At 40.8% G+C, this 144179-nt stretch overlaps 5 protein-coding genes across 19 annotated transcripts in view; 3 read left to right on the top strand and 2 right to left on the bottom strand.

Moving 5' to 3' along the window:
• arhgap39 (Rho GTPase activating protein 39) overlaps positions 1-5534 on the bottom strand; it is a 133102-nt gene extending 127568 nt beyond the window's left edge. For both annotated transcript variants that reach the window (XM_039810431.1, XM_039810430.1), the window contains exon 1: positions 5407-5534. In XM_039810431.1, coding sequence (XP_039666365.1) covers positions 5407-5417 — 11 coding nt within the window. In that variant the 5' untranslated portion in view covers positions 5418-5534. The remainder of the gene's footprint in view (positions 1-5406) is intronic.
• A 15912-nt stretch (positions 5535-21446) lies between these two features.
• Positions 21447-32213, top strand: calr3a (calreticulin 3a). The gene is made up of 9 exons (XM_039811946.1): positions 21447-21667; positions 22623-22724; positions 24865-25068; positions 25270-25364; positions 26544-26753; positions 28644-28757; positions 29423-29566; positions 29735-29827; positions 31209-32213. Exons 1-9 carry the CDS (start codon positions 21574-21576, stop codon positions 31434-31436), a joined length of 1284 nt encoding a protein of 427 aa, XP_039667880.1. The 5' UTR covers positions 21447-21573; the 3' UTR covers positions 31437-32213.
• A 7887-nt stretch (positions 32214-40100) lies between these two features.
• Positions 40101-63649, top strand: rad23ab (RAD23 homolog A, nucleotide excision repair protein b). 3 transcript variants are annotated; one of them, XM_039811942.1, is made up of 10 exons: positions 40101-40602; positions 45079-45160; positions 46611-46690; positions 47217-47695; positions 50564-50610; positions 53634-53761; positions 53851-53968; positions 54348-54559; positions 59785-59937; positions 61172-63649. In XM_039811942.1, exons 1-10 carry the CDS (start codon positions 40534-40536, stop codon positions 61283-61285), a joined length of 1482 nt encoding a protein of 493 aa, XP_039667876.1. In that variant the 5' UTR covers positions 40101-40533; the 3' UTR covers positions 61286-63649. The 3 variants fall into 3 exon arrangements, with proteins under 3 accessions (XP_039667876.1, XP_039667875.1, XP_039667877.1); XM_039811941.1 differs by having other exon boundaries at positions 40103-40602; positions 54345-54559; XM_039811943.1 differs by having other exon boundaries at positions 40105-40602; positions 54345-54529.
• Positions 63650-64107: 458 nt separating this feature from the next.
• eps15l1a (epidermal growth factor receptor pathway substrate 15-like 1a) lies at positions 64108-129853 on the top strand. 11 transcript variants are annotated; one of them, XM_039811933.1, is made up of 28 exons: positions 64108-64185; positions 65054-65095; positions 65271-65360; positions 68017-68064; positions 69558-69653; positions 69898-69966; positions 70354-70479; positions 70769-70828; positions 72280-72522; positions 76641-76798; positions 81022-81178; positions 84623-84685; positions 84962-84982; positions 86840-86925; positions 91030-91062; positions 94364-94436; positions 95195-95356; positions 97482-97679; positions 100191-100355; positions 104892-104997; positions 105243-105293; positions 109321-109457; positions 109876-109939; positions 112321-112466; positions 113123-113216; positions 124871-125032; positions 128740-128756; positions 129403-129853. In XM_039811933.1, the coding sequence occupies exons 1-28, from the start codon at positions 64159-64161 to the stop codon at positions 129547-129549; spliced, it is 2841 nt and encodes a 946-aa protein (XP_039667867.1). In that variant the 5' UTR covers positions 64108-64158; the 3' UTR covers positions 129550-129853. The 11 variants fall into 11 exon arrangements, with proteins under 11 accessions (XP_039667867.1, XP_039667865.1, XP_039667872.1 ...); XM_039811931.1 differs by having other exon boundaries at positions 100191-100370; XM_039811932.1 differs by having other exon boundaries at positions 64157-64191.
• LOC120565866 (ribosyldihydronicotinamide dehydrogenase [quinone]-like) lies at positions 77146-79721 on the bottom strand. 2 transcript variants are annotated; one of them, XM_039811944.1, is made up of 6 exons: positions 79606-79721; positions 79353-79520; positions 79123-79253; positions 78251-78364; positions 78069-78170; positions 77146-77496 (listed from the first exon to the last, which is right to left on the bottom strand). In XM_039811944.1, the coding sequence occupies exons 1-6, from the start codon at positions 79607-79609 to the stop codon at positions 77200-77202; spliced, it is 816 nt and encodes a 271-aa protein (XP_039667878.1). In that variant the 5' UTR covers positions 79610-79721; the 3' UTR covers positions 77146-77199. The 2 variants fall into 2 exon arrangements, with proteins under 2 accessions (XP_039667878.1, XP_039667879.1); XM_039811945.1 differs by having other exon boundaries at positions 79353-79517; positions 79606-79719.
• Positions 129854-144179: the final 14326 nt, after the last annotated feature.

The raw sequence follows: 144179 nt of genomic DNA, 5'->3' as shown, positions 1-144179 counted from the left end.
AGACAGGCTTCACCCGGATGATGTCATCCGGCTAACCCTCATGATGTCACCAGGGTTATTTTCTCAGACTTGACAGAGCTCTTTCAGAGCCACAGAAGACACTATGCAACTGACTGTATAATGCATACAGGATACCATGTGTGCCCCTTCAAGACCAGCTTTAAATGCATAGGTCAGCATTTAGAGGTCACTCTCTAGACCAGGGGTCTGAAAATGTTTTTTAAGCCAAGGACCCCTTAACTGAAAAAGACATGTAGCAGGGACCCCCTACTACATATGTTGTATAAAATGAAGTTGCATATTAAACTGGGCCTACAATAATTTGTAGGGCGGCCTAAAGCCTTTATACATACACTTCTTGCATAGAATACTAAGCTATTTAAATAGCCTAATAATTGCTGGTATAATTTTATGTATTTTTATGTTAAAACATACACGTGGCACACATCTGTGAATGTAAGTAACTACCTTGACAATAGGCCAGTAAGCAGTGGGGGATTTATATTTGCTAATAATATGTTGAATTTATGTTAAGACTTTTTACATTTAAAAAAAAAAAAAAAAAAAAAAAAACTTTCAAAACTGTACAATAGTTTGGAGGCTCCTAGGACCCCTTAAGGGGTCCCAGACCCCCCTTTTGAAGATCCCTGCTCTAGATTAATTTTAACTTTTAGTTTTTCTGGGTAAAATCTTTAATTTGAAACCTTTTTTCTTTTTCAATATTTGGTGTTTTTGCAACACTTTTGTCGCTTTTCTCGATGTTTTTGTCGAGTTTTTTCAGCACTTTTTACGGTTTTGTTGTTTTTTGTACATTTGTCACTTTTTTCAATGTTCTTTTATCAATTTTTGTTTTTCAAATGCTATAGAAATTGAATAAAAACACACAAATTCAATGAAAGTAGTAAACTGATCATTTATTTTACTTGTGAAGACTGTTGTATGGAACCATCCATGTTATTTTTTTTTGACAATTTGGTTGAAAGAAACCCAAATTTCTGATATAGAAACTTTTTGAAAATGGGTCAAATTTGACCCAAGGAAAACAGGAGGGCTACAAAAAAAGAAATAATTATAAAATGTGAGGGTCTCGGTCAATTGATTCCCAGAGTCTTAAAATAAAGTTTTGGACTGAAATAAAATATTTGGCCTCTTTACGTCCCAGATGAAGAGATGCTAGGGACAACATGAGTATATGTGACAGATATGGCAGAAGCTAAGTGGCCCGAGCACGGCGATATGAATATTTCAACCACATGCTGCTGCCACAACACATACGCTCAGTGCCCCACCCTGCTGCTGGGATCAAATGTCAAGCTGGCTGCCAGACGCGAAGACATGTGCAGCGTGCAGCCGTCATGTGTGGGTTGATAGACGTCGCTGATGTATGTCAACGACATCTTTCAGGATAGTCTCAAGTTCAGCGCTGGCCATCACAGGAACCAGGAACAAGCAGGACTGTTCACATCGGCTTACTGGTGTACCTGGCATTTTGTACTGGAGTTCTTCGCTGACTTCAGTATTTATGTTATTCTTGTGAATAAATTGGCCAAAATATGTCCACTGCAATCACAAAGAGTTCAAGGAGAATTCATGTTAACAGATTTTTTTTTTTTTTTTTTTTTTGAAAAGCTATTAATTTGTGCCCGGGAGAAAAATCACTAGAAGAATTGCACATAATTTCTCTTTTCAGAGTAGCTCGACAGACTGGAATGCTATGCAACCGCAACACATGGTGAGATCAGAGTTTGGACAGCAGCTGCCGTCAGATGTACAAGTACATCAACCTACACAATCTATTTATATGCTTATATTTCAAACTTGAGTGCAAACAACAAATTCACTCAAGGTTGCTGAAAGGCAATCTGGGAAAATGAAATCAGTGACCGAGGACGGGAAGAAGTAAAAGTGGAGCCACCGAGAGTTATGAAACTTGAAGAAAAAAAAAAAAAAGTATTTTCACACTAAGTTCAAATGTATAGTGTGAGAAATCCGCACAGAACCGAGGAGCGTTTCTGTTGCTTCTGGCAAACCAGAGACGCAAATCGGCCTCATTGCACCGGAAAACAAAATGCTTATGGAGTTGTGCGGTTTCTTGCTAAAACTTGCTTTCAGAAGGAAAAAAATATGTAAGTAGAAAAAAGAAAGTTCTCTTCGCTTCTGCAAACCACAACAATCTGGTGCAACCAGGGCAGGACAGGTCAGTGTAGAGAAAAAAAGATTCACCTTATTAAATAAAAAAAACTAAGAAGACATCTGTGCTGCACAGGCGATCTTTGTTTTTCTCTACATACATACATACATACATACATACATACATACATACATACTAACTACAAAAATACATGCAATGCATATATAAAGGTTTACTCCTTGACGCAGCGGGCCGGGTTCGACTCCGACCCCTTTGCTGCATGTCATTCCCCCCCTCTCTCTCCCCCCTTTCATTTCTTCAGCTGTCCTGTCAATAAAAGGCCTAAAAATGCCCCCAAAAAAACAACAAAACAAAAAAAATATGGTTGCTACTCAAATCACACTGCCAGGGTTGGTGAAACGCTCCTTTGGCTGAAGCCATATCTTTCTGGGTTGTTTTTGTTAAGAGGCACAAAAAGCCCACCATTGCGGACAGAGTTTGAAGACTCCATTGCGGATGAATTGCATGAAAAGAAAAGAAAATACAACCCCAAAAGAGATTCAGTTTACAATAAAAAAAACAGGGGAAAGCAGCACACCCCTTACACTGGTGAAGCTGAAACCAGGGGATGTTTTGACATTGTTGATTGATAAATACTTACAATAATCTATTCATTTCTTAACCTTTAACCCCACCAAGCCACCTAGCCATCACCGGTCAATTTGACAATGTAAATACACACACTGTCACCCAACCTTAACCGAGACAACGGTCTGGCCGTGGTTAGACTGTCTGACCTCAAAGTGCTGCTGTCGTTCCTGTGGATTTCCTTTTCTCTTAAGTCTGAGTGTGGGATAGAAAAATGGAATCAATTGTATCCAGAGCATATAGTTAGAAGCATAACTAAACTTTAGAATAAGTGCATACACACACTCTTTTTTGTTTTCCTGTGTGTTTTTTTTTGCAGTCTTATTTCTGTGTTTTTAATTATTTCTATTTTTTTTCCTCTTCCCTGTTGTGTGATGTGCTCCCCGTTTTCCAAAAAAATATAAATAAAAAAAAAATGTGTATGTAGTACGATCGTATATAGTACAATAATGCTTCTCGCACTTGACACAAATTAAAAAAATGTCTGAGTGTGCAACCAACATATAACCACATGGCAAGAAGCAGGTGGTCAGGTGTGTGGTGTCTGGTGAGATGCTTTCCTTATTGTTTGTGCAAAACGCGGAAATAGTTCCATTTCTGTCATCAAAATCACAAAGTCCAAGTAGGGCTGGGGGGGGATAGAAAAGAAAAGAAAAAAAAAATCAAATGTCACATAAATTTTGACCTAATACATCGATGTCAATATTGCGCCGATATTGTAGGGTTGACTACTGGTGTTTTTCCCACAAATTCACACAATGAGAGTTTTGATCAACAATCACCAATAAATGTGGATACAATGACTAAGTGGGTAAAGGCAAATCATAAAAGAGCTAGTAACGTTAAGTCTGGTAAGTTCAGCAAATGACATCAGTTTACTGTAACGCAGCCTTTGAAACCAGGAAAAGGCAACACTTGTGTCATATCACAATACTATGTACGATATCCAAAAATGTAAGACGATATCTAGCCTCCTAGATCAATGTCGATTATAATATCGATACATTGCCCAAGCAATGTCCTGAAGTGCATTCAGGAGCCATCATCTCCACAATGGACCCTCTCCAGGCTGATAATATCTTGACCCACATCTAGAACATCTGATCACGAGACCAAACGCTATCTAAATCAGTCATCAATGACAATGATGATGGTGCATTTTGACCAGATCAATGGCTTGAGAGGCCTAAGCCTCCGACGTGCGTGATAGGACTCTGACAAAACATGCCTGGATTTGTATAATGCTCCAAAGCCCACAAGGGCAGACCTACAGGAGTGATTTACATGAGGCTGAATGACCCCTGCAACACAAATTTAACAGCCATCAATTATTAACTCGGGCTCATGAGCTTGCTTGCTTGCTGCTGGGGGGGGGGGGGAGAAGACTGCCATTGTCTATATTCAAGATGCGGCCCACACGCTCACTTTAAAAAGGCAATACACGTGATAAAAATGCACATTTGTCCCCCCTCCCCATCTGAAGCTTTGTGCTGCAGAACGCCTTGATGTTGAGGCTTGATTTAGTTTCGTGAGTGACATTCCCCTCCGCTGTCACGCCAAACTCAATTCAAATTCCGGATGTTTTATTTGTTTAGTTGAGCCGTGGCGAGTTTACATTCCGGGTACAACATGGAAACAATTGTTCGGCATCATTGACACATGACCTATAATACGTAGAGGATTAATTAAACCATGCAACTCTATATTCAGCACAAGTTGGACTTTTGTCGTTGCGTTGGTACACCCACCTCCCGCCATCAGTGGGAGATTGTGGCGGACAGCCGTTCTGAAACATGGACATTATAGCTAATTACTAATTTCGTTCACTGATAGATTATAGGCTATAGACGAATTTCCCACAAGGAGCTATAGCTACTGTTTTTATTTTATTTTTATTTTTTTAAATAGCTGTTTAGCTGTTATAATGATATACGTGAATTTACCAGTAAGCAAGTTCTTATATGGAAATGCCACTCATTAGGGCGCAGACTGGGAACCAAGGGTATTTCTGCATCCTGACAACTAGCTTAACATTACAGGGCTAAAAACGACAGGATGGTGCCACACTTCTCCATTCCCAGTGCCTCTTCTCATGGGAGGCGCCTCCATCCACCATGAAGATGAGGGATGCTGCGAGGGAGGATTGGGGGTAACCTGGCTAAGCCAAGCCTCAGCCCACACACTGATACTGGGTGCAATAGGTGGGTGGGTGCTGCTAGCATCCGGCTAAGATGAGCAGGTTAGCTGCATTCCAGCAAAGAGACGGCAATTTAGACCGACAGGTGCAACAGCATCATCACCCAGCCGTGCTCTGCCTCTTCGTACCGCTCCTTCCACCTTGACATATCCAAAGAAACAAGCCCGAGCCAACAACCAACACTCAAGTGAGTGGGACGAAAACACGCCTGAATTCATAGATATGTTTTTCCAATATTTAAAAATGTTTGGTATCGTGTGAGCGAATAAGTGGCGAGCTAGCTAAAAACCCGCCTCGGCACAGCGACCAAACGAACCGCTGTGTTAGCCCTCGTCGCTGGGTCGGCTGCCTCCCTCTGCTCTGAGATAAGGGCATCGAATAAAACAGCTAAGAGGGAGGAAAACACAAGCGTGTATGTTGTTCGACTCACCTCTCTGCCATTTTCCCCGGACGGTTCTTAAAATCCGTTTAGAATAAATCCCACAACGGCTCCCATGTTGCCGAAATTGCGGTCGCCGCAGTCAACGAGTCACTCCTTCCCAGACCAGTGTCAAGATATCAACAATGGCGAACACTACATCCGATCTTTACCTTCACAATAAAAGCTTCTTACCAATTGTGTCAGTGTGGCACCTGTTATATAGAAATAAATGAGATACGGTATTAGACATACAATACAACTATACTGTTTTAAAGTCAAGCACTTCACAAACCTCAATTTACTATTTTATGCAATGGTAAAACACAACCAGTCATTAATTACCTTGCACCACACAGCTCTACAAAAATATTCTTATACATTTAATGGAGAGCATTTTATCCTTAAAAAAAATAATCTAATACACAATGTATTTATACTAACCATCTTACTTTGATGTCATCTGTATTACAAATAATTTCGAACACATTCATGTCAGTCTTGAAAGCTGTTATAACAAGATGACCATACTCAGTGTATTTTATTAAGCCACGCTACATACCTGTTTAGCCTACCTATGTAAATGCTTTCTAGATTGTTTTCTTTTGATTTTCTATCTCAATCTTTTAAATGTGTTTGTTTTAATTTATTTATATTTGCCTTTTTAACTGCATTTTTGCTTGTTTTAACTGTTAGTTGTCTTTGAGTGCTATGAAAGGCACCCGTAAATAAAATGTATTATTATTATTAAATGAAAATGTAAAATAATCCCAACATAAACATGGCAGCATGTGAGCTGCAATGTATTCTTTATCTTGATTTTTTTTCTCATAACAGCACCATGGATGTTAATCTTACACTGTCACATCAGAGGGTAAATGGCCAGTCAGCAATAGTTACTGTATACCACTAAAATGTTCTGCACTTTCATCATAGAGTCCGAGCCGCCAAAGTTAAGATGAAAATGCAATTACCGACAATGTTCGCCTCAATTATTTTATTCTGAAGGTAACATTCAATAGCTTCTGGTAGTTGTTATGCTAATTTCTGCTAACTTGAGCAAAAGGGACCGCGCACCGCCTGTTTAAAGAGGTGATGCATTCATGTTAAATGTAAAGGACTGCATATGAGATTCATGTTAGTAATGTAGCCTATTGCTCACCAGAGAGTTCAGGCGGTACATTTGTATTACTTTGTTAGGGTTTAGGGGACGGCAGTCAGTCCCAGCATGCTCTGGGGCACCATGGACATGTCTTCAATGCATCACAGGGCTACCACAGAAGACACAGACACTCCCATTCATACCCTAGCTAGTTGAGAACTAGTTGGAGACATCCACCCATGTGACTGATGAAACTCATGAGAAAACAGGTAAAGTATGTAAACTCACAATAAACAAGGAATCAAACAAAGTTATGGATAACAGCAGAAAATCTGCTTAGAAATATAGGAAATAGTGGATAGGCTAGAACCACACAATGCAATTCTGCTAAATAAAACATCACATTCATTATTAGTTTCACTTGTTTTCATTTTAAACAAATTGCATATCTGAATTCAATACACATTTTCTATAGGCTCAGTCTGCCACTTTAAAAAAAAAATAAAAATTCCAGTGCTGGTTTCTGTGGTATCAGAATTTTGCATAGTCGTCATGGAAACATTAATTGGTCATGTGACAAGGGCTGGGAAAAATTGTCAGAACAGGCAGCCAGGTGACAGTACTCTGATGATCCGACCTAAATCACAATTGTCAGATTGACAGCACTCGAGCCAATTTGATTTGGGGGGGGGGGATCTTATTTCAGGGGGGAGCGGTACCATCCCGTGTCCCCCTTCTAGCCCCACCCCTGGAACATAGCTCTTAAAGTGCTGGAACATGAGCATTTGACAGGCACGATTCTACTCACCTCTACCTCTCCCTGAATTGTCAGACAAAACACAAGTCCTGTTTAATCCGAATAGCATCACATCGCAGGTACAGCTGAGCCCAGCTTGCTTTCAACTTTTTACCATAACCATGATCCAGGAACTTGTTGCTTTCGATTTTGAACATGGAACATGCAAGTCATTGTCACACTTCTTTTTCCAAAATATCTTTTATCTTCCAAATAAGTTGTGCTTACATGTTGTAAGAACAACTTATTTGGAAGTCACATGTAAGTGCAACATGCACTTACATGTACTTTTTGTAGTTTGTCTTATTTGAAGCGAATGTACTTCTATGTGATTCTTGCTGTTCTGAGTTTGTACCTTCATGGTCGAATGCACTTATAGACCTTTTTCATGGCAGACGTGTTGACATGTCATGGCAGGAAAAGCACAGGTGTATTCAAAACCATTCAGGAAGGCTGCATTCCACTTAGGAGAGGCCCTGGTATCGGGCATGCTGACTCACTGAAACAGCTTACTGGGACACTTGATGGAATTGAGCCATCGTTAAGGTTATCAATTTCAGCTGTGCTTTTCCTACTATGACAAGTCAACGTGTCTGCTGTGAAAAAAAGGTCCATTGGAAGTCGCTTTGGATAAAGCTTCAGCTAAATGAAACATTATTTTTATGTAAGTGCAAAAATAAAAGATATTTTCAAATGATGGTCTGTTGCTTCTCACCATGCCTTAGAATCATTATTCACGGTTTTGTCCAAACCTGCCTTCAAACTCCCAGTTTACAAGTCTTAATGGATTATTGTTACAGTAATGTCTGTCCGCCTGTAAAACTTAAAAACAAGGCCGGGCCTATAGGTGCCACAACAGAAAATATTCTACCTAATGTGGACCGCATCGGAACGTTTTTTCGTTGGTTTTTTGTTGTTGTCTAAAGTGCTATTCACACGGGACATGTATTACCAGGGGACCTCATGTGATTTACAAATTACACCCCACGTCTGTGTTTTGTGTGCCGCATTCACACAGGATAAGCAAAGTCTGTTTTTACTCGAATTTACATTGACATTCTCCACTAGGGATCGACCGATACTGTTTTTTCAAGGCCGATACCGATACCGATTATGAGTAGTTAATAAAACCGATGTGCTGATTTGGAACCGATATGCATGTACAGTGAAAATGAAAATCTTTAAATCAAAATTAAGATTTTGGAATTTTACAAACTCCAACACAAAACTTTGTTTAGATGCTTAAAGCAATTATTTAATAAATTAGAAACTTTCAACATAATACCCAGTAACAGATAGTCAGATAGTGTTGTGGGCGGGACATTAAAGGTGCACTATGAGGTGCAAGGTTTCTGCCTAAAAGGGAGTTTTTCCTCGTCACTGTCGCTAAATGCTTGCTCTTGTGGGAATTACTGGAATTGTTGGGTCTTTGTAAATTATAGAGTGTGGTCTAGAACTACTCTATCTCTAAAGTGTCTCGAGATAATTCTTGTTATGATTTGTTACTATAAATAAAATTGAATCTGTCAAAAATGTAATCTATAATTGCCAACGCAGCCAATACCACCACAGAGATGCTGTTTCATACTGGACTAATATTATCACATGACCTCTGTGTTTGGCGACATATGGTCGGTAATTTGCGGCGGAATTTTTACTTGACAAATTACAGACGTGGCGGAGTCGCACAGGATTTAGATCACAGACAACCTCCGTAATTATTACGAAGTACTAGAGGTGCCCAGGTAATACTAGTTTACTTTTTTATTTATCTATATGAGATGAGAGTGCATACATCAGAAAGCCACCAGTTTAATGTCACTTATCAGTTAGCATCAACTTACTCCTGTTCATACTTAAATATATTATATCAGCAACCAGGGCTTTTAAATGGACACCCGCCAATTGTCTGGTATAACATTGTAAAGTTACGATCCAATTTGGCCGATGATGAATAAAGCAAAGCGTCTGTTTTAATCCGCTGGCTGCAGAAACGATCCGACAAGTCAGTGTTTACAGATTGGTCTGTTTTCCGGCAAGACATTTGGGCGGTTTGGTGTGCGTTTGGCTTTGAAAACGAATGGAACGGCACGAAACAAACCAGAGGAGCTAAGAAATGAAGCTAAGCGTAAATTCTTTCAGGAAGACTTCAGTAACTTCAATCACCGCTCTCTCTTCCTAAAACTTTGCAGCGTTCACTTTTTCAGTAAACCAACCAGAATTGGCCACGAAATTCATGATCCAATCACAGCATTACATCCCTGTTTTAAATCTGTTTCTCTACTGCCCTCTTCCCCCTCCACCTCCAGTCACCATCCACCGCGGCACCCTGTTTTTTTTTTTCGCCGTTGACTCCTTCAGTCTGGTTTTCGGGCTCCTTTGCCGTCACCGTTAGTGTCGAGACTCCATCTGTCTTGTTTCTCTACCCCTCTAGAAAATTATTTTATAACGATGGAGTCTAATCTCCAAAGACTCTTTATATTTCATATGCATAGGTATGGGGGTAAAAATGTAAATGTTTTACATTTTATCTGCCAACCATCATCCCAAACATATTTTTAAAGAAACACGGATGCTTAGATGTATTCAGTGGCACTCATAATGTGTACATTTATTTTCACTGGAAAAGAAATTGGCTAGTGGAAAACCTGATTGGCCGGTAACTTAAAAAATGTACTAGCCGTGTTGGCTGGTGATTAAAAAAGTTAATTTAATGCCCTGTCATCTATATAAATTATATATAAATATTTGCTGTCAAAAACACTCTGCCCTGTGTGTGTGTGTGTGTGTGTGTGTGTGTGTGTGTGTGTGTGTGTGTGTGTGTGTGTGTGTGCGTGAGTGTGCTGATTGCGGCCCCAAGTGGACATTTGCAGAACTTCAGCTGCCTGTCCCAACTAGGCTTTTTTAAATTTTATTTTATATTGTGGAGCGAATTAATCCGGGATTACATTAAAACAGCCTACTTTATAAAAATTTAATATTTAGAAAAGACATGTAAATTTTTTTAAGCCTAGTTTAAAAAAATAAAAAACATGTTTTTCTGCAGTTAGGTTTATCCCATTCTATTTCATCCCAAATGTACCTACCTACATTTGATTATCTGCTCTGATTGGTCAGTTATGGGCCTTCTATGGAATAAATGGTCATATCTATTATCGCTATAAGGTCACTATAATGCAGACTTTTCAAATAAAGAATGGAACACACTTTATTATGACATAAATTCTTATGTCAAACTTTAAATGTTTCTATAGTTAACATGCTTTTGGATAGAGCCATTACAAGATGATTGCTTGGAGCAATGATAGATACCAAGTTGCACTGCAAACCAATTAATATGATTTCATCTAAAGTAGCAACAAATATTGACATTGACAAAACAAGATATAGCTGCTGGGGTCATGAAAGAGATGTATAATAGATACACAGATCGCCTTTTAGCAAGCCATTGCCATTCTCAGTGTTTCCCACTTTTCAGCCAATTTAGCCCCATACACAACTACCAAACCAGAACTTCAAATTAGAGTTCCACATCAGGTCCAATAATCTATAAATGAATTCCCACAAATGTTATCAGATGATTGCATGATTGGTGCCGGGAGTATATATATATATATATATATATATATATATATATATATATATATATATATATTGCCTGCACATCTGTTGTTGCTGTATGATTATTTTCTTCCTTTATTTCCTGTTGGAATAAGCTTATCTCAATCAACGCAGATTTAAATTTTTGATTTTGTAATGTAAATAAAAAGAAATAGCCTAAATATTGCTACAAATACACCAGAAAATGCCAAGGCACTTATTTTGTGCCTGTCTACTTCCTTTATGATTAACAAAGTCTTAATGCTGGACTGTGCAAGACCTCCTAGGGATCGTGATAACAGACATCGTGATCACAGACAGGTTAATCTATATCGACGACGTTCCACTTCCGAGTTTGCTCCGTTGCCGCCAGAAGTTCAGCCGGATGTCCATCACCGTCCTCTTTCTTTGTGTTGGCGTTCTAAACTCCGGTGGATTTCTGAGGACTATGGTTAACTGTCAATCCAGACAGCTAGCTAGACTATCTGTCCAATCTGAGTTTTCTGTTGCGTGACTAAAACTACTTTCGAACGTGCAAATGTTCCACCAAAACAAGTTCCTTCCCGAGGCTATTTTGCAGAGGCACCGTTGCTCCGTCCGGTGCATAGAGCCGCCCAATGACGATTGTGATTGGTTTAAAAGAAATGCCAATAAACCAGAGCACGTTTTTCTCCCATCCCAGAATGCTGTACTCCTCCGCAGCACTGTAGAGGAAGGTCTGGCAATGCTTCAGGCGTCCTGTTCTGCTCTTAAAGAGGCTGTACTGAAAATACTGACAAGAAACAGCCGGCTGAGATTGCCTCCACGTGGTTCTCACAGGTTCCCCAATATCTGAAATAAAAAGTGGCAACTTCTGGGCCTGAGAAATGAAGCCACTGCATTCTATTTAATTTCTCCACTGGCTCCAAAAGAAGTCCGATTACATAGAAGTCTATGGGGACGCAACGCTACTTCTCACTTGATTTATTACCTTAGTAAATATTTTCCAAACAGCTTTCTGGTCTCAATCGCTAGATTCAAGTCTTCTTCAATACAGCATGACATTTATTTTGTAAAATTATGGTCCTATTTATGTTAAAACAGACAATAAAGCAGGGGATGTTTTAGGAGCGGGGCTACACACCGAACTGTCAATCAGGACAGAGGCTTAGCAATGCTAACCATGGCACTGTGGACATTTACATGTGAAGATTTTAACTTGTTTTGGGGAGAAGTCCGTGTTTTTGTCTTAAACTTTGACCCTCTCTGTGTTTTAGTTTTTTACACAATAATATATTTATACAGTGAACATTATAACACTATAAATGCTAGGTGAGTGTGTGTGTGTGTGTGTGTTGTTGTTGCGTTGAACAACCAAAGAACATATATGTCTCTGTGGTAATTACACTGATTGAAATAGATTAGTACAGAAAAATACTTTGCACATGCGTTGGAGGGGGACAAGCAGGTCAAAAGTTGCAAAGAAGACTCCCACACACTGTCTAACTGGCCAAAAAATATAAGTTTAATTTTAATTTTGGGTACTAGACCATCTCCAGGCAAATGGTGTTACATCCTGAGAAGCAGGAGGTTTTTTCTGCACCAATCAACAACTTCCACATGAATACATAACATTCATTCACATATCCATTACTATAGATGTAGCTTAAACTTCAATGCAACCCCTTTATGGTAACCATAATAATATATACACTTACCTTAAAGATTATTAGGAACACCTATAAGATTTCTCGTTAATGCGATTATCTAATCAACCAATCACATTGCAGCTGCTTCAGTCCATTTAGGGGTGTGGTCCAGGTCTAGACAATCTCCTGAAATCCAAATTGAATGTCAGAATGGGAACGAAAGGTGATCTAAGCAACTTTGTATGTATGAGTATTTCCCAATCTGCTCAGTTACTGGGATTTTCACTCACAACCATTTCTAGGGTTTACAAAGAATGGTCTGAAAAAGTAAAAACATCCAGTATGCGGCAGTCCTGGGGGGCGAAAATGCATTGATGATGCTAGAGGTCAGAGGAGAATGAGCCGACTGATTCCAGCTGATAGAAGATCAACTTTGACTCAAATAACCACTCGATACAACCGAGGTATGCATTAAAGCATTTGTGAAGCCACAACACGCACAACTTTGAGGCGGATGGGCTACACCAGCAGAAGACCCCACCGGGTACCACTCATATTCACTAAAAATAGAGAAATGAGGCTACAATTTGCACAAGCTCACCAAAATTGGACAGTTGAAGACTGTAAAAATGTTGTCTGGTCTGATGAGTCTCGATTTCTGTTGAGACATTCCGATGGTAGAGTCAGAATTTGGCGTAAACAGAATGAGAACATGGATCCGTCATGCCTTGTTACCACTGGGCAGGCTGCTGGTGGTGGTGTAATGGTGTGAGGGATGTTTTCTTGGCACACTTTAGGCCCCTTAGTACCAACTGGGCATCGTTTAAATGACACAGCCTACCTGAGCATTGTTTCTGACCATGTCCATCCCTTTATGACCACCATGTACCCATCCTCTGATGGCTACTTCCAGCAGGATAATGCACCATGTCACAAAGCTCGAATCATTTCAAATTGGTTTCTTGAACGTGACAATGAGTTCACTGTACTAAAATGGCCCCCACAGTCACCAGATCTCAACCCAATAGAACATCTTTGGGATGTAGTGGAACGGGAGCTTCGTGCCCTGGATGTGTATCCCACAAATCTCCATCAACTGCAAGATGCTATCCTCTCAATATGGGCCAACAATTCTAAAGAATGCTTCCAGCACCTTGTTGAATCAATGCCACGAAGAATTAAGGCAGTTCTGAAGGTGAAAGGGGCTCAAACACAGCATTAGTAGGGTGTCCCTAATAATGCTTTAGGTGAGTGTATATATATATATATATATATATATATATATATACCAGAACAATCTATAGTACATGGATGTTGATTTCTATATAATGAATCCACACAACAAATTATGTAGAGCATTCATATTCAGGCATATTTCCAAAACCTGCTGGTACCTTATCTGTTAATAGATGAATAGAGGAAAAATATTAAAATAAAAACAAGAGTCCTCAAAATCATCTAAGGGCAATAACTTCATACTTTACATAACTTTTTGTGTTAAAGAAAGACACACAGACTTTTTAGGGGACTTTAGCTTATCGTCGACAAGCAGCAAAGGGCCGCAGGTCGGAGTCGAGCGCGGGGTCGCTGCGTCGAGGAGTAAACCCCTACACGTGGGCGCGCGCTCCACCAGGCGAGCCACACAGGCGCCCATACATAAACTACTTTAAAGTAGATTTTCGTCGGGGCTAAATTACATTGTATCAGATCGGTGCATAAACTCCAGTACTCGCCGATACCAGCTTTATAGGCAGTATCGGAGGCTTTTCCGATACTGGTATCGGTATTTGAACATCTCTAGTATCGATGACGCTGTTTTAGCTGTATTTGCCATCACCAGGCTCCCGAAATGCCTCCTGTAGAGTGTTGGTATTCTGACACCTTGATGTTTGCGTTTACACAGCCTCCTGTATGACTGGAGGATCTCAACGTGCCATCACGTCAGGTTTATTTCACCATCACACATTGTTCTTGTCTGTTCTTGTTTTTCCTCACCTTCCCATTGTGTCACAAAAGTAATATCTAACCAGGATTCCTCTTGCTTTCTGCCCTCAGTCTCCTGAGTCTTAGTTTCACTGCCTGCTTCACTATGAGAGCTGACAGTTGCCCGGTTCTTGTCATGAAAGCCGTGACAGACACATGGGGCCCTCAGAATCCCGCCTGGCGACAGATTTCCTGTCCTTGCTTCTTGCAGTACTATAGCAACACACTGAGATCAACAGTTTTGTAAGCAGCGTCATGTGAAGGACAACATTGTGCTGCTGGAGTAGCTGCAGGGGGGGAGGGGCGGAAAGTGCGTGCCACGTACCTTGCATGTACTGTAGCACCATGCTGCTTGGTATGAGCTTAGTTTAGTTAAGTTTTTTTTTTTATCTCAAACAATCAACATACTTTAAAAAAGAAGAAAAAAATCAATCATACGCAAATCATTCCAATTCTGGGTACATGGGGTAGCTCACCTGGTAGAGCGCGTGCCGTATACAGAGGCTCAGTCCTAGACGCAGCAGCTGCAGGTTTGAATCTGACCTGCAGGCTTTTTCTACATGCCATTCCCCCTCTCTCTCCCCTTAAAGGTGCAATAGGTAGACTTATAAAACTAACTTTCTGTCATATTTGCTGAAACTGACCCTCTGTTCGAGTAGAACTACATTAAGCAGTTCATTTAAAAGAATAATCCGGCTCCTCTGGCACCACCTACAGCCTGTAGTGTGATTTGCAAAAATCCACCGCTCCCTGTTCAGATTCACCAATCAGGGCCAGGAGGGGGAGGAGGGGGGGGGGGTCTAACTGCATGTCAATCACTGCTCATGCACACAAATTAATTCTCCCTTGTGGGGGGAGGGGCTTAGAAGACCGTTTGGGGCTTTAGCGGAAGGAGGGGGGAGGGACTGAGAAGTTGTCGATGTTCTCATTTTTTAGCCAAGTCCTGGATCTTCACAGTCCTACCTACTGCACCTTTAATGTCTAAGCTGTCCTGTCATAATAAATGCCTAAAAATGGCACACAAAAAATCTTTAGAAAAAAAAAAAAAATTCTGTCTGATTCCATCAAACAACAAAAAAAGTATGAGTTTGAGAAAATTGTAAGTCATACAATAACTTACAATAATACAACAACATCCAACTATACACTGTGTGTACATTCCAGGCCTTAAAAAGTACAAAAAGAGTCCCCATTAGTCTTAACCCCCTGTTATCTATCAGACAAGGGATGAGCAATGCTAAGGAGGTTTTTAGTCTGTTTGTTACCAGGATATCTTCAAACTACTGAACAGACTTCAGTAACCACCCCACCCCCCCACCCCTTCCTTCCTTCTCTGCATTTCTTTCCTTCCCTACATACTTCCCTTTCTACTGTCTTCTCTCCTTCCTTCCCTTTTTCCATCCTTCCTTATTTATTCTTCCTTTACTTTCTTTCCATTCTTCCTTCCTCTCTTCTTTACATCCTTGCCTCCTTTCTTTCATCCTTCTTTGCTTCCCTCGTCTTCTTTTTGTTCCCTACTTTATCTCCTACGTACTTCCCTCCTAACATACTTACTTAAAGTGTAGAGCTGCAAAGATGAATCGATTAGTTGTCAACTATTAAATTAATCACCAACTATTTCAGCCTTCCTTCCTTTCTTCTGCCTTCCTTCCTTTTCTTTTCCATCCTTGCCTCTTTTCTGTCATCCTTATTTCCTTCCCTCCGTCTTCTTTCCTTCCCTCCTTAAAAGTTGCTCTGGTTATTCTTTTACCAAAATAATTCAAAATAAAGAATAAAAATAAAAAAGAATAAAAATGAAGAAAGAAAATAAAAATGGCTATCTCAAATTACCTTAAATATCTCAAGTAAAGAAATTCATTTAAGGGCTTTTTTTTGTGTGTCTTTAACCCGTTTCAGTGACTTATACAAGAGATGAAGCTCATTCTTCCAGTGGTTCAGGGAGGGTTTAGTCTTTAAATATCTATGCTTATGTAGGCTATAAAATGTCTTCCTAATAGCACCAAATGGTTGAGAACAAAATCTACCTTCTTATCTTCAACAAAGACACCAAACTCTATAGTCTCCGTTGTCAGAGATGATATCTCAATTTTCGTGGTCTGTAGCCAGCTCTGCAAATCTCTCCAGAAAGAGTAACACAGTTACTTCAGTGACATCTAAATTAGGCATTATCCAGTGAACAAGTGATTCCTTTTCTATGTGGATAGCACCACCATGTGGCCATTTATAAAGGACTTTCTATTTGGGCTGATATAACTCCTGAAACACGAGGTCGAAAATCAAACTGTGTGTTTCCTGCAGTGGTGGAAGAAGTATTTACTTCAGTAAAAGTACTAATACCGAACTGTAAAAATACTCTGTTACAAGTAAAAGTCCTGCATTGAAAATGTTACTTAAGTAAAAGTATGTAAGTATCATAAGGAAAATGGACTTAGAGTATTAAAAGTAAAAGTAAAAGTAATGCAGAAAAATCCTCCCATTTTAGAAAGTGTAAAGGATCCAAACAGTTGTGTGTTTAATGGTCTAATCATTTCAGCTGGACTTTTAGGCCATTATATTGTTGGCTAGTTTCATTTATAATAAAACCGTGCATTTTATAAACTACATGTAGGGCTGGGCGATATGGAGAAAATCAAATATCACAATATTTCTGACCAAATACTTCGATATCAATATTGCGACAATATTGAAAGGTTGACAACTGGTGCTTTCCCAAAATATTTACACAATGAGATTTGTGATAAATAATCATCAGTAATGTGGATATGATGATTAAGTGGGTAAAGGCAAATAATAGAACAGCTAGAACAACATGGCATCATGACTTTGCGTAAACATACACGCCACTTTCCTAAAGCCAAATGGCGTGTTATCTGTACGCATTTTGAGCTTTCCACGTGTATGTCTACGCTGTATACTGCTGGTGTAAACATACACACCACGTGAAAAAAACAAAAAAAAGGTTGGGTTTAGGAAAAGAATATTGGGAAAGGCTTTAGTAACACAAAAAAACGACAAAAACACAAACAAAACGACAAAAACACGACTTTGGAAAACAATAAACGGTTGGGGTTAGGAAAGAAACATTGGGCAAGGCTTAAAAAATTCACACGTAATGATTATGCGTCTTGATAACACGCCAAAACGGCATACGAATTGCCGTGTCATACATACACCACTTTATGAGATCAGTCTGGCTAGAACAGTCCGCTAGGTTCACTGTAGTGTAGCCTGTAAAACCAGGAAAAGACAACAATTATGTCATATTACGATATTACAATATCCAAAATCGAAGACATTATCTAGTCACATATCACGATATCAATATAATATCGATATATTGCCCAGCCCTATAGCTACATGTGTTTTGTGCGCAAAAATGTGTAAAGTACAGCCTGGTCTCACAGAATTCTGTAAAATGATCATGAACTGTTCGTGGTGGTGGCGAGGAATGTGTGAAAATTCCGTGTGGCCACCACGGAAAACAATGCCAATGTAAAGTCAATGAGAAGATGACGTAGCATTAGGAGCGACTACAGTAGCGAGGAGTATGAAAGCCCCAAGATCCGCGTAGGGAGGTTGGTTGGGGTGGGGGATGGGTCAAACACCACAGGACTTTCACCCAGGAGACCGGGGAGCGTGTCCCGCTTGTTACGTTTCCTAAACCCAACCCGTGGCTTTCTTCTTTTCCTAAACCCAACCGTCCCGTTGTTGTCCCGCGTGTCATGGAAACATAAGCCCACCCACGACCTTTTCCTTAACTTAAGGGGCCGTGTTCAGTTCACGGAATTCTTCCGTGGGCCCATCACGGAATTTTCGCCGATTCCGTGAAACTTGCCACCGATTTTGAGTTAAGGGGCCGTGTTCATTTCATGGAATTCTGTGAGATCAGGTTGGTAAAGTAACTAGTAACTAATAGGGGTGAGGGAAAAAATCGATACAGCAGAGTATTGCGATATTTTTCGTGGCAATACTGTATCGATACACAGACGCCAAGTATCGATCTTTTATGATATATGTGTTGGTCAGTCTGTCTGCTTGACAATCCCCATTTTGCAGCAATACAATTGAAGTGAGATGAACAAGCAGAGAAATGTATCTTTTTAGATAAAACAAATGTTGACAAAATTGTCCTTTGGGGACATCATTTGAAACTGGGAAAAATTTGAAGTTGGAAAAAAGGTAATAAATTGCAATATATCGCAGAATATTGCGATATGTTTAAAATCGCAATAATATTGTATCGTGACATAAGTATCGTGATGATATCGTATTGTGAGGCCTCCCACCCCTAGTAACTAAAGCTGTCAGATGAATGTAGTGGAGTAAAAAGTACAGTATTTCTCTTTGAAATGTAGTGGAGTAGAAGTAGAAAGTGGCATGAAAAGAAAAGACTCAAGTAAAGTACAAGTACCTCAACATTTGTGCTTAAGTAACTATCTCACAATGTTACTGTTACATGCAGTGGGAATTTTCAAAGTCGAGAACATATTTTTCTGATTATTCCGACATCACATGAATGCAGCACAAATACCCAATCTCACAATGTTAGATAGCTAGATAGATAGATATACTTTTATTGATCCCAAATTGGGAAATGTCAGTGCTACCGCAGCAAAATATCAGACACACAGCACACATACAGAATATACAATAATAATAAATAGGATAGAATATAAGACCAAATATTCAAGAAATAAAGATAAAAAAAATACAAAAGGAAAGAATGTACAAACTTACAAATTGGGAATAAAAATGTACAACTACTTAAATAGTATTTATAAAGATGGTAGTAAAACCTATGTTTGTGCAAGTTGCACTTAGTGCAGTATTGTGATGTAGTGTATATGAATCTTATCAAACACTCAGTGATGAAGTTTTCAAAAGTTGTATTGCCTAGGGTAGGAACGACTTGTGGCACAGCTTCAAATGTGTCCTGTTTGCGGCCAATAACGAAGCCAGCCTTCCCGATCAGTTTGTTCAGCCTGGTTGTGTCACCGGCTCCGATGCTGCTGCTGCCCCAGCAGACGATAGAGCAGAACAGAGCGCTGGCCACAACAGACTGGTAGAACATCTCCAACATTCTGCTGCACACGTTGAACGATCTCATCTTCCTCAGGAAATAGAGTCTGCTCATCCCCTTCTTGTAAACGGCAGTGCTGTTGATTTTCCAGTTCAGCCTGCTGTTGATGTTGGCACCCAGGTGTCTGTAATCCTCAACCATGTCCACATCTTACGGTGGCCAAGACGGTTCAACACAAACACAAAAGCTATTTGTGTTGTAGCTTTTGTGTTTGTGTTGTAGCTTATGTATTTGTGTTGTAGCTTTTGTGTTTGTTTTGTAGCTTTTGCATTTGTGTTGTAGCTTTTGTATTTGCATTGTAGCTTTTGCGTTTGTGTTGTGGCTTTTGTATTTGTGTTGTAGCTTTTGTGTTTGTGTTGTAGCTTTTGTGTTTGTGTTGTAGCTTTTGTATTTGCGTTGTAGCTTTTGTGTTTGTGTTGTGGCTTTTATATTTGTGTTGAAACCGTCTCGGCCACCGTAACCACTCCACCCAGAATGCAAACGGGCTGCGGAGCTGTTCCCTTCCTCCTGAAGTCAGTCACCATCTCTCTGGTCTTATCCGCGTTCAGCAGCAGGCGATTCTTACCAGCCCACTCCACAAAGTTGTCCACCAGCGCTCTGTACCCTCCCTCCTGTCCATCCCTTATACATCCAACAACTGCAGAGTCATCAGGAAACTTCTGTAGCCTAAAAGTGACATGACCCTGACTTGTACTGGAAGTCTGTGTTGTATAAGCAGTGGAGGATTTGGCACCTTGAGGGGCTCAAGGCGAACACAGGCACGCTACTTCGCTAGTAGGGGGGTTGCTGATGGCATTTGGTCTTAACACATCCATGCATTTTAGCGTATGGACTTTTAGAATGACATGATTATTAGTTGAAGAGTAAGAAACAACCTTAACCATAAGTTTGATAGGTGTTAATGGGGCCCAGGGCAATTGCCGACCTTTGCCTAATGGTAACGTCCGTTTCTGTGTATAAGGTGAACAAAAAAAGGAGACAGTACAGTCCCCTGTGGAGCCCCTACCACATCAGACAGAACACAGTACAGACTGACAAACTGTGGTCTGCCTGTCAGGTAGTCAGTGATCCAGGAGCCTGTGAACGCACCGACAGTACACTAATCAGCTTACTAATGTGTACTAAGTGTACTAAGCAGCTTCTCACCTGGTGTTGAACGCATTGCTGCCATCCAGGTGCAAAAGAGCTCGCTGCAGCAGATAGGCTATATGACAGCATCATCCACTCCCAGACAAAAGCAGAAAACTACTCATTCGGATTCAGATTCAAATTAATAGATGAAATAGGCAATGAGTTTGAAATTATTCAAAAATCGCTGTGTGGTAGATATGGGCACCAGAAACTCCCCTTTTAGGCCTAGGGCCTACGTGAACCACACACCATACAGGGTCAGGGAGACCTTCAAACAAGTGCATTTTAACTCTTATTCTGTTTCATCCTCCAAATCCTTTAACCTACTATTTAATCGTAAATCAAACTAATTATACAGTAGAACCAGCATATTGAATTAACTTGCTTGTCACATTCCCATCATGGCAGTAGCCTAAGGTTAACGCCAAACTCAGGTAGTAGATCTGGGCCTCCACATAAATAGGCTAGCTACCTCATTACCTTGCTACCAGCACACAGTCGAAGCGAAATGCTTTTACCCCTGAAGCCCATTTGGTGAACGTGTGACACGGATGTTCCTATTTTCAGGTAATCACACCCTGGTGTTACTCATTGGTGTTACTGGAATTCAGCGGTAGCGCAGTTGTTTCCTGCCTCCGCCCATCTCCGATCGTCGTCCGACACAAGCCGAACGTTTCCGAAAAGTAACTCGTGGTCTCATTTCATTGGCGAGACGCTCGTCCAATGAGCCGCGGCCATCTGTGCAGGGCTCGTCGCCGTTGAAATTCTCAGGTTACATTTCCTCGAGGCTTTATTAGCTGATTTCACCTCAAATCTCCCGTCTCTAACTCTCTGGCACCGGTGAGAAGAAGCAGCCAACATGAAGCTCCCAGTGGCGATTCTCGCAGTTTTTGCATCGATAACTGTCACCATTGACGCTACCGTCTACTTCAAGGAACAATTTCTGGATGGAGGTAACGTAAACGTTACAGTAACTTAATGCCAATTATGTCTTCTTGTCCTATATGTATAAAAATGTGTTGTGAAAGTGGCTGCTTAACGTTAGCTAACTGCCTTTAACAGTATTAGTTGTCTATAATATTTGTCCCTTTGAAGAAAGTATATCTTTGAAAGTCACCTTACTGTATTAATTTAACCCATTAGGCTAGGCCACGTTATGTCTATTAACGGTTAACGTTACGTGAACGTCATTAGAGCTCATTTTAGCTTAAAAAAAAAAACTAGCTAAAATGGCACAATATAGTATTGTGCCACATTGACTTAACGGTTAAGTCAGTGTCCTAATGTTATTTTAAAAATGGAATGGAGGACATCCTCGTGTAGCTAAGTCCAAATATTCTTTCACTTTTGATATCGCACTGAACCGTATTGAGGGCTTTCATATGAAATCCCCATAGATATATATATGTGAAATAGTGTTCGGCCGCAGTGCCGTTTGTACGTTAGCTAGGCTTTTCTGTTAAAACTATTGACCGTCCTCAATGTGCCGAACCAGTTACAATAAAAGCAGAACTTCGATGGAAAATGTAAAAGAAAAAGGACCCGTAGCCTTGGTGACTATATAGCTTAAGATTTGAGTAATGTAAACGACTAAAATGTACTAAAAACAGTATTACTGGTAAATAATTAGTATTAGCAATTTGTGAGCCACCTCTCACCACCAAACCCCCGTGTCATTGACAGAGGTGCTCATTTATAGTCTCTAAAAAAATATATATATATAAATAAAGTAGGCTTTTATTATGAAGAGGTCTTCGAATTCACTACAGCAAGTTTAAGTAGGCCTATGTGTCTGGAACAAGCATTGCAATAGATGTTTGATGTACTTTGGTAATATTGTATCTACTAACTAACCGGGAAGAAAACCAGTCAGTCAGTAACCAGTTGGGTTGGATTCCTGTGTTTCAGATGGATGGGAGAGCCGGTGGGTCGAGTCCAAACACAAGTCAGACTATGGCCAATGGAAACTGAGTGCTGGGAAGTTTTATGGGGATGCTGAGGCTGATAAAGGTAACCGATAAAAATACTTGCATATGGTGTCTTGTCATGCAAATGTGCTGTATGTAAAAGAGGTTTGTGCATGTGACCTGTTCTCAGTACAGCCGCTACAAAGACAAGGCATTGGCCTGTAAAGTACTGTATATACCGAGCCCCCTGTCAGGTTATTCCTCTCCATTATCAACACCCTAAATCTTAATGCATAGGGTACACTTTTCTGTACTCCCTGGCCCTAGGTTTACTCTGTGGTAATTTGAGCAAACACATATTCATTTGGAATATACTGTATAACATAAAATGGAAAATACATTTTTGACACAAGGCCCCTCTCCAAGACATGATCTCAAGATTACACGTCATGCCAGTTGATTTTTGAAAGAATGCATTACCCTATTTCTAGTAGTAATTATTTAGTAATTTTTCCAGCTTATTTTACTGTTTACACACAAAATACTTTTATCTGCTCACTTTGCTTTACCCTTCCGACAACCGGAAACAAATGTGGTACCGAATGACATCGGCACCAAGCAGGTGCACTTACTTGCTTTTACAAATGAATGGCATAAGTAGGCCCACATTAAACAGGAGAGGTCACACCGCAATCAGTGCATTTACAGGGGGGATATATCACGGCAGAAGTACGTAAACGCCAGAGATCTCTCTGCCGTGATATATAAATATAAATAAATAAATAAAAATATATATATATACACATATATATATATATATATATATATATATATATATATATATATACACATACATACACACACACACACATACATACATACATACATACATACATACATACATACATATACATACACACATACATACACACACACACATCTCCCTGGTACAGCGACCAGCCCACAAAGTGCACATGCAGCCGAAATAATAGAGCGATAAGAGATTGTTTGCTAGTTAATCGATAGTGGATGTCATCGCTCTCTCTGGACGGGTGATAAACAAATAATTAAATGCTGAAAATGGGTTGGCCTCCCCATGTAAAGTCTATGTACGGGAAACACTGCGCAGTAATCCTGGAACTTTTGGACTCATGGGGCATTTGCCCAGTGTGCCCAGCTGATGCAGACTTGATTATATCCATAAGCACTACAGTAAGTCACAGAGTATCTGGCATCCAAAAAATTCATGAAATTAGAATTAAGGGAAACCTGTTCAAGAAGAAACTGCAGCATCGTCACAAACAAAAGCCATGAATAGCCTTTATAATAATAATAACAATAATAACTATAATAAATAATAATAATAACAGCGGAGCACTTTCTCTGAGAGGCTCTGTCAGCGTCGGTGTTGCACGGACTGCTACAAGAAGTCATTCCTACCACAGGCAATGAAACTTTTTAACACTTCATCAAAAAAGTGTTAGAGAAGACTCATATACATCACAATACTGCACTGAATGCAACTTGCACAAACATAGGTTTTCCTTACATCTTTATGAATACTATTTAAAGGTGCTGTAAGCAATGTCACACGTTTTTTAGGCTACAGCATTTTTTGTCACATACAGCAAACATCTCCTCACTATCCGCGAGCTGCCTGTCCCCTGAACACACTGTAAAAAAAGTGGTCTCTGTAGACAGCCCAGGCTCCACAAACGGCGTTCCAGCCAATAACCGACAAGAAGGATTTGGGGGTGGGGTTAGTGCACGGAAGGGAGGTGGATGGGACGGAGGGAGGAGGAGGAGGAGGAGGAGGAGGAGGGAGGAGGAGGGAGAGGAGGAGGAGGAGGAGGGAGGGGAGGGAGGGGAGGGAGCTAGCCTCCGTTTGTTTGATAATACTTTGAACGTCAATAAGAAGTGACGTCACCCAACATCACTTAGAGCACGTTAAATAGTTTTTTAGCAGAATTTTTATTCCCGACTTGTATATACATTTGTACATTATTTCCTTTGTAATTTTTTATCTTTATTTTTTGAATAGTTGTTCTTGTATTCTATCCTATTTATTATGCCTTGTATATTCTGTATGTGTGCTGTGTGTCTGATATTTTGCTGGTGTAGCACTGAAATTTCCCAATTTGGTATCAATAAAGTCTAATTTAATCTTTAGTGCTTGTCAGCTGTTCACTCCTAGTTTTTTTTCTTGTTTTTTTTCCCCACCCCCAACTGTACCTGTACACCAGGTATCCAGACCAGCCAGGACGCCCGCTTTTACGCCCTGTCGGCTCGCTTCGAGCCCTTTAGCAACGAGGGAAAGCCCCTGGTCGTCCAGTTCACCATCAAGCACGAGCAGAAGATTGACTGCGGCGGCGGCTACGTCAAGGTCTTCCCGTCCGACCTCGACCAGAGCAACATGCACGGAGACTCCCAGTATTACATCATGTTTGGTGAGTCGTGCTTGTCTTGTGGAGGCACTGAGGCCTGACCACACAACACTACTGTTGAAGGAGAGAGCACTTGAAAGGATGTTTTAATGCGGCTTCCTGATTTAGTTATTTTAACATTCAGCAGTTTCAAATGTAGTTAGTACTACGTTTCTAATGTACGGTCCATTTAAATCAATCCTGTAACGTGACCTGTGTCTCCAGGGCCTGACATCTGTGGATACAGCACGAAGAAGGTTCATGTGATCTTCAACTACAAGGGCCAGAACCACCTCATCAAGAAAGACATCAAATGCAAAGTAAATACTGCAATGAAGCCCGTCGAACATTTTTGGTTTTTGTGAACATTTTTTTTTTTTTAATGATTAACACTTTTTAAACAACATACAAAACATACACTTTACAACATGAACATATCCCACTCCCCTCACTTAGAAAAAATTAAAAAAGATGACATAATAACCATAGCATTCAAGACAATATAATACAATAACCAAATGGACAATAAGATGTCAACCAAATAAACATGTGTATATGTGAGAACACTATAAGCACACATTATATGCCGCCCCATCACATGGTTTCCTAGAAGCCCTCCAGAAAGTGTAAGTACTTCCCCATTCTTTTAGTGTAGACATCCAATCAGGCGAACCGTTTGTATGACATCTTTTCAAATGCTGCAACTTTAGCCATCTCACACACCCACTCCTGGATTGACGGCACTCCTTCATTCCTCCATCCTCTTAAAAGAATCTGTCAGGCTATCATTAAAATACTCTGGACCCAGATTCTTCTGTTTATCCATCATGCTTGGGATTGACCCATCTCCCAGAACAAATAATCTTGGGCTGAATGGAGCCTGGGTCCCTGCAGTCAGACAAAGGTTATCATGTATCCCGGGTCCAAAATTCCTGGACCTTATCTTAGGACCACAGGACACGAAGTAACTGGCCGTCCTCTGTCTTACATTTCCAACAATGTGCTGTGTTGTTCAATCCAATTCTCAACAATCTGGAGGGCGTCCAATAGAAGCGATGCATAATCTTGAACCGAATGAGGCGCGTCCTCCCATCGCGTGTCATCGTTTTAATATTCCTACAGATTCTGTCCCACTCTTCAGTTCAATTTTATTTATCCTATCAAATCCTAACAAGAGTTATCTCAAGACGCTTTACAGATAGAGTAGGTCTAGACCGCACTCTATAATTTACAAAGAACCAACAATTCCCCCAAGAGCAAGCATTTAGTGCGACAGCGGCGAGGATAAACTTCCTTTTAGGCAGAAACCTCGGACATACCCAGGCTCTTGGTGGGCAGCCATCTGCATCATCATCCAGTGTAATACTTAATGATAAATAAAGTAATAAACATATAGTAATAAATAAGGTCTTCTCGAGGGCTTACCAGGGCTCCTGTGAACAATCATTTTAAAGATTCTTGCTCACTCTGAATTCCCCTTTTAACCCCCTTCTCTCCAGGATGACGAGCTGACCAACCTGTACACGCTGATCCTGAATCCAGACCAGACATACGAGGTGAAGATCAACAACGAGAAGGTGGAGTCCGGCTCTCTGGAGGACGACTGGGACATGCTGCCCCTAAAGAAGATCAAGGACCCAGAGGCCAAGAAGCCCAGCGACTGGGACGACAGGGCCAAGATCGACGACCCCACCGACACCAAGCCCGAGGTAGGAGATGAGGGCCGCCTTCTTTGTACGCGGATAGCCGGAAGCTGGTATTAAACCAGCTTCAAAGAACCAAAAACAATCCAATCGTCAACACTATAATCTGGATAACTCTGTTATCCACGTATGGGGCTCAGTGCTTTACTCGAAGTTCTCCAGATAATTCAGTAAACCGGATTCTTGGAACAGGCCTCTGGGTTTCTTTTCAGACCCAGTTTACATTTTTTTTTTTTTTAGAGGCAGATGGAGAAAGTTCATCGAAATCAAAACCAAATGCTGGACAGAAAATTGCAGCATAGCGCTAACGTCTGCATATTACACATTGCTCACGAGGTGTTAACGTATATTACGATCAATACGAGTTTCTGAGCTGACCGCTCTTTGTTAGACAGCCTGAACGGTGTTGCACCAAAAATGTCACATTATAGATGCTAATAGACTCACATACACATCTTAGGAACAGTTGTTGAACCTAGTTGCTGTCCACGATCTCATATTGCAGAGCTAATCTGACCATAGCGTCTGGATAAATGGTAGTTTATGAGGACAGTGAGTATTCAGTTTCAGTGTGCACAGTGATTTATCTAAAGGGAAATCAGCTTTACATAGTGGTCATAAAAAGTTGCATACATAGCATTGACAGGACAGGAAGTGTCACGTTTCAGCAAAAATGCGTGCTTAAAAAAAATTCCTATTGCACCCACTCCACACACTGTACAGTGCGTTGTAAGCTGTTGTCCCAGATCTGTCAGGTTAGCGAAGGCTTCTTGCTTTTGTGACTTTTTGAACATTGGTTCTTTGAACACCGTTGGAGGTTCAATTTGTTCATCTTGGATGAACTTCTTTTCAATAACAAATTTCAAATTGAGTAGAAAGTCAACACCCTGATAGACTAGCGTGATTGGCCGACGGCTCACAATAGTTCTAAATCATTTTAAAGCCGGCTTTAAAAGGGAACTATGCAGTTTTTAGTTTTTTTTAAGCTTAATGTACCTTAACTGAACAGCTTTCGGAGTCATTAGAATGGTTATATGACTTTTTTCGGGTTGAATGGTGGCCGTCTCGACTTCCCCCTAGCGCCTGTGAGCGGAAAAACCACCCTTGCAACTTTGGGCCGGAAGCCAGTGTCACGTGATATCAGGCCTTGCGATGTAAAGAATTGCTTCACGGCGCTGCACACATACACCGAGCCGGCAATAAAAGAAGCCGAAAGCTAGGAAAGCATTGTCGGAGGAACGGAGAAAGAGGAAACGGCAGACTGACCGAGCGAGGAGTCGGACCCGAGTAAACATCGGACCTGTGTTTTCAGAATGGCGAGAACTGAGACAAACGGAAGCCGATGCTGACCTGGCGTTCTTGCTGTTGCTCTTCTAAGTAAATTATCTTTGAAACTCTATCTGCCACAGAGTTTCTTGTCAGCTTTATGTTGGCAAACGCAAGTTGATTCTGCTCCGACAGCGTTGTAAGGCCATTGTAGGAAAAAAGAATAATGTTACGGACCCGGGAGAGAAGGTTAAAAATGACCAAAGAAAAACCTCAGGGGACATGGCTCCGTGCGTTCGCTGGCTTATTTGAAAACAAATGCACCAGAGGGAGAAGATGGGAGAGTCTGCAACGAGTTTTTACGACAGCGTTGCCAAATATCTATTCCGTAGCTGTAGGGGGAGCTCTATAGAGAAACCTGCGAAGAAAATGCCAAAACTGCATAGCGCCCCTTTTAAATAACTTGAGAAATCCAGGCTTGTGTCAAATAATCAACAATCATATCAAGCTACTTTAGTTATCCGTGCACAGAGCCCAGGTCGCATCCCTTTTGTTTGTGTGATGTGCATTATGTTATACCGGTGTTTTATTTTTACAACTACAGTGGTAACTAATTGTGCTGTCTCCCAGGAATGGGACAAGCCAGAGACCATCCCCGACCCTGATGCCAAGAAGCCTAGTGACTGGGACGAGGACATGGACGGAGAGTGGGAACCTCCCATGATCACCAACCCCGAGTACAAAGTACGACTTTCACAGCCGAAGAGATGGGCTGGAGCTTTTATTGACCAAATGATTGATCACTATTTGAAATTATTTTAACCAGTGTTTGTGAGAAGAAATTAATGTATCTTAAAAGGTGTGTGCGTGTGTATATATGTGTGTGTGTTTTTGTTTAACTATATTTGTGGGGTCCAAAAACCGTGAATACAGTATACTTGTGGGGTCCGGACAGCTTTGTGGGTCAAAATGCTGGACCCCACAACTTTAAAGGGCTGTTTGAGGGTTAAGACTTGGTTTTAGGATTAGTGTAAGGGTTAAGGTTAGGCATTTAGTTGTGTGTGTGTGTGTGTGTGTGTGTGTGTGTGTGTGTGTGTGTGTGTGTGTGTGTGTGTGTGTGTGTGTGTGTGTGTGTGTGTGTGTGTGTGTGTGTGTGTGTGTGTGTGTGTGTGTGTGTGTGTGTGTGTGTGTGTGTGTGTGTGTGTGTGTGTGTGTGTGTGTGTGTGTGTGTGTGTAGCCCTTGGGTTTACTGTAACGTTATGAAATGTGCTACATAGTTAAAGTTGACATTTAAAGGTTAGGGTGGGTGGGGGAGGGGGTCATATTCTGAAGGCATTACTTCTATTATGGAATTGGTCTAATAACCAGTGCCATCACTAGTCCTTACCCCTCTTGCGTTGTCTTTGCAGGGCGAGTGGAGTCCCAAGAAGATTGACAACCCTGACTACAAAGGAGCCTGGGTCCACCCCGAGATCGACAACCCAGAGTACTCTCATGACGTTGCTATGTACAAGTTTGAGAACATTGGAGTACTGGGCCTGGATCTGTGGCAGGTAATGATTACCGCTCACCCATCGAGAGTCGTAATAACTGAAATACCGAGCCTAAGTATACATACAGACTTTTTTTTCGTGCTGCGTGGTAATAAAAAATAAAAAATAAACATTTATCCGGATACCTTGAGTAAACAATGCTAATCTGTGTTGGGTGTCTTTGTTCAGGTGAAATCTGGCACCATCTTTGACAACTTCCTGATCACTGACGATGTCAAAGAAGCAGAGGAGTTTGGGAAGGAAACCTGGGGAGCTACTAAGGTAGGACTGTACTCAAATACTGTATGTCGGGCCTACGCTATTCTGTATATATATATATATATATATATATATACACTAAACAAAACAATATATGTACATTAACAGTACTCATCAGTACCTGGAGTTATGTAGTTGAAAGTGAAGAAAAGCAGCCCAAAGTTCTCGGGCTTATCCTTAGTTATAGAGGTCCCCTGGAACGAGCGCTAACGTTAGCTAACGTCAGGTGTCGGTAGCATTGGGCATCGAGAACCGATTCCAACTTGGAATCGTTTATAAAAAAAAAAAATGATAGGCCCTAGCTATCGTAGCTAGCGTTAGGCTCCATGTGAAAAACGATGGGAGAGACTTGCAGTTTGGGAGTTCCGGGTAAAAGCCAGACGCTTGCTGCGGTCAAGCAGTCGTGCACGGTGAGGAGGCGGCCGCGGGGCTAATCGCAGACGGGTCTGAAATGTGTTTGTGAAAGAGAGAGAGAGAGGCATAAGGAGGGGGCTGAGTGAATCAATGCGCTCTGTGCAGCTATACAGTGAAATAAGATTTTACCCATTTTAAATATAAAAAAAGAAAAGAAAAAGAAACAGAATATGCAGCGGTCGGTGTCACTATTGTGGTGCACTGCCACAAATAAATCAATGTATGGTAAACACTGCTGCAGAGTTGGGAGGTGTGCTGCTAAGGGGAGGGTGTTAAAGTCTCTCAGTATGAACACTGGTTAGTCAGCTGGCCGTGCACGCGCACTGTTAAAACTGTCTGTGTTCTGCTGCCTGTGTGTTATTGGGTCCCGGTACATACACCGATATAACCGTGAGCCGTCCAAATTCCCCAAAGTAAATATAAAGATCTGAACGGCATCCTCGCCTTCTTAGCTGCTTTTTGAGTCCTCTTGAGCGGCAGAGCCACGCCCTTTTGTTTCCTAATGTTGTACACAAGGTTTTTTTTTTGTTTTTTTTTATTGAATCCAGAATGAGTTAGAATTGTACAATGTCATCTGCAATGTGAACATAGTGGAAGCCTAACAGCAGCCTTCTGCAGTGTAATCAAAAGTATCTTGGAATCAAAATACCTGCACTTGTTTTTGAGAATACCCATCGAATTCAGTGAATATAGCTCCTCACGTTCACATAGCTCTCTATTTTCTGTGTGCGCCAAAAAAAAAAAGCTGCAGTTGATGGTAGGGGGAGAGCGGGGGGGGGGGAGGCAGCATGTTAATTTGCCGACCAGCCAGAAGTTATCTGTCTGTGAATCTGGTGGGTGGGGCTTCTGAAGTGGTGGTGGTGGTGGTGGGCGGGGGTTGTATTTGTTTGGCAGTTGAGTTCGAATATCGGCAATCTTTGCTCAGAAATGCTTACTGCACCTTTTCACAACTTGTCTTGTTTGCCCCCAGGGACCAGAGAAGAAGATGAAAGACGAGCAGGAGGACATGGAGAGGAAAGTGAGGGAGGAGGAGGAGAAGAGCAAGAACAAGGACACTGAAGGCGGCGATGAGGAGGCGGAGGAAGAGGAGGAGGAAGACGGCGAGGAGGAGGACGGGGCAGAGGAAGACGGCGAGGAGGTGGAAGAGGACGGCGGGACGGAAGAAGACAGCGACGTCAAAGAGAAGGACGAGTTGTAGAGCGAAAAAAGGGACCCGGTTGGCGGACTGCTGTGTGCTTCTCTCTGCAGGTTCGACAGAAAAATCAGCAAAAAGCCCTATGGACTCTGGCCTTTCATACAGCAGCCTTTTATTCAGGTGTAGGGGCAGGGGGAGGGGTGGAAGGTGGGGTCAGCTCAGATTTAATTTTTTTATTGATTCCCTTGTTGCTTTTTTTTTTTTTTTTTCCTAACCTTCAAATAAGAAAAGGGTTCACATGTTGTTTTCCTCTGTTTGCGTGTCTGCTTTGGGTGAGAATGATCTTATTTAATGTGATTTACCGAAATGGTCCAATGGTGCGTGTATGTGTGTGTGCATTGCAGTTACTCACAGAGCCAATTCATTTTTATTATTGACTTTGTTTGGATGTCCAGTACATCGAGGGTCTGTGATGTCTGGTTCATGCACTTTTATTTCTCCTGTGTGATGTAGGACTGTGCTTTTTTTTTTTTTTTTTTTTTTCTTTCTTTCTTTGTTTTTTAAATTGACCCCCCCCTTCATAATTTATTCAATCATTACATGGATTCCCTAATAACATGTCAGTTCCCAGAGCTCTGTTTTTGGGGCATTCGTCCTTCCTCAACTCTTGTGTGGGCATTCCCAATGCGCGCGTGTGTGTTGTTTGTTTGAGAGTAAGACTGCATTTAGACAAACTGTGATTTTTACAATCGCCATTTTCTCATTGTTCTGAATGAGTGACTGTCCTGTGTGTGCACACTGTTCAGTTTCAGCGAATAAATTGATGCCTCTCTCTACAAACTGACGCCTGTTTTTCTCTTGTAGCGGTTAGTCTTATTTCAGCGTGGCGTGAAGGATAGATTTTATGGGTGATAGAACGGCGGCCAAAACCCTTTAGCCTGGGAAAACCCCAAAAGACGAACTTCCGGCAAATTTGAGATTTCAGTCTGGCCAAGAGCCCGTTTTAAGCCCATTTCCAACAGGCGAGCAGCTTTTTGTTTACATTCAACATGACGGCCACCGAAGCGCAGCAACCCGTTGATGCCGCTGTCGCAGCTACGTCACCCGGATCGTTGGTCTGATTGGTTGAAGGACTATCCAATTGCGCCCGGAGGCATTTGAGCGGCGTCCGTTGGTAACGCCCCCTTTGGAAATGGGACCCACTCTCAGTTACAGCTGAGAGTGGGTCTGGTGACAACCAGGCTACAAAACCCTTGTTTTTACTGGGGTGTTTAAAAAATAAATAAATAAATAAAATAATCTGTATCAATGTGATACTTGAGTTTCGGTACAGATAACTTAAACAATAAATTTTTCAATATCTTTATTGGGGGAATACACTTGAAATGTCTTTTTATACCCTTGAATAAGTTTTTTTACTTGGCCTTGGGGCCTTCAACCACATCCCACGGCCTTCAGCATATTTAGGTTGGCTTAATTGACTTGGTCGAAGTATGAAACGTCAGTCACGTGTCTACATCCATGACCACGACGTTCCACTTCCGGGTTGCTCAGGTGCCGGCGGATGTCACTCTTTTCGCCCGGGTGTCCGTTACCTTCCTCTTTCTTTGTGTTGGCGTTCTAACCTCCGGTGGATTTCTGAGGACTATGGTTAACTGCTCCTCAGATCTCTGCAGGGTAAATCCAGACAGCTAGCTAGACTATCTGTCCAACCTGAGTTTTCTGTTGCACGACTAAAAACAACTTTTGAACATACCATTTCCACTATTTAGTGGAACAAGGTCCTCCTTCCGAGGGCAATTATTACAAAATCTAAACGTAATATCGGTGAGAAACGCTCTCAAATTGAAACAATGGTTTGATTAAAGATAGGCCCAATAAAACCAGAGCCCGTTTTTCTCCCATCCTGGAATGCTATGTGGACTAGCCAGACCTTCATCTGGAAAATGCGAGACTAGTCACATGATAACAGGGTTTTGTATAGGGGAAGATGGTAACCCTATGTCTCTGAACAAAGATGCTCTCTGCCATTGGATGGGAATGTCCTCCTTGATTCTAGCCGTCCACTGACTTAAAAGCCTTGTACAGTACCTGTGTTTAAAAAAAATAAATAAATAAAAACTTTCCCCAGTTAAGTTAGAGAAGTTTCTAAATTGACATCGGAAAATGTCTGAAGAGTCTTGTGTCACGGTTGGGGACAGAACTCAGACGCAGAAACTGAAGCGGTGCAAAAAGAATCTGTTTATTTGATTTTGAGTGAGAGAGAGTTGGCAGTGGGGGAAAACTGGGTCCGTAGCTGGCTGGAGACTAGTAGTAGAGATGGCTGGGTCCGAGGTAAGGTTGAGCTGGCAGGAGTCTCAGAGGGTGAGTATTTTTGGAACACAGAAACAAACCAAATTAGTTCACGGCGAGCAACAGGACTTGAAATAACTAACGGGAGCAGAGGGCTATTTCACAAAAACATAGATAGCGGATTAAGCCGGGATTTCCCAGTTTTCCTGGATGACTTAATATATATATCTGTTTCACGAAAGCAGAGGCACCTAAATTCCCGTGGAGATTTATTCTGTACAGCTAGCCTGGTCCAGACCACCCTAACAGCCAGGATTTATTCATCCTGGAGCCTTTTTCTGTTCACTCAGCAGTGGTTTTACCTTATTGTTATCAGCCTGCATTAAAATACAACGGGTACAAATTGCTGTTCAGTTAAATACTGTTATTATTTTAACATTGTGACAATTTATTTTAAAAATCGTTCATGTGTTGTCGGCATACCTGTCAAGTTTTGGATTTGAAAATAAGGGAAATTTTCTGGTGCCCACCTCGAGCAGTCCCACCACCCCAACAAAGCTCCAGTATCCCTTACATTTTAAGACAGGTGTACAAGAAAGCTAAAATCACCACTTGATGCAGAATGCTGAAAACATTTACAATTTATAACATTGCTTGTCTTTACATTTAGCCTACATTTTATTTTCATTCCACACATTCTTTTCATTTCATATTGCTTTTCTTTTACAGTTTTTCTTTTAATTTCACGTAACTTTTCTTTAGTGAGTTATTGTACAAATTTGCAATGCATAGTAAAGCCTTCATAAGTTTTGGCAGCGCACCGTCTCTGTCGTAGCGTCCATCATCCGTCTCTGTTTTTTTTTCTTTTTTTCCCCCGCGTTGTCACTCATCATCTGACCTCACACACTAACTTCGCGACAACAGCCACCTACAGTACCTGTAGTAGGCTACTGCAGGTGGCAGTTATCGCGAGGCTAGTGACAGAGCTCAGATTGGGAATGTTTTTTTTTTTACTCCGCTCGGGCCCGGGGTATTATTATTTTTTAATAACGCAGGTTAAAATACGGGAGATTTACGGGAAAATACTAATACGGGAGGACGGCGGGAAAGAAGGGTAAAATACGGGACTTTCCCGGCCGAAACGGGATACTTGACAGGTATGGTTGTCGGTGCTGTTCTATTGCTGTTAGAAGTTTGGTGAATATACAGGCTATGGCAGTTGTTGAGATAATCAGAGTCCGTGATGAAAGGGCAGTATATAAAGTGCTATACACATGTGTTTCTACAGTGGTTCTAACAATGGCTGACTGGCCAGAGACCATTACATCTTTTAAGATGATTTATTTCTTTTTTCCAGACTCATCTCCTAAAGTGGCGTATATGTATGCCACGCCAATTGGTATGCGTTTTTTGCGTGTTATCAAGATGCATAATCGCTTTTTAGCGTGTTTATCAATGCCGTTTTGCCACCATTCACCTACATTACGTGTGAATTTTCGCCGTAGCGAGTAGTATGAAAGGAGGTAAGTCCGCGGATGGGTAAAACACCGGACTTTCACCCAGGGGAGCCGGCGTTTGTCAACTGTTTTTTTTTTTTATTTAAAAAAAAAAAAAGCTTCCTGTTGGCCAACATTCTTAGAGGCATATCATCTAGTGTGTTGACAACCCCAAAAAACATATATATATTGATAATAATGTTTTTTATACATTTTTTTTTTGTGACAGAAAGAGTTTTATTAGAAACTAGAAAGTGTAGAAAGCACCTGGACAGATAAGAAGAGCACAGGCAAAGCTGGCTAGGTGCATGCAGGGTGTGTGTGCATCTTGAAGGCGATTGAAACACAGCAACGAGCTGTAGAGTTCATGAAGTCATTAGGCTATTATTGTTTGTGAAGTGTTTCCTACATTACCTTACAAGGATAAGGAAGTACATAAAGTACGCCCCTTGATAACTTTGGAGGAGTAAATGATTTTTGTATAAAATGAGTGTTTTGCCAGTAGCGGCCCTTCCCTTTGGGTCCCTTTGGTTCCTTCGGCTTTTACCAGCGCTTTATGTGGCATCGGGATGCCATGAAGCCTTCTCCATCTACCTTTGCACTTTCTGTTGCATTGGGAAAGATTCATTATGCCTCTCTCAGCTGTAGAGGGGTTCCCTTGCGCTCGCTGAGTGTAAGGGAGAAAAAAAAAAATTAGAAAAAATACTATCTCTGAGAAGCGGCTTCGAATACCTCTGTTAAACAAGGGCCAAAAAGTGCTCTTCTCTCTTAGTTTGCCCAGACGCTCTTTTCGCTGCGTTTTGGGGAAGATTTATTTGCCCTCTTTGACATCGGAGAGGAGATTACCTGCACTCATATGAGTGTGGGGGACACAGAGCCAGGAGGAAAAGAGAAGCAGCTTTAAACACCTCTGTTAGAGCGGAGGCTTTATCTTTATTTTTAGTTTTATTTTGTAAAAGGACCACTTGCTTTTAATTTCTGCTTTTGTCACAAAATAATAAAAACCACCTGAGTCCGACTTTGGATTAGGGGACCCAACCTTTGCCAGCTCTTTATTTTCTCTGGGATCGTCTTGCCCGCTGTCAAGCGGGGAGGGTTTCCCCCCCTACGAGGGTTAGTGACTCCTCTTCAGGGTTCCCTGATCCGGGCGAGGGCTTCTCCTTAGACGGAGGGCGTGTGTGTCTCTATAAACTAATTAATTAGGGAAGCGTCAAAAGCAACTCCTTTTTAGTATAGGTCAAACATCCGCCCCGCTGACGAGCAACTGGCGTTCGTCGGTACGGCAGAAGAGGGCACTAGAAGGGCCGGGGGTTTGCTGAGGGGAAGGCGATAAAAAGGGGTTGGCTCGGCCGCAGCGAGCGAGCGACGCCTCAGCGAACCGCCACACCGGTCGACATTCCTAAACCCAACTGTTTATTATTTTCCTAAGCGTGTGACGTTGGTCACCGTCGTGTTTTTGTCGTTTTTTTTTGTGTTACTAAAGCCTTTCCCAATGTTCTTTTCCTAAACCCAACCTTTTCTTTTTTTACACGTGCGTAACGTTGTTCTCGCGATAGTACGCCAAGTTCTCGCGATAAGACGCCACGTGGTATGTTTACATCTGCTGTATACAGCGTAGACATACACGTGGAAAGCTCAAAATGCGTACAGATAACACGCCATTTGGCTGTAGGAAAGTGGCGTGTATGTTTACCATGTTGCTTTTTTCTATTCTTTAACAATAGAGAATCAGGTAGGCCTATGTAACTCCTCCATGGCCATTTTATTTGCCATTCTTAGCACACAATGTGTGTTCTGTCCAGTGAACTGGGACTAGAATTTGAGAGGATTGTAGAATTATAAAAATCTATAATAATAGTCACCAGTAAAGTGTAGGCTACTGTACATTCATGAAACAACAGGGAGAGGACACCTCAGTGGTGTTGACCTTATATTTTACTGGGGGGGAATAACTGAATACTCTGTGTTACAGACATGTTTACAGTGTGCATTGAGTTTATCACTTAATTATCTTCATAGTTTCTAGATTTTAGAGTCCGATTTCTTCAGCGTCTTTATTTTCTAAGGAGGCAGACAATAGCAAACTGACTAAATGACTGAAACCATTCCGCCCACTTTTAATGCAAAATATACAACTGTTGATGTGTGCAAATGATTAGTAGCCTAACTCCTTGAATGTTATAATTATGACGGTTTCAGTTCAGAGTCGTGGTCACATGTATATTTTTAGGCTAACACATTCAGTCGGTCCGCGATGGTTCGCAATGCTTTCTTTCGCCGTTTTATTACAGCAGCGGTGTTTCTTACAAATAAATAAAATCAAAACTTCCACAAGAAGCTGCTGCTCACTCTGTAATGTACAACGCGTATTCTCCCTTTTAGCATCAGTAAATCTGTTATCGACCGAGGAATTTCTCCCATCTAGCGTTGAGATTGCATATTGCAATCAATTCTCTCGCACCACGCAGTTCTACAGCTACGGTAGCCTTCACGCTTCAAAAAGCCGGTCTTTTGCTTTTTTTTTCCCCAATATCCTTTTTTCTTTTTCTGGGCGAAGATCCTGAAACTTTGATTTTGAATAGGTGCGTGAGGCGGATTGGCAATCGGGAGAGTCGGGAATTTTCCCGTTGGGCCGGTAGTGTTTCGAGGCCGCTCCCTGGCTGGCGAAGCTGCCCGCTCCGGCCGCCGCTGCACGCTGGTCAAAATGACTGTAGCAAAAAAAACTGTAGCAGCCTCTTATTACCCGAGGGCCGGTGGTCTACGGAATTTCCCGGTATGTTTTTTGTCCCACTCCGCCACAGAATGTATTAAAGGTCCCATGGCATAACAATTTCACTTTATGAGGTTTTTTAACATTAATATGCGTTCCCCCAGCCTGCCTATGGTCCCCCAGTAGCTAGAAATGGCGATAGGTGTAAACCGAGCCCTGGGTATCCTGCTCTGCCTTTGAGAAAATGAAAGCTCAGATGGGCCGATCTGGAATCTTCTCCTTATGAGGTCATAAGGAGCAAGGTTACCTCCCCTTTCTCTGCTTTGCCCGCCCAGAGAATTTGGCCCACCCATGAGAAAGCGAGAGACATCATGGCTTTCAAACGAGCAAAGTGGCAGTTGGTCAAGGCCACACCCCCACCCTCCACCTTGCCTCCCCCCTAGTCGCTCCTCCTCAGCCTGGCTTGGCCTTCGTGAAACGCACAAAGCCAGGATGCAAAGATTAGACTTTGTCAAGCCTCGCTTTATCAGTTATCCAGGATTTATAAATTCTGCTTTTGTGAACCACCACCACCGGCGTAGTCTCATACTAGAGGTAAGTAACAATCCAGCAGGGGAGAGGAAGATCACACTGGTTCTTAAAGGCGGATGATGAGCTGATGAGTTGCAGGTGAGTTGATTTGGAATAGGGACCAGGTGCGGGGAGAGAGCAGCAGGAGAGGGCGTGTCCCCACACTGTGAAGAATGAAGGTAAAGAGAAGAAAAAAAAACCACAACAACCACACAGCAAGCATAACAAAAAGAGGAAATAAAATGAAAACACATTCACACACACACACCAGACTGTCACCGGGCGGCGATATTACGAATCCCACTATGGCCACGCCAAGACCCGCCCTTCAATAGCTAATATTGGCCATGAGAACGCAAGGTAACGTAACCCTATTTCCTCAGGTCCTATCCCCTGACCAATCAGCTATCCTAACCTTAACCACTCAAGGTGAAATGCCTAACCCCAACCAATTGAGCTGCTTCTTAGGGCGGGTCTTGGCATGGCCATAGTGGGATGCGTAATTTTGCCACCGGGCGTGACAGCCTGCCCAAGCATTTGATGTCATCTTTCTAATACTTGACACTTTTTGATACCCTACACTGCAGACGCATTTTGGTTCAGTACTCAAAAAGTATTGAGGGTACATTGACACACAAGCATCAGGTGTTTAGAGTGTGACCTAATTCAAATAGTAAGCCCTGTTGGTCACCCTGGTTGTATACCTAGGTGAAAAAATGGTGCCCTTACTATGGATACATTCATTCATGATGCAGAACAGAGAGAAGAAGCCTTTAGGTACCTCACAGACTTGGATGGTATCTTTCCTCCAGTGCCTCTTGAATGCTTGGTCTTTGCCACTTAGCACATGTCTATGATAGTGCCATAATCCAAGGCAGTCATTCAAAGGCCCAAATTATCTACTACAATGTAAACAAAAATGGAAAAATACTTTCAGAGAGAATTTTGGTAATTAGCACCTCTGTTCACTAATATTATGAGTTATGTACAGTTATGAGATGGTATGGTTAGGTAAAATAAGTATGTATGAGTGATTGAACTTATGAATATATTTTACAGATAAAGGTTAGTTTACTCCTCATGGTCGGTACTACTATAAAAATATGGATTTGTTAAAAAAAAAAGATGCTTTTGGTTGCATTATGGGATGTGTAGAATCTTTGTCACGTGATTATTAGATAATATGCATTTTTGTTCACATTGTAAAATCAATACAATTCTGAATGTAAAAAAAAAAAAAGAAGACAATCCTGTGTTTTTGGAACTTAACCCATACAAGGGACTAAAAGTTAGGATATCCCTAGTCCTAGTATATCCTTTGCGTTCCACTTCCGGGATTTCTCTGGTGCTGCAGGAAATTCGGCCGGATTTTGATATTTGCCGTATCCTTCCGCTTTCTTTGTGTTGGAATTTTAAATTCGGTGGATTTATGAGGACTATGTTTAACTCATAGACAGTATATAAGAATAATAATACAATATATAAGTTTAACTGCTAGACTATCTGTCCAATCTGAGTTTTGTCTCGGAGGACTATTTTGTGCAGAGTTTAGCACCGCCCATGACAATTCTGATTGGTTTAAAGAAATGCCATTAAACCAGAGCACGTTTTCCTCCCATCCTCTATGCTATGTGGAGGAGCCAGACCCTCCTTCGTCGCGCTTTGGAGGAGGGTCTGGCAAAGCGAGACTAGGATATCCCTGACTAATGATAGTTTGCAACATAACATAACATTTTTTTTTCAAGACTGACCCTTAACGTTAGGTATTATGAATGCATTGTCAGGGTCGTCACAAGAAAATGGCCAGGGTCAGATAAACCAATGAACCAGTTGAAAAGACACTCTTGCTCCGAGTTGGGATATTTCCGACGGCACTTGAAGGCGGCAGCGTGTTGTGCCTTGCCTCCAGCAGTAGCTAGATGGCGTCCGTGCCCAAAGCCTTCTCCGACACTGAGACAGCTGAGTCACACATACATTCAGCTAGAGACCGAGGTAAATAGATAGCTAGTGTGCGAAAAAGAGTCTACAGTCGAGAAATTGTGGTGAGTACACTGATTTGGACCCGCAACTGCCTCTGACACCACGTCGAAAGATGCTGACGATAACACTGAAGACCCTCCAACAGCAGACGTTCAAAATAGAAATAGACCCAGAATTGACGGTGAGTAACGTTATAAGTTAACGGGACTGAAGTAAACACGGTCAGGCCGGGGAGGGCTGCCATACAGACTGTAGCATACGTGAATGTTAGCTAATGTTAACGCCAGCCGCGGTAAAGGCTGCTCAATTCTTTAAAGGAGATAGGCGAGTTATTTTGCTTATCTGGAAAAAAAAGTAACGTTAGGTCAGTGGGACAAATATGCGTAAGTTAGGATCGAGCTACAGTAACTGAGTTCATGTGAGGTAATGTAGCTTGAGCGTTAGCTCGTGTAAAATCGGAATTGAGCACGTTTCCCTTCAAAGTAAAAGTAAAACTGTAAACAAGCGTTTCAAAGCACACCATAGACTCTCTAAACAACGTCGTAACCAAAGTTACGTTTTCATTTGCTAAACAATACAGTGAAATGTATAGCGAATAATTCAACTGGCTATTTTGACTTTGCGTCTTGGTATTCCTCGGGGGACGTTACAATGCATGAGCGACATGAAGGGTTTATATTGAAAGTATCTACCGGAAATGTTCTTTAAACTTTCTTTGAGCTTGACAGTGTTTGACTTATCTTGTCTCACCATGAATGACGGTGCAATATTGTAAACCTCCTATCTCTAATATAGTGATGGGAAAGATGAAGAGTAAGTCGTTGTAAGAGCTAAGAACAAAGCATTTCGAAATGTTCTTATCATATAGTAAGTAACATGGAGTACTTTATATCAGGTGTGTTGAGCTAATAATGTTTCCTGTGAAGTGTCATCACGTGAATCATAATGACCATAACAGTCATGGCGCTACACAACTAACACTAACATCAACTTTTACCAACACTTTTACACTTACTTCTGGAATTCATGGTCAATAAATCTCATTTATAGGAAATTATACCTAATTTTGAAATTATAAATTATTTTGACTAAAAGCCTATTAGAGGAACCTATGTTGATGGATAATCACAGGCGTGTGTATGTCCAAATTTAGTCAGCAGACTGTTTTGAAACCATTTAAATTTTTTCAAATGCTATAAAATTGAATACCCAAAATTCAATGAAAGTAGTGATCAAGTACTACCAATTGTACTTACTTTTTGGGTAGTTTGGTTAAAAAGAAACCCATATTTCTGATTATAGAGGTTTTGAAAACAGGTAAGTTTTGACTCGAGGACAACATGAGGGTTAAACTGCTATAAATTATTAGGATTACATATTTGGCTTAAAAAAAAACTGAAACCCTTTTTGTTTAAATGAATCTCTTTTATGACCACAAACTGCTGGTCAAACAACATGCATATCACAGTTACATCCCTTTTTTCTATCACTGCTCCTGTATTTAATTTGTACATTAGTTTATCTGGATGCAGCTTAACAATATACCGTGTTGTGAAAAAAGGTTATCATACCGTGTACATTTGCCAGACTGAGCTCCTAAAGTGGCGTATATGTATGCCACGCCAATTCGTATGCCGTTTTTGCGTGTTATCAAGATGCATAATCGCTTTTTAGTGTGTTTATCAACGCCGTTCGGCCGCCATTGACCTACATTACGTGTGAATTTTTGCCGTAGTATGAAAGGACGTAAGTCCGCAGATGGGTAAAACACAGGACTTTAAGCCTTCCCCTATGTTTTTTTCCTAAACCCAACCGTTTATTGTTTTAAAGTGTGTGATGTTGGTCATCGTCGTTTTTTGGGTTACTAAAGCCTTTCCCAATGTTCTTTTTCTAAAACCAACCTTTTTTTTACACGCGTGTGACATTGTTCTCTCGATAGTACGGCACGTTGTTGTAATAAGACGCCGTGTGTATGTTTACATCCGCTGTATACAGCGTAGGAAGTGGAGAGTGGAAAGCTCAAAATGCGTACAGATAACACGCCATTTGGCTTTAGGAAAGTGCCGTGTATGTTTACACAAAGTCATGATGCCATGTTGACATTTGCTTATCTACGTTTATCCAAATGTTAGTTTTCAAAAAAAGACACTTTTTATGAGGTTTGCACGATATTGATAAAATGTGATATTGCCATATCGATTATGAATATTGCGATAGCAATATTAATTTCGATATTTTGTAAACATATGTAAAATTACAAAAGTTAAGGGAAAACGCATCAAACTAGATTCACAACAATATAGTGCACACTGAGACTTATGTACAGCTACGTAGTGCGGCTGGACCACAGGTCGGTCGTGGATGAAAAATATTCAATCTTTCCGACTCCAAACTCTGCCTGCACCGCATTTATAAAGTTGCGGGATAGCTAACTGTGAGAAATAGTTGCGGGATGGGATTACTTTTGGCCACTAAAGTTTCCTCTCCAATCTCTGTTATTTACTTTACTGTTATTACTTACTTTTGTGTTCTTTCTTTTGCTCCACTGACTGCCTTCTAGAGCTGGGCGATATGGAGAAAATCAAATATCATGATATTGTAAAACAAATATCTCGATGTCAACATTGTCATGATATTGTAGGGTTGACAAATGGTGCTTTAACAAAATAGCCTCACAATTAGATTTAAGATAAATATTCATCAATTATGTGGACATAATGAAAAGTGGGTAAGGCAAATAATAGAAAGTCTAGAACAGTCTCGTAAAGTCAGAAAATGACATCACTTTACTGTAATGTAACCTTTAAAAACCAGGAAAAGACAACACTTAAGCCCTATTATGATATTACATTGGGTAAGCAAGGCCCTACTTTTGGATTATCATATTACAATTGTTATTACGATATCCAAAATCTAAGACGATATCTAGTCTCACATCACGATATTGATATAATATTGATATATTGCCCAGCCCTACTCCCTTCGCTCTCTCGCTCTTTAGGTCCTTTCTTTTCTTTACCTTCTCTGATTCATTCTGATTTTTTTTGGTCTCTATCCATTTCTTCACTTACACTGTCACTGTCTCAAAATATGCACACATGTCACATGGTACGCTCCATAGGGTTTGTCATGTAGTGGCCCCCTGCGCTGACATGCACTAACATGTGCAAGAGGCACGGTAACTGGCCAATGAAATGATCATTATAGCGTTTCAAGCGGGCTCTAAATGAAACACAACTAAGCCACACTGCCAACGGATGGGACACAGCACTCCACAAAAAAACAAAATATTGCATACTTATCGCGACACCTTCGATATAATATTGCGCAATGTGATATCGCGATAACTATATTGAGCCGATATATCACGCACCCCTACTTTTTACACATAAAAACAAGTTTTAAGTTTCATTTATAATAAAGCGTTTGTTCAAGCAAAAATAACCTATTTTCATTCGTTTAGGGGCCAATTAATTGTAACTCATAATTATATTATTGTTAAATAATAAAAATAATAGTTGTTATTTTTTTCTAAGACGTTATCATACCGTGAAAGTCTCATACCGTTGAAACCTAGGGCAGTGACAACATAAACTGGCATGATTACTTCACTTGAAAAGTTCTACATTTTCTGCTTGTCACCAAACATGGTAGCTTTTATGTCAATAATTGCAAAAATATGTACTAATCCCAGTGAATTTAATTTTTTTTTTATTTCTTTAGATTTGACTACTTACACAAACCAAAAGTAAATGCAGTGATCCATATTCAAATACAAATAACAAGCAATACAATACAAGCACACTCCAAACAAAAGAAAACAATTCAAACAAAGCAGGTCCTGGTCCTCCGCCAGAAAAATGTTTTTGATTTGAATCCCTTTTCATGCATTTCTACGTACATTTATAGGGACTATGGTGATACAAAATCCAGGGAATACTGAAGTTGCTCCTAATGGTAATTAAACCAGAAAGAATAGTAATAAACTATGTATAAGAAAATATGTCTTACTTACTTTATTGCTTAAAATAGGGGGCAATCACAGAGACTATATAAATAAAATAATATCAAACAAATTTGTGGACGGGACATGTCCCCCCTGTCCCCAGTTGAAGTTACGCCCTAGCCGGCAGCCAGGTCAGTCAGGCCTTACACTGACTCTAATTTTCACTGACAAAGTGTAACATTTGGAGTTGTTTCAGTTTCAATAACTCCAGGGTTTCCCTACCATTATAAAGCTTAGGTGCAACACTTAAGCCGTTTTGGGCACCACCTAAGTCAATTGAATGTAAAATCATTCGGCAGCATCACTACTAACTACATTTCTTTTGTCAGAACTAATGGTTGGTCTCTGGGGGACTTATTTAGCAAGTTTTGTATTTAAGATTTTGGATTGTTTTATTTTTTAAATAATTTATTACCTGCTCTAGCTTTTCCAACGTTTTAGACACAGATGATGTAATAATATTGGCCCAAAATTATGTCAAATAGCATTATTTTTCTCCATTTAAAATTTTTTTTTTTTATACGTAACATTTTCTAGAGGGAGTACCCCTCAACTCCCAGACAAATACGTGCACCTAAGTCTTCCTCAAACCGAGGGAAACCACTGAACTCTCCCACTAATATCAATGCTTCTTCTGTTGATGTTTGTCAGGTCAAAGCCCTGAAGGAGAAAATAGAGAAGGACAGAGGAAAAGATGCATTTCCTGCTGCAGGACAAAAACTCATCTATGCAGGTGAGCCAGACGATGACTTTGACGGAGATGCAGACAAAAAAACACATTGAATTATTGTATTCAGTTATACCATGGCCCCCAACAAAAGCTTGGTTTGTTTAATTGGCAAGTGATAGATTATATATCGGAACAACTCAACTCGCATTGTTTCTTTTTTACTACCCTTTTAAAATCATACCTTACCGCCAGTACTTAAGATTCACGTTGGGTAATTGAGTTGTGAAACTAACCTAACCATTCGTTAAAATGACTGCAAACGCACTTAAAAAAAAGGATGTTGATGGGGCCATGGTGTAGGATCCAAAGTGTGCTCCTAGGTGTCCACATGTAGAAAGTGATGGACTGGAAAACAACACTCCACTCCACTAGAACACCCCATGCTTTATTGCAGCACTAAAGCGATGTTGAGAATACTTACTAAAGCAGTGAGAATACTCATCTTGCAAATGATGAGTATTCTCACTTATTAGGCTGGTTATTATTAGTCCACACTTTGATTTTAGGTGATGAATAAAATGGATAAAAGTCCACATATCAATTTTCAGAGGTCAAACAAAAAAAGTGCGAAGTAAGAATTTTCACATTTGAATCACAATTGTCAAGCCTTGCCTATCGTCGACGGATCGTCGAATCATGTGGGTTTGGGGGGTGGGGGTGACCGTTAATGGGCGGTTGGATTTATTTACCCGCTTTAAAAAAAGCTTCAAAGATTCGCGGCGAGACGAAGCTGTTTGAGCAATGCAGGGAAAAGCTGCAGCGGTAATACGGTCGAGCGACCTAGAGAGTGACTGAAGAGAGCGAGCGTCGTCAAAACAAATGATGAACACTGGCAATAATAGTCACAGTAAAGATAATGGACCTATGACTCAAAATAGTAGTTGTAGTAGTTCATGGCGTAGCAGGGCACTGCAGGGCGTAGCAGGGCACTGCAGGGCGTGGCAGGGCACTGAAGGGCGTAGCAGGATGTAGCAGGGCGTATCCACATTCACATAGACGCAACAAATGATATTTCCACCTTTTAAACAAAAGCCTGAAAGTCGGAAGTTAGGACGGAAGTAAAGAGTTGTTCTGCTATGAAGATGTTACACCATTTTCATCATCGCTTTGGTGTAAACTGGCAGCTTTCAAAACGTTGCAGACCAGCGCGTTGCAAGTAGTTGCAAGTTTACACTTGTCTCGAGTAAAGCAACTTTACGGCGCTACGAAGATTCGACTGTGAGACGAGCAGTCGAATCAGGCTCTTTCCATCGAAGCAACGAATATTCGACTATTCAGGGTCACCCCTACTTAACACGACACAGTACTAGAAATTGCTACATAGGATAATAGCTTAGCCACTGTGTACCTGTTACTGCCTCATTTTATATTCTTCCTATAATTTGGACTATCCTAGCTTCTTATTCCAAAATTGAGTCTTTTCTCATTTGCGATTTCTGCTTGAATGTTGCAGGCAAAATCTTGAACGATGACACCCGGCTGAACGATTACAAAATCGATGAGAAAAACTTTGTGGTGGTCATGGTTACCAAGGTTAGTGTCTCTTTTGGAATCTTTTTTTTTTTTTACACAGTAATGTGTACTGCAAATACTTTACTGCTGCTTTGAGTTTTCTTTTAACAGAAATAATGTTTTTTTATTCACAAATGAATTCCAGTCTCTTACTTTTCTGATTATGGTTGCTATTAAGAGAACGTCCATGTCTTCCTCCGTAGACATTTCACAATAAAAGTCTCCCAGCAGCTCAAAGGGCATCCCATTCCTGGTAGGCATTTCATTTGAAACAGTTACAGGAAGTACAGGAGTTTCTATGACAGGAGCTTGCTTAGCAATGGTTGCAAAAAATGAAAAGTAGAAGGGATTGAAAACAAATCCAGAAACCATTTTTATTTTTTACTTATTTGGTCTACGGTGGGCATCACCAAATGTCCGCGCTTTGGACCCAGACTGAGGGACGGTTTTATCCGGACCTGTGAACTATTTCTGCTAAATTTAATGAGAATAAATAATGATGATCCCTAGCCATACCACTATGATCAATTCTCAAATGTCTTTTTAGCCTAAACCAGCCCCTCCTCCACAAGCAGCACCTCAGCCAACAGCCCAACCAGCTGTGGCTCCAGCACCAGCACCCGCCTCTGCTTCAGGCCCAGCACCCGCCTCTGGCACAACACTAGAGCCCTCCACACCGACGCATACAGCGTCTGCGCCCACACCTACCCCACAGTCGGTGCCTCGCTCTGAATCCCCGCCCCCAGTGCCAGAAAACGCCCCCCTGGCTTCTGTTGAAGCAACAGCAGCTCTGGACTCAAACACAGCCCCGGGCTCAGCTCCAGCCTCGGCTTCAGCTGCTACTCCGGCCTCGGCCCCAGCTCCAGCTCCCAAAGTTGTCCAGACAGCCCCGGCCTCGGCCTCGGCCCCGGCCCCTGCAGACTGCCCCACCGCCACACCAGACCCTCCCCAGCCAGAAGAAAAGCTAAGCCAAGACCCGGAGAATGAGCCAGCTGCCACTGAAGAAGTCCACTCCATTGCTTCCAGGTTGGAGGAAACCTTTGTTTACGTGCATTGAAGGGTTTTATTCATCATCTGGTTGTCCAAGAAACCTGTCAAAAGTATCATAAAAGAGTTAGAAAACCTGGGTTAGCTAGGAAAGCTCGTATTGTAATCATGGGAACCTGGTTTAGGTGGTTAATGTAATTTGAACAAATTGGACATGTTCTAATGGCATAAAAACCCTTAAAGAGTAACTTAAAGGGTTATCAACCTGGACCCTATTTTCCTATGTTTTTGTGTCTTAATGACTGAAGGGAACAACAAGTTTTGGTCCCAATTGGTCCAGTATCAAGACAGCTGCAGTTGTCAGCGGCGAAACAAGCTACACTGTAACGTTAATGGGCAATTGCGCAGCTTTAGTAGTCAAGAAGGATCGTTGTTGTCATTACTCGCTCAACGGAAGAAAATACGATGGCTAGTAATAAGGAGATACTGGCGTTGTCAGCTCTCTGGCTTCTTCTTGTGGAAGAAGCACTGATTCACTAGTCAAGGGCTAGCACTCCACCAATCAGATTGGTCATTGAGTCCGACTGCCCACCGACCGATTCAACTCAAAGTCAAATCGGCCAAAATGGATGCCGGCGGCTCCTCCGACTGACGAAGGCACGTAACACACCGAACAGACTCGAGTTACCGACCTCGCCAGACTGTCCGATAGCCGATAATCGGGTTGGTGTGTCAGAGCCTTAACATGAAACCATCGCCAATCCCACCAGGCTCCCTTTAAATAAACAGTAATTTTACTGTCGTAAAACACACTTCATTTAAAGTCGACTGACAAAATAAAAAATATCTAATAAAAAATAAATAAAAAATAAAACTATCTAAAGCCATCTGGGTTTATCTTTCCACTGTTCCAACAATCACCACTCGGGTTTGGCCATTTCCATGTGAAAATATGCTGGCTGTTGGTGATTTTGAAACAGTTTCACATTAAACAAAAAGGATCTAACTCTTTAACAAAAAGTTCTATCTCTGTAGTGATCATGTCTCTGTTGTCATACACTTAGAATAATACACTTAGAATAATAATCTGAGCCTGTCGGTGGCAAAAACAGCACTTTTAGTGGACGGAAATTCAAGATGCGCATAGGGTTACATTGCAGCCCGGTTCACGGCTGCTGGTTACAGCGTTCTTGCTCAATACTGGATCAATTTCAAAGATTATTAGACACCAGTGCATGGAAAAATTTGCCTCGTGAGACCGTCCTGATCTTGCGAGCTCCAGTTTTCCACTCGCAGATCAGTCTGGCATCTTGAGATAGAGAAAATTTGGAGCCGTTCGCCAAACGACCGACCAATCAGCGTTGGTTTTGAGGCGGGTTTAGGTGTGACTCGACGAGAAGCGACTGTTCAGTCTAAACAACATGGCGGCTTCCACGGATGAGATGAGCGTAGCTATCGCACAAGTTTTATCTGAATTAGAAAGTATTCCTTCATTGAAAGAAGAGCAAAAAACGTCACTGGAGGCTTTTCTCGGAGGAAAAGATTCTTTTCATGTCATACGCTTCGTTGACCTGATTGGTTGATTTTTGCCTGTCTATCACCAACATAGGTGGTGATAGACAGATGGTTTATCCAGTCAGCTAACCAGTATTTTCGCCCCTTGCCAAAAGTTCTCCAGCGGAAAGTTCCCAGATGGATATGCCGAGCAAATGCGAAGCAATCCATCTGGCGGAGTCAGGTTATGGGAAAATAGGTGAATAGGTTGAAAATAATTGTCTGTATTTCTCACCTACAGAGAATCAGGATTTGTGTTTGTCTTTAACAGAAAGAATGTTGCTGAGCAGTACTTCAGTTAAAATATTTCTTGTAGTTTAAGTGTAACCTAGATGAGACCAATAATAAGACTTTTGCCATGTTCCTGTTCACTCATAGCAAGAAATATGTAGTTTTCAGTAGGGCTGGGTCCCGAATTCAATACTATTTTTAGGCATCGACCGAATTGCCTCTAAAGTATTGAGTATCGAAAAATGCCTCCACATTCAATACCCAGTTTCAATACCTGAGGAGTAAATCTCATCAGCGTCAGTAAGCTAATAAGCACGCAGCATGCTTCTACCAAGATCTAACAATGTCTGTGATTGGCTGTGTAACGTTACACTCTGTTACGCACAGAGACGGCTCACATAGTAGGAGCTGAAAAATAAATAAGATTGTGCCGTAATTTATTGTTTTATAAAATTGGCATCGAAAAAAGTATTGTTTGGGAATCGGTATTGAAGTCAGGGAATTGGTATCGGTACCGGTTCCCGGTAAATCAAAATTTTTGTAACGATACCCAGCCCTAGTTTTCAGTGTATACATTTTAGCCATACTTGCGACTAGTGATTAGCGGCACTAGGGATGGCGATGTTGGTCAGATTGGTCCAGACTGAAATGTCTCAACAAGTGATGGAAGAATGGCAACTGCATTTTGTACAAACATTTATGTTCCTCTTCGGATGGATTGCAATAACTTTGCAGATCCCGTAACCTTTGGTCTGCCATCATTAGGTCAACATTGTAATTTCTCCGATCCTTTCTTCTGGTTCACGACCAAATACCTGCACAACTAATTACATTCCCATCAGCTGTAGCTGTATGTTTAATTCTAATTAGCCAGCATGCTCACATGCTCAATGAAGTTGGTGAACATTATACCTGCTGAACATCAGCATGTTAGCATTGCCACTGTGAGCATGTTAGCATTTCGCAGCCTCACAGAGCTAGGTGGACTTCTTCTTGTTTTTTTTTGTCTCTTTCTTGAACCTTGCTTGTCTTGATTCTGTTAAAATGTATGCTTATTGTAATTGTTTCTTTGGAATGTTGATTTTTTAATTTTATTGTTGATTTTTTTTTCTTCTTCCAAAGCCTCGTTGATGAACTGGGTCTCCTTGAAGAAGCAGCGTCAATACTGGGTAATATATATCTATGATTTTTCTTTCCTCTGTCATAAATTCAAAGCATACCACTGTATTGGTTATATTTTGCTTTTGCTTTTTGCTTTAAACCTCAGCACCCGGTTGATGTTTGCATGAGCTAGATAGTATGACATGTCTTTCAACCACATCGAAAGACAAAGTGTTTCTTCCTGTTCTCCTCCCTGCAGCATCCCACTGCCTCCTAGATCTCTCTCCAACAACGCCGTGCCTTTTGTGTGTCTTTGTAGTCTCAACACGATGAATTGTCCAAATAGGTATAATGGAGTACACTTTCAGACAGTCCCTTCTTGTAGACATTGAACTGAATTTCCCCAAGAGGGATTTATAAAGTATACCTTTTCTTTCTTCTTTATTGCACACAGTTGAGGGTCCTAGAGGTCTAAGGTTGCTTTCACACCTACCTCGTTTGGTCCGTTTAAAAACAAACCCTGGAGCGTTTGGTTCGCCTTCTTCTAAAAAATTTGAAACGCTAAAGCAGAATCAGAAAACCCAAGACAAGACGTTTATAAATGTGGCGTTGCTCCATTATTTCTGAGAGCAGAAGTGTCGGCGAGTTTTGGATATTCTGTCCAATAAATGAGCGACCGTCTCGACCGTGTGACGTGTGTTCACACAGTGTTTGGTGCGTCTGATAAAGTGCAGTGTGAAAGCAAACCGAACCAAATAAAAAATGACTTAAAAATATAATAATAATATAAAAAATAATTAAATGCCAAAAAATAATTAAATGCCAAGAAAGGTCCCATGGCATGAAAATGTCACTTTATGAGGTTTTTTAACATTAATATGCATTCCCCCAGCCTGCCTATGGTCCCCCAGTGGCTAGAAATGGTGATAGGTGTAAACTGAGCCCTGTGTATCCTGCTCTGCCTTTGAGAAAATGAAAGCTCAGATGGGTCGATCTGGAATCTTCTCCTTATGAGGTCATAAGGAGCAAGGTTACCTCCCCTGGCCCACCCATGAGAGAGAGACATCATGGCTTTCAATCAAGCAAAGTGGCAGTTGGTCAAGGCCACACCCTCCACCCTCCACCTTGCACCCCCTCTCTCCTCCTCAGACACAGAAATGGCACATCCTAAGGAAAGCTCATTGTGGGACTGGCTCTAGTGGCTGTAATTCTGCACCAAGGCTGAGTTTCGGGAAAGATACTTCAGATACAGTATTAGGGGACCACTAAGGTCTATATAAAAGAACTTAACAGTATTAGGGACACTAAGGTCTATATAAAAGAGACTTCAGATACAGTATTAGGGGACCACTAAAGTCTATATAAAAGAGACTTCAGATACAGTATTAGGGAGACCACTAAGGGCTATATAAAAGAGACTTCAGATACAGTATTAGGGGACCACTAAGGTCTATATAAAAGAGACTTCAGATACAGTATTAGGGGACCACAAGAGCTATATAATAATTTTTAGTACTATGTAAAAGAGACTTCAGATACAGTATTAGGGGACCACTAAGGCCTATGTAAAAGAGACTTCAGATACAGTATTAGGGGACCACTAAGGCCTAAATAAAAGAGACTTCAGATACAGTATTAGGGGACCACTAAGGCCTATGTAAAAGAGACTTCAGATACAGTATTAGGGGACCACTAAGGTCTATATAAAAGAGACTTCAGATACAGTATTAGGGGACCACTAAGGTCTATATAAAAGCATCCAAAGAGCACCATGTCATGGGACCTTTTTAAAATGATTCCATTCAAAATCTGACTAAAATGAACACAAAGTAGCATCCACAGGTCCACTGCTGAATGTTTGACTATATGTGAAGTGACACATTTGCACTGCGAAAAGCTGAGCTCTTTTTTTTACTCTTAAGTCTTTTTTGTCACAGGCATATGTACACACACACAGCAACCTGCTTACTTTAGTGCATGTAAACATCATTCATATTACTTTAGATTCAGACATTTATTTTTGTATCACAATAACCCAGGTGATTATTGCCTGTGCAACCATTGTTAAAACTGCTAGTAGCTCATGTTGCAGGACCTTTAATGCTACAAATACACCAAAATGTAAACTGAAATTAATGGTCAACTATTTTGATAATCGATTCATCGGTTTGAGTCCTTTTCAAGTAAAACAGCTCTGATTCCAGCTTCTTAAATGTGAATGTTTTCTAGTTTCTTCTCTCCTCTGTGACCGTAAACTGGATATCTTTGAGTTGTGGACACAAGACATTTGAGGACGTCATCTTGGGCTGTAGGAAACACTGATCCACATTTTTTTTCCATTTTTCTGACTCTTTGTAGGCCAAACAACTAATCCATTCATCGAGAAAATAATCGACCGATTAATCGACAATGAAAATAATCGTTAGTTGCAGCCCTAACCACTTATATACATATGTATACCAATTGATGACCGTTACATGTTTAAGACATGTAATAACTATTCCATAGGATTGCAAAATCAACTTCCTCATTTCAACCAGGGCCACGTTCAGCCCTGACAAAATGTAGCAACACGCGTTGTTTTTTTTGGGCATTTCTGTCTTTATTGGATAGGAAAGCTGAGATATGAAAGGGGAAAGAGAGGGGGGGGGAGACATGCAGGAAAACCATCGAAGGTCGGACTCAAACCCTGGACCTTCTGCGTCGAGGAATACACCTTTGCATATGTGTGACCGCTCCACCAACTGAGCTAACCGGCCAAGCAACACGTGTTTTTAAACTGAAACGGGGTGCCTTGAACACCCTGTTGTGTGCGCGCAAGCACTCTGCCTTTTTATTACCACGGGTTTACAGACACGTCTCTGCTGATTGGGTATCACCTGCGACACAGCCAATAAACGAGAGACACACCCACCAAACAAGAGAGAACCTACAGTCTCAAAGCCGTTTCACCCCGTTCCACGGAATTCAATCAGGAAACCGTAGCAAAACAGTGCACACTGTTTTTCGAGATTGAACGTGTCCCTGCTTCCATTGACCTCCTTTGTCTCTCTCCTGTGTCTCTCTCCTGCCCCTCCTGTTGTTTCCACAGTGACAGGTCCAGCCTACGAGAACCTGGTGTCAGAGATCATGTGCATGGGTTATGAGCGAGAGCAGGTAGTTGCTGCACTCCGAGCCAGTTACAACAACCCGGACCGAGCAGTGGAGTATCTACTCATGGTGAGGATTTAACCAGCCCGTGTGTTTTTCTTCCCAGCCCCGCCTGCCACTGAATGCTAGAGTGTGAAGTAAATGTTTGTGAACTGCAGGGTATTCCAGCAGAGGCCAGTGATCTGCCGCCTCCGGAGCCAGTTAGACACAGTGCTCCAGCCAACCCCCCCACCCCTGCTACACAAGAACCACTGCAGCCCCCAGCAGCGTTAAACAGTAAGAGCACACCTTTATCACCTCTATTTATGTAGAGTGTGTGTGTGTGTGTGTGTGTGTGTGTGTGTGTGTGTGTGTGTGTGTGTGTGTGTGTGTGTGTTTGTGTGTGTGTGTGTGTGTGTGTGTGTGTGTGTGTGTGTGTGTGTGTGTGTGTGTGTGTGTGTGTGTGTGTGTGTGTGTGTGTGTGTGTGTGTGTGTGTGTGTGTGTGTTTTAAAAAAAAAAAAAAAATAGATAGATAGATAGATAGATAGATAGATAGATAGATAGATAGATAGATAGATAGATAGATAGATATAGAGAGATCCATCTGGTTATTCCCAGACAATGTACACACTAAACACAACAACAGCAGTAACCAGCCCGTTCCCTCCCCAGCAGGGCCGGTGTCTGGCAGCCAGCCTTCCCCTGCTCGGGGAGGCTCCGTCTCCACAGAGAACCCTCTGGAGTTCCTGAGGAACCAGCCTCAGTTCCAGCAGATGAGACAGATCATCCAGCAGAACCCGGCCCTCCTACCAGCCCTTCTGCAGCAGCTAGGCAGAGACAACCCGCAGCTGCTGCAGGTACCACACCAGCACACACACCGCGCTACAGTGGGTTTCTGCCGGAGATAAAAGTGTGTCTGTTTTTTTTTCTGTTATACCCCTTTTACACCACCTATCAGGGTCAGGCTAGGAATGTCTGATCAGGGTTCAACCCTCCTTTTGGAAATTCAAACCAGGCCAGTCTACATGGGTATATCCGTGGTCGTGACAATTGAGATCACCTGGGTCAACCCGGGAGCAATGCATAACAATTAGTTTAATTTCTAGAAATGGGCGAGGCTTTCACGTCATATTCAGTGAACCGCGAACATCACACCAGTCCATCTGTATACCAGCAGAACCAATGTTTTGTAGCTACTTGAGTCATTGTACAGTAGGGAGAGATAAATACAGCTTACTTTATGATTGTTTCGCAGTGATTACGTTCTAAAGCACAATATTCAAATAATTTTGTGCAGACTGATTGCTCTTCCTCTGCATATTTATTGCTTAGCTGGACAAGGAAGTAAGTTACTCTAGTATTGATTTTTGACTATTTTAAGATGAAGGGAGAACATTTCTCTTGGTTTGATTTTATTAAAAGTAAAGTTGGGCTTTGTTGTTGGCTTCACGACAATTTTTTTTTTTAAAAAGACAGAGAGAAAAAAGAGAGAGATTTGCGCTACCGCAGCAGCCGCACTGAACTGCTGCCGGGTGCCAGAGAGAGGGAGTAAGAGCGGCAGTGCAGAGAGAATTAAACAAAACTTATTTTCATATCTTTACAGTTTTTACAGGCAGTTTTGCTTGTAAAACTCTGCTACTGCTTTGCCGGCAGACTAGTGAACATCCGGGTACCCACTGACTGTTCAGAAAGGAATTGAACCGCTCTGCTGCTGTTGAAGCTGCCTGTAATAATCCTAGTTATATACAGTCTATGGTGAAAGCACAGTGAGACAACCTTCATGTTGTTTTTTTCAAAATGTGCAGCGACCTGTGACGACTGCCCCACTGTCATTTCCAACCAATCACATGATTTGTCCCACCCCGGCTGTTAGCGACCCAGGTTGTGCGCAATTCACATTGAAATCGACCCTAGTCTACCCTGATCAAACCCACCTGGTGACCTGGGTCACGAAGCCGAGTAGATGGAGGAGAGTTACCCCATTCACACGCACAGTTGACCTGGGTATAACCCTGGTAGAGCCATCGGTGTGAAAGGGGTATTAGTAAGATATTTCCAAAACCCATTAACCCTTGTAGAAAAAAGGAAAAGCCAAGGGACTCTTCTTCAAGATTATTAAAAAGCCTTTATTTTGGTGGCTATTTCATAATAGAAAATTTAAGAGACATAGGGAGAAGCAACCCACGCATAGCGGCACAGCCTTCTTCTTCTTTTTTTAATATATTTTTTTATTATTGAAGCAATCAGGATATCAACATATCAAATAGAAACAAAACAACTTATAGGATGCCACATGAAACAAAAGAAAAAGCTTTTACAATTTTATCTTCTCAAAATAATCAATGGTTCCCATATTGCCTGGAGTTTGTGTGCAATCCCTCTGAGTGAAAATTGTATCTTTTCCAGCTGTAACAGGCTCATCACTTCTTTCAATAATGCTGGTTGGGCTGGTGGATTTCTCTGCTTGCAATTTAGTAAAATCATCCTTCGTGCCAACAGTATCACATAACGCATCCCATTGTATTGATTCTTTGACAAAACCGTTGTGGTCGCTTTTACTCCAGATACCGCCAACACTGGGTCTGGTTTAAGTCGAATATTAAGAACTTCAGACAGAGTTTTAAAGATGTTGGCCCCGTAATTACAGTCTCGGGCAGTTCCAGAACATATGTGCTATAGAAGCCTGCTCTGCCTTTGAGAAAATGAAAGCTCAGATTGGTCGATCTGGAATCTTCTCCTTATGAGGTCATAAGGAGCAAGGTTACCTCCCCTGGCCCACCCATGAGAGAGAGACATCATGGCTTTCAATCAAGCAAAGTGGCAATTGGTCAAGGCCACACCCCCACCCTCCACCTTGCACCCCCTCTCTCCTCCTCAGACACAGAAATGGCACATCCTAAGGAAAGCTCATTGTGGGACTGGCTCTAGTGGCTGTAATTCTGCACCAAGGCTGGAGCTTGTCCACATCGGTCACATAGGGGGACTGTAGGGAACATCTTGGACAGCCGTAGCTTTGATAAATGTAGTCTGTGTAGAATTTTTAATTGTATCAGTCCATGTCTGGCACACACTGAAGAGGAGTGGACAAATTCTTGTGCCTTTCCCAATTGAGTCTCTGTGATTTCCACTCCCATATCCTCCATCCAGGCCTCTCTTAGGTGGTCCAGTGTTATTGTGCGGTCCAATTGTGTCAAGTCATCGTGGATCTTAGAGATCGCTCTTTTAGTCTGGGGTTCAGGCAATAACAGTGTGTCCATTTGAGAAACCAGAGGTTTGTTTGGGAAGGATGGAAATGTCTTTTTAACGAAATTTCAGATTTGTAAATACCTAAAGAAGTCCGTGCTTGGGATATTGAATTTCTCTTTTATTCGCTGAAATGTGGGAAAAATGTTGTCAATAAATAGATCATTGATTGTCCGACTTACTTGTAAATGCCATTTGTGAAATGACAGATCGGAAAGTGATGGAGGGAAGGAGTGATTATTTATTATTGGCATTAGCGCTGAACAAATCTGCCAGCCAAAGTGCCTCCGAATTTGGGACCAAATTTTAATTGAGTGTGAAATAGTTTTTCATCTTAACCTTTGGCGTTGGTAGAGCAGAAAAAAGTATTGCTTCTAAAGAGGAATCAGAGTTATTTTGATTTTCCATCCTCCCATTCAGCCCCCTGCATCTGGAACCAGAAAGATATAGATCGAATGTTACAAGACCAGTAATGGAGCCGAAAGAAAGGCAACCCCATACCCCCAATTGCTTTAGGTCTCTGCAGAAACGCTTTTTTAATTCTTGGGGGTTTCTTATTCCAGATAAATTGAGATATGGCCGCATCTAATTTGTCAAAAAAGGCTTTGTTAATGAGAATAGGGATGCACTGAAAGAGAAATAAATATCTTGGTAAGATGGTCATTCTCACAATATTAATTTGACCTGCAAGGGAGATTGGAAGATTTGCCCATTTGTCAAAGTTACGTATTGTTTGGTCGTACAGCTTGAGGAAATTGTGATTTAAATAGATCAGAATGGTTTCCAGGAATATTTATCCCCAGATATTTAAATTGGTCTGAGATTGTAAATGGCAGGGAGCTGAAATTGTGTCTGTTCTGTCTGGCTTTTGGATTAATTGGAAACAATGTACTTTTTGAGAGGTTGAGCTTGTATCCAGATACAGGCATTGATTTTGCAGGATTTGAGATAAATAACAGTAAATCGTCTGCGTATAAGGCCACCTTGTGTTCTGACCCTCCCCTTTCAGTACCTTCATATTCTTTTGCCGTACGTAGCGAGATAGCGAGAGGTTCAATGGCAAGCGCAAATAACAGCGGTGACAGGGGGCACCCTTGCCTCGTAGAGCGACCAAGTGGAAAGTAGCTGGAATTAACGTTATTTGTTTTCACGGAGGCCTGAGGGTGAGCGTACAATAATTTAACAAGGGAGATGAATTTTGAACCGATTCTAAACTTAGACAAGGTCGAGAAGAGATAATCCTACTGTACCCTGTCAAAAGCTTTCTCTGCGTCTAAAGAGATAAATATTTCATGGTGTTCATTATTTGCGGGTTGTGTGTAGATAATGTTAAAGATGCAGTAGGTAAGTCTTATAAAACTAACTTTCTGTCATATTTGCTGAAACTGACCCTATGTTCCAGTAGAACTACATGAATTATGGAATATATAAAAAATCCAGCTCCTCTGGCACCACCTACAGCCTGTAGTGCGATTGGCAAAATTCCACCGCTCCGGTTGATTTTCTCCAATCAGGGCCACAGGGGGTGTCTATCTGCCGGTCAATCACTGCTCAGGCACGTACACGCATATATAGCGTTCTCCCCTCCCCCCCTTCCCCGCACACAAGCTGCAGAAAGGTTTCCCTAAACTCGGGTGAATGTTGGGAGTGGCTTTTCAGAGGTGGCGTGAGCTCCGGGATTTTAAAGATCTGAAGAACGATGCAGATGTAGCCACATTTCTTCTCGACAGGTAACATAATTACCATGAATGATTTATCTTTCACTTGGTTATTAGTAGTCAAAAGTCCACAAAGCTACGTTGGTGAGCATGATCGTAACGTTTGCACAGTGGTCAGTCTGGTATGATGCTGAAATGGCTAACGTTAGCTTGCTAGTTAGCATCGTTTTACTGTTGTTGAGTAAAGTTAACGTTGTGTTGGTGTTTAGTTATTGAAAATGTTGTCTGACATGCCGTTAGTTCTGTCACACTCCCTTGTGTGGGAGGGGCTTAGGAGACGGTTTGGGCTGCAGCAGAAAGGGGGGAGGGACTGAGAAGTTGTCGATGTTCAAATTTGTTGGCAAAGTCCTGGCTCTTCACAATCTTACCTACAGCAGCCTTAAGTAGTCTCCGTATGTTAAAGAATAGCTGCCTGCGCTATTGACGTTTTTGTTCTTGTTTTTCCCGACATTTTTGTCCCCTTTTTCAATGTTCTTTTATCAATTCTTTTCTTCAAATGTTATAAAATTGAATAAAACACCCACATTGAATGAAAGTAGTGAAATGATCATTCATTTTACTCGTGAATAGCATTATACGGAACCATCCGCGTTATTATTTTTGACAATTTGGTTGAAAGAAACCCACATTTCTGATATAGAAACTTTTTGGGAAAAAATGGGTCAAATTTGACCTGAGGACAACAGGAGGGTTAACAGAGCAGTAAAAGATGAAGATCTGTGAGATGTATTTCATTACAGCCACCATTTTGTACGGTACAGTAGGCCTATTCTTTACAAGAGGAGTATCTTATTCCTCAAACCCATTTTATTGCTACTTCAAGAGCTTTGGCAGTCACTTGGCCAACATTATGAAAGCATCAACACTTGATAAAAAAAAGTGATATACTACTTGAGAGAGAGAGATATATATAATCTAAATGCATAACAAGTATGTATTTAAATATTTAGCAATTGTGAACAATCTAATTATTTTACACAAGTCAGACCAAATGCAGTACGTCTGATAAAACCATGTGGTCAGTTTCCCATGTCTCCTGTATACTGTATGACTTTTGTAACTAGCTGTTTGCTGTCCTGTTTGTGTGGGGCTGGGGACCTGTATATTTGCTGTATTGTAGTATTTATAGTGTTTATATGTATTACTTGCAGCAAATCACGCAGCACCAGGAGCGTTTTGTGCAGATGCTGAATGAGCCACGAAGCGGAGACACGGAGGGGGACGGGGCCGAGGCCGAGGCTCAGGGGTCACCACAAACCAACTACATCCAGGTCACCCCGCAGGAAAAGGAGGCCATTGAGAGGGTCAGTTACCAGTGTCTGTATTTGTATGGAAGCAAATAAGAGACATACAGTACGTATTCAAATTTGAACAGCCGCTGAATACTTAATATTGAAATATTTTACTTTGAAAACCATGTATCTGAACGCATTTGTTCCGAAGTCAACTCCTTGAAATTACATTATGAAATTTCTTGATTTGCAATTTCAAAAGATGAATTTTTATATATTTTTTCAATGGTCACAAATTCAGATCTAACAATTTCTAGTTTCAGATTAAAATAAAAATAGATTCAGGTTGTTTCAATTCACATGATAAAATTTAGATTTAAAAATTTAAGTTGAAAAAATTCACATAGCAATGATTCACATAGCAACATCAGCAAATACTTATGTTTTTTATTTGCTTCCATATTTTGGTCTCATTGATTTGTCCTGTATTCTGGAAAATTGCACAACTTGCGCTTTGATCAAAATAGGGTTAAATTGACTTATAAATAGTTTCCAAGTACATGAACCTATAGCAGAATATATATACATACATACATACATAACACACACACACACACACACACACACACACACACACACACACACACACACACACACACACACACACACACACACACACACAATAAAATATATATTTTTTTTCAACAAGAAAAGTTTTGTATACTGAAGGTAAGTATTCATGTATCTGTATTTCTCCTATTTTGATTATAGTGTATGGTGGGCAGTCATGGAGCATTGTGTGAATGAGTGAACTGACCCCTGGGTTAATCTATTAAATTTGTAAAATCTGCATCACCCTGTCGGGGTTGTATTGTTATTCTGTACTTAGTATCTGGTATACCTATATACTGTTGTGATTATAGACTGTTCAAAAAGATGGACCACACATCTCCACTTTCTCCCACTGTAAAAAAATTGAAGCCAAAGTACGGATACGGACGCCATCATCCCGTTGTTTTGGAGCCAGTCTGCGCAGTAGAAATTAGGTGTTGGAGTTGCGGTAAAAAGTTGAGACCGACACAACTTTTGAAGAAACGCAACCCCACGTCACGCTGTAAATGTAAATTGGCCGTTTCATTGACACTCCCCCTGCCGCACCACCCTGCGACAAATTGCTGAATCTCTTTTTTTTGCTGTGAATGCCCCGCAAGTGTCCGCCCTCGCAAGTAACTGTCTCAGGCACAGCCGTACTGTTTTGTATGTATGTATGTATGTATGTAACATGAGCATGTGTGTTGTGTTCCAGTTAAAAGCGCTGGGCTTTCCGGAAGGCTTAGTCATCCAGGCTTACTTCGCCTGCGAGAAGAACGAGAATCTAGCTGCCAACTTCCTGCTACAGCAAACGTGGGACGACGAGTAGCCCAAAACCTCACCTGACACATCACCGTTCAACAGAGGGCCGCAGAATAGATGACAGCCCTACACCAGGTTCCACCAGGGAGGAACCAGAACAGGAGAGGGAAGAGGACTGTTCTTTTTCATGCCATGTGACTGTGGTCTAATTATGGGGGTGATGGTGATGGCGAAGACAATGCTGTTGAAAGTTAGCTGTGCTGCCCTACCCTCCATTCAGCCGTGACGATCATCATAGCAGCTCAAAGATGGAGCTGCGCCTCACTGCTGATATCCTAACTGCTGCCGCTTGTGCCAAGTGATCACACTGAGAGAAGTCATGCTAGGAAAACATACCAACGCTCTGCATCACCTTCTTAGGCCAAACAGGCTTTGATTTACAGGGTCTCCTCTGCAGTCAGCTCACAGACTGCCTGCAGAAGATGTGTTAAACTTAGACTACGGTACATATACAGTGTATACTCTACAGCAGGGGTGTCAAACTCATTTTCCCTTGCTTTTTTGGACACTTTTATTGCATTGTCGTCGACAAATGCCCTACAAAAGTCAGAAAAAAGCCATCATAGAGTTTAGCAAATCAAGAAACACAGTTTCCCGTCTTTTTGGTTTGGCGCACAGCTAGGCTCGCCAAAATTTATTGTGAACCTAAACTGATATTCGGGCCGGATAAAAAATGTCCCCCACACCCCAGGCCTTGAGTTTCACACCCCAGCACTACAGAGTGTAGCTGTCGTGAATGTATACATGACTAAAAACAATGTGCGTTTGCAAACCCTCCATGTTGAGTTTACCTGAAAATGTGATGCAAACTGTTGACTTCACTGTTTGAGAGCTAGCATTGCTTTATACTAAAGTTCAGGTCTGATCATTTCATTTATTCTGCCTCTGTATTATCCTCAGTAAAAAAAAAAAATTAAAAAATCTCAAACACTCAAAATATCTTAGCTCCAACCAGCACAAATTTCGGTGGCGTTTTGATCTTGCAATAAGCATGCAGATGTGATTGACATCTGCAAAGTTATTGAAATTGCTGCAGGTGAGTTGAAACTTTTCAGCCCATTCCTACCAGAAAAAAAAGACAAATGAGATGAAATATTAGGAATGGAAATTCAAAATGTTAAGATAATAACTCATCATTTTGACTTACTATCTCAATTTTGTTGGTGTCATTATTTTGACTTAATAAAAAGATAATAAATGTTGACTTGGTATATACAATTTTGATTAAGGTCAATATTTCTTACTTTTGAATTGAGTCAAAATAAAACATTTGACTTTGAAAGTCTTATTTTATTATTTTGACTCACCATGAGTAGATATTTATTTTTATTTATTACTCTTAACTTTTTTCTTGATCTTAAAAAAAACATTTTTTTTTGGCAGAAATGGGCTTCCAACAACTAAGACATTCAAAAATCTGTCCCAACACGTTGCACTCTATTCTGAACATAAAATGAATTAGTTGTGCAGTCACAGTATTTTATGATTACCTCTTGTCGAGATTATGTGTTCTGCGGTATTATATTTTGTGGGAGAAGAGGGGGCCACCCAAATGCAGCACTCCGCTTTAGTCGCCATTGTGGTCTTTCACTGTGGAGGGTTTGTTTGATTTTGCAGATGAGGGAATTTGAAGGTTGATTATGAAGTGCCACATAGCATGCCTTGTGAGCTAAATATTTGACTTTAGAAAAGAAAAGTTGTGTTATAAATACTTAATTAGCTGGAATAATCGAGCATAATTCACTTCCTACTTTCAGACCATCTGTTTCTGTTCCATTTGTCTCATATCACATCTATGCATCTTAAAGCTGCAAGACTTTGAGCCATTGCTCCTTCATGCCTTATGGTCGGTAAAGACTTGAACATGTTTAATTTTACGAATTGGGATATATAGTTTACAATAAAGTGGTTTAATTATTGATAATTATTCGGTTATTGTTTCAAAAGTGGACAAAAGGGAATAAGTGCTAAAGCCAAAACAATATTTTTTTCAGCTTTCAGCATGTAGTTTGCTGTCTCTCCTTTTACTTCTCTATATTGTGTTTTAACTGAAAATGACTGGAAGTGTTGTATTATATTGTATATTGGGTATACAAACTCTAGGGGGGAAAAAGGCACTTTACTGGGACAAATGCTATTCTTTAGTTGTGAAGGGTTGTTGGATGCATGGGATTGTTACAGTTATTTATAGCATGGTAGTGGGTTGGAATGATGTGTGGTGTTGCTCTCACCTCAGTTTATCTGTTTTATCCATTTTGTCTGTTTTTGTTTTGGGGTTTATAGAAAGAACACCGGTAGAGGTTATGCTGAATAGTTGTGAAAAAAACCTTTTGTTAAAGCATTGTGTAAAATAAATGGCTTTTACAAAGTGGGTGAGACAAGGTGATGTTTTCATCATGAATGATCTTAGTGCAAGCATGAGTGCAATCCTTAGGTTACATATTTCCCTGCAGGTACACTTATCAGGTTGATTTTAACGTGTGATGTAGACGAGCATTGAAATAATAGCGTCATATCATATTACATATCACATATCACATTATTCCTTCAAACAAGCTACAACCTACCAGCGCCAAACATCAGATTTGTAATTCTACATACTGACATTTAACCTCAATGTGGTTTGTTTGGTTGTGAAATATTTGTGCCGAATTAAAAAACGTACCCTAACGAGAGATGAAAAGTAAAAAAAAATATTTTAGGATTCATGAATTCATGATTTTGCAAGTAGGGAACATAAAATTAGCAGATTCTTTAATGGAATTCAGCAGCTTTCTGTTACATAGGGTTGTCCCGTAGCCTGTACGTCTATGGTTTGTCCGCCAGGGGAGTGTTGCCTTGGAGAGGGAGGGTGGGTGCGTTCCCGCAGCAACAGGGAAGATGGCAGCTCTCACATCTCTCAGCCAGGTAAAGGTGCAGCAATTTAAGACTCCACACATCCAAAGGCTAAGATAGTTAATAGCGTGAAACATCATGTCTTATTTAATGACATTGTGTTTTAATTTGACTCTGAAAAAAAACACGAGCTCGCTTTGAAATACAGCTAGAAATAAAGCAGTCAGCTGGTCGATGAAGGCCTATTGCATTACCGTTATGTAGCGGGCTGGTTAGCCTCAGCTGATGCTAGCTAGTTATTCACCTACGACATACCTTACAATAAACGTACCAATTATACATTTAAAGATTATAAGCACCGCGTACAAAGTTAGGGGCAGACCGGCATGCGCACGTATATTTAACAAAGCAGCAGAAACTCTGACAACGTTCAGTCCTTTAGCTAGCAAACCTTAGCTAGCCTAGCCCTGATGCCAAGTAGTGTGAGGATGGAGATAAACATGCTCGTGAGGCTAGAAGGCAGGCTGGCTAACCTGGGCTAAGCTCTGGTTAATGATGCTGATGCGAGTTGGCTCTCTGGTCGTCATGTTCACTGGTGACCAAGTAAATGTTAAGGCTGATGGTCTCGCCTGATGTGCTTGCGCAACAGTCATATAATATGGCAATGCAGTTGGTTTGTGATATCTTTGTTATTGATTGGGAGCAGCTTGGGCGCCCCTCTAGCTGAAACGCAATTAGCGTTAAACGAGCACTAGTCTCTAGGCTTAGCTAGCTAGCTAGCTAGCTAGACATTGAGTCACGCACAGGGTCTATTTAGCTAGGTGAATTGGGCAGATCATTTTAAATTTCGACGTAAAATCAGACTACACTGCTAACATGCTCTCAGTACTTACGTATATGGGTTGATTTATAGTGCAATAACATTCTCTCTCGGTCACAGTTGTCAAGTGGGAACCCTGTATATGAGAACTTTTACAGACAGGTAAGATGATGAGCCAAAGTATAATTCTTCTAAACTGCAACACTAATTTATATTTATAAAAAAAAAGATCAATTCACATGTTTGAGTGAGAGTCTATTATGAAGTGCATGAATATAATGGATGCAAATATAATATAATATTACAATACACTCAGACTGTGTGTGTTTGCTCAAAGGTGGACCCTGGGAATACAGGGAAAGTGGGACCAACAGAAGCTGCCTTGTTCTTAAAAAAGTCTGGACTCCCTGACATTACATTGGGAAAGGTAGGTTGTGGCAAAAGTCACGCTGTTTTCTACTGTACTACTACTTGTACTGGCTGATGGTGTCAATGTTACTTCACATAGAGCTGGAGAGGTATGCTAGGTTTGTTTCATACAGCGGTTGGTTGCAGTTTGTGGATCTCAATTGGTCAGTGGACGGAAGGTCAACCTCTGGTCTGCGCAAGGCCAGTTAACCCTTCAATGTGAAAAAAAAAATGATGTCTGTATAGGCATGTTTAATAAATACAGGCCAACTTTTTCCACTAAGGCACAATGGTGTTATGGCTCGATTTTAATTTAGCTGATGGACCTTACATACTGGCCTTCTTTCTTGACTTTAAATATGCAAACTGGTGCACAATATCCTCATAATCAAGACCTCTAACAAGTTCATGTTCGATGGCCAGGATTGAAAGTAAAGAAAGCTATATCTGTGACGTTTTGGTCAGACTGGTTATTAGGGCTGGGACGATATGCTTTTGTCCCAATTTGATTCTTTCACGATACATGGGTGCCAATTTGATTTGTATTACGATTTACATTTATTGCGGTTCTAGAAGTACCGCGATTCGATAGTTCGATAAGTCTGACATTTATTTCATTTGTAAATAAGATTATAACTTGGATTTTCTGCCTTTTCTTCTGTATCTCCTGTATCTCTGTTTTGCTGGAAACAGATATGATGTAGTCGCCATCAACGGTACCGTATAAACAGAAAATATTTAGGTGAATCATTGGTAAAATAATAAATAAATAATGTTGATTCTAGGGAAAAGAATCGATTTTAAAAATCGTCGCCAAAAAAATCACGATGCATACGATTTTTTATCCCCCCCCCCCACACCCCTAGTGGTTATGTCACTCTGTACCTGCTGTCAACATTGTTAAAAACTTTCCAGAAGAGTACATTTTGCAATGCTCATAACAGTAAAAAGTGACAGCACCAAAACACTATGCATAGGACTAATATTTGGGACATTTGCAAATTTGTAATCATAAGCAAGATTTATCAGTGTTTTTATATGAACAACAAAATAGCTGAGTGTTATCTGAAAGGGAGTCGACGACGTTCCAGGTCCAGGATTGTCCGGATGTCTGTCACCTTCCTCTTTCTTTGTGTTGGCGTTCTAAACTCCGGTGGATTTCTGAGGACTATGGTTAACTGCTCCTCAGATCTCTGCAGGGTAAATCCAGACAGCTAGCTAGACTATCTGTCCAATCTGAGTTTTCTCTCGCACGAGTAAAACAACTTTTGAACGTACACATGTTCCACCAAAACAAGTTCCTTCCCGAGGCTATTTAGCAGCAGAACCGGGCTCCGTCCGAAGCTTAGCAACGCCCGAGATGATTGTGATTGTTTTTTAAAATAAAGCCAATAAACCAGAGCACGTTTTTCTCCCATCCCGGAATGCTGTGTGGACTAGCGGAAAGGTGTTGCTTGTAGTGACAAACTCACAGAGCTTTATTACCTACTCTGCAGATCCCCTCAGCTCTACAGTGCGTCTCAGCGTCTTTCAGCTCATTGTTTTAATTTTACGGCCTGCAAAAAAGCTCTAAAAACCCCACTACTGTACACTACCTGCTCAGCACCAAACAGCAGACAGACAGACCCTGCAATGAGCAGCTAAAGAGCCAGATTATTTTTTTGAGTTGGTGGAAACCAAACCAGAGCTAAAAGGACAATAAATATTTGACATTCATTAGGTGGACTCAAACATGACTCCAAGTGAATTATGATTATACAGATTTTAATCGAGTTGGTGTTCAATGGTATCTGTCTGGGTAATCGGGTTACATGCCTGTAAATTTCAGCTATACATCTTCACTGTTGTTTCACTCACTGTGGACAGCCCTACATGGTATCTTTGGACAGATTTCCTAATGTGCCTATCTATCACATGCCTTGGTGTGTTACAGCTGTAAGCACTAGCTGCTGTCATTGTGATTACTCTGGGGAGAAGATGAACAGATTATTGTTAATGCAATTAGTGTGACATTGTTACCAATGGACTGTAGCCACAGCAAGCGTGTCCAGCTTTTGTCAAGACATTAAAGGCACTTTACTCCCATGGTATTTTTCCATTGGCACAGTCAAACCATGCCACACTGATTTGCGCTTCCATTATTTCAATCAGGAGAGACTTCATTGAAAAAAATGTTGAAAGCATCAAATGTGTGATAAATTTCTAAAAAAAACCAAAAAAACGTCAAAAGCATCGTGCACCAACTCCATTCTTGATTGGCCAACGGCACATTCAAATCATTCAACAAGCGTTCTCCGACGGGGGCAAGAGAAAGATAACGTAATTTATGATCCGATGATACCCCAACGGGCAACTGGGTTGTTATATTTACTCGCCCAACTTGCCATTTTACTTGCCCCGGGCCATCGGGCAACCCTTATTGTTGAACCCTGCAGTCCTAATCATACTTGATTGGATACATGTATGAAACCATCCCCGAGTTTGAGATGTAATGTAATAAATATTTTTATGTTTTACAGGAAGAGAAAAAAAGCTATTTTGATATAAAAATACTCAAAAACAAATATTTGACAACAGAATAGTGTGTAAGAGAGATACATGAACAATTAACAAAGGGACATGAGATCCGATCTCACTGTGTCTTTAATGCTGTGTGTTTATATCTTGTGTTTCAGGTCTGGGATTTGGCCGATCCCGATGGCAAAGGCTATCTGGATAAACAGGTAGGGGACGACTTCTCATCCACTGCGCTGTCTTTGATGATGTGCTGAATGTACTTGACAGTGAAAAGTGAAAATCACAGTGAATGCAGTTATGCAAAAATACTTAATGACAGAAAAATCCTCCACAGGTTGATCTAATAAGATGACCCTTAGTGTACTAATGCCCTATAATATGCTAATGCTAGCATGTCCAGTTCAAATAAAAGCGAATGGGGAAACTGTAAACATTATAGACCGAATCACTGTGACGTGTCACTAACGCATAAATCAGCCCGGGTAGACAAATGGCCGGTGATTTGAATTGCGGAGATATGTGAAACCGTGTTGATGTGTTTTATTTCTTTTGTCATTTTCAGCCGTAACTGTAACGTTTAAAGATATACAGTATAGTTAAACACTGAGGGGGGGCCCTGGTAGCTGACCTGGTTGAGCGTGCGCCCCATGTACCAAGGCTCAGTCCTTACCACAGTGGCCCGGTTTCGAGTCCGACCTACGGCCCTTTGCTGCATGTCATTCTCCCTTTCTCTTCCCCCTTTCCTGTCTTCAGCTGTCCTATCAATTAAAATATTATTTTTTGGGCATTTTTAGGCCTTTTTTGACAGGACAGCTGAAGAAATGAAAGGGGAGATAGATGGGGAGTGACATGCAGCAAAAGGCCACGGGCCGGAGTCTAACCTGGGCCTGCTGCGTCGAGGAGTAAACCTCTTTATATGGGCACTCGCTCTACCAACTGAGCTATCCGGGCGCTCTGTCCTATCAATGTAAAGGCCAAAAACCCCCCACTGTTGTTCTGATCTATCTGACCGTTCTGCTGTGTTTATTTTCTGTACTGCGTTGCCTTGCTACCGTCTTGGATAATCCAAGTCTAGCGTTGACTACTGACTGCTAGTTTGGGTGGTGTCATTTTCTTCAATGGGCCCAACAGGTGAATTAGCTCTCCAAGCTAACGTTAGTCACAGTGTTGACATATGAAAGCATCAAACATGTGTTTTATTTAGATGAAGGAGATGAGAGTTTGTCCAGTTGTTCCTCGTCCCTGTTTGCGCAGCACCGTTAAATTGCATGTACGGGACGCAGGAGGTTTCTACTCGGAAGTTATTGTTCACAAACATTATGAAGCGTTCCGGGGCGGCCTCTAGCTCACCCAGTAAGAGCGTTCACCCCATGTTGGCTGAGTCCTGCAGTGGTGCGGGTTCGATTCCGACCTGCTTCTCTTTGCTGCGTGTTGTCCCCCATCTCTCTCCCCCTTTCCAGTCTGTCCACTGTCACTTTTAAAAAGGGAAAAGCCACCACCCCCAAAAAAATAAATAAATAAACATTATGAAGTAGTCTATACACAATATAGTTTTTTCATTTTTTTTCTTCATTATTTTTTATTTACGTTGCTCCGTTCTATGTCTTTGAGTTGCTACATCAATGTTAGTTGTCTCAGCTAGAGAAAGACATGATGACATGAAGATATGATGGGTAATACAGTGTGTTTTCTCTCCCAGGGGTTTTACGTAGCTCTGCGGCTGGTGGCCTGTGCTCAGAGTGGTCAGGAAGTCAGTCTGTCCAGCCTCAACCTCACAGTCCCTCCGCCCAAGTTTGTGAGTGTGACTTCATCATTAAAGCTCAAATCCAGAACATTGACATTTATTTGGAATTAAAATAAAACCTGCAGCCATTTTTACTTCATATTCATTTCTCTTATTATTCATTATCTAAATAAACCCTTTATGTCATTTTCATGTTATGTTATCATGTTATAAAACCTTGTATTGAAAGCTCAATATGAGAGAAGAAGATGTGTCATGCGACAGTTCTTTGAGAGCCGTCTTTGTCTGATTTCAGAAGGACACCAGCAGTCCGTCTCTAAGCAGCACAGTTTCTGCATCCGGCGAATTGCACTGGGCTGTCAGGGTGTGTTGAAACACACACACGCACACGCACACACACACACACACACACACACACACACACACAGAAAGATAAAAGAGAATGAAATTGAATTTCCGCTATTCATTTCCCCTACTCATTTTTTATAGTCCTAAAGACCACTTTAACAATTACTGAGTATTGCCTAGATATTCCCAGAAGACATTAGCCATTAATATCCATTATTGATTAAAATATGAACGTATTTACTCCCCTTTTTTGGAGCTTGATGACAACATATTGGTAAACAGTCATTGCATAGAGCCTTACTAATACATCATTTTAGTTTCTCACAGATATATTGGTATTAGTCCAGCAGAGAGCACTGACAAGTTCATTTTTTAGGTCACTGGTGTGTTTTTTCTTTTGTAGCCCGAGGAGAAGAGTAAATTTGATGGGATCTTTGAGAGTTTGGCTCCAGTCAATGGCCTGCTGTCAGGAGAGAAGGTCAAACCAGTCCTAATCAACTCCAAGCTACCTCTGGATGTCCTTGGGAAGGTATTGACTTAAATTTGGTTTCTTATATTACAGTGGGTCTTAAATTACGCTTGTTGGTCCCATGATTGGAGATTAAACTAATTAAGACAGAACTACTTCATATTTCCCTACAAATATGAAGTAGCATGAATGTCACGGTGGCTGTTAGAAGTGTTATATTTAGCAATGAACTGTCATTGCAATTGTTGTTGTTTTTCCTAAGTGGATTTATAGTAATGAAATAAAATCTGTAATAGTTTAGTCACTCCTAATAATGCTGAATGGCCTCATGTCTATGTCTTGCTGTTAGGTTTGGGACCTGAGTGACATAGATAAAGATGGTCATCTGGACAGAGATGAGTTTGCAGTGGTGAGTGTTATCTTCTTTATTGTTACTGTATGTAATTTTGATTCTCTATAGCCTGACAATTGTGGATAAGTGTACACTCAGTTGCCACTTTATCACAACATTGTAATACTGGGTAGGATGCTCCTTTTCCCCCCAAACAGCCTGAATTGTTCGTGGCATGGATTCAACAAGGTGCTGCCAACATTACTTACTTACTTACTAGCCGACAGCAGTTAAACGTTGTAATTGTTACAAGGATAAGCTAACCTAGGCTCGTACCACAAATACACACAGCTACTAAAGGCTAACTTAGCTCGTAACATTAATCCCTGTGCCCTTTTCCCTGCGTGTTGCATTTAAAGTAAGTGTGAGACCTAAACTGGCCTGGATGAGTGGATGCTTTATACCTAAGAGGGGTTGTGCTGTGTTAAACTGACTCACCCGGCTGCTGTTTCGTTTGCCCTCTGGCATTCATGTTTACATGCGGGCGCCATCTTGGAAAACAGTCATGAGCAGTCGAATTACTAACGCTGTGTTTGAGCTATGTTACTGGTGACTGATTGCACGGCGTATATCGTTTGACTGCTCATGACTGTTTTCCAAGATGGCGCCCTCATGTAAACCTGAACGCTACTGTCTTTATAATCTATCTTTTTAATAAAATGTCTGTACACTTAAAAAGTTCTCAAAGCTTCGGTTTACATGTAGCGACCCTCATTATGCTACTGTTGAAGTGTGGAGCTATTTTGATCCTTGTTAGTTGTATAAAAAAGCGATTTACCATCTGCCCCGAAAGCTAGCGTTAGCAGCTAACCACTGGTTTGCAGTAGCTTGTTTAAAGCTAGAGACACATTCGATTAGCATGAAAACAGATCCCAGAGAACGTTTGACTAAGTACACATTTTATTAACCCCTAGGTTCATTTTGCGCAGGAATTGTCCTTTTAATCTGAATCTTTACACCTGTCGTTTGGCCGAGTTTAAATCAGGATCACACAAACACGCCCCCCTCATGTGACAGTCTAACTCTGTCAATCAGCTGACCACGCCCACTGCTCCAGAGACACCAGACTGATATTAGAACATCATTCAAATATGTTAATTTTTCCGTTATGGTTTTTGCTTTGTTCCCTCTGCCCTAACCTTTCCTAAATACCTATTCTGCACATGCATATATTGTCATAATGATAGAATAACGTTTAGAAAACCAAATAGATTGTAATTGGTTTGAAGAAATGCCAATAAACCAGAGCACGTCAACCCTAACCCTTTCCCACTGCTGCTGAGAAAAATCCTTGAAGAAAGACTGCTCAATATTAGAACTTGTGTCTGAACTAGGAGCTAATAATAATAATAATAATAATAATAATAATAATTATAATAATAATAAAAAATAATAATAATAGTTTTCTAAAAGCCACTGTATATGTGCTTCCAGTAAGTATGCATTAACAGCAGGATGTTCTCCTCTAGGCCATGCACCTGGTGTACCGGGCCCTGGAGAAGGAGCCTGTTCCTGCACTCCTCCCCTCTGCACTCATCCCTCCATCTAAGAGGAAGAAGAGTCTGGGCTCAGTGGCTGGCTCTGTGCCTGGAATACCCGCAAGCCCCCCACCACCAAAAGACTCGCTACGCTCCACACCCTCCCACGGCAGCATGAACTCACTCAACAGCACCGGCAGCCTGTCGCCCAAACACACACTCAAGTCTGGACAGGTAATACACACTATATACACTACATAATATTATACACACCTACAGACTAGAGCTGAAGATCTTTGATAGAAATTAAGACCTTAATTTCTATCATTTGACACGGGCTCGGGTTTGTGTTCCGGGTTGCGCGGTAAATGAGCGGTCAGGTGATGCGTTTCGATTAGCGCGAAAATGGATGCTGAGGAGGTGAAACGGAGGTGAAAAAGAGGCTCTAGCGATTACGTTTTGGTTGCACCGGCAGAAAGGATCCATTAATTTTCCCTAACTTATTCAGTAGTGTAATGCTGGTAGGAATAAATGATTTGCGAGCCCGGTTGGTTTGTAAGGACGGCACCCTATATCTTCTGCCTGATGGCAGCACCTCATACGCCTGTACTAGGGGATGTAGCCCGTCACTATGTGGTTGTTGTTACACGTTCTGTCCACTAGATGGACTTCTAACATCAGCCTGGCCTTGAAGGGGACCTACGTCATGGCGCATTGCATTTCTGGCACGCTGATCTCGGTTTACATTATTTTCCACCACGCACACAGCGACAAACACAAATCAACAGAGAACTATGTAATGAAACATTATCTAACAAGTGTAGTGAAGCGGCTCTGTTGTAAAGGCTAACGTTGCTCGGTTAGCACAATGACCTCATGTTAGAGCCGAAACAATATGTCATAAACTAAGTAACAAAAGTGTTAGCCACGATGCTAACGGCATTAATAACTAAGCCAAACGGTGCTGCCACTACTATTTTAATGATTTATAAGCAACCTGTTTCATGCACATTGTCACGTTACTGAGAATACAGCTGTTAGAAGGTAACCTATGAAGTGGAAGCTAACTGACAGCTGTAGGGCAGCTAACATTAAATTTAGCTGTCTCCATGAAGCTCCTAGCTAAGCTCCTATAACTCGCAACGCAGTTAGGAAACCAGAACGAGCTAACTATTGATAACATAATTAGCATTTTGGCTCGGTGGATGCCGATTTTAAAGTCATGTTAAAACTATTTCCCGTCCTTCTTCCGATTTCCAGTCACAGCCTGTCACTCCCCCCTGTACTAACGTTAGCTTAATAATGCCTTGTGTTTCTCACTTCTGTAACTTATTGTTCATCAGACATGAGAAGAGGGAGATTAGCTGACGTTAACCTAACCTATTTATAAAAACAAATAAAAAAATAACATTTGAATAGTAATTTAAGCATTTGAATAGTATTTCTTTTACTATTTGAATTATATTCAACTTTGGGAATTCGTTCCAACAGCCCTAATCAGGACAACAAAAAATATATTAGGGATGTCATGAGAACTGGTACTTCAGTACCAATTCGGTACCAAAACGGTACTCATTTTTCCAGAGTACCGTAGGTACCGGGGGATGCAATCCTTATGGACCTGACGGGGGCAGTATAGACGCCTAATGTTAAAAACTGTCTAGGCTGCCGCTAAATGCTGAAGAACAACACCGACCAGCACGGAAAAACAGCGAATAGCCCCTCATCTCCCTGTACGGCTTGACCGCATTCAGCTTCTGGCTTTCCCATACATCTACGGCGGCGGCTTTCACGACTTCACCTGGAACTCCCAAACCGCAAGTGAGTTGTCTATCACAACCTAACGTGTGCTCTGATAGCGCTTGTTTTAACGGACCTCTATATAAAATCAGTTAACTTTAACCAGCCCGGTTCTTTCTGAAAAACAAGAACGGCAGAGAGAAACAGACGTAACTAAACATGCTTGCTGTCTGGGAGTCCCGGGTAAACTCACGAAGGACGGTACCGTACTCTGGCTGTGTGGTGATGCCAGGCTTCAAAGCAACGGGCTGTGGGGTCCAGAAGACTGACGTTTTCGGTTTTGTAAATCACGCTCTCCTTGCCCCCTCCACTCCACACCATAACAGAAAGTTGAAACTAAAAGATAACCCTGAAAGAAGAGTGACATGACGCTTTTGTTTTTGTTTTTTACACACACCGTGGTATCGACTTTAGTATAGAGTGGTATCGACTTTAGTATAGAGTATTGTGTACTTTTGTTGGTATCGGTACCGAATACTAGATTTTTGGTATCGTGACATCCCATATATATATATATATATATATCATACATACATACATACATACATACATACATACATACATACATACATACAATACATACATACATATATATATATATACATATACATATACATATACATATATATATATATATATATATATATATATATATATATATATATATATAAAAACTTTCAGGCATGAGGGACACACTGGCCAAAACAGCACATCGTTTACAGGATGCCGATGCTTAACAAGAATAGGAACTTTACCCTCCTAAGTGCCTTAGTGTCCTTAAAGCCTTATATTGACAATAGTGTTGGGCGATGTCCCCTAAATTGGCAGTTGACAACGTTTACAGTAAAACATCGTGATGGACGATGATATCGTCGTCGGGGGAGTGGGGGGGTAGCTCATATCTCTTTACATAAATATTTTTTTCTACTACTATTGGCCAACAGTTAACATAGAAATGATTAGACATACATTTAAATGCCCTCTATAAATGGTGTAGCTGGTGGGTTTTACAACGTGACCTACTTTCACTTAATTACGGTGCATTAAAATCAATCAGATGTCCGTGATCTGCGTAACGACAGTACAGTGGGACGTTTGCCTTCAACATAGCGACAGTAATAACCTAATATACCATCATTACTGAGTTTAAACTACATTCTCGGTTACGTTTGTACTGAATAACGCATTCAATAAACGGAAACATAACTCTTGCAGCGCACATGAACAGATGCGCAATATTAGTTCACACATAAAATAGCACCCTCGTGAATTAGCCTGTTGCTAACGTACATTCATAAATCCCGCATAACATCGTCTCGTACCTACAGGACCTCAGACTTACTTATTGATGCACGCACAGAGTAGTGTCCACAAACTTAGTCCAGTGAGGGGAGAAAGGAAAGTGTGATAGCGTTCCAATTTTAACGCCTTTTTCTCTCTCACTCGAGACCGCTGTGTCCAACGTTACTAGAAGGTAGAGCAAGCTACAACTGACAGGGAGAGTTTAAGACCGACGCACTTGTGAATTTCCTGTCCAGCGCCCGCGACTAGGATTAGTGTGTTTGACAGGGTGGGGGGGCGTGGCATCACGATGGTGGCACTCCATCGTGATGTCGGCACAACCCTAATTGACAAAGTTATTAAAACATTTCTACCCTATTGGACGTTGAAGTGACAGCGGGGGTCACGGTAGCTTTACTGACGTAGTTCTCAGTCACCCTGCTATTACTATCCACCATGCTAACATTAACGTTAGCTGCCTCAGTGAATGCAAAGCCTCATTAGTTGAACCTTGCGAAATCCCCCTCAACGAATTCCACTTTCTCCTCTTTTCTTTTTCCCCTCGAAATAAAAATGACCTATACCTAAACCTTTTTTTCAGTGTTGTTCACCTTCCTCTCAATCTACACTGGCTGCATTATCCTAGTGCAAACAGGAGTCCTTTGCTCTACAGCTTAAGTATGTAAATAATTCTGAATATTTTGCTTCTTCATTTGCTCTTACATTATTGTACATCTTTTTTCATAAAAAGCATTGGTATTATTTGTTAGCATTATTATTGCTACAGTTTTTTTTCAAATTTTTATAAGCCTCCCGTGGACAGGTTTAGAAAATTAGCATGTGTGCTGAAACACTCAAGACATGCATCTGGATCATCTAATGTAATTGTGTCCATGTCAAATAAAAATCTAAATATATAACAAGATTACTGAGATTGGCGCATTGCTGAACTGTGGGGGGGAAATGAAGGATTACAGTAAGTTGTAATCTTTGCTTGGACAATGTAAATTATTTTTATGGTGAAGCAGAGTTAAATACTCACTGTAGAGTCCTGCACTAATGCGCGCACCCACTATTGCTGGAAGGTGTCAAAGGACTTGATAGAACTGGAAATTAATATTGTGGGTAAAATAAAATGGAAAACATTTCATATGGTTCAGTGATTCATTTTGTTAAACTGAACCCATATGAACACTAAAAGTCTACTAATCTGCTTTCTTGTATAACAAATTGTTTTATTGAGACTACATATGCATCTCCATCTGTCTCAGCATTCACTGAACTGGGTGGTCCCAGTGTCAGACCGTGGTCGCTATGACGACATCTTCCTGAAGACAGATGCCGATCTGGACGGTTTTGTCAGCGGACATGAAGTTAAAGACATCTTCATGCAGTCTGGACTTTCTCAGAACCTCCTGGCCCATATATGGTAGGTACTCAGACAGGCTCACACTCATGTTTCATACCTGACAGTTGTGTTTTATTTCTTGGTAACACTTTCTAATAAGTCTTTCAGGAGTTTAAGTTGTAACTAATGGCTTTTAAAAATTGGTAATAAATCAGTTATAAACAACAAATGTGTTCCAGATTATGCACTTCAGTCAGTCAATGGGATTTTCCTACGGTCAGAAGAACTTTTGGCTTGCAATCTGGCAAGCCACAAATTCAAAGCTGGTATGAGCTTACAAAAAAAAAAAAGTCATGATCTTCAGTTTTCAAAACCTAGTTCAAGAACTCAAATCCAGCCCTTGATTTTACAACACCAAATACTCAGAAGTCAGTAGATCAGACTTTATTTTTCCATTATGCAATTTAAAGACCCTGCCATCTTCAGACTCCAGCTTTCATCTGGCTGTTGGGTGGCAGTGCCTTTCCCAGGTGGATCCCCACTGTCAGTCCATACTCCTTGCTGGCATGTTTCTCATGGACCTCAGGCTTCAGTTGGTAACCCTCTCCATCAAAGCAATCCAAGGGTGTGAAGGAAAGTGGTTTCTCTGTCAGGAGGCCTTGCAGTCGTTTACGCCAGCCTTCCAGCATGGTGCTGCGTACCTCAGAAGAAACTGAGGACGGAGCCCAGAAGATCTGAGGCGCCAGAACCTGGAAGCCACAGTAGTGCAGGATGCCATTCTGCAAGAGAAACGCATTAAGTCACATATTAGTCTCGCAGTGCCGGTCTGGCTACACTGGACATTCCACGATAGAAATAAAGTTGATGAGTTGTTAATTTCTTTTAATGAATCAAAATTGTCTTGGTGGCGCCAAGTTTTGGATGCAGGGACAGTAGCTCACAAAATAGTCTTGGGGAAACAGGGAGCTCTCCAAATTCTTGATACATGGTTGAATGCAATTTGCTTTTACTAGTAGATTGCTTTGTGTAATTGTTCACAGCAATCTGCCCCAAAATGACCTAGTGTAAATGCTGTAAACATTTTGTAGATCTTCACAATCCTATCCCAAAAAAAAAAAAAAAAAAAAAAAAACTGGCCTGCCCTATTGCGCAAAAAGTTTCTTCAAAATTGCCAACCTGCTATTGTCTTTTCCCTTAGCAAAGGGATTAAAAAAAAAATTAACACCAGAGAAACAAGCGTGGAACGTGAGGGATGTTAAGAAATTCTCAGAAATTTACATCAGTTTATTCCGACTAACTGTTGGTTAACGGTTTAGTTAATGCTTTGTGGAGTCGAAGCCTGATGTAGTACCTGTAATGGCCACAGTGTGACATTCATGTCTCCATTAATGCCATTTGCACTGAACATGGACTCAGGAGACCCAGTGGTGAAGGACAGCATGGCTCTCTTGTCCTGTGCAGAAATCATATTTTAAAAAGGAAAAAAAGCTTAAGACCAGTAATGCCATGTAAAACTCTTGATTTATCGCTTACCTTGAAAACTCCCTGACTGTATCGCTGCTCTTGGGAATACGCGTAGCCCAGTGTGAGCACCCGGTCAATCCAGCCCTTCATGATAGCAGGAACGGTGAACCAGTACATGGGGAACTGAGAAGTAGAGCTTAAAGTTAAGGCAGCAATAACAATCTTAGACAGGATTTTCCCCTACCATTATTAGTCATACGTGCAGCACCAGAGCCATTTTTTTTGGCAGCATCTAAGCTAAATTAATGGGACCAACCTTTTATTTAAAAAAAAAAAAAAACCACCCAACGCAGACTTCCATTTCGTCCAAAGACTTCCAATTAAGTGCTCTCAACCTTGAAGGTTGAGACTCCAAATAGTAAGTGCAGCTTTAATATAAAGCTGCACTTACTACTTAAAGAGACACTTGCTACATTGGGTTTAAGCTTTGAGTGTTGCTTTTCCAAAGTTTTAGACAGATGGTGATAATTGTCCAAAAATTGCATAATTTTATTGAAAAACATTGAGACCCCTCAACCCCTCTGCCGAATATGTGCGCCCATGTCTTTGACCAACCCAGACAAAACGGTTAAATTTTCTTGATTATAGTTATACATTTTATGGTCTATAAAAATAAATAAAGTGAAAAATGCATTTTCCAAAGCCCCATAACATCCTCAAAAATAATTTTTTGTCCGCAACGCAAAAGATATTCAGTCATAGGAGTGAAAAAAATTTCACATTCAAGAAGCTGGAATCTGAATTTTTACTTAAAAAATAAAATTCAGAGATCAATTAGTTGGCAACTAATTTGATAGTTGACAAATTGGTTAATCTTTGCAGCTTTAAAGTTGCATTATGTAGAGGGCTTATCATAAATGTTAGCATCACTCAGAACCTACCTGAAAGATGATGAGGTCTGCCTGAGTGAGTTTACGTTGTTCCTCAGTGATGTCAGCACACAGTTTTCCTTCCTCCCATGCCAGTTTAGTCTCCTCCGCATAACGGAAGTGATCAGCGTTCTTAACTTCTCCTGTAGAGACAAAACATTTGCTTAAATTCTCAAGACCACAATCAAGCAGAACTTCTTTTAATTACGGGGGCAGATATTTATATACACACACACACACACCAGTGATGTCCTCGGCAGTAGCAGTGGCTTTGAACTTCATGGCATACAGGTCAGATACTTCGACTGTGCAATCTTGAGCAGCCAAAACTTCCACTGCGGCATCTTTAGCTGCAGCGCTGAACGAGCCAGAGCTCTGGTGGGCGTACACTATCAACACTTTCTTTGCTGCTGAACCAAAAAGAAGAAAGAGCACGCATCAGATCAGGTACCGTAAGAGCCCTCAGCAAATACGAGAACCCGGCTAAAAACTTACCCATCCTGAAGCAAGACGTCAACTGTAAACGATGAGCTTTGCAGTTAGCTGGTGTGTTGATGGAAAGAGCAACTGATTACTGATGCCTGTTTTATACCCCACTCTCAACACACAGCCTACTGGCTCATTAGCGCTCTCACAGGTGCTGTCAGTCAGCAATCAAGGTCTTCAGTCATTCAGCTGGTATCTCTCAGGCCCCTCATCGACATAGCTTCAAATCTCTTACTGAACCTGGGCAGCATTATTAAATGGGACGGGGAATTTATGTACCACTAAAAGCAAAAATATGTACGTAGATAGATAGATGGACTGTATTAATCCCAAACTGGGACATTACTTACATACTCACTCACTCAATCACACACAAACAGGAAATATAAGAAATATACTAGAAATAATAAATAAGATTACAAAAGCTCAAAATGCAAGAACCACCGAAAACATATATACTTAGAGGAAGTGTAGAGTAAAATGTACAACCTTCATATATAGTACAGTAACAAAATAAAATATGTATAATATTAAATATAAAGTAAACAGGGTGTCTTATTAGAAAGTGGTACCATTAGATCTAGATTAGAAGTATTTACCGTTTTAAAATCACTTGCGCAAAATGTAAATTTTTTTAACAGGTCAGGGATCAAATTTAACACCATGTCATTTTATGACAGATGTCACTCATGCTGACACAACTATCAGCTTATCAAGTGCTTAATGGAAATGTGTTTGCAAACCAGTGGCAGTTTAGACCATGCCATATGATTTTTTTTTTTTTTTTTGTGGCTAGATTCACTGCTTCTATCTCAGTTCTTGTGTATTGTTCATGTTGGCTTGTGCATATTAGAGAACCCATGTTCTCTACTACAGCTCTGGGGAACGCTATGGTGTTTTCTTCATTAAGGAACTATCAGTCTTTAGTGATGTTACTGGGAGCAAATCAGTGAAATACAGTAGGAAGTCAGACCAAAAAATAACTCTGTTAAGATAGAGTGGCCCCGTTTTGTTTAATTGCTTTCATCCAGGATATTCATTCAACACAGTTGACTCTTAAACTTTTGGTGTATGGTTTGTTGGGCAACATATTTAAGCCACAAATGTCTGTATGTACTGTATGTTATATTATTTTGCTAATGTTGTGGAATGCCAAATGATTTCTTGAGGAGAGTGGAAACTCCTTCCCTCACGAGTAGGGCTGCACAATATAAGAAAATATCTCGATTATGATTATTTTGGATGGACGGATATTGCGCTTGGGATATGATTCACGAAATTGGAGGGAATGATCATTTTTGTATCATTATTCTCATTTTCATTGAAAAATTCAAAAATTCAAACCCTTATAGTGTAGTCCTGTTCTGCTCAACCGTGTGGTCAGAACTGAATGGGTTTGTGTTGAATGTCTGCTCTTCCCTGCAGGGCTCTGGCAGACACGAGGCAGATAGGCAAGCTGACCAGGGAGCAATTTGGCCTGGCCATGTATCTCATCCAGCAGAAAGTCAGCAAGGGCGTGGACCCTCCACAGGCCCTGACTGCCGACATGATCCCCCCGTCTGAGAGAGGCACTCCGGTACCAGTAGGTCCCTCAAACACAAACACCTCATGTTTACAAGAGCTGAGGGAGATATCTGTATGTCTATCTATTAGTAGAGTTAGGCCTCCTGCACACTGGCTGCATGGCGTGAGCGTGGCGTTTCTGTTGCGTGGCAGTTGCGTGGCAGCTGCGTGGCGTTTTCTATGTCTTTGCATACCAGGAACAGGCGTTTCCCATTGATAAAATGAAATAATAGCATGTATACTTCATGTTAAACATAAATATATACTGATTTGATTATAGCAAAGACACCGTCGGCAGTATTGACGGCAAAATAGGCTACAGAATATTTCGTTCTATATTGACAGGTGCAATATTTGAAAATCGATAATTATTTATAATTTTTTTTTCAATTACATTTACATCTGCATTTATGTCAAAACCTAGAGACTTTTTCAACATCAAAATGTCATTTATTAAATGTATTCGTGTAAAAATGACATATAAACATCTTTTCGTATTTTATTTTGCCTGGAAACGCTTCCAACACGTGTGAAAAATAGGTGTACTATTAGGGTCCTATTTCTAGCATGCACGCGAGACGTGCGTATCATGCAGGCAGTGTGCAAGCTCTCCTGTTAACATGGGAGCCGAAATAAAAACGGACACGCCACACAGCTGACACGCTCCCGCCACGCTCACACCACGCTCACGCCAAGCAGCCGGGGCTAGATTTATCAAGCCGTTTGCGCCTGTTTCCAGGCGCTAATTGGTCGCAAAGACGGACGTAACCGATGCGGGCTATTTACAAACAGGGCGCACTTGGGTAAAATCGCAGATTGTCTGCCACATGAGCGAGAAGAGACAAGTTGCGCTTTCAATATGCGTTTGTGGGAGGGTCGTGGGGAAAGTGGGAGTTCCACCCTAAAAGGTGGGAGGATAAAGCGCAAGTGCACCTAATTATATATTCCGTGGTATTTACAAAGACTGTCAGTAAGAGCGCGCCTCTATTCTGCGGGGGAAATTCTCCGCCTCTTAAAAGCAGGTCTAAACCAGCCGCAATCGAGTTTCCTCGTAGACCTTTATGCCGCTGGTGAAATGGCAACAGTAATTTGAGCAAGACGAAGACATAGGCGAGACTGAAAATATTTTTAACACAAGAATCACACTTTGTCAGTGAACACAACATCATTTAGCGTTACAGATCAGGCAGCCATGCAATATTAGAGTTACTGGAAGAACTCAAAGATGAAATTGAATCTCCCACACAGCGTTCACATCCCATTCCAGCAGTTGTTAAACTCCTCGCTACATTACAAATATTGGCATCAGGATCATTTCAAACAGTCATAGCATCAGCAGTGGGAATATCACAGTCTGCACTCAGTCATATCATAGCACAAGTACCACTTTGCTACAGCGCAATTTACGGTATAGTGGGCGGAGAAAGACGCTGATTGCCTGATGGGTGTCAGGGTTGATAAATACTACGCAAAATGTGGAAGCATAGTGTGCGCTATTACCGAACTCGCATAAACAGACACAGCGCAAACTGCGCTAGTGTTAGTAAATTAGGCCCCCAGCGTGCAGGAGGCCTTAGAGCGGATCGTCCAGTAATCTTAGGGTCAGTGGCTCGATCCCCAGCTCCTTAGTGTTCTTGGGCCAGCACCTTGCATGGTAACCCGCTGCCGTGCATGCTTGCGTGTGTGCGTGCGTAAATTCTACAGCACTTTGGATGAAAGTGCACTATAAATACTGAAGCTGCAAACATTAATTTCAACTATTAGATTAATCGGCAACTACTTTGATCATCGATTAATCGGTTTTAGTCTTTTTTTTTTAATGAAAAACAGTAAAAATTCTCTGATTCCAACTTCTTAAATGTGAATGGTTTCTAGTTTGTTCACTCCTCTGTGACAGTAAACTGAACATCTTTGAGTTGTGGACAAAACAAGACATTTGAGGATGTCATCTTGGGCAATCCTATCAGTCTAATCATGTGGAGTGACATGATAAAATGCAGCTTCCTGTTTAGTCATGATATACAGTACAGGCCAAAAGTTTGGACACACCTTCTCATTCAATGCGTTTCCTTTATTTTCATGACTATTTACATTGTAGATTATCACTGAAGGCATCAAAACTATGAATGAACACGTGGAATTATGTACTTAACAAAAAAGTGAAATAACTGAAAACATGTCTTCTATTCTAGTTTCTTCAAAGTAGCCACCCTTTGCTCTGATTACTGCTTTGCACACTCTTGGCATTCTCTTGATGAGCTTCAAGAGGTAGTCACCTGAAATGGTTTTCCAACAGTCTTGAAGGAGTTCCCAGAGATGTTTAGCACTTGTTGGCCCTTTTGCCTTCACTCTGGGGTCCAGCTCACCCCAAACCATCTAGATTGGGTTCAGGTCCTGTGACTGTGGAGGCCATATCATCTTGGTCTTCCTTTCCTGGGGGGGTCCTCATGTGAGCCAGTTTCGTTGTAGCGCTTGATGGTTTTTGCGACTGCACTTGGGGACACATTCAAAGTTTTTGCAATTTTCCGGACTGACTGACCTTCATTTGTTAAAGTAATGATGGCCACTCGTTTCTCTTTACTTAGCTGATTGGTTCTTGCCATAATATGAATTCTAACAGTTGTCCAATAGGGCTGTCGGCTGTGTATCAACCTGACTTCTGACACAACTGATGGTCCCAACCCCATTAATAAGGGAAAAAATCCACTAATTAACCCTGACAAGGCACACCTGTGAAGTGAAAACCATTTCAGGTGACTAGTTCATGAAGCTTATTGAGAGAACACCAAGGGTTTGCAACGCTATCAAAAAAGCAAAGGGTGGCTACTTTGAGGATTCTAAAATATGTTTTCAGTTATTTCACACTTTTTTGTTAAGTACACAATTCCACGTGTTCATTCATAGTTTTGATGCCTTCAGTGAGAATCTACAATGTAAATAGTCATGAAAATAAAGGAAACGCATTGAATGAGAAGGTGTGTCCAGACTTTTGGCCTGTACTGTATCTACACTATACCCACCACAGTTTTACAAAGTCCTGTGGGAAACACGGCTTATACAAATGAACCCGGGCCACTGCGGTAAGGACCGAGCCTTAGTACACGTGGGCGTGCTCAACCAAATACCAGGGCGCCCGCTGAAAAGTTTTTTTTTAATTGCAAATAATTTTTTTTGCTTTAATCCCTGAGCCTATCAACACCCTTGAAGGCTCCGGTGCCGCTGACGGTCAAAGCTGCTCCGGTGTCGTACGTAAGGCAGCAGATATTACTGAAGTTGCAATACAAATCGGCCATTATAAATGCCGATACCGATAGTTTGGAAAATGCCTAATATCGGCCGATAATATCGGCCTGCTGATATATCGGTCGGGCTCTAATTTTTATTTTGACATGGGATGAGTTATAGCTGTTGCTCTTTTTGATCACCATTGTCAGAAAACTAAGACATTTCTCTATGGCTGCAGAGTTTGTCAGGATACATGACCCCAGTGGGATCAGAGATGGCTGCTCTGTCCGAGATGAGACGGGTGAGTCAATACTTCTCCTTCTCTTCTCTCCTCCTCTCATATTTCTCCTGCTCTTTGCGTATTTGGGCATAAAGGTGTACATATTTATCTGTTTATCTGCTTCTTGAGCTATACCAGTTTCCCAATCTGAAAAAAAACTTGAACTTGAAAATGTAACCCACATAGACATGTAAATGAAATACTTTAGGAGAGGTAGGCTAAATCAGTTATATCAAAGATATGTACTGCCCACTGCTTCTCTTATTAACTCTTTGACTGCTCTTCCTCCTCTCTCAGGCTATAATGTTGAAGTTGTGGGTAGGTAACATGTACCTACAGTGTATTGACCTCTAAATGCTTTCAGTGGCTGGCCGTTCTGGCTGATTACTGGAAAGCATTTGCAAGACCTTTCTCTTCATTCCTACAGTGCAGTGACATTGTCACCCTGTCAACTGTCTGCTGATCAAGAAAAGATTCAAGATCGCTGTTAGTTGGCAATCAAGATTCTTTTGAAGTTATGATAGCAGTTGTTTATGGCTCTGGTATTAATTAGCCTAAAGTTCAATCAGTCAAATCAAGAGCATCCTGTGTTCTTCAGATAAGTGCAACAGTACTCCTGTATAATAAAAGAATAGTTTCTAAGGCTGGGCTTATCAAAGTTGGGACCAAGGTCTGCGTCCGGACTGAACTGTAAGTCACTCTGAACACAGCCTGTATGTTCATCATCGCCATTTTCTATTGATCATAAATAGTTAGCAATGTTGAATATACAGTAGAGGGTTTCCCCTGCCATTATATGGTTTAGGTGCAGCACCCGATCCATTTTTGGCAGCACCTAAGCCGAATGAATGTATCTGAAAGGCTTTTCTCAGATCTACTGGTTGTAGTTGGACTTCGTTAGCAAGTTTAGTCTTTAAGCTTTTTGAGTGTTATTTATTTATCTGCTCTAGCAACGTTTTAGACACAGATATGGTGATAATAATGCAACAAAATGACTAAAACTACCTCAGAGGGACACAAACCCACTACAAAGAGACACTAAATGACCACAGACCCCTAAAACAAAGAAAACAAATATGACCAAAAAGAGACACAACACGACTACAAACAATATCCAACAAAGAGACACAAAATAATTTATGACGTTAAGTTTTTCAATTGAAAGGAGGAAGGACGCCTAAACCCTCCCGCCAAATACGCGCATTTGAGTCTTCGACAAACCGAGGGGAACGAGTCTGTTTTACCTTATTTGACAAATATCATTTGCCATTTATTTCTGACAATTTGCTAATTTTTATTTTTTATTATGCTTGAGTAAATAAAACCCCAATTAACAAAACTGGTTAAACAAAAAATATTAATATTTAAATAAATCACTGGTGGAGTCCTGTATATAGCCTGACTGATGATTAGCGCTCCTATTCAAGTTTATGTTCTGCTTGTTCAACAGTTATTTGGTAAATTAAAATGTTTTCAGAAACATGTTTCAGTGAACTATTTTAGTAAAATATGAGATTGTATTCTGCAACAAGCCGCCATGACAGTCTGGCTTCGAATTTCCGGAGAAACCAGACCCACGTGACGCGTCAGCCGTCGGGTTAGTGTGTCAGGGGCTTAAGAGTTATTGTGAATTTCGTTAGTGCCAATTGTTTCGGACCTCTGACCCTGAATACAAAATCAGATGCAGACCATGAGCAATACGTTTGAGAACCCCAGTTCTAAGGTTCTTTCTTTTGTTTAAAAAAACAAAAAAGTGTCTCCACACTCTTGGGCTAGCATCACAAACAAATGCTAGCGGACAGTATATTTGGACTTTGTTGAATACCACCTTCATGAAAACGTTTTGAATGTTCTCAGAGGGCTGAATATTAGTCAATTTTTTTTTGCAAATCCTGAATCTTTCCTCTCCTTGGCAGTTTGTCAGCGGTGGTGACAATCCCCGCCCACCCCCACATGTTGGTGATTGACCCGGCTGCTGCTCCTCTTATTGAGCACTGGTTTCTCTCCTATCCTCTTTTTTTCCTCCGTCTCCTTCCTTTTTGCCTGGTCTACCATGGTGGTACCATTTCATAAGTCCCACTTCACTTCAACAAATGAAGTTAATGTTGCCAACCTCATTTTCTTTTCTTTTTTTTTGTCTTCCACCCTTTCTCTCCTTTTCTCTTCTTTCTACAGGACAGCTCAAGTTCAGTGGGTTCGGGGGAGTTCACTGGGATCAAGGAGTTGGATGACATCAGCCAGGAGATAGCCCAGTTGCAGAGGTAACAAACCATATCACTGGCACCGCCTAAACAACATGACAGCACCGACCGCGGGAACCGCTTTCACTTTAACTGAATTAGGGATAGACCGATTATCGGGCCGTTTTTTGGCAGTTTGCAGATTATCTGTATCGGCGTTTTATTTGCCTGATAAAGTTAATGAATTAAAAAGTGGACTACTTTGCCTCGGCTACAGCTCTGTGTGTGTCCCTCTGCTTCGGTTTCATTCACCACTGAGTCTGACTTACAGTTTTTTTCGATTGCTAAACGACAGTGGGCACAACTGGAGTCACATGTGCAAAACTCAAACTACAGTCTGCACTACCTACAGTCACCTGAGCTAAACAGTTCACATCACCTGCAAAACTCATTCAAAGCAACACAACTCTTAACACACGTCTCAAACAGTATGCGCAGGCCTCACTGAGATAACACACACTGTCACTCAGAACACACTGAGGGTAAAAACACTAGCATCAAACACCAATACAGAAATTACAAACTTTCTCATCTTTACAGTTTGAACAATTTGAGTGACTTGACACTACTCAACAGTTTATTTAAGGAAAAATATAGATTGTATAGCATACCAATTTTTACATAAGGTAAACAAGAAGGAATGAAAATCAGCAGTTTTCTTCAATAAAGTATTTTGTCTCTAGTAATTTATGGAATTACTGGGGAAAAAAAAACTAAAGGTACATAACAGTAACAAAGAATAGTGTGACTAATCCTGCCTCTCTCCAGCATCATGTGGCAAGTTTTCTTCATCACATTGGATGTCTGCATCATCTCTAAATACAAATGAATGTGGTGTTTCTTTCACCTCCATTACTTTCTGAAAAACAGTAAGAACACAGTTTGACTATTGTAAAGATTTAGTGTTTTTCACTTTTTTTTATAGCTGCGTACATAACCTCAGACATCTTACCTGGAAATATTGGTATCTTTGCTCTTTTACCTGTTTCTCTCAAACAGTACAGTGTAGAATTGTTTCATTCTTATTTGGTGTTTGTATACAAAAAAAGACTTTCTGAGCTTTCTCTGTATAAATACCGTATATGTTCACTAACTAGTCTAAAATAAGACACTTGCTTAGGCTTTCAGCTAAAATTGCAATCAGCAGTGTTTGATAGGCACCAGACTGAAATCTATTCTGTTTTGAATGTGTGGTTAACAGTTTTGACAGCAGTGTGTTAGCATTTGAACAAAGTGCTGTAAATCTACAGTGTTGTGCACGTTGTGGTTAAAGTCACGGGATAAGTGTGTAGAGTTTTGAAAACTGTGTTCAAGCAATGAAAAATGAACTAGAGTTTGGTCCACATGAACTGCTGCTGTGCAGACTGTAGTTAGAGTTTTGCACATGTGACTCCAGTTGTGCCCACGGTCGTTTAGCAATCGAAAAAAACTGTAATGTCCCACCCACAACACTATCTGACTCTCTGCTACTGGGGATTATGTTGAAAGTTTCTCATTTATTAAATAATTGCTTAAAGCATTTAAACAAAGTTTTGTGTTGGAGTTTGTAACATTCCAAAATCTTAATTTTGACTTAAAGATTTTAATTTTCACTGTAAATGTAATATCGGTTCCAAATATAGGTTGTCGCTAAACAGAATTTTCAAAGCTGCGTAGAAAGTGAATGGATGGTTACATCACGTTTTAATATTTTAAGCATCAGAGTAACACTTGTACCAGTATATCGTTCAGTAAAGCTTTTATTTCGTAGCACGTCTTTTTCCGCCAAAACATAATGCAGTAACAACAATAGCAAGCATTTGTAGTCATTTGAAAATGTTCTTCACAAGTAGTTATTGCCTCGTCATCTCAGAGATGCAACTTTGAATTTAATTTCAGTTTCACTGTGACTTACTATTCACGATGACGAATGCACTCGGTAATGGTCTGTGTCAAAGCTCTTGGAGTTTTGCCAAACCTGTTACTTGTACGTAGGCAGCAAACACTTCCTCACATCTCAGTTAACCTCTAACATGAGCTCCCTCTCTCATCCATTGTCATCATTATTATCACTTTCTATATTGATAATAAGACTCCGACTGCATCATGCCTTGACTAGTATGATCCTGGTATATTACACCCAGAATCTTCTTGGTCATGTCTTTTCAAAACTACAAAAGAAATAGCATAGGATAATTAATATTCTTTAAACAAGGAAACCGATTTAACCACATTAAAAAGCAATTGATCATCCGACCACCAACAGTGACAACTAAAACTACAAGGCAGGCACACATCTGTGTATTTTTTGTAGAAACATGATGACAAGTTGAAATATTATAAGCACAGGTCACTGTTTTCAGAAAAACTCTATCACAGCACAATTGTTTTAACTACGTTAACCCTATTTTCTTTTTAAGTACTCTTTTAGTAGTGGCTTATCATGCCAACATAAGAATCCTAAGGTCGACCACAGGCCTCCATGTTTGTGAAGTCTATTGGTGTTCCTCTTATGAACACATTAAGGACGTGCATCTCCGGTGTGAGGCCCATGTGATACCTATCTCGATGCGTTGCCAATGATTCAATACAATAAAATACACATATGCAGCAACTACCGATGCAATAGGACTCACCCCCTCTTGCGATGTAGTCCGATGTTGAAACAGAACGTCAATAGAGCATACTACAGTAGAACTAGCCAGTCACAGCACAGTAGACTGGGACTAGGCTAAACTTAGGAAAAGGAATAACGCTGTTGTAACGCACCTCGGCCATGGGTGTAACGGATGAGGGGGACAATAAACATAACATTTCTTAAGAGTAATTATTGAAGGAGACACATAATACAGCCCAAATTGTACTTGGTTAGGATATGTGTAGTTGTGGAACTCCAGTAAGTAGGCTGGCAAGGCTGTTTCATTCCCTTTAAACATTGGATGAAGGGATTCTTTTCTCTAATACAGATGATGCTGAACTGAGAACTGAGCCTTCTAGCAAGCAAGCTAACTAACTAGCCAGCCGGCTGGCCACTAAATAAGTTAAATGTAACCGCTTAATGTTTTATCTGCACACTCTTGTCACAGCGTAGAAAAGCACAGCGCTCTCGCCAGATGAGTGTGTTTGGCTCATTTTCTTTTGTGTAGCATGAAAGCACGGTGGGTGGAGATAGCAAGTTAGCTAATTAATCTATCCATTAAGCTACCAAACAAGCTAGGTAACGTTATACCTGCTAACATAGCAGAGTCGTGGAAAAATACATTTAAATTTGTTTTGTCATGACTCATTTATTAATGACTCAGCATTACCTGTATTAGAGTAAAATAATCACTTCATCCGATGTTTAAAGTGAATAAAACAGCCTACTTGCTGACACAACTCGTTCTCTCGACGAGCCTCAACCGACCTATGCTGCGTTCCAGACACAATTTTTATGTATCACCGTTAATCACTGGCGTCTGTACAGCGTCAACAGGGGTCGACATTGTTGTTTATGTGTGGGTGTGACGTCAAAAACTGTAACTGGGAGTACAACGATCTGGTACGAGTTCACGGGTAGTAAGTTACGGGTTTGACTGCCGTTCCAGGGCACTTTCACAGGTAGAATGTTGTGAAAACACGGGTTACAGGTTGCCTGGAGCGCAGCATTAAGTTCTGCGTACCGTTAAATAAAGGGAGAAAACCAAGCAGTGGACCAAACCACTGTGAGGCAAGGGAGGGGGGACTAAAATTTTTTCTAAACTTAAAATGCGTTTGCCATTGTATTGTTTTACTACTTACACAATTATATATATTATATATTATGTACAATATACACAGCGTGGTTTTAATGATATTTTTAGGGGTGGGGGACAACCCTCAGGTTGGGTGGGTCCTGATCCCCACGATACCCGTGTATACCTATGGTCCAACCATTTATTTATTTTTTGTGATAAAATGCACACTTGAAAAGGAAATCAAACGTTAACATGCTGTCAAACGTGGATGAGCTTTACTACTCATCTTGGCTTTGGCTCATCCCGCTGCTTTCTTCCATCCATCTATCCATCCATCCATCCATCCACCCAGCCAACCGCCCACTTCTTATGATGTGTGTATTTTATCAACTTTTTGTTTGTTCACCACTTACTCTCCATGCTGCGTCAGCACTCTTGCCTTTACCCAGTGGAATACTCTCAGGTAAACACACCAGCCACTGTACATCTATGGACTGGAATTCCGTCCAATCTACTGTGACACCCAGAGTGTGCAGTGGTTCTGCCTACTACTTCCCTTGCATAGTCCTTATCGGTAGGCTTCACGTATGTTCAGATTTGCTTAATTTTATTGTCTGAGGTCAAGATGCAGAGTTTGGTAAAGGATAGGTTTACAATTTTCCAAGTCTGTCTTGTGCCCGTATTAAGAATGGCACAAATGTTGCTTGCTGTAATCATTCCTCCTTTTCATACTGGCACTGAAGAGATCAGTTCCAAATCAATTTTATTGTAAGTGTTGTGGGACAATGTCTATAATCGTTATTGTATACATTAAAAAGTCAGGTAGATATCTAGCAATGGGGGATATTTGTACTATAAAGACTGTACCTTTGGCGGTACAGCACCCTCTTGATTTGTCTAACAAAAACTGCTGGAGCCTCATTCACTTCAGGTTAACTGTGGAATGTATTTTTGTAGCGATGTAGTGATGATACATCGGCTGAAATTCCCCTTGATGACTGCCGTCGGCATATCGGCAAATTAGATTATTTTTTGGGGCTTTTCCCTTTATTATATAGTGACAGTGGATGGACAGGGCAGGAAAGGGGGAGAGAGAGGTGGGATGACACGCAGCAAAGGGCAGCAGGTCAGCTTCGAACCCGCGCTGCTGCAGGACTCAGCCTATATGGGGCGAACGCTCTTACTGGGTGAGCTAGAGGCCGCCCCAGCCCTACTTTTCTAATTGCTTTACATTGAACTACATTTAATTTAGGTTTCACAAAAAGAACGTCTTTGCGGGGCTACGTAAGTACTGAATAATTCTTCTCATTGCGTAGGTAATTGTATAGCAGCTAAAAAAGCTTTTGAAGCAGTTCTTTTTTCTAAAGAAACGTTATATAGGATATATGAGAAGGTTACATTTAAGATTGTTTTGTAAATTTGTATTGTTTGAATTGATTGAATTTGTGCTCATTTAAATAGAGCACAGTTCATCCTTTTTCATAATGAAGACTTCTTTATTTTCCTGGCACAACAGGGTTAATAAATTACAACAAAAACAAAATTAACAACAAAAACATGATCCGCATCGGCTATCAGTATGGGCCCAGAATTTCACAATCAGTGCATCCCTATATGTTTGCTCAGAAGGAGGACTGTGGATTTTGTCCCTCATTACTTACATTGAAAGTGGATCTTTTAATGGCAATAATAGCAATGATTACTGCAAGCGTAACCTGTTTCAATAGTCATTTGGGCAAATGTGTGGATTCAGACTAAGTGCCATTTGATCAAATTGTTAGCACATCATAATATCTTGTCATAGCATAAAGAATCAGTATTTTGTTACCTTGTGGGAAATATATACAGTGCCTTGCGAAAGTATTCGGCCCCCTTGAACGTTTCGACCTTTTGCCACATTTCAGGCCTCAAACATAAAGATATAAAACTGTAATTTTTTGTGAAGAATCAACAAGTGGGTCCCAATTATGAAGTGGAACGAAATTCATTGGCTATTTCAAACTTTTTTAACAAATAAAAAACTGAAAAAGTGGGCGTGCAAAATTATTCAGCCCCTTTACTTTCAGTGCAGCAAACTCTCTCCAGAAGTTCAGTGAGGATCTCTGAATGATCCAATGTTGACCTAAATGACTAATGATGATAAATAGAATCCAGCTGTGTATAATCAAGTCTCCGTATAAATGCACCTGCTCTGTGATAGTCTCAGAGGTCCGTGTAAAGCGCAGAGAGCATCATGAAGAACAAGGAACACACCAGGCAGGTCCGAGATACTGTTGTGGAGAAGTTTAAAGCCGGATTTGGATACAAAAAGATTTCCCAAGCTTTAAACATCCCAAGGAGCACTGTGCAAGCGATAATATTGAAATGGAAGGAGTATCAGACCACTACAAATCTACGAAGACCCGGCCCTCCCTCTAAACTTTCAGCTCAATACAGTGAAGACTGATCAGAGATGCAGTCAAGAGGCCCATGATCACTCTGGATGAACTGCAGAGATCTACAGCTGAGGTGGGAGACTCTGTCCATAGGACAACAATCAGTTGTATACTGCACAAATCTGGCCTTTATGGAAGAGTGGCAAGAAGAAAGCCATTTCTTAAAGATATCCGTAAAAGTGTCGTTTAAAGTTTGCCAAAAGCCACCTGGGAGACACACCAAACATGTGGAAGAAGGTGCTGTGGTCAGATGAAACCAAAATCAAACTTTTGGGCAACAATGCAAAACGTTATGTTTGGCGTAAAAGCAACACAGCTCATCACCCTGAACACACCATCCCCACTGTCAAACATGGTGGTGGCAGCATCATGGTTTGGGGCCTGCTTTTCTTCAGCAGGGACAGGGAAGATGGTTAAAATTGATGGGAAGATGGATGGAGCCAAATACAGGACCATTCTGGAAGAAAACCTGATGGAGTCTGCAAAAGACCTGAGACTGGGACGGAGATTTGTCTTCCAACAAGACAATGATCCAAAACATAAAGCAAAATCTACAATGGAATGGTTCACAAATAAACATATCCAGGTGTTAGAATGGCCAAGTCAAAGTCCAGACCTGAATCCAATCGAGAATCTGTGGAAAGAACTGAAAACTGCTGTTCACAAACGCTCTCCATCCAACCTCACTGAGCTCGAGCTGTTTTGCAAGGAGGAATGGGCAAAAATGTCAGTCTCTCGATGTGCAAAACTGATAGAGACATACCCCAAGCGACTTACAGCTGTAATCGCAGCAAAAGGTGGCGCTACAAAGTATTAACTTAAGGGGGCTGAATAATTTTGCACACCCAATATTTCAGTTTTTTATTTGTTTAAAAGGTTTGAAATATCCAATAAATTTCGTTCCACTTTATGATTGTGTCCCACTTGTTGTTGATTCTTCACAAAAAATTACAGTTTTATATCTTTATGTTTGAGGCCTGAAATGTGGCAAAAGTTCGAAAAGTTCAAGGGGGCCGAATACTTTCGCAAGGCACTGTACATACTGTATATGGTTTTATCATGATTTTGACCGCACACTTAAAGGTTAATAATTTAAAAAGGCACACTCTTTCCTTTATAAGGACACACACACACACACACACTTATTTTATCTCAGACATTGTGGATTGGATGGAATCCCAGTCCAGTGTCTTGTTACTCTGACATGTTGATGTGTGTACACAGCAGGGGGTTGGTAGTTATTTTATTCTGTTTCTGTTATAATTATGCTTGTTTGTGTTTGTGTGCGCCCTTGTGTGCGTATGTTTTTTTTGTGTGTGTATGTGTCAGGGAGAAGTACACTCTGGAGCAGGACATCAGGGAGACAGAGGAGGCCATCAGACACAAGAGTGCTGAGGTGCAGGTGAGGTCAACTTGGTCAATTAGTTGCAGTATGAATTCACAGCTTTGGATAATGTGGACTGCTCTTATTTCAATTTAATCATTACACTTAATTTAGTCTATATCCACGACCTTCCACTTCCAGGATTGCTCCGTTGCCGCCGAAAATTTTGCCATATGTCCTTCTTTTCGGCCGGACGTCCGTTACCTTTTGCTTTCTTTGTGATGGAATTTTAAACTCCGGTGGGAGGACTATGGTTAGCTGCTCCTCAGATCTCTGCAGGGTAAATCCAGACAGCTAACTAGACTATCTGTTCAATCTGAGTTTTCTGTTGCACGACTAAAACAACCTTTGAATGTACACAAAACAAGTTCCTTCCCGGGACTATTTTGCAGCGGCACCGGGGCTCCGTGCGGTGCTTAGCATCGCCCAAGACGATTGTGATTGGTTTAAAGAAATGCCAATAAACCAGAGCACCCGTCCTGGAATGCTGTGTGGACTAGCCAGACCTTCCTCCGTGGCGCTGTGGAGGAGGGTCTTGCAATGCGAGACTACACTTAAGTCAATCACCATTTTTCTATTTTCAAAGAAATATTGAAACCATAATGGTCTCTCCTTGCCCAGCATATACAAACACAACAGTGTTTCTATACAGGGCCAGTGTGTGCAGTGTGTATGTAGTGTGATTAGCAGCTTGGTTTTATCTGACCACTTTATTTTTATGTGGTGTACACCTGGCTTTGGCACCCATCTGTTGTTTTTGATTTATGTTCCCTCAGGAGATGCAGAATGACCTCGACATAGAGACGGCCAGCCTGCAAGAACTAGAGGCTCAGAAACAAGATGCCCAGGAGCGCCTGGAGGAGATGGACCAGCAGAAACATAAATTAGAGGACATGCTGAATGAAGTCAGGATGAAGTGCCAGGAAGAGTCTCAGATGGTGAGGAGGCAAGGAAGAACTGGGGGATGTGGGAGAAACTGAAAACAAGGCAGAAGTTTCCGCCCCTTGTGACGCATTGCAATAGCTTTGCTACAGTGGCCACAGAATCATTAGTAATGAAAAGTAATTTATTAAATTTATAATGTGTTAACTGCATTGGTGCAATAGGGTCCTTTGCACCATGACCTCGAGCCAAACACCCCCCCAGAAGCTTTTTTCACCTGGGTCTAACATTGGAGAGTTAGCGAGTAGCGTGCGTTATCAGCTGAATAGCTTAGCGCAGAGGCTAATTGACCCACGTTTGTATCTCGTAAATGACCCCACTAATAATGCCCGAAATGATACCAAACGTCTACACTAGTACAAATAGGTTATGTACTCATAAAACGATGGATTGGAAAGTTTGTAAGTACAACAGAAGTTTATGAACACTTGCCTGCTCTCTTCTGCTCTCTGTTGCTGCTGCTGCTGCTGCTACCTGCAGTTAGACGAGTGCTTAGGGCCGTGTACAAATTACTACACCGAAAAGAGATGCAACAAAAATATTTATTAATTTAATGATTAAATAAGGTAATGTCTCCAAACTTACCTCAATTATTACTTGTCTCCTGCTAGTTATACTACAGCACTTACTTAAAAAAAAAAGTTAAATTAAAAAATATTTTTGTTGCATCTCTTTTCGGTGTTGTAATTTGTAGACGTCCCTAAGCAGTCGTCTTACAGCAGCAACAACAACAGCAGAGAGCAGAAGCCAGCAGGCAAGTGTTATTTACGTAAACTTCTGGTGTACTTACAAACTTTCCAATCCATCGTTTTAAGAGTACATAACCTATTTGTACTAGTGTAGACGTTTGGTATCATTTCGGGCATTATTAGTGGGGTCATTTACGAGATACAAACGTGGGTCCATTAGCCTCTGCGTTAAGCAATTCAGCTGATAACGCTACTCTACGCTAACGCTCCCAATGTTAGACCCAGGTGAAAAAAGCTTCTGGGGGGGTGTTTGGCTCGAGGTCATGGTGCAAAGGATCCTAGGATGAAATTACTCCGAACCATCACTTTAAGCTGAATGCCAGAATTGCCAACAGGCAACTAAAAAAATGCCAAAGTGAAGAAAGCAAAATGTCTTTAAAGGTCCCATATTATGCTCATTTTCATACTTGTATTTTGAGTTTTTCTACTAGAACATGTTTACTTGTTTTAATGTCCAAAAAAACACATAATTTTTCTCATACTGTCTGTCTGCATATACCTGTCTCCAACTTTTGTCTGAAAGGCTCCATTTTACCGCCTGTCTCTTTAAGCCCCCCTCCCTACAAAGCCCAGTCTGCTCTGATTGGTCAGTGTTTTTCTGGGTCTTCCACATCTGCACTCTTGGAATCTCTGCACCATCATTGCAGCCGGGAAATAACTGTAACTACACAGTAGTGGCACTTTCTACCTATATAAACTATAGTTTGACTTCACAACTGTACGGAAGTCCTGACAGTTTGTTTAAAGGCACAGTTTCTGAATAAGGGCTGTGTGCATTTCTCTGTGGATTGTGCAAAATCATCTGACAAAATCACCAAAGGCAGTTACAAACAACAGCCGTAAGTTTGGCTGATGATCACACAGAGAGAAAGTTAGCAGCGATAGAATGTCTTTCTTACTTTCCCACCTGCACAGCACACAGACCCTATCTGCAGTTCTACACTACATGCCCACCACATGACGCGGCCGTAGCCCCGCTGCTGCTCCTCAGTCAGTGACAGGAGGTGATAGTGGCTGTCGCAAGAGAGAAAGACCTCGCTCTCTTTGGACAATACTGGCCTCTCTCTTTTACGTAAGTCGCAAGATTTGCCGCTAGTCGCCTTTTTGAACCTGCCCCCGCTGCTCTGCAGAGGCTCGTAAAGCAGCCGTGAACATGGAGCAATCAGCCGTCCAAGGATATAGCAACTCCCCACCCATGCTGCTGTACTGCACGTGCGGTAAACACACAGACACACATGCAGAGTTTCCTCGATTTATAGTTAGATGGGACCTTTAATCATGTGTTGGCAGCCTGTGGTTTCAGAAATGCAGAATGGATTTCAAGGGCCATTGTCACTTGACAGGTTTCAGTTTAATTCTCTTCTGCCTCAAGATCTCAAGTCTCCAGAGTCAGATCCACTCCCAGGAGTCAGACTTGCAAAGCCAGGAGGAGGAGCTGAGCCGGGCAAAGGCTGACCTGGGCCGGCTGCAGCAGGAGGAGAACCAGCTGGAGCAGAGCCTGGCTGCAGGCAAGATCCAACTGGAGACCATCATCAAGTCTCTGAAGGCCACGCAGGATGAGATCAACCAGGTAGGAAACAGGGCCTGTGTGTGTGTGTGTGTGTGTGTGTGTGTGTGTGTCTGTCTGAAAAGTGTCAACAGGGGGCATCATTGCACTGTATAATGTACTTCTTTATATCACTGATGTCAATTTTTGGTCCCCCTGTACCACTAGAGGAACTGGAACACAACAATTAGCTGTGTGTGTGTGTGTGTGTGTGTGTGTGTGTGTGTGTGTGTGTGTGTGTTTGTGTGTGTGTGTGTGTGTGTGTGTGTGTGTGTGTGTGTGTGTGTGTGTTATTTAACTTTGGCTGCAGTGGTGTGTCACCTGTTTCCTACCAGCCACTCTTTTCTCCACCACCTGTAGCATATATACACAGCTTGACACAAGACACACACAACGTGATGCATGATGCAGTCTCCAGTCTCTCTCTTTAGCATCCCAGATGTTGACTGCTTTTGGGAGGGGGGGTGGGTGGTGGGGAGTAACACTGCATCATGCTGAGCCCTGATAAGATTATATTCTCCTGAATGTAACAACCATATGAATGAAGTTTATACGCTCAATGGTGTTATAAGCCCCCAACGTCGACTTCAAGGCAGAGTGTTGAGGAGGCTCAGCAGTTGATTATTTCCTTATGCTCAACTGTAATAATATCCAGTCTTATTGCTTCTAGGAACAGTCATGTTAATTTTAATGACAGTCCCCTTAAATCATTTTATCATTCATAAAAATCCCACGTATGGTCTGCTGCCCAGGGGTGTTCAGGAGTTCAGACAACTAAAGTACATGTGATATACCAAAAACAGAGGTCATTCTGAACACATATCCTTTCTAATATTAAATGCAAGGATGTCCCTATTTTAGGAGGAAACTCCCTAAAGCGATACCCACAATCTGTCTGTGTGTCTATCTATCAAATACGTTTTAGGTGTCAAAGGTGTCTGTAAAAACTTGATATTTTCTATTATCACAGTGAACAGCTGCTGTGGTCAGCTTGGATTCATGTCTGTTACAATTTAATATGACCGTGACCGGTTTTCTTAGGGAGAACATATCTAAAATCACTCTTGCAGTAAAATACACTTGTTCATTCATGCTCAGCATTTTCCAAACTGCCACATTAAGGCAAAAATTATGGTATTAATCTGTTCAAAATAAGTTGTTCATGTTTCAAATGTCCTGTATAAAGCAATGTGCTTTATTTTCTGTATTCGAAGCCACTGACTGATTCAGAAACAAATGCCTAGAGGCAATTTAAAGCATTGGTTGGCCCAAAATACAAGGAAGCATACTGTATTTTCTGACTTTACTCTATGGTGTCTGTCCATGTAGACAGTTTGGGATTTTGGGATTTTGTCTAGGTTTTTAAGACACTTGTTTCTGAGATCTCTGCCTCCACCCCAATACAATAGAGCTGAATGGTTTGTGTGGGTAAAGGCAAATAATAGAACATTCTGGTAAGTTCAAGATCATTGAGGGGCGGACCTCATTTACGATGACTTTGAGTCATCACGATCTAGTCTCATATAACAATATCGATATATTGCCCAGCCCTACTATAGAGTAACTAAGGCTCTGTACGGATTATATTAATATTCACCTTTCATACATTGTACATTTTTGTAAGTGTGTGGGTTGTCTTTTAAAACTAATTATTAAATAAATAATAATGTAATGTTTCATGTCTTTGAGGACCACTAACACAGTTCTACTAGGCTCCTTCGTATTAGTGTAGAGGAAGAAATCTGACTGACAATTAGGGCTGGCCGATAATTCAATATGATAATTTATCGTCTTTCAATGGAATCATATGGTGATGAAATTATATATCGAGATATCGTGATTTACAATTATGTAGTCTAAATTGATAATAACAAGCACATACTAACTCAGTTTTCTCAGGGAATCTGTTGGGAAACATTTTGAGGGAATATTATTTGAAGAATTGCGATTTGTTTTTAACAACACACTATTTTTGTGCATGCATGTAAACATAGCATGTAGCGGGAACTTTTTTTTTTTTTTCACTTGAAACTGTTTACCAGATTATTGATGATTATTTATTTAAAATCTCATTGTAAAAAATATTTTTTGAAAGCACCAATTGTCAACCCTACAATATTGTCGCAATATTGACATCGATGTATTTGGTCAAGAATCTCGTGATATCTGATTTTCTCCATATCGCCCAGCCCTACAGACATATATCTCAAATAAAACCAAATAAATCTGCATGGCTAGATACCATCACTTGACTCTTAAATCTATTTTAAGTGGACATCTACTGGATCATAGTGTAGTTGTTGCAACTCCTCTGTTTCCATGCTGTAGACACTGCTGTTGGACACTTCAACTCCAGCAGGTGTTTCATAAGTAAGCTGCCCAAATCAAGACATCCACGCAGAGCTTTCTGAAGCAAGAACACCATACAGCGTAGTATCCATACTTCCCGTGGTCACTGAACTGTTGTGTGTGTGTGTGTGTGTGTTGTGTGTGTGTGTGTGTGTGTGTGTGTGTGTGTGTGTGTGTGTCCTGCAGGCTCGCAGTAAGTTGTCCCAGATTCAGGACAGCCAACAGGAAGTGTCTAAAAGCATTGAGCAGTACAACAGCACCTTGAACGGAACCCACGGAGGCAGTATGACCAACCTCGCCGATATGAGTGAGGGCTTCAGTGACCGAGAGAACGGAGGATTCCCAGCCATGGTGAGAGCAGCACAGGTCAGGATCTCAAGTAGAACTCTGCTTTTACCTGATAACACGTTCAAATTCTAGACAAAAGGGCCTCTAACTGACGTGCTTTCAACAGGCTAGAATCCAGGTATTAGAAATAAAAAAGTATCTAGTTAAAAAAAGACGATGTTGTGCACATCCATGTAGTTGCTGGTGCAGGACAAAAAAGTGAATGTTCAAAGAAGGTAAAGTCTGCACTGTCTCACACCTGAGGAACATTTTGTGCCTTATTTGCATTATTGCAGTATTTTTCCGTGGCATTAAGCTGTTGTGCGGATTTGACCTTCCTTAAATAAAAAAGTATAAACAATTGATTTCACTTTTTTGAGATAATTGCTACAAAATTCAACAGACATTATCAGCGTCAGCGCAATGACCTGTTTTTGTCCACCCTACAACAGGAGTGGGCATTGTGCACCTTTCAGTGGGGGGAAGGCCATAGAGAATCATTCAAATATGGGGGGTATGACAGTCTCACGTTCATAGTGTTGCACTCAGTTGTACATGTGAAAGTGACAGAAATGGTTGTGTCAAGAATGATGAACCCAATGATCATGTGTAAATGTTGGATTGTCGTTTTCGGAAAGTTACAGAAATAGTTACACAGCCCCCAAAAATCGGACATCGCAAAGGTGTCTGAAACTGGCAGCCAGCGTTGTAGCCGAATCACCAACTGTCAAGTCCGAGTGTAGTCTTGAGTCCCCAGTGTTCGAGTCCAAGTCCCCAAAGAATAGTCCAAGTTAAGTCCGATTCAAGTAACTATTAGCTGAGCTCGAGTCAGGTCACGAGTCTAGATAATAGCAACTTGAGTCCGAGTCCAGTACTCCATCATTGCCTATTACACGTTAAAGTAGGCAGAAACGCCTCCCGACTTGTCCTATTTCAAGAATTCTCAAGTCCAAGTCATCAGTGCGCGACTCCAAGTCGAGTCACGAGTCCCGAGAATAGCGAATCAAGTCTGAGTCCAGAGGCCTGTACTACGAATCAAGATCAACATGTCCTGGATTTCTTTCAGTTACCCAGCTTGTCACAATAGTGGTTAACAACTAGTTCAATCAACTCAGGGTTTCCCAATCCAGCGGCGAGCGCGTTCACATAAAAGAGGCAGTGTTTGCACAGCACGACCAATCACAAACATCTACCAGAGCCACATATAGAAGAGGAAATTATAATTCTACATAAATATGAAGAACACAGACACGGTTTTGCAGGCAAAACGCAATACAGTCGCTGCTTCCTAAAACAGGAGGAAAGCTGGCAAAAAAATAGGCGACGCTGTAGATGCGTAAAATCACAACGCTTATCAATAACCCTTCCCCATCAGTCAGACACAAGATCTGACCATAATTACACTTGTGCACTTTCCATAAACTGCCGTTGCTTTAGCCTATTATTTCAGTTGCAACCCTGGCAGTGGGAAGCCATCGATCGTGAGAGCAAATAAAATATATAAGAACATAATTCAAACTGATGTGCGCATTGGCAACACATGGCTCAAGAAGCCGAGCCAATATGTAATTCCCTCCCATTACAATCTATGTATTTCATAAATATACCCATCAGGCAATGCTAACGGGGTTGTCGGTCTCTAGCTAAATGTTTTAACTTTTATGTGCGCACCCCTTTCTCCCCCTCTCACCCTCTCCCTATCTCTCTGCCTCTCTCACCGCGCATCGAGCTCCGCCTGATCTTCTATAAGAACGGTGACGCCGTTATCAATCGAGTATTGATTGGTCACTAGGCGTAGGCGTAGGTTGATCTCTGATCTCCAACTTAACCTGCTCCCGACCAGGTTAGGCGTTCAGCATAAGTTACCACGGCGATTGAACCCAGTAACAACTAATCCACCATCGTGGTATAGAAAATCCCGGGTTGAACCTTAAGTTAGCTCGTTAACGCCAAATCTTGCTTCATAGTACAAGCCTCAGGACTCGAGTACTCCATCACTGCCGGAAGCTTAATATTGTTTTCAATACAAGAAGTAGTCTGTCAAACTTTTTATTTCAAAAGATAAAAACAAGCTTTTAATTGCAGCCTTTTTTGGAGTTCCATTATTCCAATCGTAGTTTGGTTATCCCCTCTCCCCTTTGCCCAGGCCTATTATCATCTAGACAAGAGATCAGCAGCAGTCTGCAAACTGCACCATGCCAAATTCTTAGCTGTCATTTCTGTCATTTGAACCGTCTTTTACTCGAACCTTGGTTATTAATTTTCTCCCTGAGTCTCCGTTGTGTTCCCTGAAGACTGCACTTCACTCATAATAACATAATTACCTTGGCTCAGTCCCCTCTCACTCCTGGCAAACAGCTCTTGGGATCAACGATGGGATCGGGCTCAGGGCTTCCTATGAACAACAGTGCAGATGTTCTAATTTACCATAACAACGTAGAGCATGCACACACACACACACACACACACACCACGCACAGAGGAATGTTGCAGTCCAGACACGAGCTTCCTCTTCACAAGGCTTTGAGTCAGAGTAGCAGAGTACATACAAAGAAAGGCAAACTGCAAAAAAGAGAAGAAAATTGCTCCTGTTTTTTTTTAAAGTGAAATTCAATCATGGGGGGGAAATGGGGTGGTGTGTGTCTGTGCTGTAATTAGGGCAGGCTTTCCTCTCCCTAGATATTCTTTTAAAAGAGCTCTTGGGGTAGATTTTTGCACTTCTGGCTAAGTGGAAAATGATTAAAGGCTAGTTGTGGTTTATTACAACTTTGGTCAACTTGTAATTGTTTCAAGTTTATTTCATTTACATAGCACTTTAAGGGCAAACAAGTTTGCACCAAAGTGCTTCGCAAAGATAGACATACATAGATGTAGTGAAAATATAAGAAGATTTAAAGAGAAACAAGTTGAAACAAATTGTAAACCCATGAAATACAGGTTAAAGCTATAGTGCGTAGTTTCTGTCGCCCCCATGAGGAATTTGAAGTAATGACAAATAAACTGTCAGGGCATCCACACGATACAAGCCTTCCATGACCGTACACGCGTCCCCACCCCTCCTCCACACAGTTGCTAGTAGCCAAGGAGGACACGGAGGATTAAACAAACATGATGGACTTATCTTCACTTGAGTTTCTGCGTGGGAAAGTCAGCGGACGCTACAATCTTCTGAACATAGTCATACTGAGAAATACAGACAGAGAGTTGTGTGGAGCTGATAGTCTTAATTAGCTTTGTCGGAACTCATTTGGCAATGGCTTGAATGTAACGGACGTTTATTAATATCAAAACGTTATGCACTAAAGCTTTATACTTTAAACTCCACATGAAAGAAGAATGCAGTTGCTAACAGTGATAAGACACGTTCACGTATGGTCAAGGTCAAATTCAATTCAGAAACCACAACACCCCATTGCTCATTTTAAAGTGTTATTATGGATATTGTGATCATTGATAATTATTGCAAATTTTTTTTTTTGCAATCTATCCTACCTTATACCTCCATCAAGGTTACAATGTAGTTTTTTCTTGAAACAGTTTTAAGAGTGTTGATTCAACTGTATCTTGGCATTTTGTGTGCATTTGCAATAAGGAGCAAATAGTCACTAAACTGTTTTAAAAAGCCCATGTGTTTGAGGCAGAATGCCTGAAAACAGGCACAGAAGCCTTAAGGAATCTGGCCAGGTGTGTGTTCAGTGTTAACATCACTGACATGTTTTGTCTGTGTTTGTTGATGCCTAGTTCATACTATGCGACTTTAGCCCTGATTTTCCACTTTCTGACAGTTTTTTGGAGCTCCCTGACAAAAGCCCCAGATCAGAGGCGAATCTGCGTTGGCTCGGTGCTCGACGTATGTGAGAAGTGTTCAAAGACGAGGCCCGCTAGTGCCTCGCAGATACATTTCAGATATCTGGCAGACTAAAAATCTGGAGCTGTCACGGGGTCTGTTGCCTGTAACAATAGGAACTTTACTGTATGTGTTGCATTTGTCCAAAAGTTGTTGTTGCACCTCGAGAAAACATGCTATAGGTGCTTCTCATGTCGCTTAAATTGCCTCCTCGTCCTCCACTTGCCTCCCTTCCTCGCGGAAAATCCTCGGAAATCATGGGAGGAGAGAGGAAACGAGAAAATGTGTTTTAGAGTGATGAGACATCCTTTCCTCTGAAGCGTCACATGAATTCGTCAGCCGTTTGGGCGGAGTTAGCAACTCCTTCAGCTGCACGGCTTCCGGGAAGGTTGCTCTCGTGTTTCCTCGCCTATAGCTCCTCGATGATCCCTCCTCGATGCTCGCTCCTTGGTGATCCCTCCCCGATGCTCGCTCCTCGGGGCAGAAATAAGAGCTTTGACACGGCCTTCACCGAGGAGGGACAGAACAACTTCCGGTTCAGCCGAGGACCGAGCAGTCGAGGAGCTGTCAAATAAGTGACACGAGAGACGTGTGGAAACAGGCTCTTGTTTGTGGACACGTATGCCAAAGACAATACCATCTAACCTTTCTTTTATTTTTCTTCTTTGTGTTATCACTGTTAACACTGTTTCTTCTTCTTCTTCTTACCACAGGAGGATCCATTCAAAGTGAAGCCATCTGTGTTCAACAGCCAGCCTCAGGAACTTCACACTGACCCCTTCCACACTGAAGACCCCTTCAAAACAGACCCATTCAAAGGTTATCATCCCTCTTTACTTTCACTTTCCCCCTGTGTTTATCACTTGTAATCATATTTCAGGGGGGCCACCCTGGGCCCCCCCCCTCCGGACTCGCCCCTGGTTTACGGCTCTGGTAATCTTTGGTTTTCTGTCCTCCAGGCAGCTTGTATTGTGTTTAGCTTGAGTTGCTCTCTGACCGTCTTCTGTGTCTTCCTCTTTGTTTTCCTCCTGCTCCTCCCTCTCTTCTGGATTCCTCTCCTGTAGGTGACCCTTTCCAAAATGACCCTTTTGCAAAGCCGCCATCAACATCCACAGGTATTTCCTTAGGGGATAGGAGATCAGTTTTAAGACCCGGTCACACCAGCATTTCAGTTCAGTGCATGCATGTGAATGACATTAGTATTTTAGAAATTCATATTTGGTGTCTTTGGATTTATACATTATTGGCATGAAATAATCATTAGGGCTGCAACTAACGATTATTTTCATAGTCGATTAATCTGTTGATTATTTTCTCGATTATTCGATTAGTTGTTTGGTCTATAAAATGTCAGAAAATGGTGAAAAATAAGGATCAGTCTTTCCCAAAAGCCCAAGATGACCTCATCAAATGTCTTGTTTTGTCCACAACTCAGATATTCAGTTTGCTGTCACAGAGGAGAGAAGAAACTAGAAAATATTCACATTTAAGAAGCTGGAATCAGAGAATTTTTACTTTTGTCTTAAAAAATTACTCAAACCGAACTAATCGATTATCAAAATAGTTGGCGATTAAGAGTTGACAACTAATCGATTAATTGATTAATCTTTGCAGCTCTAATAATCATTACTCTATTGCTCTTTCAATCCCCCCTCATTCAACTGTTTGTGCTTTAACATTAAACAAAGCATGCGCCTTAATCTGAGACTTTCAAATTACTTGTGCAGCATAATCCAAATATCAATATAAAATATACTTAAAACATATGCTAAAATATCGCTTAATAAAGCACCTGTGCAATATTCTTCCCTGCCCTTTAAAAGTTATAGAAATATAATCAGCAGGCTCACATTTTTGCGATTTGTGAAGGGAATAAGATACCTTCATACAGATAATCCAATATACCTGTATGGTATTATATTTTTCATGGGTTATGATATAGTCATGCTTTTTTGAGAAGGTCAATCAGTTCTTTAACCTAGGAAAAGGCAAGGCAATGCCGCTTTATTTGTAAAGCACATTTCAGCAACAAGGTAATTCAAAGTGCTTTACACAGAACACAACATCTGTTAAAGAGAATAAAAAACAATTAAAGTATTATAAAACTGATATAAAATACAAGAATAAAAGTTACAGCGCAGTGTAAGAAATCAATAATTGCTTAAAAAAAGGCAGCATGAAAAAGAAAGCCTTGATTTAAAAGAACTGAGAGTTTCAGCGAACCTGCAGTTTTCTGGGAGTTTGTTGCTTCTCCGTGTTTAGTTCTGACTCTGTTCTGACAGGAAGCAGACCTGTCCCCAGATGACCTGAGGTTAGTCTCGCATTGCCAGACCTTCCTCCACAGCGCTGCGGAGGAAGGTCTGGGTAGTCCACTCAGCTTTCTGGGATGGGAGAAAAACGTGCTCTGGTTTATTGGCATTTCTTTAAACCAATCACAATCCTCATGGGCGGCGCTAAGCACCGGACGCAATGACGGTGCTTCTGCAAAATGCAACAGAAAACTCAGATTGGACAGATAGTCTAGCTAGCTGTCTGGATTTACCCTGCAGAGATCTGAGGAGCAGTTAACCATAGTCCTCATAAATCTACCGGAGTTTAGAACGCCAACACAAAGACAGACATTCGGCCAAAAATGAGGGACATCCAGCAGATCTTCCGGCGGAACCAGAACAATCCCCTAAATTAATTGACGTCGATATAGACTAACCTGAGGTCAACTACTACCCTCTTCTGGTCCACTGAAAAAAAAAAAACACAAAAACTGTTAATTCCCTGTTAAATGATGTCTTAACCTAGAGCTGGGCAATATACTGATACTATATCGATATCGTAATTGGAGACTATATATCGTAATCGTAATATGGCTTAAGTGTTGTCTTTCCTGGTTTTAAAGGCTGCATTACAGTAAAGTGATTCATTTTCTGAACTTACCAGACTGTTCTAGCTGTTCTATTATTTGCTTTTACCTACTTAGTCATTATATCCACATTACTGATGATTATTTATCAAAACTCTCATAGTGTAAATATTTTGTTGAAAATAGCAGTAGTCAACTCTACAATATCGTTGCAATATCGATATCAAGGTATTTGGTAAAAAAATATTGTGATATATGATTTTCTCCATATCGCCCAGCCCTATCTTAACCTCTTAAATTACCAAGACTGGCCTGTGGTTGTGTTGGCAGCCTTGTCTTGTGTTGATGTCCCTCTACATATGTGAAACATATGTGCAACTGTGACTTGTGTCACACTTCCCTCTTCAGTAATATTGTGAAGTTTCACTTCTATGCTTAGTAGATGGAGATCAGCGATACAAATCTCCCTTTTTACGCAGCAGTGAAACTGCTCCAACTACCCCGCAGTACACAACCCATTATTGCCTGTTCAGTCGATGCCTTTTCCATTGGGTTTGTTTTATATCCATTTCTCCAGTTTTTGTTGTTGTTGATCATTTGGTGCAAACACCCATCATGCATCTGATTTACCTTGGAATCCAACACAAATATCCAGTTTAACTGCAAAAATTTGATCCAGGAGAGCATTTCTGTCAGACCTCACTGAAATCTGATGCTAGATGTGAGGGATGTCTATCAGTAACTCTTGCCTGGGTTCATGACCTACAGGGTGCCTCTTATCATAATCATATATTGGATACCATAGAAGAGCACTGAATGTGTCATGTTATGACTGCAATACTGCATAACTTAGGCGTTGTGAGTATTAGACTGGATATTACAAGGAGGTGTGTGGACAGCTGATTCATTGGAACACTTAGGCTATTTATATATTCATATTCATATGAATGTGCCAAATAATCCTGAAACAACCTCTTAACTCCAGTGGTCCTTACTCCCCAAGTCAGAGATTCCACAAGTTGCTTAATCATCAACACTTTCCTGGGAATTACCAGGAAACATGTTTTTTTGTTTCATTACATTAACTGTAAAGAAAATCTTGTAACATGCTGATGCTTTACACAAAATAGAATACGTGCAACATGTGGTCAAAATGCTAATGCTGATGCTGTTTTCAACTTTTATGTGACACATTTTTTTTCATAAATGTTTTACTCTGGCCACTCAAAGTAAACATTTAGCAATTTAAATGTCGAACAAGTATAGTCTCGCTTTGCCAGACCTTCCTCCACAGCGCTGCGGAGGAGGGTCTGGCTAGTCCACACAGCATTCCGGGATGGGAGAAAAACATGCTCTGTTTTATTGGCATTTTTTAAACCAATCACAATCACCATGGGTGGTGCAAAGCTCCGCAAGGAGCCACTGCAAAATAGCCTTGGAAAGGAACTTGTTTTGGTGGAACATGTGTACGTTCAAAAGTGCAAATTAAACCCAGATTGGACAGGTAGTCTAGCTAGCTGTCTGGATTTACCCTGCAGAGCTCTGACAAGCAGTTAACCCTAGTCCTCATAAATCCACCAGCGTTTAAAATTACAACACAAAGAAAGCGGAAGGAAACAGACATCGGCCAAAAGATATGCATCCGGCGGAATTTCCTGCAGCACCGGAGCAATCCCGGAAGTGGAACGTCATGGATATAGACTAAAACAAGTACATTCCGACACAGATCCATATCATCAACAGAGAAACAAATTGTACATTATACTTACATTTCTTTTTCACTTTTGTGTGCCCAAGCTGTTACTGGAATACAATCTAAAGTGTTTTTTAAATTATTAAGTACTGCTTAATAGCGTTTCATTGGTGAGTCCTCATTAGTCCGTTCAAAATCTTCTCAATAATCAGAAGGTGGATGTCAACCCAGACTTTGAAAAACAATGCTTTTGGACTTCTCCACATGATCACAAACAAAATTTCGATTTTTACGTTGCGTTACGAACAGCTGTCATCTCATTGGTTGCCAATTGAAATGTCACAGACAAAACAAGTTAAAGTTGAGGCGTAAAATCCAAGGGGTGTCCAACGCTTTAAATAAAGCTACTGTGAGATTTGCTGGCTCACACCGTCATCAAAGCAATACTGCTTCTGATTATGTGTAAAGGCTATTGGAACATGTTAAAGGTTAAATTTCAATGCCTGATCCTGTTGTCTGGTTAATGAAACTTTTAAGATACACTACATTGAGAATTTCAATAGCTTAAAGTCGTCCAACATTTCTGCTGCAGATCCTTTTGGAGGAGACCCGTTCAAAGAGACGGATCCTTTCAAGGCTTCGTCAGAAGATTTCTTCAAGAAGACTACCAAGATGGATCCTTTCTCCACACCGGACCCCTTCAGTAAAAGTGCCACGTTACCTTCCAAGGTACTTGTTCAAGATCGAAGGCCAGAACATGGAGTTTTAATTTATATAATTATATAAAATCCCAAGAGTGGCACAGATTTTAAGATTACGGATGTGGTCTAGACCTTCTCTATCTGTAAAGTGTCTTGAGATAACTCTTGTTATGAATTTGATACTATAAATAAAATTGAATTGAATTGGAATACTTGATCACTAATACAACTGCTGAGTTTGGATTTGCCTTTGGATGGATGAGTGCTGTAAGAATCTCTTGAGATTTCTGGTAGGGCGTGCTCTGCAGTTCACCCAAACAGTACAGTATAATCTGATTGTATATAGATGGTAAAAAACAACAACACTCACGGCATAATTTGTAGGTTTGGCTGTGACTTGAGTGAATTTACAATTAATTTATTCCCCCTTCTTATGATTCCTGCAGCAAACAGGTCACTTCACAAGCAATGACCCATTCTCCTCAAGCAACTCAAAGCCCAAAGGACCAGGTATGATTTCATTCTTTATTCTAGCACATCTACACTGTCTGTGGATATCATGTATTTGTATGCTGGCCTATCCTTCCATTCACTCTTGTGAATGCGATGTCTTAGGGCCCTTTGGATGGAATCTCTTCAATTTTGGCAAAAACATCTACTTGGACTCAAAGATGAACTGATTAGATTTTGGTGGTCAAAGGTTAAGGTTACTGTTACCTCACAAAACACTTTTTTGTCCATATATATGTGTGTGTGTGTGTATATATATATATATATATATATATATATATATATATATATATATATATATATATATATATATATATATATATATATATGTATATATGTATGTATGTATGTATGTATGTATATATATATATATATATATATATATATATGTATATGTGTATATATATATTTGTGTATGTATATATATGTATGCTAATTATGACAAAATTACACTTAATACCATTTATTATTTTATTCCTTCAAAGTCTTCACGACATATATTATGAGTCTGGACAGACGTGTTTAAACTTCAACTTGGCTGGTTGGCAGAGGCATACAACAGCAAGGTGGTAATTTAAGGTTTTTTAATTAAAAAATTTAAGGAATTTGTCTTTGTGCTCGCCAAAATCCAATATTGCCATAAAATACTCTTGCTCATTAATGTACTAGATTATCTTACAATGGTCTAATACAACCTCAGATATTAAAAGGATAGTGATCTTGATATACCTTGGTACAGCAGTTTAGAAAAATAGACAAATTAGTAGAGCGATTTTCCAATCCTAATCTGAGGTTAGGGTGAAGTCAGTTCTGTTTCCGGCAGTGGTTAGGTTGTTTTTGTGGTGGCATGAGTCTTGAAAGAATTCATATCTGCTGTTAGTCAGTGCACTGGAGCTTTTTCAGTCAGCTGTTTGTTCACTTCAACAGAAAACAAGCTCTTCAATTTCCTCCAAGATATTAATGCAGTCCATTCAAACACATACACAATGTGGGTCAGCTTGAATGCCTCAGTGATTGGAGAAACTCAAGCCTGTCACCACACTGGGGCCACTGTTTGCTCAGACTAAGGTTACCATGTTGGTTTGCCTATTAAAACCATGGCTTGAGAGGAAAGGTGTCCGATTTGCTTACTCACTCCCCAACTCAGATTGTCGATACTAGTTCAAATACAGCTACGAAAAATCCACACTGGCTCTGCCTAGGCCTGGCATTTATGACCAAAGAATCAAAATGTTGTATACTTGAATGGTAAACCCATCATCTTAGTTTGTACAGTCTGTAAACAGGCCTGTTGCTGTTTAGAAAGACCATTGTAAGAAATGGTTGCACGGTCAATTCCTGGTTCTGTCGTAGCCATACATAACATTTTCTTGCAACTAATAATTAGAAAAAAAATGTATACACCAAAGAAAGAGTTAAATGTTAACATCAGATGCCATCATGCTCACTATGACAATGTTAGCATGCTGAGGTTTAACAGGTTTAATGTTTACTATGTTCAGCATCTTAGTTTAGTGTGTTGCCATGCAATATTTGCTAATTAATATTGCTAATTTCTGAGGTGTACCAAATTTCATGACAATCCATCCAATAATCTGAACCTCGTGTGAAAGAAACCTCAGGAGATCACAAAAGTCAGTAGGAGTCATTGACTGGGAACCATTAATTGCCCCTTTCACACAGCCTGTTCAAGTCGGAATGCTGTACCATTATTCTGCCTCGTGTTCTGTATAAAAGGTACGAAACACTGAATAGGAGGTCATTAAGCCAGCAACAGGGGTTGTAACGTAGCCAAATCGATATGTGTGAAAGGGAGAGCCGGCACACACGTACACACACACAACACACAACACCAACGCTGTTGTGTTGTTACGTGTCACGCCTCTTTTGCTTATGCTATCTAAAATCACACTGTGGCAGCGTTGTTTGGTGCAGTGTTAAAAAGCAAAGCCAGCGTAATGACGGATCTTCTTTTTGCCAGCATTGCGGAACCCTTTGTGTAGAGGCTACTGTCTCTACAACTGTGACCCATTAACCTCTAGATACTAAATACTTAAGATTTAAGCCAGTTAACTACACAATAGCCTCCTTTTTATTACATACAATTTTGAGATTTTAAAAATGTGGGAGAAGTGCAAATTAGAAATTCAGTAGATGCTGACACTGTGTCAGTTGACTACACTCTATGGCCATCCATGTTGTAGTTTGTGGTCTTGTTGCATTGGATTGCATTGCATTTGTAAGGTGTATCCAATTTTTGCTCCTCCATGTATGTTGTTCAGCTATGGCATCAAACGGGCCGAAGTAACATTTTAAGTAAGCTAGTAATTATGGTCACTGATTGTGAATGTCCATGAATGAATTGTGACTGCTTTTTTCAGACCTGTTTGGCACGTTGGACCCATTTGGCAGCAGTTCGTTCAACAGCAGCAGTAACAGCTCGGCTGGGTTTGCAGACTTCAGCCTCATGTCGAAGCCCAGAGATCCTTTTGAAGGCAGAGCTGGCTGGCTGCCAGACTACGATAAGGTACCAGAGGCCAAAAAATGTCCTGAAAACACTCTTTGGGTAGATAGCAGTGCTTTCCTTAGGTTTGCGGATCACTTAGGTGCATGTATTTGGTGGGGGGATTAAGGGTCCTCCCTCAAGAATAAGTGACGTTTTTCATTAAAAAGCATGTGCAATAACATCCAAAAACCTTAAAGACAAAACTTGCTTAAGAAGTTCACCTGATCCAACTACAATCGTTAGATCTGCGAAAAGTAATTATGTTCTGTTTGATTCACACATTGATTTAACATTCATTAGCTTAGGTGGTATCCAAAACGGCTTGGGTGCTGCACCTTAGCCTAATAATGGTAGGGAAAACCCTGGATAGTCATAGCAAGGTCTCCCATTGCATGTTCTTTAAAAAAGTCTTAAAATGTATACTATAAAACGCCATATTGGCACAAAATTTAATAAAGGATATCTCGTATTTGGTCCAATTTAATCATTATTATTGTTTTAATTCGTTTTTTGGTTTTTTTTACTGATAAATTGAACTTTTTCCTGGTGCCATCATTTTTTCAGTTTCAGAACTTTTATTAACTATATTGTGCCACTGCCTGTCAGATTATACTAATGTTTTGACATACAGCTGAGTGCTCAAAAAAAACACACATTCCTCCTCTCACTCTTTGCAGTCGGTGTTTGTGGACGACCCATTCAGCAGGAAGAGCGACATGCCAGCTCTGCCACCGAAGAAAAGTGTTCCCCCAAGGCCCAAACCCCCCAGTGGTGAGTGTCACACTACAGAGCCTTTTGTGGGGGCGTGGGGGGGAAGCAACACTGCATAACAGCTGTTTAGAAGTACCCGTGTAGCCTGTAGCACCTTAGTAATAGGGGCACTATCAGAACCTTATCACAGCTTCAGTCATTGGATGCTAACAAAATAATAGTTGGATATTTGTTAAATAACGAGGTGTTTGACTTTGACTATTGTATTTTACTGTCTATGGATTTAGCTTAAAACTATTTTCAATCTTTTTAAGAAAAAAGGAATGATTAAAAGGTCTCTGACCGAGGTTAGGCTAGTGGAACAAAGGTTAAGACAGGAAGTGAGACTACATGTGTGATGCCACATGACCGCCATGCCCGTAATCACCACCCTGCTGGGTTTTACGTGCACGTTGAAGAACGTAGAGTAAGGAGATGTGTGTATGTGTTCATGGACTATGAGCAGAAAAAAGACAAATAATGAATAAAGGAATAATGAAAAAACATTTGTAATAGAAATGAAATCAAAGATGAGAGAAAACCATGAAAACTATTGTGCTACTGCAGAGTTGGTGATATTTCTCTGTGGGTTCATGGTTGACATCATATTACACATAGTCATTGGAGACTAATGTAAAAAATATTCATTAGAGCAGTTTTAAAAAAAAAAATTTTTTTTTAAAAAAAAAGTTTTTGTTGATTTAACACAATATAAAAATGTATTTGCAGTGTTGATTTTGTCTTTCCTAGTTTCATTCTTAAAATAAGCAAAGCCATCTACTTTTTAGTTAATGATGTCTTGTTTCTCTTCAGCTCTAACAAATAGATACATCTCACTACAAAAAGACCAGTTACTTTGAAACAAGTTTAATAATTAAATGAAACAGGCAAGACTATATTAAAAAAAATTCCTCCATAGAATAAGATATTCAGACCTTTTTGAATGGCAACTTTTATGTAGTGTGTAGTGTAAGCAGTGTTGAATTGTACACGTTTCCTGGAACCAGAGAAAAGCTTTTTTTTTCTCTAACGTAGAAAGCACAGTCTTAAACTCTGCTCGATCTGTCAACAGGAAAGAATGTCATTGTGGGTACAGAGAAGATAAAAGCCTTCTTGTGTTTGCCATCACGCACAATGTTCGTGTGTTATTTTTTTAATTCAAATATACCGAGCAGTGGCAAGGACTGACGTGCACTGTAGCATGTCATTGAAGCATTTATATCCTGTAATATTGACAATAGTAAATTTAGAAATTTGCATTTGCTTTTGACACAGAACCGGATTTAATTAACTATTACATCAATTAATTTTTTTTTTCTCAGCATTTTATTTGCCTGATAACCGATAAAGTTCATGAATTAAAAAGTGTTCTACTTTGGTTCGGCTACAGCTCTGCGTCTGTCCCTCTGCTTTGGTTTCACTCACCACTGAGTATGACTTAATGTCCCGCCCACAACACCATCTGACTCTTGTTTACTGGGTATTATGTTGAAAGTTTCTCATTTATTCAATAATTTCTTGAAGCATTTAAACAAAGTTTTGTGTTGGAGTTTGTAACATTCCAAAATCTTAATTTTGACTTAAAGATTTTCATTTTCACTGTAAATGCATATTGATTCAAATATAATCTGTTTGATACTAATTATCGGCGTCGGCCTTTAAAAACCAGTATCGGTCGATCCCTAATCTAGTGCTGACATCTTTTCCTATGATTTCTGTCGATTTAGTTTGTCTATAGGTGTTTTCATGCTTTTGTGCTGGCAGTAGCCGTGACCAGAGACATTATGTTCTAGCGTTGTCTGTCCGCCCGTCCCATTCTTGTGAACGCTGGTGAAAACCTTGGCATTGGGCATTGGCAATAGCTATAAATGCTGTGATGCTGTACATTGGAGATTTGTTGCACAAATGTCTATGTCTAAGCATCTGTCCCTATTCAAATAAACATGAAATGAAAAAAAAAAGAAAGAAATCTCAGGAACACTTGGAAGAAATGTCTTCAAATTTGGCACAAACGTCCACTTGGACTCATAGATGAACTGATTCGATTTTGGTAGTCAATGGTCAAGTTCAAAACACATTTTTGGCCCTAACTCAAGACTTCATACTCTAATTATGACATTTCACACAAATGTCCATTATTATAAAATGATGACGCAATGACATTTTATATCCAAAAGGTCAACTTCACTGTGACATCATAATGATTTGCAAAAAACACTTTTCTGGCCATTGTTCAACACCATAACTCAGCAACAGAAGGGGAGACATTTGGTTGGATTCTGAATTGGCGACACAAATCTTGAAACTGTGGTGATTGTAGAGATCTTCTGTGCTGCCGGGTTGAAGATGTGTTTGAAGCATCCATGTTTCGCCAAAAAATACACTTAATACCTTTTATTCCATTCCTACATGCAGACGAATGCTACCAGTAACCGGAGGTCCGCATTTACTTGCTAGTAAAACTTAGTGGGATGACTCACTTCAGAAGTGTTGAAAATTGGCAACTTCCCTTTTTAGCATTTAGCTTAGCACAGCACCATTGCAACCACAAACAAAGCTGACTTGGTAAGCATCATCCTCCCCAGCTCCACCCTCTTGTCTAAAAATCGTCACGTCCGGTTTCTAAAAACCAAGATGGCAAAGGCCAAATTGCCATATGCTTCAAAACGGCGGTCCACAAACCAGTGGGTGACATCACTGCTGCTACGTCCATTATTTTTTCAGTCCATGGTCTGGACAGACATGGATGTAAACTACAACTTTACTGGTTGGCAGAAGCATAAATCCACAAGGCAGTAATTACTTTTCTGTATCTTCAACCATAGTAGCCAACACTGCCATTGCCATTTACACAGGTTTTATTCTGTTAATCCCCAACAAGCTAACAATGCTTCTGTGGAGAGACCTACCAACCAAACAACCTGTTCAGATCAGCAAAGATCTAAACTTTCATGAACTTGCACTAAGTGAAATCACTTTTGAATTATAACAAGCAAGACAGAAATCTACTCAGAGAGAAGGTTGGAAGGTTAGATTAGATTCAAGAAACTGGTGGAAAACAAATCAAATACATTTCACATAAGGCCTGAAATAAGCTTCTGTGTCTGCAAGATGGTGTATTACTGTTTGTAACTGTGTGTGTGTGTGTGTGTGTGTGTATTTGTGGATTGTGTTAAATGTGCTATATAAATATAACTTCCCAGCCCTGACTAATGTGTAATGTGCAGATATATACAGAGGTGTCTGCTGAACTATTTGACCTGATGTCAATTATTATTATTATATACAAACCTAATCAAGACATTATGATGTCAAAATTAAACAATTTGCTGTCCCAGAAAACACAAAAAATCAAATCTGCTGGGTTATCATTCAAATTGACCATGTGCTTTCCTCGTGTGTTATAGCTCTTAGTTGGTTGTTGGACTAGTCCAAGTGATACCAGATATTGTCTTTCCCTTCTCCACTAGTGTTTGTTTGAGTGACCGCAACAAAGATACATGACATGTATTTGAGATAAGAGAGGTGTGCACAACATTGAAATATTCATTATGATGATGTATCCAAACATGGCAGCTATTTCATTACAATGGAAGATGCTGTCCATCATTTGTATACTATGAGCAGCAACTCCATTTCCTTAGCACATTGCATTGTGGGACGTAGGGTACATCAACAGCACACTCAAAAATCTAGTGTGCACAGTACACAATAACACAGTACAACCTTTTTTAGATTAGTATAGAATTTGGACACAGCTCAAGAAATGTTCTCTCACTTCCCTCTTCAGTGCTTATAACACATGAGCTTTAGTGTCTTTGTATGGCTCCAACTGTCCAACTGCTGGCCCATATTAATGACATGGACATGAATGGTAATAGATAATTGAAAGATACAGGATAAGGCAAATGTTGGATTTAATGCTTTGATTTGTGGTCATTTCCAAAATGTCTTTATGAATGGATTTCATGATCAGAAAGGATGTGTTTAGCAAAAATATCTTTTGGGTACAGCACAACACTGTTGCTATGAGACTTGGTGCTCACACCCTGGAGCGTTTCGTCGGATAGTCCGGTTCATTTGGGGTGGTGTGAAAACTCATTTGAACTCTGATGTGGGCTGAACAACCGAACTCTGGTCCACTTGAAAACGGGCGTCTCAGTTCACTTCCAAGCGCTCTACAGTTCGGTTCACTTTAGGTGTGAATGCAATCCGACCCAAATATAGGAAGTGGACCAACGAACGGTGCATTTACTAACCTGCAAGTTCAACCCTGCACACAACTTACAGACTTATGTATGATTTAAAGATTGATAACTTTCAGATTCATAATTATGACCATACATCGCTCGTCATCTGTGACAACACATCATCACCTGTCTCTCTAATCGGGGCCGCCCTCTCCTTCACTCACTGTCTGTAAGCTGCTCGTATTGTTCGCCTCCTTCTAAAATATTAGAAACACTAAAGCAAAACCAGAAAACCCAAGACGCTATTAATTTGGTGTTGCTCCATTATTTCAGCGACAAGAAGTGTCAGCAAGTTTCGACCGAATGACATTTATTTACAGTGTTTGGTGCATTTGATAAAGTACATTGTGAACGCAAACTGGGCCAAATGAAGAATGGAACAATGTTGCAACTTCACCTCTGAATTGCACCGAACTATAGGTGTGAAAGTGCGTGTGAACCACGATAACCCAAAATCCTCTTTTCTGTGTTTCAGCCTAAGCTGTGGCCACACTTGCTGCAATTACACTATCCCTCACGCTTGCTGACTCAGTGGTTATAAAATGGAACTAGAGAAGAGTCTGTTATAGCTTCGTTGCCAGTCTTTTCATTTGTTCAACAAAAACAATCAGACTCCAGCAGCTCTCCATCAGGTTTATCTCCACTGTTCACTCTGCAATGACAAACGCCTAAAATTCATGTTAATGCTTTCAAGATTTTTCTATAGATTTGATATTATAATTGTTCACGAGCTGCTGCTCTGATGTTTGTGTGTAGGCATGTGAGGATGATGTTGTAAGTGCGATGATGTGTGGTTTGCTCGGCCTGTTGTTTGCAGACACACCCAAACTTGCTTCCTCTCTCTTCCCTGTGTGTGTGTGTGTGTGTGTGTGTTTACAAGGGTGAGTGGTTCAGAGAAGGTCAGGCTGCAGGCTGTGTGCAGTGGATGAATGCCAGCATTTTAACCAATGTAACAATCTTCTTCTTCATATATTCCATTATATTCTTTATGTTTTTCTATCTTCCTGTGTCTTCACACACACTCTCCCATACACATGCATGCTCCGTCACTTTTTCTCATCACCTACTGCACATGGGAATGGGTCACGGCTGCAGTGACGGTGCTACAAGTAAACTGGCATAATTGAGGGCATATTGCTGTATTGTTTTTAGTAGATTAAATACATGCACGTACAATCCTGTGATAGTCATTAAAATTAGATGCCAGTAATGTGGATTATTTTAAAACAGGGTGGAGCTCATGATTGTGGTTTCTCAAGTGTGAGTGTGTTTGTGTGTATGTGTGCAGTTTACTGAAAGAGGAAAAAACTGATTGCCAGGCATGCAGTTTTGATCAGCGTAGAGTGTGAAATGAACTGCTCACCCCGATCAGCCAAGTTATCTTGGTAATGCAGCTAAATACGTATGTGAATGTTGTCTGTCAACGGTTTGACTGGTCCTGTGGTTTAACACCTATACATGCAACATGGTGTACTCTTTAATGTTCCCACGATCCTCTGCCAGGCTCAGCTTTAGCTCCCTGTTAATAACAGAAACTGCCATTACTAGGATTACTGATCATGTGTGGCTCCACCTGTGGTTCTACAGCATCACTAAGTCTTTACATTTTATATTATATAATACAATTTTTTTTTGTTATTTTCAGGAAAATGCAGATCTATTTGGTATTCAGGGATAGCACATCTGAAATGCATTGTAAGAGATCTTAAAATGTGACAAATTCATTTCAAGTCAAGATAAAAGCTGCACCTTCAGTTGAGGTTATTTCTTACCCAAGCTCGATAATAATCTTAAAATATATTCTTTATTTTTTACATATTTTTATCCCCTCTTGACATAGAACAGATTTAGTCTAAAAACATGTTCTATAGATCTGAATCACTTTCTGCTGCTTTTCTTATTTTATATAATTGTAAACTGAATATGGTTGGGGGTTTAACTGTTGGGTATGGGAAATTGCCATGTTCATTTATCACTTTTTTTTAAATATTTTAAAGACCAAACCATTAATCAAGAAAACAATCAACAGTTGTCAAATTGGTGAACCAACAGTTGGTAATGTGGGCAGAAACCCTAACCAGGAAACCGTTGAGAATGGTTCCGTGGGTTATGGGGTAGGACTTATGGTTTTGGTCCTCTGGCTGTTGTCTTTTGCTGTTTTTTTTTGTTTTTTTCCTATACTAGCGGAGGATGTAGCACTGCACATGATAACTTTTAAAAGATTTGTGTTGCCACTCGATATGAAATTTCTTTGTTGTGCCCGAGTGGAGGTAAAACTTGAGTGGAGGTGAAACTTGAGTGCGGCTTTCAAAAGCTGGTAGCTATCTTTGAGGTGACACCGGAGGTGAAGCAGGGCGTGGGCAGAGCTGTGAGAACTAGAAAATTTAGTGTTTGTGTGTTTTTAATCCAGAATGGATCAAATCAGATCCTGTGTTATCGGCATAGTTCACTAAGGTGAGAATTACTCATACAAGCTGCAGTGATGAGTCATGGTATCTCTCAGCTATCAGCAAATACTTGCTTTACATCCTCCTCTGGAGATACTTGAGACCTGAAGCCTGTGATATGCGTTTTGTTTTTGTTTTTTAAGCTTCTCTCAGCATGTGTTTTTCACCACAAAGCAGAAATGTCCAGTTTTTTTGTTTGCTAAACGACAGTGGGCACAACTGGAGTCACATGTGCAAAACTCAAACCACAGTCTGCATTACCAACAGTCACCTGAGCTAAACATTCACATCACCTGCAAAACTCATTCAAAGCAACACAACTCTTAACATACACCTCAAAACAGGCTCAGTGCAGCCAAACACTATGCACAAGCCTCACTTAGATAACACACACTGTCACTCAGAACACACTGAGGGTAAAAACACTAGCATCAAACACCAATACAGAAATTACAAACTTTCTGATCTTTACAGTTTGAATAATTTAAGTGACTTGACACTACTCAATAGTTTCTTTAAGGAAAATATATAGATTGTATAATATACCAATTTTTACGTAAGGTAAACAAGAAGGAATGAAAATCTGCAGTTTTCTTCAATATAGTATTTTGTCTCTAGTAATTTATGGAATTACTGGGGAAAAAACTAAAGGTACATAACATTAACAAAGAATAGTGTGACTAATCCTGCCTCTCTCCAGCATCATGTGGCAAGTTTTCTTCGTCACATTGGATATCTGCGTCATCTCTAAATACAAATGAATGTGGTGTTTCCATTGCTTTCACCTCCATTACTTTCTGAAAAAACAGTAAGAACGCAGTTTTACTATTGTAAAGATATAGTATTTTTTTAACCTCATCTTGTACATAAGACATCTTACCTGGACATATTGGTATCTTTGCTCTTTTACCTGTTTCTCCCAAACGGTGCAGTGTATGATTGTTTCATTCTTATTTGGTGTTTTTATACAAAAAAAGGCTTTCTGAGCTTTCTCTGTATAAATACCGTATATGTTCACTAACTAATCTAAAAAAAGACACCTGCTTATGCTTTCAGCTAAAATTGCAATCAGCAGTGTTTGATAGGCACCAGACTGAAATCTATTCTGTTTTGAATGTGTGGTTAACAGTTTTGACAGCAGTGTGTTAGCATTTGAACAAAGTGCTGTAGATCCACAGTGTTGTGCACGTTGTGGTTAAAGTCACGGGATAAGTGTGTAGAGTTTTGAAAACTGTGTTCAAGCAATAAAAAACAAACTAGAGTTCGGTCCACGTGAACTGCTGCTGTGCAGACTGTAGTTAGAGTTTTGCACATGTGACTCCAGTTGTGCCCACGGTCGTTTAGCAATAGAAAAAAAACTGTAATGTAATGCATGTCTCATTATATCACAAATCAAAAATGTACGCCGCAAATGACTAGGCCTGGTCGATTTGATTTGTATTGCGATTCGATAGTATTGCATATTGTGACTTTCTTTTCCTTCTTTAACAAAAACAAAAGCTGAATACACTTCTAGAGACTAAAAACAAATAATTTTCTAAGAAGAATGCACATCACATGTCAGTCTGAAATTTATTTAATTTGTAAAGAAGTACATAGCATGGATTTTTCTGCAATTTCTGCTTTTGCTCTGTTTTGCTGGAAACATTTATGATGTAGTCGCTGTCGGCCGTAACATAAACATAAAATATTTAGGTAAATTATTGGTAAAAATTGATTTTGCCCTTCATCCTTCTCTCTGCATCGAACAGCTAATCCAACATGGATTTGATTTTATCCCTCATCCTCCGCCACAGCCTCCACCCTGTCCAGTTCCAGCCTGATCACCTGGCTGGCCTTCCTAAACCGTAGTGATGACGAGTAGAAGCCTCATGAAGCATCGAAGCTTTCCAGCAAAGTAGGGTGACCAGACGTCCCGAAAAATTTGGGACAGTCCCGAAATCCAAGCAGTTGTCCCGAATCCCCAATCCTGCCCTAATTGTCCCGAAAATTTGAGCAAAGTCTCAAGAGCAAACTGTCGAGTAGTTATAGTCTGATAGAACATTAAAAACTGTTCATAGATGCCAAATCTGGCGACACACAGTCACCCAGTAGGTGAGCTTTGGGCCCAAGCGCTGAAGAGCAGGTCTGCGTTCCCTCAGTATGCCAAACTGCTGTCCTTCGTCCTGAGCATCCCCGTGAGCAACGCTTAGTGGGTGTTTTCCATCATGAAAGGTGCATGTGCTGATGTGAGAAACAGATGCTCATTTAACCTGGTCCGCAGCGAAATTAAAGTAAAAATGAATTTACAAATGAGCTGTGCAGAATTCCACAAACTCATCATGGGAAAGCCGAGAGTGCTGGCAGCAGTGAAATCCTCCGAAATATGCCAGCGCCGGGTGTTTGTGTGCTTTTAATTCAGAATGGATCAAATCAGATCCTGTGTTATCAGCATAGTTCACTAAAGTGAGAATTACTAATACAAGCTGCAGTGATGAGTCATGGTATCTCTCAGCTATCAGCAAATACATGCTTTACATCCTCTCTGGAGATACTTGATATGGGTTTTGTTTTTGTTTTTTAAGCTTCTGTCAGCATGTGTTTCTCACCACAAAGCAGAAATGTCTGCGCTGTTCCAGACACGCCTTGACTGTGTGTCCTTATTAATGAATTTACACATTAATAGACATACAGAAGAACAAAGTCAAGTCAAATTAATGTAATGCATTTATCATTATATCACAAATCACAAATGCACGCAGCAAATGACTAGGGCTGGGACGATATGCTTTTGTCCTGATTCGATTCTCGATTTGATTTGTATTGTGATTTGATAGTATTGAGTATTGTGACTTTCTTTTCCTTCTTTAACAAAAACACAACCTGAATAATACACTTCTAGAGACGATATATCATGAGATTTGTAAAGAAGTACATAGCATGGATATTTCTGCAATTTCTGCTTTTGCTCTGTTTTGCTGGAAACATATATGATGTAGTCGCAGTCGGGCGTAACATAAAAATAAAATATTTAGGTCAATTATTGGTAAAAAAAAAAAAAGGCAGCAGTGAAATCCTCCGCGAAATAAGCCAGCGCCGTGCCTCCAGCGCAACCCAATCTTAGGAGGTATAGCTTTAAACCTTTGTTGTTTCTGTTATTTTATACGACCAAAAAAAAAAACAACCTTTTGTCCCCTTTTTATGTTACAGAGTAGATAAATAGAGAGCGCAAGTTGCAGCCATGAGGCCAGGGAAAGTGCACTTGCAGGCAGCCATGAGAAGGAGTGATTGGATTGGATGTCATTGTGTTTGTTTTGTTTGTTTCATAATGACACGAGTTCATGATTTCAATGAGTTTTTTATTTGTATTTTGGGGTTTACATGACAGACTGTTGAATTCCTGAATAAAAATAATAAATCATTTTGCTGCAGAGTTTTGAAATTCATGCGAGGCTAAACATCTGATCTGATCCGACCCTTCCTGAAGAGTGCTTCAGTGGTGTGAGTCCAGTACAGTTTTGATTGATTTAAGATACTTGAAACTCTCCACCCTCCTCTTCACTTCCTCTCCATGGATGACAACCAGTACACGGGGCCTCCTGTTCCTCTTGTTGTCCAACAGTAGCTCATTGATTTTGCTGATATTGGGCTTCAGGTGTGACTAAGCTCAATATCAGCCCTTTGTTAAAATAGTATCTGAGTTAATGGAAATAATTCACTGGAATACCCTTTAATGAAATTCCTTTAAAGAGTTTTCACTACAGATATTGTATGAGTCTGGACAGACATGGACGTAAACTGCAGTGTTTCCGCTAAAACAAAATTGGTGCCGGTCATGTGACCTGTAAGGTGGAATTTTTACCGGTCATTGCCCTGATGTACACACAGCGTTGTTTAGGTTTTTTTAGTCAGAGAAGCTACATAGGCAGTGTAATTTTTTTTTTTTTTGTTCCGTTACCTCCAACCCCCTTTTTGATTCGCCAGATACACCTGCGCTCTGGGACTTCCCACTGGTTTTAGCAAACAAATTGGCACATCAAATAATAAAGTGCCAACTTGAATTAAAATAATTAACTTTTGCAAGCCAGATATTAAAACAATAAAAACGGCAGTATTTGAAAGTAAAACTGGCTTAACAGTAATGCTGAACTACAGTAGCCTATAATACTTTCCTGTCTTTTTTTTTATGAATAAAACATGTTTATTCTTTTAATAGAACGAAAGATATGAAAATCACTGTAGCCTATTTTAAAGGTCCTATGAATGTTGCTTTTTGGATGCTTTTAAATAGGCCTTAGTGGTCCCCTAATACTGTATCTGAAGTCTCTTTCCCGAAATTCAGCCTTGGTGCAGAATTACAGCCACTAGAGCCAGTCCCATGATGAGCTTTCCCTCGTATGTGCCATTTCTGTGTCTGTAGCTTTAAATGCTATTGAGAAGGAAAGAGGGGTGCAAGGTGGAGGGTGGGGGTGTGGCCTTGACCAACTGCCACTTTGCTTGTTTGCAAGCTATGATGTCTCTCTCTTTCTCATGAGTGGGCCAACTTCTCTGGGCGGGCAAAGCAGAGAAAGGGGAGGTAATCTTGCTCCTTATGACCTCATAAGGAGAAGATTCCAGATCAGCCCATCTGAGCTTTCATTTTCTCAAAGGCAGAGCAGGATACCCAGGGCTCGGTTTACACCTATCGCCATTTCTAGCCACTGGGGGACCATAGGCAGGCTGGGAGAACTCATATTAATGTTAAAAAATCTCAAGTGAAATTTTCATGCCATGGGACAGACTATTCGAATTTTCAGTCCTCATCATTTTTTTTCCCGGTCAATGACCGGTAATTACCGGACTACGGAAAGTCAAGTAAACGGCAACTTGAACAGGTTGTCCATGCCTGTTTTAGTCAGCAAGCATTTGTTGGCATGGTGGAAAAAATACGGAAACTTGCCTGTGATATGAAAACTCTCGTCCCTGTGATGATGGTTACCTCTGTCTTTTATCTCTCTAGGTAAGAGTACACCAGTGAGCATGTCTGGCACAGCTGACCCTTGCAAACCATGTGACCCCTTCCAGCCATTTGGCGGCGAAGCCATCGACCCGTTTCAGAGTAAAAAAGGCCTGGGAGACCCGTTTAGCGGCAAAGACCCTTTCGCACCATCCTCAGCATCAAGTAAAGCCACTAAAGACTCTACCTCAGGTTTTGCAGACTTCAGTTCTGTAAGTTGAGATGGGTGATACTGTTTAACTGCCAGTGTCTAGACCAAGCCATACAGCTCAGCACAGTCACCAGATTTAAGTTATAGTGACTTTAGCATGTTACAAAGACTGATGAGTGCTGAAAGTGCTCACAGGATGTAGCAGAATTATCATCTCAGTCGTTACTGAACAAGGTATGGTCCTAACATGTTTTGGGGGCTTGAATCTGATTACTGAGTACAGTGACCTCATTTCCAGTTGCTATTAAAACATGATCTCTATCTGATAGCTTATCCGGATTAGTGAAAAAGGCTAGTTTGTTGTCAAGTACGACAGTTTCACATTCTCTATTTGCAGATTGAGATCCGATAACAATGTGGGCAGAACTGAGATAAGGAGAATGCTTATTAATTCCAGTTGTGTGAAGGCAAAAGCCCATTATCAGATGCCATTTTTCAGATTAGCAACTCACAATTGTTGTCATTATCAATATCGATTAAACTTATGAATATTTTCTTATATTCTGAGAATAAGACAACCGGAAAATTCATTAGAAGAAGTTCAAACAAATAATGAAGGTGCATTTTGGAAGGGAACACAAACGTTCAAAAAAGTGCCTTGGATCAAAAAGATCCAAGGCACTCTTCTTTCAAAAAGTGAAAAAGCTTTTATTTAGATGGCTATTTCATATTAAAATTGTCAGTATGTTAAAATAGAGCTGGGTAGCTACCCAGGCATAGTGGCACAAACAGCCTTCTTCACGGTATAGCCCTCAGCACACAGTTTCCCCTTTTTTGCATACAAGATGATTGCAAACACCACCAGTAAACGCACAGGTAACAAATGCCAATTCGTAATATGTTCGTATTCGGCTCACCTCACTTAGAACCTAAAATTGACCGCTGTGACACAACATTTGAACCCACTTTAGAAATTGCCGTTTGGTGTTTAAGCTGTAATTTTTTATTTTGGCCTGAAGAATATCATAAGTTTGTCAGGGTTTCCCCAGACTGTCGGCATAAGCATCAGTCTGGACTAGTAGAGTCTCTGAGAGTACACAAATGGAAACAAACACAAACCTGCTGTAATCCATAAGCAAACAACGACGAGGAACACCAATCCCTCAGGGAATGACTGTGCATTTCAGATTTCAGTCAGGCAGATGTAAGCTATTTGGTACATACTCACTGTTTTCTAAGCAGGGAATATTGCTTCTGGCTGACTGGTGCTCAGTACAACTATGAGTCCGATTTATCTATCTGACATGAGACGCAGCAGTATCACTACTCAACTCTCAGCTCTTGAGTCTGTCTACCCTGCATGCCCTTGCTGTGTGTGTGTGTGTGCTCCATTTGTTGTTGGTAGTTGCTTGGTGCTTTAACTCTGCTGTCTACGGAAGAGGATTAGGGCCACATGTTAAAAGAAAATGTATTTGTCTTCTGAGTTTAAAGTCAGAATTCTGACTTTGAACTTAGAACTCAAATTATTCTTTTTACATGTGGCCCTAATCTCCTAACGTAGCTGTCTGTTTTTGTTATGCAGGTTATATATTATTATGTTACTGTCATTTTGCATCTTCTCACCACTCTCAAGCATCCTTTCAGCTCTTTATTCTCAACCTGACAGCGGCGCAGGACTCTGCTTCACCATCTGTTTTTTTAATTGGACCTCAGATGCAAACTGACTGCTTTACTGGGTATAAATTAAATAATTATTTATGAAAAATGAATAAGCACATCATTTAAAACAGATCTCCTTCAGCAACAGCCATTCAAAGGCCATTCGTTTGAAGCATGAAACATTTGAACATTTTTCGTTACCAGTATAAGGTTCTTGCAGCAGTTCCTATTGTTATTAAATAATACATTTATGAAATTAAGCACATATTTCTTTTCAACTGTTCCACATAAGTTGCTAAATCTAAGTCTATTCCAACAAAACCATCTCATTCCAGCCTTGCCCGACACACATACATTTGTATCTTGAATTAATAATTTTGTAAGACCAAGCTGTACGTTCCCTAGACGGAACCAAGTGCCAACCCTCCGGCGTTGAAAAATGAAGCCAACGTGGAAGTGCCAAAAACTGCAGTTCCTCAAAGGCCCACTTGAGGCTGGCTCCAAAAAGAAGTCAATCGCCATAGAGCCCCATGTGAAAACGTCACTTTACAGCTAATGCTAAGTTCACCCTTCATGACAAAAGTAAGGGAATTTAACTTACTTAGGTTAAAATATTTGAAGGCTCAAAGGTATGCATAATTAAATCTGAGTGACAGGTGGTTGGCATCACAGATTTAGGCAACCAGGCTTTGTTCGGCCCGCCTTAGCTCCTCCCATGCATCACTTCTTTTTTTATTATTTGCAGTGTGATGCACCATCTAACCATATAACCTAGGGTGTAACTTCCACTGGGGACAGGGGGAACTTTTCAAAATCCATTTTGTGTCCCCCACACTTTCAAATTTGTTTGATATAATTTTATTTATAAGTCTCGGTGATTGCCCCCTATTTTAAGCAATAAAGAAAGTAAGTCATCTTTTTCTTATACATAATTTAGTACTATTCTTTCTGGCATAATGTATCATTAGGATCAACTTCATTATTTCCTGGGTTTTGTATTACCATAGTCCCTATATATGATTTACAAATGCAGGAAATTGGATTCAAATCGGGAAAGAAATTCTGGCGGGGATCCCCAAACCCCCTGTTTTGTGTCCCACCCATTTCTCAAACCAAAGTTACACCCTTTCATATAACCAAAGTACATTGGAACAACTGATTACACAAAAGACAAGGCTAAAGGTACACACAACAGCATTTTATTTATTTAATTATTTTTTTTTACTTTTATTTTACCAGGAATATTGCCATTGAGACTCAGAATCTCGTTTACAAGGGAGTCCTGGCTAAGACAGCAGCATAAAAATGCTGAGAAGTCAATGAAAAAATGAAGACATAAGAAAAGAAAGAAAGAGACTGTTTCATGCAGTCTGTGGGCTGAACCAATTGGATGGTGAAACGTAACGGACATAAACACGTGCGTCATATTTACATTTTCTAAGCTAATCTACTCCTTTAGTTTTGGTGAGGATGGCTGAGCATGAGCAACCAAATTTATAATTTATTTGTGAAGAAGTGATTCAGAACATGCTGAAGTGCGTGTTGATTTACTCCATGGATGCTGCTACAGGCACACTTTCAGTGCTCCCCTATATATGCATACAGCGACGCAGCCAATCGTGAAGTGCTTAGAGATTCCCACCTGCAGTCTGATGATATCATCACTCAGACCCATCTTGTCACTCACTCTCTGCATGCCACATTGCATGTTTAGCTGCTCCTTCCTTTAGCTCCCAGTGCTGTTTGTCGCCGCATGAAGGGATTCACTGACAGTTCTGTTTCACCACAGTCCATTGTCCCATCTGTAACACCTGTTGGCAACAAGTGTCTACTTTAACTTCAGTAGCTTGTTAGCATTGTAAGAATTCATGATTGAAGCTCTCTGTAATAAAAAAAAAAAAAAAAAGGTAGCTAAACACAAATGGTGTGGATTGTTTCAAAGAGGCCTGAACAGAAACTGCAGGTATCCCTTCAAAGAGTCTGTGTGCTGTGGTGTAAACTCTCCTGGTTCAGGGATTTCTGGTTTATAATATCTCTCTTTTGTAATCCACCTCTCTGACAGGACCTGACAAAGCCAAGGTAAGAGATTGAACACAATGAAATTCACATAAAATGATGTCAATTAATGACCATAAGGCATTGCATTTCAGATGTATGTTGAAGCATTTGTTTTGGTTAAAAAAAGAAAGGATTGTACCTATGTTATATATTTTTGGTTGTGTACTAACATCCCAAATGTTTCCGACAATGTTCAAACCCAGAGAAATTATTTTAATCAGGGGCCCAGAGCGTGTCATGTGGTCGCCTGTCAATGGCGTCATTAAAATCTTTAACCCCTCTAGTTGCTCTAACTTCTGGTAAAACACAGGAAACACCAGATAATACTAGGGGTGTCATGATTCTCCAAATCCTCGATTCGATTACATTTTCGATTCTAAGGTCACGATTCGATTCTCGATTTGTACATTTTAAAACGGCCCTTAAGCTTAACTGTGTCTGTGGATGGCTACCTTATGGCTACCTTAGCTGTAGGCCAGTAAGCCCATTATCAATGTTGTGTACATAAAAAATAAATAAATCTTTACTAATAATATGTTTGATTAATGTTAATGTATATTTTAAGACATATCTTAATTTGCTTTTCTAAACCATCGAAACAATAATTTGGCGGCACCATGGAAAAAGGCATCACTTTAGCTCTCTCTCTCTCTCTCTCTGTCTGCAGTTTGGGAATGAGGCTCAGCAGTTGGAGTGGGCGAAGCGAGAGAGTGAGCGAGCAGAGCGAGAACGTCTGAAGAGGCTAAGGCAGCAGGAGCAGGAAGACTTGGAGCTCGCCATCGCCCTCAGCAAGGCCGAGATGTCCAACGCATGACCTGGAACCCCCTGACGCGTAGACCGGCTAACATGCAGACAAAACATGACTGACACCTAATATTCAGACACAAGGCACATTACTGGACTTATTCTCAAGTTTTCATACAAACTCCCACACACACACATAAAACACACACACACACACACACACACACACACACACACACAGGTCCTGCACCTCCACATGCAATGACTCAACGAATGGAACAGAAAGAACTTCCAGGCAAGTCTCTTCGCTAACCCTGCATTTAAAAAAAAACAAAAAAAAAACAGGACAACGAAGCTGAGGGAAGCCCGAGAACTCATTACTGCATAAGTCTCCTGTTGACGTGAAGAGACAGAGGACTGAAGGATGAAAAAAGAGAGGAGGAGGAAGAGGCAAGAGGGGCCTGATGGAAACAAACGGATGCACTGTGTATATGCACTATAGTGGCTGGACAGTGATGTGACGGAGACATTCACTGGGCTCAGCAGACTAGCCGACAGAACACCTCAACAGTTTGAATTTCAGCGTGTTGTTTTTGTTCTCCAGCTTCGCTCACAGTGTGGGGGAATGGCATGCTAACTAAACTGTTGCTGTCTGTAGCAACACGCAGCTGTGAAGAACAATGACACTACAATTCAAACTGCCAAGGTATTTCTTAAAAGGGATTTCTTTTTCCTGATCTATAGGGGTGACATGGATATATCACTGAGCTACTGAAGGTATAAACTGTGTCTGTAAGTGTTTAGTGTTGAGTTGTTTTGCGAGTAAGAAAATACAGAATGAGGTGTTACATAAGTATTGAGTTTATAGAGAGGCGTATAGAGAAGACTGGATTTGACGGTTCTCAGGATTGAGAATTTTCAATTTACAATTTTCTCTCTTTTCTCAGTTTTTTTTTTTTTTTTTTTCCTCAGGAAGTTCTGTCATTAACCAAGACTCGGTTAAGAAGTGAAAAGTTCGATATTAGTGCTTTTTCTTCTGCTGGAGGCGAAATGTTTCCCTCTGCTTTAAAATAGGCTAAACTCCGGACTAGATGTACAGAAATGAAACTGATATTGGGCTTCTCCTCCAACTCCGGTTGAGTTAAAGCATATTTCTTCAAATATTAGTTTTCCTTTTAATTTGATACCACACAGGGGTCTACCACGGGAGTAGATACTTTGCCGTGAAGTGGGGGCTGCTTTTTGCCCTGAGTACCCCTAGCGGGTTAATCTGGCCATGAGTTTAGCACGTGTTTTTCTCTTTCAGGTTTGAAAGAGAGGCACTCCCCTTCTCTGGCTCCTCCTGTGTGGAAAAAAAAAGACAACTTTTAACCAACATAAGTCAGTTGTGTCGCTCTTGTCACATTATGGGAGGGAAGGAAAAGCAACTGCTCTTCCACTGCGTTGAACAAAAAAGAAACCGATAAAGATCCATTACACTGTTTCCCCTCTAATGTGACAAATACCTGACATTGAAAATCATAGCCTCACATGTCAACATATCCTTTAAGTGACCGCAACAAATTGTACAGATATATTTTCTTTGTCCCTGAGTGTGAGATTGTACCGTGATGCCCTGCAGTACTCTCTCTCCCTCTCTCCTGTGTACATAGATACCCAGAGCTAACTATGCCTCCTCTCGACAACTGTACTCTGATCCAGATGGTGTGATGTCACACCACGTTCAACAAATGAAAAGGCAAGATGAGGGAATTCATTTTTCAATATTTGACCTTGTTTTTCTTTTTAAAGAATGAGGATTTGAACACAGTTTTCACAAGCTGGCGATTTTTTTTTATTGTCTTGACATGTTTTTGTTTTAAAAGAACATAGTTGTGTTGTGCTATGAGTGTTTGGAAAAGGTTTGGAACTGGCTGCAAACAAGTGCAAGGCTGGGAATTGGAAATATTTCCAAAAAAGTGCTATTTCTGACGCATGGACTTAACCACTCACCTCGTTTCTCTATGAGTTGTCCCTTTTTACTTGAAGTGGTGGCTGATGTTTGAGTGAGAACGACTGAAGTTGACTCTGGGGTTTGATTTCACGTGGACTTCAAAGCAGAACTTATTTTCTGAAGACTTTCTGTTTCACTCAGAGCCCCTCTGTTGTAGTTTCAAATATCATGTTGTGTTTTTATATATGCGAGTCTGTATTCGCTGTGTGTCCATGACCAATCATATGCTTCAGTCAGTGTTTTATCACGTGCATGTCCTGCAGTGGGATTCTGCTCGGAGCACATATGTTCTCCTAAATGTTACTTTAAGGGATTTCTCATTTTTCATTACCTTAACTTTGTAATGAGTGGAAGAAAGAAGTCTTACACTTGTCTTAGTTAAAGCATAGCTTGTTGACATTGTAAGGCAATGTTCACACTTGGTGCCTTTTTTGAAGCTGCTAGCTTTTTATTTTACATTATAATCCTGTGGAGTAAACCGTGTTCTTAAAGTCCTGAGCGCTTTTTTAAACGCCACTGCCGACTTTTTTTCTGCATCTTGGAGCATCTTTTTGAAGTTGAAAAAACGCCCTACGTCAAGCGCTTTTTTGACAGCAGACCAATGTCAAGCGTAGCCAGACCCTTCGTTTCCGTAACAACAAGAAAAAATGGAGTCGGAGCACAGCGAGTTGTATTATATGACCTGGTGCTCCTGGGAAAGAAAAATGCCTTTTTTTTTTTTAAACCACACAACCCCCCCCCTCTCTTCTCTTTTTCTTTTTCCCCCCCCCTCTCTCTTTTAACAACCACACCCCCCCCCCCCCCCCCCCCCCCCCCTCCCCCCTCCTTTTCCTCCTCCACCCCAAACAAAAATTTTCCTGTTTTATCTAACGTTAGCTATCGCTCTCTCTCTCTCTGTTCTTTCTCTAGCTCGCTCCACCACTTTGTTTTATCTAACGTTAGCACCGCTCTCTCTCTCTGTTCTTTCTCTAGCTCGCTCCACCACTTTGTTTTATCTAACGTTAGCACCGCTCTCTCTCTCTCTGTTCTTTCTCTAGCTCGCTCCACCGCTTTGTTTTATCTAACGTTATCACCGCTCTCTCTCTGTTCTTTCTCTAGCTCGCTCCACCGCTTTGTTTTATCTAACGTTAGCACCGCTCCACATAGCGCTCTAGGATACTGTAGCAGTAGCTGCTGTTATAGCAACAAAAGACGCTCTCGGCTGCTTTTTGGAACCAAAGCACTGCCAGCTTTTTTTTTTTACTTCAAAAGGCGCCCCAGTCAACCTTTTCTCGTCCAAACAAATGCCAAGTGTGAACATAGCCTCAGTGTTCATTTTTGAGACCAGATGTAACCACTAGCACTAACCACTAACCACTTTGGTCTCAGGACCGTCGTACGTTGTACAGTGCTGGTTGTCCTCTGATGGAACGCAAACATTTCACTAAGCATTTTATTAAATTTGTTAGGAGGAAAGGAAGAATTTTGAAAATACAAACTCCTCTTACCGGCTTCTAAGGTGGAAAGGCTGGTGTGACGAAACGAAAACATGATTTTGTAAAATCAAAGATGGCTCTCAGGAGTTTGCTCAACAGAAGCGCGCTCAGTTCTGCCGCTGGTGGCCGAATATGCTACTGGTTTAGTCAGTAGTCATTTTTTTATATCGCTACTATCGTACTGACTCTGAGCGTACTGCTGCTGACCAGATTCCTGACCTAAAAAAAAAAAAAAATCTGGCGATTTTTCCGCAGGTAGGGAATGTCAATGAAACGGCCCATTTGTGTGGCGTCCTGTTATGTTCTTAAACCCCCCTAACAAAGCACATGTGGACTTTATATATCACAATTACTGTTTTCCGTTTATTGATTTCAACGTTTTCGACCGCACTTGAAAGAGACGAGCGAGACCTAGCGCGTGCTATGTTATTTCAGGAAACGTTCAGCGATTCATTGCTTGTGTTTCGTTTTTTTACCCTCATAGTGTTTTAAAAGTTTCTTGTGGCAGCGATAGAGGCAGTGATGTTTCCTGTTTGCTTTACGGGACTCTCACACCGCCTCAAACCATAGCTCAAAACGCAACAAGTCAGATCTCCGGTTACGTGATTGATCACCGCAGCGCGACATGGGGTTGCGTTCCTCCAAAAGTTGAGTCGGTCACAACTTTTCACTGCAGGCCCGCTGCGTTTTTTTTTTGCGTGTCACCCCTGGGGCAACCCCCGCCGCAGCCTAAACACACTACCCCCGTACAAAATGAATGGAAAGACCTGCATTTCTGCCACACCGTTGGACGGCCGACGCAGGCAGTCTGAACACGGCCTTATCCGCAGGATTTCATGACGCAGAACGATGATTGATTTTACACTGTATTGACTGTAGTGCAGTTTATTTTATTTTACACCTGCCTATTTTGTTGTATTTAGCCGTAAATGTTGCTAAGTAGATCGCCTGATATTAGTAGGAGTTTTATATTTTCCACCTTTTTCCCCTAACAAATTTTATGAATGCCCAATTAACAGAACCGTTTAGATTCTGTCATATGATGGTCCTCAAGGCTAGGTCTCTGAAAAATGCTAACAAGCCGTATCTTGGGATTAAACTCCAGGACAAACAAAATCATTTTTAATCCAATAATTGGACAAGCACATTGTGATAATAATTATTATTTTGTAACTAATAAGATAGTATGTAAACGTCTTAGTGTTGGGTCATATTGGACAGAAATGCTGATGTTTATGTGCAGCCACTGATTCTGCCAGATAGAAATGTGAACCGCCTCTCCCTGCCATTTCTTCTCTTGTTTACATATCATGCGTATTTACTGTAGCTGTTACAAACTGTGTGCCTGTAGGGCAGCACTCTCCCTGGTACATAGTGAGCTTCTCTAAGCTGTACACATTTATGAGCTTCCATTTGCTTCTGAGCCATACAACTCATATTGGCATTTTGAGCATTTGCCTTGCTCCCGGCACACTGTGGTGAAATGGTTACTAAATGAGGAGCTTCATTACACCTGTTTTTATTACTCATTGGAACCAAAGGGCGCTGTTAGCTATCAGTTAACAAGTAGCTTGTTGTCAGCTATTAGCCATTAGTTTTGATGAGGAATGCCAACACTGCTTTCCTAACGAGGTATTTTAGCTTGTGTTAAGTACCACCAAAAGTATAACTTGGGACTGGGGTACCTAGACCAAATCAACATGTTATGCCGCATTTCCAACTATGGTATGGCTCTACGTTTTTGATTTATTTTTTTTCCATTAGCCTAAGTTGTGGATAGTACCTGATACCTGGTACTTTTTTTTAGTACTACCTCGGCTGAGCTTCCAAGTGAGCTAAGACGATACTAGAATGGCAGTTTCACACGGCTACACTATAATGATAAGCTGAGACTTAGAGGATGGATGAACCTTGCACATAAAAAAGGTCACACATGTATAGTTAATTTAAAATACAATGAAAAAGGCTCAGTTATATCCTTAGACAGCTGAGCACTGTAACATAGAAAATGTATTGTGACATTACGTAGCGTGCTGCCAGCTAACAAGTCAGCTTGTTGCCAACTGTTAACCATTAGTTTGATGTGGAATCTCATTGCTAACAAAGCCAATTTTAAGTTTTTAAAGCGCCACCAACTTGTTCACAACAATGTGACATGCACCTTGCGTTGCAAAAAGAAAAAAAAACTAATAGTGGAGCAAAGAAAAGTACTCAAAATGTTGTGTCTGTGGTCTTTCAGTCACAGCCAGATGGCTCAGCAGCATTTTGAAAGCAAACCCTTTGTGAACCGTGTGAACAGAACTCATGTAGAAAAGATCTGTGTGTCACAGGATGCAAATCGAACCTTCTGCTCTGGGGGCATTGGGTAACTCTTCTGTTAACTACTGTGTCATTATAGGAGATGGGCCCCAGAGTACAGCTGTGACATTTTGTGGTCACAGTTGTGATATTTTCACACAGTACAAGTGGCTACACCCAGGAAGCAGAGAGGGCTTCATAGAAAATGCTGTCATGTCAAATGCCAAATGCTGCCTGGAGTAGCTCCCAGAAGCAACACAAATACTTGAATATTAGAATACATTGACAATAAAAAAAAGCTCAAGGTGCACTAACTGGCTTTTCAGGAGCTTTCAACCACATCCGATGGTTGAAAGCTCAGGGGAACAAAGTTTTTGTAAAATCAATCAATTTTGCTCACCATGCACGCTCTCTGAGAACTGAGAGAGTGCTGGGATTCTAGTGGCGATACGATACATTAGTCTCGGTACAGATACCAAAACAAGTTCTGAAATGTTCACTATATATATAAACTATTGTAAATTAGTCTAAAATGAGTAGTCTCGCATTGCCAGACCTTCCTCCACAGCGCTGTGGACGAAGGTCTGGCTAGTCCACACAGCGTTCTGGGACGGGAGAGAGACATGCTCTGGTTTATTGGCATTTCTTTAAACCAATCGCAATCGTCTTGGGCGGTGCTAAGCGCCGCACGGAGCAACGGCGCCTCTGCAAAATAGCCTCGGGAAGGAACTTGTTTTGGTGGAACGCGAGTGGAACGTTGTGGACGTAGACTAAAAAATGAGCAAAAGGAAATTGGGTTCTCTGTGATCAGAGAGTAAGTTACAATATTACAAATCGGACCAGATATTTGTTGCAAACCTATGGTACTTTGGCCAGTTTTCCAAACTCGCTGCTATAGACCCGTTTCAGTCGGCGACTGTGACCTGTGACCCTCCATCTGTTCTTCACGTGTTTCTGTCCACCTCCCTCTGACCTCAGCCCGTCTGCAGTGTACTGCTTAGAGCGGTGAATTCCATTGTCATTTAAACTGTCATCCGATACCTCCATTGTGCAATAGATAATGTTTATTTTTATTGTTGTTTTGTGTATCCTGTGAAACCAGTCAGATGTTGTTTTTTTTTATATGTAGCGTATGTTTTTAATATAATTATTTATGCACCAGCAACCACCCACTCCTCTGTCCCGGCTTTGTAGAGGAAGTTCATGCTTTGCTTTCATTCCAAAATGCTTTTTGATCTATTTTGGGGAACGCAAATGGTAACACAACTTTCATTTCTCAATACGTTTTAATGATCAGCAATGTTAGCAGTTAAAACAATAACTGTGTTATAGGATGACAGCTGGAAAACATTTTTATTTTTATTTTTTTTTTTTATGTACAACTTATTTCTCAGTTTTCATATGCATTTTATTTCTCTCTCAAAATGGTGGATGTTTCATTTTGGTATAAAGCCTTTGTCTTAATGACATACTGATGCTTAATAGTAGGCAGCCAAAACTGATTCTGGACTTTTCATTCTCCATTCACTTTCTTCTTTTCTTCTCCGAAGCTTCTTGGATTCTGCCTTGAACTGCCCTTCCTCCCACGTAGGCAAAATACTCTGAGCTGTCTTTATTAAGATGCATACGATGTGTATACAGTCTGTATAGTAACATGTCTGTCATATTTGTCCTATAAAAAATGAAGATGAAGAAGAAAAAGTAAACTTGATTAGGAACCATTTGGAGGATTGCTTTAGAGTGACACTAATCTCTGAGGAGAGAACAGTGATCCTCTCCACATGGTCTGTACTGTTTACTACAATAAACATTTCAGTTGAATGAGTGAATGGAGTGCTGCTCGATTTGTTACAGGTGACAAGTTAAAGGCTATTGGACCAGACATGAAAGATTTTCAGTTGAGTACTTCCATTTTCCCTAGCTTTTTGGAAGACTTAGGTGCACGTGTTTGGTGGGGGTTTAGGCGTCCTTCCTCAAGAAAAATGTAACCTTTTTCAATTAAAAGAAGAAGAAAAAAAAGGCAAATTTCCCCATACATTTTATGCCTCTTTGTGCGTTTTTGCATATTTTTGTAGTCGTGTCTGTTTTTGGTCATTTTTGGGTTACACTTGAAGGTATCTACATAAGAGTGACATGACACTGCCATGAACGTGTCATAAACATTATAAACAAGTCATAAACGTTTATAATATAACGCATGACAGGTTAGGGTTAGGGTTCACGTGTCATGACAGTGTCATGTGTTCATGACAGTGCCATGTCACTCTTACGTACTGTAGATACCTTCAAGTAAAGTGTTAAACATTTTTGTTTTCTTTGGGCTTGTTTTGGGTCTCTGTGGTCATTTGGCGTCTCTTTGTAGTCGCTTTGTGTCCCTTTGTGGTAGTTTTGCGTCTTTTTCACATCATTTTGGACCGTTTTTTATTACTAGCATATCTGTGTCTAAAACGTTGGAAAAGCTAGAGCAGATCATAAATACATAACACTCAAAAAGCTTGAAAGACAAAACTTGCTAAAGAAGTCCAACTACAGTCATTAGATCTGAGAAAAGTCTTTTAGTTACGTTCATTTGGCTTACGGTAGGTGCTGCCCAAAACGCCTCGGGTGCTGCACCTAAACATGATAATAGCGGGGAAAACCCTGACTTCCGTAATGTAATATTACACTTTCATAAAGTTGAGTTGAGTCTCCAAAAGCTGATTTTAAAAAAAAGAATCAAAATTGAAGCAGCAGGTGCCGAAATATTTGTACTTGTTGCACCTAGTGTGGGTCAAACTCCAAAACTAACAACGTTTTCTGTCACAAGCGTGTAGTTTTCAAGCCCAAGCTGAGATAACCCAGATGACATCACTATGACATCAACAGGATTATTTTCTCAGACTTGACAAAGCTCCTCCAGAGCCACGGAAGACAGTAACAGTGAACATTCATTCATTCACCTCGAGAGATCATTGAGGGGCGATCCTCATTTTCAATGTCATCGAGTCAGAAAACAAAGACAAATACAGAACAACAACACAGAAAGTACAATCATACGAAATATAGAAAGACAATAAAACATTCAGAATTGGAAAAAAGATTTGATAAATAAATGAGTATAATAAGGATGCAAAAGCAAACACAATTATGTAAAGCAGTTACAAGTAGACGTTTGCAGGTTTAAACCAGATTTCTAAATTGTCCAAGAGGCAACAATGAGTTGATTTTAAGGGAAGTGCTGTAATTTGGTCCAGGAGTCAGGTCAGCACTCAAACTAAAAGCAGTTTCTTCAAGTTCAGAGCGAGCTCGTGGAACATGAAGTAAAAGCCAGTCAGCAGCCGAGTCTGATAATGTCCCTCTAGTAACAGGCTGCAAGTCATGGCCCTTATTCGATAGCTCCCCGACTCCTCGCCCTCAGCTGAACGGAGTGTCCCCTCAGGTGAAAGGAACCCGCGACTTATTTGTCTTATTAATTCCCCAGAGTTAGATAAGTCCATACATACCCTTCTATCTCCGTCGTGTATAGTCTGTCCAACATACAGCCTAGCACTTAGCACAGATCCTGAGGTAACGGTCCACTAGCCTACTTCCCAATAAGTGACAAAATGACGCCAACATTTTCCTAGTTACATGTTGTGATTTGTATAGTCACAGCGTGTAAATAACAAGGTCACGGAGACACAGCCATCTTTTAACAGTATACCTACGGGAACTATATTCTCAGTAAGTCGAAGCACTGCTACCTCTGCTACTTGGGCGGAGTGATTTGCTCGCAGCACCTGAAGCCCTGTGGTGAGGAGCAGAGAGTTCGCCTGGTGTTCCTTCAGAGTTGGAGTAATAATCACTCCGCCTAAGTGGCAGTGCTTTGCCTTCGCGCTCCCGGTGTGGTATGGCGCGTGGCGGAGGACGGAACAAAACCGCGGCGCAGATGGAACGCAGCGTAGCCCGGTGGAAAATCTGGGTCAGTTGTGGCAATATCACCGTGTTCAGTTACTCTGATAACTAGTGTTATCATAGCCGGTAGAAATGATTGACAGAACAGCACCCACTTTGTAATATACCAAAACCAGAATGACCCTTTAAATGTGCAATTGTCCTCCTTACTTTGACATGTACTAAGACAAGCTGTAGACATCTTGTTCTCCGAAGCAGGCAGGGCCTTGCAAAGAGTTTACACACACGCTGCAGTTAACAACTCCATCCCTCCCAGACAGCCATTAATGTGCAGCGGATTACACTTTCCAAGGCTACAGCTGTGTGCAGTGTGAAATGAATGCTGTGCAAACACAGCGGCCATTTCTGGACATAGCAGCTGAAACCCAAGCAATCTGCTATGTTAGCGAATGCTAACTGCCTCCGTATGGAATAACAGGAAATTCCTCGCTAGGTTTGTGTTTACCCTATGGTAATGGAGAGGAGGAAATGAAAAGCCTATTGGCTTTTAACTGGGAATGTGGGTCAGGGAGAATTGGAGGATAAATGTTGGTTTGCCCTCACAATAGTTCTGGATCTCTCTCTCCTGGTTCTTTTCCTTTGACCAATGTGCTTTCACTTTCAGCCTCATCAGCACTGCCACAGTTTCTAGCTCCATTATTTTCAACCCCAAAACACGCACTTGTGTATTTAATAGGGATAGACCAAAAAGGGAGCTCAAGATAGGGTTTGTCTTATTTTGTTATGGAAATTATTATTTGTTTTGTGCCCCTTTTTCTGTCACTCATTACTTCAGAGACCATAGTTTTTATTTATTGATCCATTTATTTGCATTTCTTTTTTTTCTCCTTCCTTTTTCTGTATTTTATCTTTTGATGTGTGGTTGTTAATTGATGGTTAGACCCGATCTGTCATGTGTTTGTGGAATAAAAAATAAATAAATAAATAAATAAAGAGGGGGGGAATTCCATACTGCCCGAGGACCATGAACATACGGATGAAAGTAACGCCAGCTGCAGGGCAATTGTTAGTTTAGTCTACAATTACTCACGTTACTGTAATTAAGTAGCCTGGATGCCAGCCGAACTTAGCCCCGCCCACAACATTTGAGGTCGCGAAGTTCGGTCTGGACTTGATCCGTTGTGGAGCAACCTTCGCTCGAACCAGAGCGGTTCGGACCAATCAGATTGTCAGGGCGAGCTTCAGTGACGGAATCAACCACGTCACCAAAGAGCGCTTGGGTTGAGTTTGTTTTCAACAAAGATGGCTGCCGCTGGAGAATTGAGATGTGTAGATTACGCCATCGCGTCTGATGTAGAAGATATTGACGGCACATTCATCTTAAAAGAGGAACCGAGAACCGCAATCATGTATGTATACATGTTGTCACACCCGTCCGCATGACACGGAGACTGCTGCCCCTGCCTTTGCTCTGTCGAAGCCTGCCTTTGACTCGCTTCTAGGTCTATCCATTTGAGTGCAGAGGCCTTTTCTTTCCTGGTTCGGTTGAAACGCGCCCCCAAAATCACAGCCCAATGGAGCAGGATCAGACTCATATTCTGACTAGACATCAGGCTAGTATTTAAGTAGTTATTTTGTGAATTTTTAGTTTCGATAAAGTAGTTTTTAAAGTCTGTCATTTTACTTTTACTTAAGTATGTTTCGTTACGTTAAAAAGTAAATAAAAAAAAAAAAGGTCTCTAATGTTGCTTTGGCAACGTATCTGTCAACAAACTCCAAAATGGCGTTGTGCCCTCAAATCACAAAATTAATTGAATGAAATAAAAGCATAATGCGTATAAATAAGATATTAAATAAAGATACATTTAAAAAAAAAAAAAGTATATCGCTGTTAAAAAGTAACTAAGTAACTTTTACTCTGAGTGCATTTTAAATAAGCTACTTTTACTTGAGTCGATTTTTATACCGGTAATTTTACTTCTACTTAAGTATAAGTTCATCAAAGTAATAGTGCTTTTACCTGTACTCTTTCCACCTCCGGTAATTACACACCTGGTTTTGCCTGATTCTGAATCAAAATTAAATAGAATTTGCCTGAATTAGGCCATTATTACACAATATATCCATATACATGTACAATCAAACTACAGTTAACATTCAGTAACACACACAGATCCATATACTCCAGAGCATACACCCCAAGAAAATGCATTCCCCTAATAAAGCGCCCCCCCCCCAAAAAAAACCACCCGGAATAAGTTAATGTGAATGTGTAGTTCACATGAAGTGGCTGGTTACCTTTGGTTACCATTGCAGACTGATCTCATGAAGTGGTGAATGTATTACACGCCAATTCGTATGGCATTATTGGCGTGTTATCAAGACGCATACTGTTTTTTTAGCGTGTTTATCAACGCCGTTTGGCCTCCGTTGACTTACATTACCTTGCGATTGCGTGTGAATTTACGCTGTAGCGAGTAGTATGAAAGGGCGAAGAATCCGCGTAGGGAGGTTGGTCGGGGTGGTGGATGAGTAAAACACAGGACTTACACCCAGGAGACCCACGTGTCACGTTTCCTTCGTGTCACGCGTGTCACTTTTCCTAAACCTTCTTTTCCTAAACCCAACCCGTCCGCTGTATACGGCGCTCAAAATGCGTGCAGATAATACGGCACTTGGCTTTAGAAAGTGGCGGTTATGTTTACGCGATAACACGCCACTTGTAGAAAGCGGCATGTATGTTTACGTCCGCTGTATACAGCGTGGACATACGCGCCAATCGCTCAAAATGCGTGCAGATAACACGCCACACGGCTTAAGAAAGTGGGCGTGTATGTTCACGCGAAATCATGATGTCACGTTGCTCATTGAACCTGCTCATCAATCATCAGCATGGTAACGTTGTCGCTGTGAGCATTTAGGCTGAGTACAGCCTCACAGAGCTGCTAGCATGGCTGTAGACTCTTGTTCTTGCTTTTCTCTGCAAAGTCTGTGGAAATCTGATCTGGCTGTCCAAACAGAAATCAGCTGCCCAAATACCAGATCTGTTAGAGATATACGACACATGCAAATGTGAGTTCAAACATATTTGATTTCATCTGTTTACACAGAAATGGAATTAGCCGATTGGAGCAACTCTGGCTGGCAGAGAATCACACTGTTTTTGTAACAGGAGTTTAAATAAAAACCTTCCACACAGTCAGGAGGCCTTTACTGAATCAACCTTACACACACACACACACACACACACGCACACACACACACACACACACTAGGGCGTAATTTCCACTGGGAACAGAGGGGGACACTTTTTTAAATCCTATTTGTGTCCCCTAGACTTTCAAATTAATTGGATATTATTTGATTTATAAGTCTCGGTGATTGGCCCCTATTTTAAGCAATAAAGAAAGTAAGACATCTTTTTCTTATACATGGTTTATTACTATTCTTTCTGGCATAATTAATCATTAGGATCAACTTCATTATTTTCTGGATTTTGTATCACCATAGTCCCTATAAATGTACGTAGAAATGCAGGCAAAGGACCCCCCAGATTCCTTGTTTTGTGCCCCCCCACCACACACACACACACACACACACTTCTCAAACCAAAGTTACACCCTTGCACACACACAACACACACAAATTCTCATACGCTCCCCCCCACGGGTGCGATTGTCATGAAAACGAGGCGCAGTAGGTGTGTGTTGCAACATGTCCCCAAGTAAGGACCTTGCAGATGGAGGTTCACACATACACATTGGCCCTTTGGTGTGTGTGTGTGTGTGTGTGTGTGTGTGTGTGTTGTGTGTTTGTGTGTGTGTGTGTGTGTGTGTGTGTGTGTGTTGTTGTGTGTGTTTTTTGTGTGTGTGTGTGTGTTTTGGTTGTGTGTGTGTGTGTGTGTGTGTGTGTGTGTGTGTGTGTGACAACTTATAGTATCAAGAAGAACCAGAACTGGCAGCAACAAGTCTGTTAGCAATTGCTGACAGAAACCAGTTTGGTTACTGAGCTGAAACCAGACAATGAATTCCACCAAAAACCATGGCAGAAAAAAAAAATTATTTTGGGTGGAGAGGTGTGTTTGTGTTGGTGTTAAAAAGGGAAAAAAAAAAAAAAAAAAAGGGGGTTTTTTTGTTTTTGGTTTTGTGGTTTTTTTTTTTTTTTTTTTTTTTTATAGAAAGAGAAGAAAATATTTTTATTATAAAAAAAAAATATTTTATTTTTTTTTTTTTTGTTTCTTGTGCCTTAACTTCATATTTAATATAATACATATTTTATTTTGTTATATATACTATGTATGTAGATTGTACATTTTATTCTACACTTGTATATACATGTACATTCTTTTCATTCCACAGGAGTAAGTATTAGTGCTGCTGCTGACCATGTGCCTCCCTTTATGACCACAGTGTACCCATGTTCTACTGGCTACTTCCAGCATGATAACATACCACCTCATAAAGCTCAAATCATCTCAAACTGGATTCTTGAACATGTCAATGAGTTCACTGTACTCACTCGGCCTTCGCAGTTGATCTCACTCCAATAGAGCACCTTTGGGATGTGGTGAAACTCGGATCATGGATGTGCAGCCGAACAATCTGCAGTAACTGTGTGATGCCATCATAACAATATGGACTAAAATCTCTGAGGAAAGTTTACAGCTCTTTGTTCAATCTGTGCTACAAAGAATCCAGGCAGTTCTGAAGGCAAAAGGGGGTCCAACCCAGTACTAGCAAGGGGTACCTATTAAAGTGGCCAGGGAGTGTATATAGATATAGATATTATTAGTTTAAGCTTGCTTTTCTAGCCTTTAGCATGCTTACATTATAATCTTTGTTTATACAACTCAGAGGTAAAAAGAGTACAATATTCTACTTAAGTAAAAGTACTATTATTTTGATGAAATTTTACTTAAAGTGCTCATATTATGCTTTTGGGCTTTTTCCATTTCCTTTTGTGTTAAATATCTTTTTTGTGCACGTTTTAGGTTTACAAAGTGAAAAAGCCCAAAGTCCACCCCAAAGTGACTTACCATCTTCCAGAGAAAACACTGTTCAC

Source organism: Perca fluviatilis, chromosome 9 (assembly GCF_010015445.1).
Source record: "Perca fluviatilis chromosome 9, GENO_Pfluv_1.0, whole genome shotgun sequence".
Classification (NCBI taxonomy): Eukaryota; Metazoa; Chordata; class Actinopteri; order Perciformes; family Percidae; genus Perca; species Perca fluviatilis.
Note: the sequence above shows the minus strand (reverse complement) of the source record. Positions and strands in the feature narration are given on the sequence as shown.

Bases quoted from the DNA above. Each gene is read 5' to 3' on its own strand.
- calr3a (XM_039811946.1), top strand. From the start codon at position 21,574: ATGAAGCTCCCAGTGGCGATTCTCGCAGTTTTTGCATCGATAACTGTC. The intron at 25,069-25,269 runs GTGAGTCGTGCT...CTGTGTCTCCAG, and splicing joins CCAGTATTACATCATGTTTG to GGCCTGACATCTGTGGATAC. The intron at 29,567-29,734 runs GTAATGATTACC...GTCTTTGTTCAG, and splicing joins TGGGCCTGGATCTGTGGCAG to GTGAAATCTGGCACCATCTT.
- rad23ab (XM_039811941.1), top strand. From the start codon at position 40,534: ATGCTGACGATAACACTGAAGACCCTCCAACAGCAGACGTTCAAAATA. The intron at 46,691-47,216 runs GTTAGTGTCTCT...ATGTCTTTTTAG, and splicing joins TGGTGGTCATGGTTACCAAG to CCTAAACCAGCCCCTCCTCC. The intron at 54,560-59,784 runs GTGGGTTTCTGC...TATTACTTGCAG, and splicing joins AGCACACACACCGCGCTACA to CAAATCACGCAGCACCAGGA.
- eps15l1a (XM_039811930.1), top strand. From the start codon at position 64,159: ATGGCAGCTCTCACATCTCTCAGCCAGGTAAAG. The intron at 68,065-69,557 runs GTAGGGGACGAC...TTTCTCTCCCAG, and splicing joins AAGGCTATCTGGATAAACAG to GGGTTTTACGTAGCTCTGCG. The intron at 70,829-72,279 runs GTGAGTGTTATC...GTTCTCCTCTAG, and splicing joins ACAGAGATGAGTTTGCAGTG to GCCATGCACCTGGTGTACCG.
- LOC120565866 (XM_039811944.1), bottom strand. The intron at 79,254-79,352 runs GTGTGTGTGTGT...TTGTCTCTACAG, and splicing joins TACTGCCGAGGACATCACTG to GAGAAGTTAAGAACGCTGAT. The intron at 77,497-78,068 runs GTACTACATCAG...TTTCTCTTGCAG, and splicing joins TCACACTGTGGCCATTACAG to AATGGCATCCTGCACTACTG.